Below are 144,179 nucleotides of genomic sequence, written 5' to 3'. Positions count from 1 at the left end.
CATCCGTATAGACTACTAACAATTCTGTATATTTCATTCTGGATTGGTATTTGGAACACAAGATTGGTATTAGAGAAGACGGTGTATATCAAAGGAAATTAATGCCCCATCAGATCGATGTTAGATGTGGGTTTTGATCGAATTACAATTTTTTTATTTAACTCTATGTAACATTTGCATAAAAGAACACGATATAATTCCAGGTGAATCGAAACCAGAAGGATTTTGGAGAAATAAATTCATCCGTATAGACTACTAACAATTCTGTATATTTCATTCTGGCAGGTACATCATTAAATTTGTCATGTTTTATTCTTAAATGTGAGGTACAATGCCTTTCTGTATGTTACATTCCTGCAGGTACATAATAAAATTTATGTTCACATTTTATTCTTAAATGTGAGGTACAATGCCATAAATGAATGCATACATGCTCAAATTATAGAAGCACATCCCATGTTTAAATCATGACTATTTAAACAAAGTTATATATGGATCCAGTAGTTGAGCACATCAACTTTGTGCTTGTCAAAATTCTACATGGAAATTTCAAATCACTCTCATTTTTTTACAGCAACCTATTTAGCAAGTACCTGCTTATGACTTAGGTTTTAGGGACACCATCAAATATGATGCCACATTACCATGCTTTTTGTTAAGGTGTTAAAAAAGGTCCCAAAAAATGTGACACCGATACTTGTGCTCTAAGTAATGTTTTATTGATGTGTTGATGTGGTATCACATAATTTGTTTTTTTTAGATATAAGAAATACATTTTATTCAATTATGGGTAATCATCATTAACAATAATAATCTTATAGTCACAATTATTGATGTACTATTGTAAAAAATGTTGGACATTAATTCTTCAAGTGATATAACAATAATTGGAACATGGTCAACAATGGATCCTCATGCGATATATATGTATATAGATATATAAAAGATTAAATTCAATGAAACCCAAATAGAGATAACAAACACAAGAAATTCAATGAAACACAAATAGAGATAACAAACACAAGAAACAATCAAGAAACAATCAACATAGATAAGACGGAGTTAAGATGGAGTTCAATGAAACACAAGAAACAATCAAAATGAAATTGGCAGAGTATTAAAGTTGCTTTATCTCAGCAAACAAGCGACAAAGACCAAGTCAGCAAACTAATCCCTGTATCATTAGAGAACAACCGAATCAGGGCAGTTCAAAATCAGGGCAGTTCAAAATTAAAATGCTTTTAAGTAGTTTTGGACTGCCTCGGCCATCTTATCCTTAATATAAAGTCCTATTTAGCTGATGGCCACAGAAAGGGACTTGCAAGCATCGTTAGCTCCATCTGTCCAGGAACCATCCATATGTGGAAAACGTGCTTATTTTCCCTACAGAAAGATTGCTTGACATGATTTGATTAGTTCATATGCCCAACATGTGTATTAAAGTCCAAATTTTAGAATAAAATTTGGAGATTTGTCCTTTTCCAAAAGCTATGAAGATCGTTTAATCAGGTATTATATTTCAATTCTCTAAAGTTATAGATCAAATTAATCTTTATGTACACAAAACAAAATCCATGCTTATAGTCCTAATCTTCTAAGGGCATTCAATGAGATTTAATGTGACAATGCACATTAAATAAAGTAAAACAAATTAAAAACATAAAGGAAACTTAGACCAACTAATTTACTTAAAATCTACAAGACTTGTGCATTTCAAAGTAAAATATTTAGTAAATGTTATAGATAAACAAAACTAGGATACAATGTTGGATGATACCTTGTCTATAAAAACATGATATCCTTCACATTTGCATTTAAAGTTTTACCTACAAACATCATCAGGGCACAAATATTCATAATCATCAACACTATAGGGCACAAAAATTCATAATCATCAACACTATAGAAGTTGTAAACTTGAATATGAAAAGTGGAAATCCATGTAGTGTATTGTGGAGTTGAAACCATAGAGGCCCAAACAAAGTATTTACATGATGAGGTGTGGAAGGAATCATTAATTATAAGGTAATTGTGGAGTTGGAATTAGTGTGGCCCCCATGATAAATGCAAGTATGACCTTGTAAAAGCTAGTGTAGATGGAATCGTGATGCAAATGTCAGTTGTAGAGTTAGGATTAGTGTGGCCATTGCAACACATTTAAGAATGACACCATGTATAAAGTTGCCATAGATCTAATTCTAATAGACAAAGGGCCCATAGAGTTGTAACCCATGTGCCCCCATGATGTATATAAGCCAAAATCATGTAAAGCTGAGCATGAATGGAGTCATGTTGCATTAGGAAATTGAGCAGTTGGAATTAGTGTAGTCCCAACAATGTATGCAAATGTGACCCCATGTAAACCTAAGAATGATATAGTGAGGATTATATAACCCCTCAAATTGAGTGCATAACATTATTGCGTATTTAATTTGAGAGGCGAGAAAATATGTAATAGATAAATATATCAATGCAATAGATTTGAATATGATTCTTATGATCTAATCATTATATATCATATAAGAATGAGAAATGGTTACCTTAAATTTTGTCCCCCCATATGAGGACAATCATGGATATGAAAGGTATGATCACATATCATATATCATTATGTAAGATTAATGCAAGTAGTATAACCTATAATATGATCATGCAAGAATAATATAAAGGATGCCATGTCTAAGATTGTTAGGATCTCATCTACAAAATACTATCAAATAGGAAAAAATTGTGGAAATGAACACAATGCTTGGAAGAACAACTACAAGAATGCTTTTATCCATTGGCTATTAGATATAAGTATCATTGGTCTTTTTGAGGGGATGGCCTCCTTAAGTGCAGTGCTCCACTGTAATATAAAATTCAAGATGTTCCTCTCTTTTATTACAACTTAAGTATAAAGGCTTCACAAAGAGTGACTTTTCAGGTATGATGCATGTAGGATAAATTCACAAGCCTAATGAACTTATTACATCAAATAACTAAATAATCAACTATGATCATTATGCTCATAATAAAAGGATAAAATGGTCCTAACACCACCATAACAACATGTAGAAAGCTCTTTTGTTATTATCTTAGTATTTTTACTATATAACAATAAATTATTGTAATTATCTTTTTCATTCTTCATGTGATAGATTAGAGATTCTCTATTTGGTGAATATCTCCACACTCTTTGCACTATATAGTGGATCCTCGTGCATGATGTGATCTATGATATTACAAGGTTCATAATAATCTTGTTTTTGAATGTATTCTACTAGAATATCAAAACCATAAGAACATTCTTCTTCTTTTAGTAAATCACAACAATAATTTTCAAACCTATATTTAAAATTTTGAGGATCGTATATATCTTTCTGTCAAACATATCAAAACATTTTTAATAGATATGAAAAGTAATCTACCTCTAGATCATTTCTTAGATAAAAAGGAAACATAAGGGTCCTTACAAATATGTTAGCATGAGAGCATAATATTATAAATGTGTGAAAAATTGTCATGGAGGCACATTAGCATTATGTAAAATGTAACAATTTGTATCTTAAATTTTTTTGTTCTCAAAGTGAAGATGAATTATTCATCTTGTATAATTAAATTTTATAGATACCTCTAAGTGAGGAGTTAGGTAGTGTTGTCACCAAGATTGCACCTGTGTATGCTGAGCTGAAAGCTGAACAATCTTGTGAAACATGAGATGATTTCCAGGCTTGTGGGTTGCTTATGGTGGAAATCAACCTCTAGAGTGAGCTGGTTCTCTTTGATGAAACTCCTGCAAACTTGACTTTTTGAGAAAAGGGATAGGAAGAAACTTTGAATAAAAACCTATCCTAAGAGACGATGCACCAAATATTTTATCTAAGCCCTGCAACTTGTTTAACTCACAAAATCCCTCAACAAATAGAACTAAATTTCTCACAACTCAACTAAACAATTGTGGTGCATAAATATTTCCTAGAGAGGGCCGAGCCTATTGCTTGCCTGAAGGAAAACCAATTGGTTTTCACCTCTACCAACATCAAAATCAACTACACAATCTAAGACTTCCATCAACCATGTATCTTCTCACAACAAATTTTGTCTGAATGAGACAAATTAGAGGAACTTTGAATATAACTCACAAAATCTTCATCCATAATATGACATAAAAAGTATTCGGAAGGAATAACATTTCTATTTTATTGAAAAACAATGGAATCCTGCTGTTACAAAACTCAGAAATGAGTTACAATGCTTCATGCCTAGCTGAAAAGAAAAAGAAGAGAGAAAAGCAACTAGATAAGAAAAAGAGAAGAGAGGAAGATTTATTGAAAAAAAAGTTGCATCCCTAACTGAAAGAAAGGACCGAGGTCGAACTCTAGCTCCAATTGATGGTCTTCTTCTTGGAATCTTCTTCATCTTGCATGAGATATTTGACTTGGGTCGAAATTGATCTTGAAGCATGAAAATAGCCATCCAAAATTGATCCAAACTGAGAGTTAACATTATCAAAGGAAGCCTTAAGTGATAAGGTATACATGTGGAGTCTCTAGCTGAATTCTAATTGCTACAAACTGATCCAAACTTCCTCTTTTTAGGGCTCAAACTGAGGTGATGCATAATACTCTTCCTCTTTCCTCCAAAACTGCTCCTTGAACTACAACTCTGATTATTCATTACTTAGGCTTTGATTGACTTTATGTGATTGTACTGAATAATTACACATCTCACAATTACAAATCTACCATTGAGTCTTTGAACTTTACATTGTCAATATGTTTAGGACTAAATTCATGTCTTTGTTCATTGATGAATCATCACTCTAATTACTGATCTTTAATTATGATCTTTCTAATTATTATGACTCTAATGTAATGTTAGTGATCTGCACTTATGTTCATACTATCACTGTCTCTTAGCTCTCTGTGTGTATCACTGTCAAATGATTCCGTGAGTAGGATCTCACGCTATGATTGTGATTTTGCTACTACTTTTGACAGTTTTATCAGTTTTGAGGCTATCCTCAGACTGTTATTATCTTTTATCAAAACCTCATTACTGGCTACTTGATTGTCATGGATTTGATGGTATCTTGTCTATCATCAGGATAGTCATCTCTTCTCTCGAAGGCTTCCTTTCACTGTCATAAGGACTATCAAAATTTTTATGTAGAGCTGCTATCTTTGTAACAAGAGTCACTACTACTCTTTTCATGATATCTTTATTGAGGTTCACTGTGATGGTATGATGAATCAATAAGGATCCAGACAACTACTGAGAGGGTGGGGTGAATCAGTAGATAGAAATATTGACACAAGTTTCACCAAACTCAAAAACACCTCTCAAGTCAAACTCAACATCCAAATACTTTACTAACAAAAGTAAAAGCACATTTCAGATTACAGCCAGTCATCATATCATATCTAAGTGGATTTAGCAGTTAAGCAAATTAACCATATCAAACATAACCACAAAAACATTCACCACTTGACACAATGATTTTGACATGGAAACCCAAATGGGAAAAACCATGGTGGGGATGAATACCCACAAGTATTCTAAAGTCTTCTGAAGTTCGCCCTGTTAGAAGCCAAGCCTGTTAAAGCTTTACAAAAAGTCCTATTAAGAACAGATCTTGTTAGGGACCACCTGGTTAAGGGATTGACTATAATGCCCTATTAGAAGCAATACCCTGTTAGGAGTAATCTCGGTAGAGGATTTGAAATCCAAGCTAATGGATCACCTAGTTAGAGGATTTAGATAACACTAAGCCTATTAGAGCTTACCCTGTTAAGGGATTTGATTGTTGTAATTGTTAGAGAACAACAGGGGTTTATTGATCTGGTGAATAGCACTACTCTGCTTGATCAGATCCTTTTCATGCTCCTATCTTCCTTCACATATACTGCAGATACATCTCCTGGTTCGACAACCAATCACTCTTACATTCAACCAAAATTGCCAACATTACAACAAACCAACTCATCGACCTTATAAGCAAAACAATAGGTCGGTAACACATTATAAACCTAAGATCTCATAGAGATTACAAACAAATCGGTTCAAGTATGATCGTTGGATTACATAGCAATCATTGCACATCATTCAATAAAACCTCGACTGCTCCTTGATCACCACTTCATCGATCCCTGTAACTCATCACGTGGTTTCCACTACATGCAATGTATTCGCTCATTCCCAAGATAAAACCGTTATCTCTACGTGCCAAAAAACCATTTGAAACTCTTCACATACAACATGCATACGTGGCATAATCATTATCGTTCATCATTTGATCATAAACCAATACAACCAATTCACCAAGCTCCAACGGTTAGGGTTTAACACATCAATAGGTTTTCAAAACAAAAAGTAAGAAAAGCGGTTAAAGATCCTAAGAGGTATTTGATTTGGGTTAAAAAACCTACATCTGCTTCTCTTGTACCATCTCTTATTGGCTTTATCTCTGCATGCAATTGCTACATGCTTCAAAAAAGAATCTCTTCAGTTATATGCTGCTGTCATGATACATACTTCACCCCCTTTCTCTTTGAAATAACTTCTTTCATGCTTAACTCATTGCATGTTGCAGATTACTATCAGGCTATTGGTCTCTTCATGAATATTCAAGAATGGATGAATGCATGCAAGGGCTTACACACAATTTGCATTAACTATTCTTTTCTATTTCCATAATGGAAGGGTTAGAACTATGAGAAGACTTTACCAAACAAAAGAGAAAAAAACCCTAATTTCAACGTGGCAACTCTTTTTTTTTTCTTTTTCTTTTTCCTTCTCAATGCAAAGATGAACTGCCGCTTTCCTTCAAACAAGTTTTTTTTTTTCTGATCTTCATGCTACATAGACAACACTTTTCTTGGAGTTCCAATTTTATCAAAAAATAAAATTAATTTCCTTGAGCTTTATTACAATGTGGATATGGTATTTGACATGGGGACCTCCTTAAAGCTTCTAAAAAAAAAAGGAGAGACATTGTGTTTAGCTATTCATTTGGCAATTTAAACTAAAATCTTAGAATATTTGTAAATGAAATATTCCTTTCCTCTTTTAACATTTTAGAACCTTTTCCCAAAATTTTTAATACCATATAAACCAAAGTCCTTGTGCAAGGCAAAAATTTGGCCCAAAGGGTAAATTTTGACAAGAGTACCTAAAAAATGAAACGTGTGACGTACCATAGGTCATCTTTAAATGTATTCGCCATCAACACAAATAGGTTGTGGATCAAGAAACACTTAATTTAAACTCAAAATGTGTCATACAACATCCTCCAAAGTAGATAAGATAGGTTAGGATAGACCACAAATGAAGGAACATACCTAGATGGCTCAGATATCAACACCACTGTCAAAATTGCTAACAGTCTGTCTTCTCATCACTAGAGGGAAACTCAAAACACTGTACACAAAAAGATGAAAGAATTGAAGATCATATAAAACCTTTCAACAAAAATCTCTTGAAGTAATCAATAATTAAGCATTGGTGCAGAAGATCAACAACATTGAGCTGGTAAATATTGTACAAAGATAGATTGTGACGTAACATGATAAATATCTTGCACCAAAGCACCAACACACCTGAAACTTGTTACTATTTACTAAGTTGTCATTAGTTTTATGTCCAAAGTAATTCTATATACTCTAGTCGGTTATTACTATCGAAATATTTAGTCGGTAAGCACAGAGCAGTCGGTTATAGAAGTTACAAGTCACAGAGTTTAGTATACACCGAGCTGTCTACCGAGTAATGTTCTATGACTACCGAGCAGCAAAGATGGTATATCGAGTTGATACACACCGAGTGAAACGTGTTACCAGATTCATTGAACCTAGACACATGTGGAAACATGTTACAAGATCGAGGAACAAGAAACTGTTATCACATAGGAAATTGCACCTTAAGGTTTTGTATGATTTTGAGGACATCTATCCAATGAAGTATTTTGTATGGTTATTCATTCGATGAATCATATTTGTAAGATCGAAGCATGAACAAGATCACCGTCATAAGAGATCTATTTATACAACATGAATTGAGGATAAAATATGAGTGTGTGAAGCAAGACATATGTGAAAAGCAAAATCATGGGAAAGCACTGAGTGTTATGACTGTTGCAGATACACAGAGGTCATCGAGAAGGATTTCAGAGAACAGTCAAGGAACAGAGTAAACAGAAAGGTTATCGAGTTAATTTATGAGTTACCGAGGTATGCTATAAGCAAGGTAATTTCATTTTGAGCACATAGAATCTGCTATAACATTTCAGATGTGAAGTTGCAGATATTTTGTAAGATTTTGATTGTAATATTTTGAGTTGTAAGAGAAACCTTTAACAGGGTAAAAGACTCTAACAAAGTCTATAAATTGTAAAGTCTTTAACCAGGTGCAACATTTAGAAAAAGTGTTGTAAAATCCTTTAGCAAGGTAGATCTAAAGATCTTGATACTCCTAACAGGGTAAGCTATTAGAAATAGCTAAACATGTAGCTCTAACCGATCAACCTTTATTATTGCAGTAGTGAAGTTGTGGGTGCCATCCCCATCACAGTTTTTCTCTCGAACAAGGAGTTTCTGCGTAACCAAAATATATGTGTTATGGAGTGAATCATGTATGATTGTTATTTATTTGTTTTATCATTATATTATGTTTCAATAATATTCAGTTTATGCTTAACAGTAAAGTTATTGTTGAAGAAAGGATTTGAAGTACTGATTCACCCCTCCCCTCTCAGTACATTAGCTTTCCATATTGGGCCTAACAATTGGTATCAGAGCTTGAATCTTGGAGAAGGGTTTAACTGCCTAAAGAGAAAGATCTTATCAATGGAAGGCTACAAACAATCTCAGAGAATTGTGAATCTTCAAAATGAACTGGATCATGCTAATCAAGTGATTGCTGACATGCAGAAACAAATGCAAAGATCACTGAAAGTTAGAAGAAGATTGTCTGATTATTTGCAGGACTCTCAAGAGCCATTGGAACAAATTGAGACATCATTTGAGAACAATATATCTGAAGAGACTGAAGAAATGATTGGAGCATTGAAAGAAAATGAAAAAGCATAGTTTCAAGTTAGATTTGTCAAAATCAATTGTGTTGCTAAATGTAGACATATCCAAATTAAAAGGGCAAGCACTTATTGAATTCGGTGAACTATGCAAAGCCAAAGCAGAACAAGAGAGACAAATGGCTATACAAAAGAAAAACAGAGTACTTCAGAAGGTCAAAGCACTATTAACAGATATGCTACCTGAAGCTACAGTGACAAAAGATGCAGCCATCCATATTCAACTGGATGAACTCCTCAATCAGATCGAGACATGCATCTGAATACTTGAGCAAATTGAAGGACAAAGAGCTCACTGCAAAAATGATTGAAGAGGTACAGAAAGCCATTGCTATCGGTAAAGTAAAACTTGTCAAAGTTATTGCTGAGTTGTCCCCTCAACTCAAGCACATTCTTTATTTATTTCAAAAACTCTGTACATTCTCTTTATTCATTAAAGATATCAAGAATAAAATAGAAGTGATTGAGAAAGAGATCACCGATCTCTCCAATAAATTGACCACTGAGCCAAATTCTATTCAAAATTTCTATACCAAGTTACAAATGCTCATGGCTCAACAACTGGAACTTAGAAATGAAGAGCACAAAATAAGGATGGACATTATGACTCTTCAAACTTATTCATTCCACACTTGTCCTCCGTCCAAGAACAGATCAACAAGGCTACCTCCTTATCCACTCAGCCAGAGGGAAGCACTTTAGATGGACTGATTTCACTGTTAGCTGATATTACAACTCAAAATTCACTCATGGATAGTGTCAAGGATGCACTCTCTACCGCTCTCACCGAGGCAAGAACAAAGTATAAATCCATTTTTGACCAGTTGCCTCCACCGAATGGTAACTAGTTTTGATGTTTGTCAAAAAGGGGGAGTATAGTGTATACAAGAGAAGTATACTGAGCAAATCAGTATATTCGAGTATACAGATAATTTTGACGGGGAGAGCAGTGATCATCGAGCAGGGAATATAGAATATTGATCACAGTGCATGCACAATCAGAGTTATGTACAGTATATTGATAAGGGGAGTATATCTGAGTATACTATTTTATTGACAATTGTATATACTGTCAGTTCAGTCAAATTTTGTAAGTATATAGATTTTTTTTGAGTTATGACTTTGAAAACAGTTTTGTCAAACATTTCAAAACTAATGTCAAAAGGGGAGATTGTTACTATTTACTAAGTTGTCATTAGTTTTATGTCCAAAGTCATTCTATATACTCTAGTCGGTTATTACTACCGAAATATTTAGTCGGTAAGCACAAAGTAGTCGGTTACAGAAGTTACAAGTCACAGAGTTTAGTATACACCGAGATGTCTACCGAGTAACGTTCTATCACTACCGAGCAACAAAGATGGTATACCGAGTTGATACACACCGAGTGAAACATGTTACCAGATTCATTGAACCTAGACACATATGTGGAAACGTGTTACAAGATCGAGGAACAAGAAACCGTTATCACATAGGAAATTGCACCTTAAGATTTTGTATGATTTTGAGGACATCTATCCAATGAAGTATTTTGTATGGTTATTCATTCGATGAATCATATTTGTAAGATCGAAGAATGAACAAGATCACCGTCATAAGAGATCTATTTATACAACATGAATTGAGGATAAAATATGAGTGTGTGAAGCAAGACATATGTGAAAAGAAAAATCATGGGAAAGCACTGAGTGTTATGACTGTTGCAAATACACAGAGGTCACCAGAAGAATTTTAGAGAACAGTCAAGGAACAGAGTAAACAAAAAGGTTTACCGAGTTAATTTATGAGTTACTGAGGTATGCTATAAGCAAGGTAATTTCATTTTGAGCACATAGAATCTGCTATAACATTTTAGATGTGAAGTTGTAGATATTTTGTAAGATTTTGATTGTAATATTTTGAGTTGTAAGAGAAACCTTTAACAGGGTAAAAGACTCTAACAAAGTCTATAAATTGTAAAGCCTTTAACCAGGTGCAACATTTAGAATAAGTGTTGTAAAATCCTTTAGCAAGGTAGATCTAAAGATCTTGATACTCCTAATTGGGTAAGCTATCAGAAATAGCTAAACATGTAGCTCTAACCAAGCAACCTTTATTATTGTAGTAGTGAAGTTGTGGGTGCCATCCCCACCGCAATTTTTCTCTCTAACAAGGAGTTTCTGCGTAACCAAAATATATGTGTTATGGAGTGAATCATGTATGATTGTTATTTATTTGTTTTAGCATTATAGTATGTTTCAGCAATGCTCAGTTTATGCTTAACAGTAAAGTTATTGTTGAAGAAAGGATTTGAAGTTCTGATTCACCCCTCCCCTCTCAGTACATTAGCTTTCCATATTGGGCCTAAAAAAACTCATGCCATTGGTCCAATAAACCATCCTCAAAATCCTCCCAAAATTTCATGGTTATACCAATCATTGCGATAGAATGCAAACCAATCTAGTGAGCCAACAACAACACATTATATTGACAGACTATGATCTGGAGTACACACCCTTATAATTTTTTTCTATGGAAGGTATTATGTATTCAAAAATTGACAGTAGGCCCTTGACACACAACAAATCTTGAATCTTGAACCAAACAACCAGAGGATGTAATGTGGTAAAATGCGAAACACAACACCATCTGATAGTCATAGGAAAATGCACTATTTCAACACTTACATAATTTTTTCAATCACCAAAATAAAAATCTTAAATAAATTATCATTCAACTATCTTCTTGAACATGTAAATTCCTATAATCAACAATGCAACAAACTGAGAGGGGGGGGGGGGGGGGTGAATCTATTTGCACCAAAGCAACTTAAACACAAATTAGATTTGATAATTAGTAGTTAAAGCATGAAACAACACCACATCAATATCACACATAACACCAAGATTTTTGACGTTGAAAACCTGGTTAAGGGAAAAACCACGGTGGGAACCTACCCACAATGAGATAATACCCTGTTAGGAGTAAATGTGAATATTACAATGGGAATGCACATGCATTCAGGCACATTGCCTAGAGATCACTGCTCAAAATAAGAAACCTAGAAAGGCTACAATCTTAAGGAAAGACTCACTGCCTTACAAGAAGTCTCATTGACTTACAAAAACATTCGGACTGCAATCCAGATCATATGAACTGTGAAAATAGCATCTCCATATGCTCGAGTATAGTTTCGGTTAAGCTCACTATCAAATCTTCACTGCAACATACTTCTTCGCATAACTTCACACAACAATACATGCAGACCAAAACAATGTTGGCTAAGACATAGTTTGGACCCAAATAAATACCACAAATATGAACACCTCCAAAAATCATGCCTCAATCATCCACAACACACTATAATCATCAAGAACATCACATAACACGAAGAACATCATCGAAAAAGGAAAACCTTCAATACTGTGCAAAATAATCAATGTGGAGCACCAATATGCATAGAACATAATCAAAAGACATTCAAAAGCAATGTGAATTACATTGCAACAACTTGAATTACCATAATCGTCATCATCTCTCTACTGGAGCTCAAAAACACCAACATAACTGCCTGCCAACCTAAAAGATTCACTTGTGGATATCCAAATCATGAACCAAGCTAATCGAGGACACGCATCAACATCTAGAACACATTCCACACATCTGCAACCAAAGATATAGCAATTCTAGAGCAATACAGAGCACAAACCAAAATACCAAAGAAAATGAACAACTGTATAATATCCCAATACTAGATCTCATAACTCAATCAAATCATCATGCAGACTTCTGTAAATGGGAATAAACCATCTACAGACAGCATACAAGACACCCTTTAAACCGTATTAGCTCATCTGCAATACACAGGCTAAACCAACTCATCCAATCAAACTGCAACACTGGAATACACAAGTAAACTTTCCAACAATCTCCTCATCAACAATCTCCACATATATCACATATGTTGACATCAATGACAACATATCAGCCAATATCTAACAATCTCCCTCTTTGGCATTGATGACAACATATGAATGTGAAAAACATTCAATGCAAAGAAATAAATCAACACGCAGCAATCACCCTCAAAATCACAAGGAGCAGCTCCCCAAACAACTCAAAATACTTCAAGGTTTTTCAAATGCTTCTCTCCTCCTTTGACATCAATGACAAAGGCTCAAGAATTAGGCTTCTCCCCCCCTTTGAATTAGCTTCACAAATCTAAACATCTGAACTACTAAAACTGACTTTGACTACTCACCTTGAGTAGCAGCCTCACTCATCAATCCAGAGCATAAAATACCTCTGTGTGAAGTTCACCGGACTCATGCAAATCCGCGCACCATAGTTATAATCAGGGGGGCCATTACCCCTAACTTCTCTTTAAGATACTTAAAAGTATCTTTAGGCAAAGGCTTCGTAAAGATATCTGCAATTTGTTCTTTTGTAGATACATACTCAAGTCTGACTTCTTTCTCATTCACCTTCTCTCTCAAGAAATGAAACTTGATTGATATATGCTTTGTCTTGGAATGCGACACCGGATTATTTGAAATATTGATATCACTTGAATTGTCACAATATATAGCAATAGGCTCATCATAAATAACTCCTAGCTTCATCCAACTTACTTGAGTACACTTGCTAGCAACATCAATGCATTCATCTTCTACTGTAGATAAGGAAATAGAATTCAACTTCTTACTTGCCCAAGGGACCAACTTCTTTACCAAAAAGAATGCACCACCTGTAATACTCTTCCGATCATCAACATCACATTCCCAATCAACATCTGTAAAATCACTCAAAGTAAAGTCATCATTCTTAGAATACCACAAACCAAAATCAATCGTTCCTTTCAAATATCTGAATTATATCCTTCTTATAGTAGTAACATGAGATTCCTTAAGATTGGCTTGAAATCTAGCAACATGACTTACAACATTCATTATATTATGTCTAGTCTGAGTCAAATACAACAAACCACCAATCATAGATCTATATCTGGTCTGAAGGGCTTTTGAAGAGTCATCATCCTTTTGTTAGCTTACATTTGGTCACCATAGGTGTACTAACAGGTTTAGAATCTTCAAAACCAAATTTATTCAACAATTCCTTCACATACTTAGACCGATCTATGAAAATACCTTTGTCCCATCGAGTAATTTGCAATCCCAGAAATAATTTTATTTCACCATTCATAGACATTTCAAATTCATTTTGCATCTCTTCAACAAATTTCTTACATAGACAATCATTTCATCCAAAGATAATGTCATTAACAAAAACTTCAACAATCAAAATATTGTTCTGATCAATCTTGAAATAAAGATTACTATCAACAATACCTTTATTGAATCCAAGATTCATCAAATATTTACCCAATCTGTCATACCAGGCTTTGGGGGCTTTCTTTAATCCATACAATGCTTTCTTCAACCGACAAACCATATCCTTTTCATATGTTAGCTGAAATCCATCTAGTTGCTCAATGCAAATTTGTTCTTCCAATTCCCCATTAAGAAAGGCTATTTGACATCCAACTGATAAACCTTGAAATCTTTGTGAGAAATATAAGCAAGGAATAATCTAACAGCTTCAATTATAGCCACCAGAGAAAAAGTCTCCTCATAATCAACTCATTCCATCTATGAATAACCTTTACAAACAATTCTAGCTTTATTTCAGGCAACTTCACCCTGTTCATTCAACTTATTTCAGAATACCCATTTAGTTCCAATTACATTTTTATCCTTAGGTCTAGGAACAAGAATCCATTTATTATTTTTGTCAATCTGATTCAATTCATCTTCCATAGCTTTAATCCAATTTTCATCTTTGCATGTTTTATTAATATCCTTAGGCTCAATCTTAGAAATCAAACAAATTTCTTTAGCAAGTCTTCTTCTAGTCATCACACTTTTATTCTTGTCACCAATAATCTAATTTTTTGAATGATTCAACCTCACATACCTGAGAGTTTTAGGATTTTCTTGAATTTCAAGTTCTTGAATATTTGCAACTTCTCCTTGATTCTCTATATTTTTCGGATCAATTTGAACTTGATTTTGGGTCTGCACTAGCTTCCCTTTATTTGAACTAGCATCTTGATCATTAGAATCATATCCAAAAGATCTAATCTATCTTATATTACCTTCATCAACCTTCACATTAGCACTTTCAACCATCTTTCTTAATCTTTTAATATAACATCGATAGGCCTTACTTTTAGTAGAATAACCAAGAAAGATTCCTTCATCACATCTAGCATCAAACTTTCCAAGATCTTCATCTCTTTTGATATAACATTTACTACCAAATTTTTTGAAATATCTAACAGTAGGAGCATGACCAAACCATAACTCATAAGGAGTCTTACTAGTATCACCTTTGACATTTACTCGATTAAGAGTGTATATTGCAGTACTTACAACTTCTCTCCAAAATATATACATAATATTTACTTCAATCATCATGGTTCTAGCATCTTCTTGAACTGTTCTATTCTTCCTCTCTACAACACCATTCTGCTGTGGTGTCCTAGGAGTAGATAACTGTTTCTTAATTCCATGCTCTTCACAATATGCATTAAACTTACCAGAAGTGAATTCTCCACCTCTATTAGATCTTAGAAACTTCAACTTCATTCCAATCTCAGTTTGAACTCTATCTTTAAAAATCTTTAACTTATCCAATGCTTTATACTTCTCCGTTAAGAAGGTAACCCACATCATTCTTGAATGGTCATCAATAAGCAACATGAAATACCTGTCACCCTGCAAGCTTCTCACTCTAGAAGGAACACACATATCTGTATGCACAAGATCCAACAATCCATTAGAATTATACTGTTTTCTCTTATAAGTAACTCTTGTTTGCTTCTCTAATTGACATTCCTTACATACTGGATTATAAGGCTTTATTAACTTCGGTTGATCTCTCACTACCTGAGTAGAACTTATCTTAACAATACAATCAAAATTTACATGACACATCCTTTTATGCCATAACCAACTTTCATCAATCTGAGCAATCAAACAACTTTTACCACCAGCATTCAAGTGAAAGATATTACCTTTAGTCTTCGTCCCTTATGCAATCTTAGTTTCGGAGCTACTCAAGATCTCACATTCCCCATTCTTGAATTGCAAGTTATATCCCTTATCAACCATCTGACCAACACTCAAAAGACTATTCTTTAAAGCTTCAACATACAACACATCATCAGTATTATGCTTACCATCAATAGAAATAGAACCTCTACCACGGATTACACAAGCTTTGTTATCACCAAATCTTACTATACCACCATCATACCTTTCCAAGTTCACAAATTTACTCTTATCACCTGTCATATGATGAGAGAAACCACTGTCAATTACCCATTCATCTTTCTTCTCAACTCTAGTAGCTAAATATTTCTCTTCATAAGTGCAGTTTATATAATCTATAGTTACAATATCATCTTCCTTGATAGCAATGAACACAAATTAATCTCCTAAATTACCCTTATCCGACTCATCATCTGTCACATCTTCATCAACAACATAATAACACTTCTTATGATATTTAGGCTTATATGGCTTAAATGACTTCTTAGAATTTATATATCTTTCCGAACACCTTGATGCGAGATGTCCTATCTTATTACATGAAAAACATTTAAGAGGTAACTTCCCTTCATACTTACTAGCATCTTTAGGCAATCTTCTGGCAATAAGTGCTTCAAGCTCCTCAAGCTCTCTTTCTTCATTTCCATCTCTTTCATTTTTTCTCATATCTAGATACTCTTGTAGAACTTTCTGCCAAATCATATCTCTGATTCCTGAAAATAGCAGCTTTGAATACAGATTTAGTCTTAGGAAGAGAGTCTCCAAACTCACTCAGCTCAAAAGCAACAAGTTTACCGATCAACATGTCTCTTGGCACATTTGTCACAGTCTAGATCTCATCAATAACAACAACTTTGTGCTTATAAGAAAGAGGCAAGGATCTCAACACTTTAGCAACAATCTCAAACTCTTTAAGGACTCCACTGACACATCTGATTCCACACACAAGCTCATTCACTTTCTGCATAAAAGAAGTAATATTCTCATTTTCACCCATCTTCAGGTTCTCATACTTTCCTTTCAAGCTCTGTAACTTAGCATACTTCACATGAATATCACCTTCATGCAAGGTCTCCAACTTTACCCATATCTCATGAGCGGTTTCAAGATCCATCACATTAGTCATCTCAGAATCTGATAAGGCACTCAACAATGCTTCTTTGGCTGTAATATTGTATTTTGCTTCCTTTATCTTATCCGGAGTAGTAGGACCATTCTAAGGGACATTATAGACATTCTTAGTCATCTTCCAATACTCTTCTCCAATGCATCTCAAATGTACTTGTATCTAGCTCTTCGAGAGAGTGTAGTTTGTTCCATCAAATCTCAGACAATCCTTCTCGAAAGCAAAGGTTGCCATCTCAGATCTCCTCAAGCGATAAATATTTTTTTAGAGGATCTAGCTCTGATACCAATTGTTGGCAACAATGCAACAAACTGAGAGCGGGGGTGAATAGGTTTGCACCAAAACTTACTACAACTTAAACCACAAATCAGATCTAATGATTAATAGTTTAATCATGAAACAACACCACATCAATAACACACATACCACCAATATTTTTGACATGGAAAACCATGTTAAAGAGACAGTGTTGCAACAATAGGTTTCCTTTTGACCTTTAGGGTGGAAGGGAGGGTCAAGGATACTTTGTCTTTGATGAGGAGTCTTTTCAAGATGCCTTGAGGTCCCTTGGGTTGGTGATTGTATTTATGTCATGGTGAGTTACACTTGTGGACAAGTTGGACTTCTTTAGGGGGTATCCTTGTGTGAGTAGGATTTTGGGGTTTGGTGTGAATTAAGGAGTGGAGAGCCTCAAGTTGGTCTTGGTCAGGTTGAATAAGCCCAAACTAATGTGTATCAATGGTTGGACAAGGGTAGAGAAGTATGAGTCCATGTTGGGGTATTGAAGCCTTATGAGTGACTATTAGCCTTGTGAGGGATCTTGGGAGTTTGTGGGGAGTTGTCACTGATAGACTTATAAAACACTAAGACAAGGGGGGTGACTCAGTGATTACAAAAATAATAACACTTTAAACCTAGACCGATAAAAATAATTAACTAGTTTACTTAAGACTTTGCATACAATCCAAAGTGTTATAACAACATTCACAATAAGTAAAACATTGACTATAGCACAAGTGTTTATACGTGGAAAACCCAACTGGGAAAAACCACGGTGAGATGGGACTCACAAGTTAACTATCTGCAGAAATAGGTAACTAACCGATTAAGGTCTACAAAGTGCTATGATAGGAGCGAATCCTGTTAGAGATTCCGAAGCCCTGTTAGGAGCTATACCTAGTTAAAGGTGATAGCTTGTTAGGAGTAACCTCGGTAGAGGATTTCAAATCCAAACTAATGGATCACCTGGTTAGAGGATTTGTACAATGAAGCTTATTAGAGATTACCTGGTTAGGGGATTTAACTATTGTAGTGATTAGAAAACAACAGATGGAATGATCTATAAATAGCACATCTTGCTTGTATAGATCCTTTTCTGCTCACTCAATACTGTATCACCGACATACTTTGCAATTTGCATCAACTCAAACTCATAACACCACTTGTGTCTCGCATCATAAAAAATAGTTCATCACAATGTCTTTTTATAGACATTAGATTTCATGTCGGCCTCAAGAACCTCATCACAATTTCCTAGGTTTAGTGTATCTAGACAATCTTCCATAACACATCATAGATCACCACCAAAACTATCAGTTAGAGATAACTCATCATGACCAGTGATAACTCATCACATAATTAGTGAAACCAGTTTGAACACCAATACCGGTTGAGTGTTAACTGCTTCCAACTCATATACCGATTGTCCTCCAATCATCTCCTTATCGATCTCCGCTATATCTCGAAACTGGTGTCAGTGAAATTGACCAAAACCAATTGTCATTCCCGCGTATACCGGTTGTCTACATATACCAGTTTAGACACCTTCATACCGGTTGGACTTCTCTATACAAATGACACCGGTTTGCAATACGAAGATTTAGGATTAGTACCGATTTGACTTAACTAATATATATGTGTATATGTGTTCCATCACTAACAACAAATAAAGTCATCCAATACAAAAATCATCATCAATCCAACAATCTCCCCTTTTGGCATTGATGGCAACACTTAGAAAATTTTGAGACAACTAAGTGTGCTTACAAAAATATACAGACCCTCCCTTAATAGTACATACAAAATTTTAATCACATACATATTTCTACTCCCCCTTTGACAACAATGCCAAATTGAAAAGTGAAATACATATATATTACATCAAAACTTGCATAAAAAACTACATATATAAATAAGAGTTTTTACAATGAAAGTCTTAAGAAAATGTCAATGAAATGAGACTTCATCTGTGCAAAATTATTATCCCATGCCTCTAACAATGTTTTAGTGATCTCAATAGTTGTCATAACTTGTGCAGTAAATTCTTCCATTGCATCCATTGTGTTCATCTCTGGTGTAGCCAAAATTTCTCTAGAGTCCTTATATGCCCTCTGTAGAATTTCAAGTTTGGGGATCAACTTGTTCTTTAGTTCTTTCAAGGATCCGACTCGCTTAACCTGTTCAAAATCATAGACATCTAATAGATGTTGTAAAGTATTAACCAATTTGCCAAAATCTAAAGCTAAATCTTGTACAGGGTTATATGCAACACTTATTCGTTCTAGTTCTTTCTCTGTTTCTTCATGCTTTCGCTTCAAATCATAATAGATGAAAGAAACTTTAGATATATTGGCCAAAATTTTACCTCCTTTTTCTATGGCGGTTGTCAATATCTGATATTAGTTGCTCCCCCCTTTTCTTTCTATAACCTTTTTTAGCTAAGGCATGAGTTGCCTCTTCAAGCGATTTCATTTGGTCAGTAGCATCAGTAACTAGCTGTCCAAGCTTGGCAATAGGGGTAGACAAATTACTAGTGTCAGTCTTCGGTAAGAGACTTGACAAAATGTCAACAATAGTTTGAATTGTTTCTGCTTCTTTTCTCTGTTCTTTTAATATTTTCTTTTGAGCCCTAGATTGCATAACAAAAACAATCTCCATAAGTTCAGCTGCGCTCAATTTATCCACATCAAATGGACCTTGTATAGTGAGTGAGTCATCATTATCGTTAGTTTGCTACTTCACTATTGCTTTTTCCTTTTCATCTTTTTTCTTTGTTATCTTCTCCTCTATTTTCTCTTTCTCTGCCTCTGTTTGTTTCTCCTGTGTAGTTGTAGTGACTGGTGGCAGTTGACTTTCAACTTGGTGTCCACTATCCGGTGGTAGTTGGATAGCCACACTTGGTTCATTGATTGGTGCTTTAGCTGCTTCCTGTGTATCAGTAATGTCCGGTTGTTGTTTAGTTGCATCAACAGGTTCAATGTCATTACTAGTTAGATCAACAATATCAATAATATCTTCAACTTCATCCACTGAGAATATTACCAGTGTGGAACTTGTATCATCCTTATCCTTGACAGGATAGACAACATCTGATGTAATAAACTCTTCAACATCTAGCTCCGGTGGAGCTCTAGTGTCAGTCTAACCAGGTTTATTATCACATCCTTTCAAAAGTGCATTCATCCTTTGAATATTCTGTGCTATAAGATGAGTATCATCTTCAACAGGTTGAAACTTTCCATCCAATAACCTTAGTCTCCTTGATTTAGAATGAAACTGCCCTTTTTACTTAGAAAGAAATGCTAACAACTCATCTCGAGACAACTCAAGAAAATATTGAATAAAAACTCTATCAATAATTTCTTGATCCTTATCTACAACCTTTTGCCAGTTATTTTCAAGAATTGAATATAAAGAATCAGAAATGTCCTTTTTAATATCTAGAGGTGACCGGTTGTATTGACATAGGTAATTGACCACCTCTTGAATAATTTCTTGTTTCTAATCTTCATCAAATGAATCAAAGTATTCCTTTACATGATCAAAATGCTTTTTCTTTAATAACTTAAGAGTCCTCTCAAAATGGCTCGCTGGCTTCCAAGATGTAACATCAATAGAAACATTTTGCTTAGGGATTTCCCCTATAGATTTAGATTTCTTACCAGTTGCCTTTAGCTTCTTCTTCTCTTCATCAGAATCGGTTTCCTCAGATTTTGCTTGAAGAATGAGGTGTTTGCCTCTCTTCTTTGTCTCGGTTTGCTTCTTTTCATATACTTTGGGTACAAGTTCCTTTTTGTTTTGAATACTTCTAGTCACCCTTGTACCAGTGGTCATAGAAGGTGCTTGCTCAACTTTCTTCTTTTCTCTTTTGCACTACTGGGTTGAGCAAGTGCAATCCTTTCCTGGTAAGTTCCCAATCTTTTCTTATTCTTATCCTTAGGATATGCCAAAAGGTTGTTGGCATAACCGATTAACAAGTCATAGTTGACTTCATAACTCATTTCTTCCATTTCTTCTTCTTTGAGTTCAATGACCTCCATAAGGCAAAAATCAGTGGTTACAGTGAAACAAATGTATTTTTCAAAGTGTTTCACCACTTCATTAGGTATCCTTAATCTCATTCTCATCTTCTTTTGAAACTCATTAAAATATTTATTCATGGCAATAGGAAATGTGTTCTTCACAACCTTAATTCTATTCTTGATTTGGGCTGTAACCGGTATGTCCTTGGACCATTGAATATCACCAATTCTTGGAATGAAATTCTGAAAGTAGAAGAATAAACCAATCAATAGTTGACCATATTTGAACTTTTGACTATTATCCTTCTTAATTGATTTTAAGTTCAACATCAATTGACTTCTCATTTCCTCGCACAAGCCATAATCTGCATTCTCTACCATTATTCTTTAGGCAACATGCACAACAATAGATGGTACACTGTTCATCCTACTGGAATGGAATATCCGATAGCCAATAACCATATTTGTAAATCTAACTGGTGGATCTGCAATGTTGTTGACCGATATAGTGCAATCACAGTCTCTTTTGAAATTATCCTCAATTTTGGTACTTCACCGATTGGGTAGAAACTAGTCACTACATGAATAGATTCCTTTGTGATTGTGTGAGAGTTGTCAAGATACATATTCCCTCCATGTACATGACTAAGGTTAATCCTAACATGCTCTTCCTCAAAATCTTCAATAAAATAAGCTGCATTATGAAAACCCTTTTCATAAACCCTAATATATTCGGGTTTGATCTTCCCATTCTTATCATACAAATATTTGAGTTGAGAATAGATTGCCAATGACCCTAGATCCTAAATTTTTCAATCAATGTAACAAGACAAATATCTATTGGCATTTTGATGATTATGCTGTGATTGTCATTGATGGACACACACTTGCTATAAGATCACTTTGAGAATGTATGAATTATGCTAAACTGGTAATTGTTCCAAACCGGTATCATGTTGTAGTCTTTAGACTATTGTTGTTATGCAGAAAGTGTTTACCGATCTCAAGCGGTATAAAGACCCAAGCGACAAAGAGAGATCAAGCGGTTTAAGGATCTTAAGCAGAGTGGAGCAAAGGAGCCAAAAGTGACAGTTATCTTTTTCCCAGTCTTCAATTTTTGTAAACCAGTAATTTGTTTGAACCAGTATTACTCTGAGTCACCAATCGGTAACTAGAAAGTTGGACAAACCGGTAATACTCTGTGATGAGTTACCAACCGGTATATTTGTGTGATGAGTTACCATCCACCGACACTTTGACGATGATTTTGTGCTGTGTTACCAAATGTGTCTAGATACAATGAACCTAAGAACTTGCAATGTAATCCTATTGGACCGACATGAAATCAGATTCCTTTTAAGGACATCATGTCTAGGGTTTTAATATATGTGTGTAGCTAATAGGGTTTGTGATGGTTGATGAGCTCCTGAATATGCGATCTTAACCAAGAAGATCAAGTTTGTGAGTTGTAACAGAGCAAGGAGTTACTGAAGACTGAAGTAATGCTGAAATGCATTAGCCATGAGCTACAATGGATCTAATCAAGCAGACTGTGCCATTTGCTAGATCATTCACTTGTTGATTACTCACATCTTTGACAAGTTAGTAACCCTTAACCGGGTAGGCCCAGAAAAGCCTTTGTAAATCCTCTAAAAAGGTGGTTCACATCTATGGATCTGAAATCCTCTCACAAGGTAGTCTTTAATCGGACTTATCTCCTAATAGAGATTGAGATTCCTATCAGGATCTGTTCTAGTAAAGAACATCGTATGACCTTAACCGGTCTGACCTTAACCGATCTGGTTACTATTCTGCAGATAGTTACTTGTGAGTTTCATCTCACCGCGGTTTTTCCCATTTGGGTTTCCACGTCAAAATCTCTTATGTTATGGTGATTGTGCTTCTATGGGTGAATGCATTATTTGCTATTTGGTTTGCATGTGTGTTAACCGGTTTGTTTGCTAAACTATTTTACCGGTTTACTACTAGACTATTAAAGTGTTTAAGTATAGTATTTTTTGGTATACTAATTCACCCCCCCTCTCAGTATTCATCAATTGGTATCAGAGCCAACCATTCTATAAGTCTAACCACTTGGAAAGAGATATGGGGGAATACATTGTGAGGGAACTTAATCATCGGCTCACTCAGTCTGAGGAAGCATATGATGAACTTATGGTCAAATATAAGGCCTCTTAGGCAAAAAGAAGAGAGCATGCTGAAAAACTGATGGAGCTAACTGAAAATAGTTCTTCTGATGAAGCGGACATGGAAGCCCTAATTCAAGAAGTTGAAAAACTGAATGAGTCCAATGCCAATCTAAGAAGGGAACTTGAAGGCCTAACTATCAGAATGTGTAAAGAGCTTGAGAACCGAAGGAAAGCTAAAGAACTGGTAAAAGACAAAGATCATGCGATCTCCAAGCTAAAGCAAGAGATCAACGCAATTACTGCTTGTCTTCATGAAAGCAAAATGGAAAAAGAATAAGTGCAAGGTGAACTAAACTTGGCTATCTTTGAGAATGCAACCTTGAAGGAATCCAATGCTGCCATTTCCAAAGAGCTCACTGAGTCAAAGGAAATACTTACCAAATTCAATAAGAGTTATGTCAAGCTAGAGCAGAAGCTTGAATTAGCTAAACCGGTAAAAAATACCAATGTACTTGGTTTCACTGAATATGAGGAAGGTGAGACCTTTGGAACAAAAAGTGGAGCATCAAAGAAACAACCGGCATCAAAGGATAAATGTAAGCAAAACTTCAAACCTATTTGCTTTAACTGTCTCAATGAAGGACACACTGCTAATGTATGTAGAAGTAAGGCTTACAATAATTTTCCTTATTTTCTAAACGATAAGCCTAGATCCAATAGATTCAATGGTAATTTTTATGCATGCAACAAGTTTGGGCATAAAGCATTTGAATGTAGGTCTATCATGCACAATACTGAAAGGTATCCTCAAAGGAATCAAGGAGTTTTTCCTGAACCCTCTAGGAACCAGAACCCAAACCGGTTTAATACCTATAGTCATCAATCAGGTAGCGGTGGCTATCAAGTGGCAACCAGATGGAGAGAAATCTATATGATTTGTGATTGTCATGGTCACACTGTTGCAACATGCAGAGGGAAGAATGGAAACATGAATAATGGACCTTGGAGAGCACTTGTAATGGTTTGCTATCACTGCAACAAACCGGGTCATATAGCAAGATTTTGCAGAGCAAGAAAGAGTATATCAGATGATATACCGGTCACTCCGGAAGGAAAAATTGATGTTGAAATTGTTCAAGAAGATATGAAGAAAACCTGGAAGAAGAAGCCAGAAGAAGTGATTCAAGTAGAACCGGTTTCTGCACCTAGTGTGGAAGTCGTTGAACCAGAAAACTAAGCATCAAAAAAGCTTAGGGGGAGCAAATGGTGAAATATCTTGAACCCCCGGTTGACACCAGTAAAAGGCCTTAATCGGTATGAGATACCTGTCAGATTGGCAGAAGATCGAAAATGGTTTAAGGCAAAATTAGGGTTTACACCCTAATAGTGGAACATTTATTATGGTAGGTGGAGAATCTGTTTTAAAAGGAATTTTCAAATCATTTCTCACTATCATTTTTTGAGCAAAGAAGTTTTCAAGTGTAGAGCGAAGAAAAGCAATTTACTTTGCGATTCAAAGAATTTATCAAAGTCATGAAGAAGAATTTGAAGCAAACATCTGTTGGAGAAGTGTAGAACACAAAGCGGTATTTCAGTAACCGAAGGAGTGTGGAGTGAAGTTCAAATTGCGAAGCCCTAAATTTTGATCTACGAAGGTATTTTTCAAAATTCTCTGTTTATCATGGCTTCAACATCACATGCTAGCTCTAGTGCACCCGTTGATTTTGTAGACTTCATTTAATGGAAGGCAAAATACAATGCCCTATCTCAAATACCCACTGGTGTCATAGTGGAAGAAGGCATTTCAGATTTTATTGACTGCAAGATTGAAGACCTAGGATCTCTGATGATCCATTCCTAGTTGAGTTTGTTTTGCAGAAAGGATAAGATGATTAAACCAGAATTCAGCATTCTGGAAAAGAAGAAACTTCACAATGCAACCTATTTTCTTGAAGAATTTTTGGATGATCATATTTAGATTATTCTGAGCAGAGTACACAGTGATAAGATGTACTTAGAGAAGACACATGATATCACACCATAAGCGATTCATGCCGTCACTGGTTTCTGCAATGTTGGTGAAGTGCCAACCCTAAGAAAGATTAGCAAGACAAAAATGACTAAGCTCACTGGTTCTATGAGCTATTCACAGGGAATGACTATCAATTAAATCAAGGATGATCTTGTCAAATATGCATGTATGGTGATAGGATACCGGATGTTCCATGCCAACAAAATCAGCTCTGTCTCTGCTGCAGTGGTAAATGCCGCCTACAGGATGATCAAGGAAGATGCATCGTTTGATCTGTGCACCGGTATGCAAAGACAACTCCTATTGAACATCAAGTCAATCAAACAAGACAATGCCCTAAAATTTAAGTTTGGACAACTATTGGTTGGGTTGTTCTTCTACTTCCAAGGCTATTTTCCAGGAGTAAGTGATATTCAGTGGTCTGCTAACCAACCGGTGACAAAACAAATCAAGGAAAGCCTACAAGTGGTAGGAACTGGTTATCCAGAAGTGCTGAACAAATACTTTGATGAGTTCAAATGCAAAATGAACCAAAGAGTAAGAATATCCGGTGATATAGTCAAAAAGTATGAGGAAGACATCTGCTTCACCATCAAAGTTGATGAGTGCATAATGGAGGCGGTTGAGCCTAGACAAGAAGAAGTGGAACCAATGGGATATGAGGTAATGGATGACATGTTAGATGGTTATGCCTCTACCCTAATCGCCTTGCCCCTTGATCCAAAGGAAAAGAGAAGCGGCACCTATTTGGAAAGGGTTACACTAGTTCAAGAACCCTCAGTAAAGAAGGGAAAGGTAGTGCCTTCAACATCGACACCAGTTACCACAACAAGTCCCAAAGTGACAAAACGGTCACCAACAAAGAAGAAACTGAAAGCTGCACTCGCCAAAGTCTTTGAGATGAAGCAAAAGACAAAAGGCAATACACCAGACTCAGAGGACACTGTCTCTGAAGAACAACCTAAGAAGACTAGGCAAATGAGGAAAAAGACAAAGAGTGAACCGACAACATCTGCACCGGTAAATATTGATATTTCCTCTTACAAACCTTTGACACATTGTCAAAGATCAATTAAGAATATTAGAAGAAAAGTACTTGGTGATTTGAAAGAGTGCTTTGATGATTTTAATAATGATGAAAAGAAAGAAGTTGAACAGGAAGTTATCAATTATTTATGTATTAATGACCGGTGGCCATCAGAAATTAAATCTGAGACACCTGATTCTTTGTATAATTCTTTAGACAACAAGTGGCGCATTGCCATAGAAAAGGAACAAGAAATAAGAGAGGAAGTATTTGCACAATACTTTCCTGATATGCCTAAAATAGAACTGTATGAAGCGGTGAAGAAATATAAGGGCCTCTTCTTCATGAGAAGAAGAAGACTCCTGTTAATGGAAGGAAAAGTTTCAGAAGTGGTCAAAGATACCCACTCCCTTGCTCAATCTACTTTAAGACTGCATGAATTGGTTGAAGCCAATAGGAAAGCAGCGCAAGAACCGGAAATCACTCAACTGGATGAAGTATACAACAGTGAAGGAGAACCGGTCACCACTCAAATGGAACTGATTGATGTTGATGCCTTAAATGGTGACAATGTCGCTCTGGATGCACTAGTAGAAATAGAAGGTCAGGAGAAACAGGAAGAAGACAAGAGAAAATAGGCAGAGGAAGAGAAGAAGAAACGGGAGGAAGAAAAGACAAAATAGGCAGAACACGAAAAGAAGAAAGAGGATAAGAAGAAAAAGAAAGAGGAAGAAAAGAGAAAAGAAGAGGAGAATAAGAAACAAGAGGAGAAGAAAAAGGAAGAGGAGAAGAGAAACGAAGAGGAGAAGAAAAGGGAAGAGGAGAAGAAAAAAGATTAAGAGAAGCGGAAAGAAGAGGAGAAAAAGAAGGTAGAAGAAGACAAGGAAAAAGCCAAAGAGAAAGAAGAAGCGACACAGAGCACTCAGATGGAGACTCCAAAGGAAACTGGTAGTCAAGCCAAAATGGCTGACATTACTAGTCCTATTGACCTCCAGTCTGCAAATGAATCAGAGCTACTGCAGAGCATTAAGATTGCTCAAGAGCGGTTGGATGCTCTAAGGAGGAAAAAGGAGGAAGATGTTATCCAAACTGCGGTGGAAACACTCACCAATTTGATACCCGATACAAACCTCCCCAGTACCAATTCCTCACTTGCCCAATTAAAGCTTCTATGTACAAAATTGGAAGACCAGGTCCAAAGCCTGGAAGAAGTTGCAGAAACAAATGCCAAAAAGGAGCATGAAAAGGCTCTGAACATTACCTTGGTGAAGAAGTTGAATGAGCTTCGGTCAGAACTTCAGAAGGCACAAAAGGACATCAAAGATGCAATGGATGAGGGCAATCTACTACTCAGCAAGATTTGTCAGCCTCATTTATTCTATGATGATGTGCTCACTCAGAAGGACAAACTGCAATATGATATGCAGTCATTTATTAGCACCTTCAAGATGCCATATGATTCCTTCTCCACATATGGACAAACTGCTCAACGGTTTCAACTTCAATCTACAAGACTAGAGGTAGAGATAAGAAACCAGACTCGTAATTTGTAGGAACTTCAACTGGTCCTACTGCCAAGACTGCAAATTCTCCAGAAATGCTACCTCAATATAGATGCCCTAACGATTACTCAAGTGATGAGTATCATGGATGCCATGGAGGAGCAGTTTTATCGGATGCAAATGGAGAATGAGGTTGCTACCTCATTGCTTGAATCGCGGTCTTTATCCATGAAGACATTTACAGGATTTTAAATTTGTTTTTGACAAATTTCACTCTTTATTGTCACAAACTTTTTAAAACAGTTTTTAATGCTAATGGAACAGGGTTTTTTAACTATACTTTGTCATTGTTGGCAAGGGGGAGTAGTATTCTGTATTTAAAATTTTGATGCATGCTTTGCATACTTTCATGTTTATCTCAGTAAGGAAGTAGTATACATTGTATTGTCTGCAAAAGGGATAGTGTATATGCTTAGGGGGAGTAATTTTACTTATGGCATAATTTTGTTGTAAAACACTTAGATGTCAAAATTTTTTGTAAGTGTTGCCATCAATGCCAAAGGGGGAGATTGTTGGCATTTTGAGGATTATTCTATGATTGTCATTGATGGACACACACTTGCTATAAGATCACTTTGAGAATGTATGAATTATGCTAAACCGGTAATTGTTCCAAACCGGTATCATGTTGTAGTCTTTAGACTATTATTGTTATGCAGAAAGTGTTTATCGATCTCAAGTGGTATAAAGACCTAAGCGGCAAAGAGAGATCAAGCGGTTTAAGGATCTCAAGTGGAGCAGAGCAAAGGAGCCAAAAGTGACAGTTATCTTTTTCCCAGTCTTCAATTTTTGTAAACCGGTAATTTGTTTGAACCGGTATTACTCTGAGTCACCAACCAGTAACCAGAAAGTTGGACAAACTGGTAATACTCTGTGATGAGTTACCAACCGGTATATTTGTGTGATGAGTTACCATCCACCGACACTTTGACAGTGATTCTGTGTCATTTTACCAAATGTGTCTAGATACAATGAACTTAGGAACTTGTAATGTAATCCTATTAGACCGACATGAAATCAGATTCCTTTTAAGGACATCATGTTTAGGGTTTTAATATATGTGTGTAGCTGATAGGTTTTGTGATGGTTGATGAGCTCCTGAATGTGCGATCTTAACTAAGAAGATCAAGTGTATGAGTTGTAACAAAGCAAGGAGCTACTGAAGATGAAGTAATGCTTAAATGCATTAGCCATGAGCTACAATGGATCTAATCAAGTAGACTGTGCCATTTGCTAGATCATTCACTTGTTGATTACTCACATCTTTGACAAGTTAGAAACCCTTAACCGAGTAGGCCCAGAAAAGCCTTTGTAAATCTTCTAACAAGGTGGTTCACATCTGTGGATCTGAAATCCTCTCACAAGGTAGTCTTTAATCGGACTTATCTCCTAACAGAGATTGAGATTCCTAATAGGATATGTTCTAGTAAAGAACATGGTATGACCTTAATCGGTCTGACCTTAACCAGTCTGGTTACTATTCTGCAGATAGTTACTTGTGAGTTTCATCTCACCGCGGTTTTTCCCATTTGGGTTTCCACGTCAAAATCTCTTGTGTTATGGTGATTGTGCTTCTATGGGTGAATGCATTATTTGCTATTTGGTTTGCATGTGCATTAACCGGTTTGTTTGCTAAACTATTTTTCCGGTTTACTACTAGACTATTAAAGTGTTTAAGTATAGTATTTTTTGGTATACTAATTCACCCCCCATCTTAGTATTCATTAATATCCTTTAATCAAAACACCATCAGGAACTTGAGACAATGCATTATATGATTTTATTTTATCTGATCCCATAGATTCCATAGCTTTAGTAGTAATCATAAGACTCTCTACTGGTGTAGACGACGATGCCATTCTAGATAATCTTTATTTGAGAGATATTAAAAAAAAAACCTTATTCCCTTCACACTGGTAGGGTTACCGGTTGGTCTCTTGTATGCACACCCGTTTTGCCTTTCCTTATCTTCAAATCCGATTCAATTTTTGATCCATAGCACAAATATGTTCGCAATCAACTAACAATGCTATGTTTCATTGTGCAAGTGTTCACAAATTCTCCTTCAAATGCAATTAGGGTAAAACTTTCTTTTATAAACTTACTCACTACATTAATTACACTACCGATAGGGTAAAAAACCCTAATTACCTCTTAACAAACTTGTCTATATCGGTAGGTATATAACCGATTGGTAATCCTTAGAAAACTGATAGATAATAATATAAAAAAATTCTCATGTTACAACTCGAAATGAAAAACTCTCTTTCCATACACTCTTCAAGGGGTCTGAAAGTATATTTACCGATATGCTCCCCTTAGGATTTTTTAAAAAGCTCAGTTCACCAATGCAGGATTCTCCACACTAGGTGAAGGGTTTGATTCTTCTACTGGCTTGTCCTCGCTTTTATTCTTCCAAATTTTGTTCATCTCTGCTCTGGTTTCTTCAACATCAACCTTTTGCTTTCCTTTCTGATCTTTAGAGTGGTTTACTAGTTTGTTCTTCTTTTCTCTACAAAACTTAGCCATGTGTCTTGGTTTATGACAATGATAACAAGCCATCCTAGATGCTCTCCAAGGTCCTGCATTACCTCTTCCAGTCCTTCTTCTGCTGTTCATAGCCACATGTCCAAAGTTATTGCAAATTGTGCAAATCACATTTGTTACCTTCTCCATCTCATAAGGACTGAACCGATTGACATAAGGTTTTTGCTAGTTCATGCTTCTCCGTTTGTCATAAGTCCTTCTCCAGTCATTGATAGGTCTTAGATTCATGCGAGCTTCCAGATTGTTCGCTCCATATCTACATTCAACTGATCTATGTCCATACATATTGCATGTGTAATAATGACCTTCAAATTTCCTAGACACATATCTAGTATTTTCCTTATAGCATGTTATCCTTCTACACACATTAGTAGTATGTCCAGGTTTGTGACAGATAAAGTAAAAAAAATTGTAAGTTTTCTTACCCGTAGGCTTCTTAGCCTTAGGATCAGTTTTACCTTCATGCATGTTTCTCTTGGTACCAGAAGATTCTCCTTTCTTAGATGTGTTGAATCCTAATCCAGACGTGTCACCTTTCATTCTTTGAGATTGGATCTGTTCATCCAACATAAAAGAGCTCTTGTTAAATTTGTCAAGCTTCCCATTAGTCTCAGTAAGCTCTATGGTAAGATCTTCATTATGCTTGGTAAGAGTCTCTCTAAGAGACATTGCCATCTCAAGATCTAACAACGGTTATTCTTTCTCTTCCTTCTCCTCTTGCCAATGTTCATGTAAAGATGCATTCTCCTGCTTGATCTTAGAAATATCATGATCTCTCTCTTTGATCAGGTCTTCGGCTTCCCTCCTTGCTTCAAGTTCTTGACTCATACGAATTGTGCGCGCTTCAAGTTCTCTCCTCAGGTTTAGCTTTTTACCATTTAGTTTCTCCACTTCTTCAGCCAGTGCATCAATATTGGCCTCATCTGAAGAACTGTTATCAAAGATCTCCAATAATTGCTCAGTAAATATCTCCTCTTTATTTGTGAAGCTTTGAATCTACCTCTCAAGGTTTCAAGTTCTTCTCTGGTTGCATCAAGTACTCTATCCATCTCTCTATAACTCATATCCCCCATACTGACTTTAGGGTTTCTTTCCAAGCGGTTATGCCTTAAGGAAGTTAGACTCTGATACCAATTAATATAATTATAAAGAACTAAGGGGGGGAGGGGGGGGGGGTGAATCAATGATAGCAAAAACAATAACACTTTAAACCTAGACCAGTAAAAACAATTAACTAGTTTACTTAAGACCTTGCATACAATCCAAAGTATTATAACAACATTCACAATAAGTAAAACATTCACCATAACACAAGCATTTATACATGGAAAATCCAACTAGGAAAAACCATGGTGAGATGGGACTCACAAGTTAAGTATCTGCAGAAATAGGTAACTGATCGGTTAAGGTCTACAAAGTGCTTTGATAGGAGCGAATCCTGTTAGTGATTCCAAAGCTCTGTTAGGTGCTATACCTGGTTAAAGGTAATACCCTGTTAGGAGTAACCTCAGTAGAGGATTTCAAATCCAAACTAATGGATCACCTAGTTAGAGGATTTGTACAATGAAGCTTGTTAGAGCTTACCCGGTTAGGGGATTTAACTGTTGTAGTGATTAAAAAACAATAGGTGGAATGATCTAGAAATAACACATCTTGCTTGTATAGATCCTTTTCTACTCACTCAATACTGTATCACCGACATACTCTGCAATTCACATCAACTCAAACTCATAACATCACTTGTATCTTGCATCATATAAATAGTTCATCACAATGTCTTTTTATAGACATTAGATTTGATGTCGGCCTCAAGAACCTCATAACAATTTCCTAGGTTTAGTGTATTTGGAAAATATTTCATAACACATCACAGATCACTGTCAAAACTGTTGGTTAGAGATAACTCATCACGACTGGTGATAACTCATCACTTAATCAGTGAAACCGGTTTGAACACCGATACCGGTTGAGTGTTAATTGCTTCCAAGTCATATACCGATTGTCCTCCAATCATCTCCTTGTCGATCTTCACTGTATCTCGAAATTGGTGTCAATGAAATTGACCAAAACCATTTTTCATTCTTGCATATACCGGTTGTCTACATATACCGGTTTAGAAACCTTCATACGAGTTGGACTTCTCTATACAAATGATATCGGTTTGCAACATGAAGACTTAGGAGTAGTACTGGTTTGACTTAACTAATATGTGTGTGTATATGTGTTCCATCAATGGCAACACATAAAGTCATCCAATACAAAAATCATCATTAAGCCAACAATCACCTTGTTGAATAGATGAGTTGGGAAAAAGATCTCTCTAGGTTGTGTTCATCCATTGTGTTAGTTGGATGCTCTGCATCAATATATTTATACAAACCCTTCAACCTATATTTTAAGGTCGGCCAAACCCTCAATACCAATTACAAAATAATATCCTCACACACTACAACAATACATGCATATCAAAACAATATCAGCTAAGACATAGTTTGGACCCAAATCAATACCACAAATTTGTGACACCTCCAAAAATCATGCCTCGATCATCTACAACACACTACAATCATCAAGAATATCACATAACACAAAGACCATCACTGGACAAGGAAAATATTCAATACCACACACAATAATCAATGCAGACCACTGATATGCATAGAACATGATCAAAAGACATTCACAAGCAACACAAATTACATCACAACAATTGCAACAACTCGGATTACCTGAATCATCATCATCTCTCTACCGAAGCTCAATAACATCAACATAACTGACTGCCAACTTGGAAGATTTGCTTGTGGATATCTAAATCATGAACCAAGCTAACTGAGGACACACATCAACATCTAGAGCACATTCCACACATCTGCAACCAAAGATATAGTAATTTTGGAGCAATACAAAGCACAAACAAGTATACCAAATAACACGAACAAATACATAACATCCCAATATTGGATCTCATAACTCGATCAAATCATCATGAAAACCTCTACAAATGGGAATGAACCATCTATAGACAACATACAAGAAACCCTTTAAACCACATTAGCTCATCTACAATACATAGACTAAACCAACTCATCCAATCAAACTACAACACTGGAATCCACAAGAAAAATTTCCAAAAATCTCCTCATCTACAATCTCCACGTATGTCAAATATGTTGACATAAATGACAACACATCAATGGAAAAGTATCAACCAATATCCAACAATTCCAATCAAGGAGATTGCATCATATAACCTAGACGAATTGTGTGTATCAATACATACCATCTATTTTGGACTGATATACTTGTCATGAATACTTGTATTATTTCTTTAGATTATCTTCCTTACTAAACTGCGTGTTGGTGTAAATAATTATTCATCATGGATATTATTACACTTACTTAAGTTTACTTAAGATAATGCATTTCATAGTAGTTTGGATATGAGACACTTGGGTGTTTGTGCCACATTGGGATAGTGTGTGTAGGAGAAATTCCACCTCTTATGGTGTTGATCTTGTTATTACACTATCATATCCACTTATTGTGGAGTGATAATTCCACCTTCAGTGGGTGATCCACCTCATGTGGAATATTATATTATTTCTCCTACCTACCCACACCTATTTCCTACCTACCCTTGTTTCTTATTGAGCCACATGTCATATTTGTGTGCTCATACATATCCCTAGCCTTGCCTATATAAGCAGGCTCATCTACATTGTATGTAATAACAACAACAATAATCCAGTTGATTGTTGATCATTTTCTATTGATGAGAATACAGTTTATTCTTGTCTCATATTATGTCTCTATCTTGTACATTTCATTGACCTCTTGATCTTGGCAAAATCCAACATGGTATCAGAGCGATTGGAGTCTCATTGATTCGTCTTGAAGAGGCATTATTGTGACGTCAAGAGGCAGATCTGAGGAGCATCATCATTTGGAGGCGTCCTAGACCAGATCCGACCTCTCCATTGCGTCCGGAAGGCCATTTCCATGAATTTTGGTTATAAAGTTGGCCTATTTTGGTGAGAAAATTTTTGCCCTATTTGTACGGATTTCAAAATTTTTTTATTAATATTCCGAAAAAAAAATAAAATTTCATTTTCAGAAAATTGTTTCGAAAAATTCAAAAAAATAAAAAAAAATCAAAAAAAAATTGAAAAGCAAAAAAAATTTAAAAAGAAATTAAAAAAAAAAGGATTTTTTGGGGGGTCTGCAGACCCCCCCCCCGTGCCGCTCGGGTGTTGCAGGTACTTTTTGCAGGCATCGTACTCTGTCTGCACCTGACTGTCCGTCCCGCCGGCGCCCGTACTTCGATCTCGGCTCCGCCCGCACGAACGACCGCCGCAGAGAGCCCGAAGCGTCCACCACCAACACCAGCGCCGCAGCTCCGCCCACTCTGCACGTTCCGGCGCCCGTCCCTCCGCCCAGCACTCGGCGCCATCTCCGCCTCCGGCTCCGCTGCCTGACGGTGCTGTTGCCACGCCGCTGCTCCGAACTCCCGCGTCCTCCCTCGGCGCCGCTCCCAGCTCCCACAGATAGCACCACCCTGCGGCTCCTCTCGCGAGCCGCCTCCTGCGCCCCCCCCGCCACGCGGACAAAGACCGGAGGAACCCGCATCCGCCACGTGGCAGGCGGCCACTGGCCCGCGGGTTAAACCTGACACGTCATCGCTTCCGTACGACACGCAGAAAACTCGTACATACAGTCAGTAGTACGGACTGCCACATCAGATCCGTACAGTACAGACCGTACAGTCAGCAGGCCGAGTCATCCGTCCGTACAGTACGGATGCCCAGTCAGCCAGAGAGGCGAAGTTTTGGCGACGGTCATACGACCGTCAAATTTAACACAGTGTTTTGCTGACGTCAGCACCACATCAGCAGGGTTTGAAATTTTTTTGACCCCCTCTCATTTGCATTTTTGATTTTGCAGTTCAACTTCAAATGGCCATAACTTGCTCATTTTTGCTCCTTTTTGGGTGCAATTTTTTTTTGAAATGGGCTAGAATTTCGTGCTCTCCGCAGTGGTGAAAGAATTTTTTGATTTTGATGCGCGGATTTTTCAAAAAATGCAGTTTTTGGTGACTGTCCCTGAGTAATCCCAGTTTTTGCAAGTTCAGAGGCTTCGTTTGGGGTCATCCGACCTCCTTTTTAGGTGCCATTTTTTTTGAAAGTGTGTATTTTTTTGTCTACTTTCACATGATGCTATCAGATTGATGTCATTTTAAGTAGAAATTGTACTTTCAGATCTTGGCCATTTTTGGCTCTCTTGGTACTTGTATATTTGCTTGAATCTCAGTTAGATTCATTGCACTATTGATTGAAGTCTCTTGTATCTCATTTGAGAAGTTGTAAAATTTGCATCATAATCCCACTTTGCCTTGATTTGCAAGTGGCTCATTGTAATCGCACTAAGTATAAAGTGCCAAAATCATCACTTTTGGGGGGGTACTTTGATTGATTGAATTTGGGGGGGTGTCTCTTGTGCTTTTGTGCTCTTGTGTTCTTTCCTTCTTGCTGCTATGGGTTCTTCTAAGTTTCCTCTCTTAACTCCACATAATTATGCTACTTGGAAAATTGATGCATGGAGTAAACTTATGGAAAAAGGACTCACTCATTACATTGATGGAACTATTGTTGCTCCAGCTGATCCTAAGGCTGATCTAGTTGGTCACTTAGATTGGCTCACTAAAAATATCATGGCAATTGGTACCTTAAGAAAGTATGTATCAAAGGATCTCATTTTTCATATTGAGAAATGCACTCTAATCAAGGATGCTTGGCAAAAGTTTCAAGACTTGTATGGTCAAGTTGATGAGATTAGGGGATATCAAATTGATAGTGATCTCACCATGTTAGATCCCAAGAACTTTGATACTATACAAGATTATGTCACTAAGGCAAATGAGTTGAGGGCACAACTCAAAGATTGTGGCATTGATAAGAAGGATACTCAATTGATATTCAACTTGATAGGGAAGCTTCCACAAGAATATGCAGCATTTGTTTCTAGTTTCCAAACTCATAGGATGACAATGGGTTCAAGCTACAAAATGCCTACATTTGATGCTTTCAATGAAATGTTGATGATGGAACAAACTAAGTTGATAAGCATGGGCATTCTTAAGGCTTCTTCTAAGTCTCAAGCATTAGTGGCAAATCAAGGGAACAAAGGAAATCAAGGAAAGGACAACTCAAACAAGAAGAAATGGCAATCAAAACCTAAGGACAAAGCACCATCTTCTCCACAACAAGGAGATTCATCTTCTTCCAAGAAAGATAATTCACCAAAGAGAGAGAGACCTACTTGTGCTTATTGTAAAAAGATTGGTCATGAGAAACATCGTTGCCATACTAAGAAGATTGATGAGCTCACACATATCATCAAAAAGCATAACATTGATTTGCCTAAAGTCTACAAGAAGGATGATTCATCAACTTCCACTTCCTCACATTCAAAAGGAAAAGGGCAAGCATTCATGGCTTCTACAAGTGGAAAAACTCACTCTTTTGGAACAAGAAAAGGAAAAGCTCTATGTGCTACTATCACTCATGATTCAGAGAGATGGCTTCTAGATTCAGGGGCTTCTCATCATATGGCATCTTCACAGTCTATGTTCTCTACATTTGAGCCTTGCACCATGCCACAAATTTTGATGGGCAATCATACATACATGGATGTGATTGGGAAAGGATCTATTGACATTGGGGATAACTCCTTCAATGATGTGTTGTGTGTACCCCACTTGACAAACAATCTCCTTTCTATCTATCAAATCACACATGGCGCAACTAAGAGAGTTGTGGAGTTCACACCTGACTCAGTTTTTATTAGAGACATGGAGACTAGAGCTATCATTGCAACTGGGGTGGTTGATCATGCATCTCGGTTATACTCCTTTTCAGATTTTGTTGATGATGATGATTTCACATTTGATGATTCTACACATGATGATCACACTTATTGTGATAGTTCAAATTTTGAGGAGAACTTTGGACACTTGAACATGGGGATTCTCACATGTGAACCCGTTCTTGAGTCTTGTATTTCATCTCCTCATATTGATATCACATCACCTATTGTACCTGATTATGTGGATAGTGCGACAGTTTTGCCTTCATGTGATTCAGTGCAGCAGGATATACATTGTCTTCCAGCTTCAGATTCATGGGATGATTACATGACAGATATTGCAGGTTTGTTTGTGGAATCCTAGATTGCAGATTTGGGAGACATCATTGATGACATACATCTTCTCTTTGATGAAGATGATCCTTCTTCGATTGTTGCGAGGGCACACTCTGACCCTCTTGTTCATTCTCTACATGATCATTCTTTCGAGGTTGACATGATTGTGGATACTTATGTACAACAGTTGGAGGAGGTCTCTTTATTCTTTGAGGAGACACATGAGTCTTTGGATATTGTTCTACATCCATCTCCACTAGATCTTGGAGTGCCTTTTTTAGCAGTGTGGAGCAGTTCACCACCTTTGGAAGGGGTATCTTTCAGCATCGACATGGGGACACTTGAGCAGTTTTCAGAGATTCCTTTCATCATGAGTTTTCTTCATACATCTTCCCTTCATGATTGGGGAGACTTCATGGATACACCTTTGGTTTTGTTTCTTCCTAAGGGGAGGAATGTTGTTCGACGTTCGTGGAGCAGTTTCTTCATACATCGAGCTTCTATCATTGGTGCAGATTCTTCATTGAGGGAGGATCACAGTTTGACTTCTCTTCTTCTCTCATATGGGGGGGACTTTTTCCTCACATGGGGTTTTGTTCCTCACATACTTCTTTGAGAGTTTTTGTATAGCTTTCATCTCTTTTTTGGGGGAGGGTTTTTTCCCATTGGGTTTTTCTCTCTTTCCCCACTTTGTGAGAGATTTCATTGCATTGGTTTGCATGCATTTGCATTTGTTCATGGGTACCTAACATGGCCTCGTAGCCAGGACCCATCTTGCATTGCTTAGTTGCATTGTAGACTTAAGTGCATTCCCCTAAGTTGCACTTAAGGGGGGGTGTTGGTGTAAATAATTATTCATCATGGATATTATTACACTTACTTAAGTTTACTTAGGATAATGCATTTCATAGTAGTTTGGATATGAGACACTTGGGTGTTTGTGCCACATTGGGATAGTGTGTGTAGGAGAAATTCCACCTCTTATGGTGTTGATCTTGTTATTACACTATCATATCCACTTATTGTGGAGTGATAATTCCACCTTCAGTGGGTGATCCACCTCATGTGGAATATTATATTATTTCTCCTACCTACCGACACCTATTTCCTACCTACCCTTGTTTCTTATTGAGCCACATGTCATATTTGTGTGCTCATACATATCCCTAGCCTTGCCTATATAAGCAGGCTCATCTACATTGTATGTAATAACACCAACAATAATCCAGTTGATTGTTGATCATTTTCTATTGATGAGAATACAGTTTATTCTTGTCTCATATTATGTCTCTATCTTGTACATTTCATTGACCTCTTGATCTTGGCAAAATCCAACACTGAGGATACTTCTAGATTAGAGGTACAACTCTCAACACCTTCAAAATCAGCTTCTTAATGACAACACATATTGTTAGACATCAGGTTGACAACAATGACAACATATATTGCTAACAAAGCTATGGTTCTTGTTAAGGGTGTTTGGATTGGAGCTTTGTTTCAACTAGATACATGCATAATTTAGTAGTTCTTTCATTCTTGTAGTGAATAGAACTACAAAAACCTCGTATTCACCATTAGAATTAGCAACAAATAGGTGCATTGTGTATTTTTTTTGTGCATGCTTTCGAGGTACCTAAGGGTTCTCATGCCTTTGAGATTGATTAACCAACAACTAAAGTAATGATATGTCACTAAAGGAGAGGTCACATAGGTGAGAAGGGTTTATGGACTGTAAAATAAAAAACTTGTCGAGGAGTTAAATAATTATAATATTGAATTAGATTTTAGTGAGTATTGCGTATATGAAAAATAAAATTGTGCTTAATTTTACTATAGTTCTCATAAATCTTCTAGAGTGTTGGGTTTAATTCATTCTTATGTATTTAGTCTTATTAATGCTCCTACATTTTTTTAAATTTACATATTATGTTTATTTCATTGATGATTATAGTGAAATAATGTGTGTACATTCCCTTAGAAGTAAATATGGAGTCTTTAGTTGTTCTAAAAAGTTTAGGGCTCTTATTAAGAATCTAATTACTATATTGAATTAGATTTTAGTGAGTATTGCGTATATGAAAAATAAAATTGTGCTTAATTTTACTATAGTTCTCATAAATCTTCTAGAGTGTTGGGTTTAATTCATTCTTATGTATTTAGTCTTATTAATGCTCCTACATTTTTTTAAATTTACATATTATGTTTATTTCATTGATGATTATAGTGAAATAATGTGTGTACATTCCCTTAGAAGTAAATATGGAGTCTTTAGTTGTTCTAAAAAGTTTAGGGCTCTTATTAAGAATCAAATTAGTGAGAAGATAAATATTTTGAGTACTAATAGTGGTGGCGATCTCTATTTGGAATATTTTGATAGATTCTATTAGGATCATTGGGATAGAAGAACATAACATAATTCCGTACACCTCTCAATAGTATATAGAATTTTCTAATGAATGAACATGAAGTTTGTAATGCATCCCATGTTTGTGTTATGTTGTTTATATTTTTAGACATGAATCATATAACTATACTTGTATATTTGATTCAAGATCCTTTGTAGGACCATTCTTTCTATATTGGCATAAGTATTGGATATACTTTACAAGACATTTATTGTACATTAATATATTATGATGGATATGTTGTTATCTTTCTATTTATTATGCATGTGTATACTCGCGTTATTATTTTCATGATTATTATGTTGAGCCTCATTTGGGGAGATCATATGCACTTTGGATATTATGTATATGCATAGGTACACTTGACATGTGTTGAGTGTTTATAGGTATGCAAAATTTTTGTACCTAAATTGACATGTCTGAGTTATTCCGCAATCTAGTGGTTATGAGGAGATGTCAAACTGTCCCTACCCACTTTTTCATACTCACCATACCTAGTTTGGGTAGGGTTTCCTTTTTTTTTTGTTCAGTGATTTACCCTAGATGCCATGGTTGGAAGTATTCAAAAATCTCTAACTCCTATTTGAACGTCCAATAAATGAGTGTTTAAATATTTCATGCTAATTCATATTTGTTGCAAATTTAAATGTGAAAAAGAAATTGCATGGTTTTAAATCACAATTTAATGCTGAAATTAAAATATGGCTTATATGTAATTGTTAATTATGTGTTTTGAGAAATGAGGGTAAATAACAAAAATATTTAATTAATTTAATGTTTAAAAGTAGAATTTGGTTGGGGTTAAAAATGACAAATGAGATTTGTTGGGTGAATATTTTTTCACTAGCATACCAACGACAAAATATATAATTCACACACAGCTATGTTGAGAAATTAATGTCTCCTCTCATTAAGGGGGGGTTCCCTTTGCAATTTCTTCTCTAATTAACAAGAAACTAAAATCTGTGGGTGAGTTTGAGGCATATAACTCTCTTTTTTCAGAGTTTATGTATTTTCCCTCCACTGTTACAATTCTCTATCACTTATGATACTTAAAGAAATTAACAAATCACTCCAACAAATTACACCAAAATCTTACAATCGAGAAGCACAAAGTCTTTCTTGAATGTAAATTTAACTACACTAAAGATTACAAACAATAAGGAATTTGACTTGCAGCCCAAAGTCTTCAAGTATAAATTCTCAATTCCTTAAACTACAAGTAACAACATCAATTTAAAGTCTACTATTAATCACTTAACATCATCAAATTTCCCAAATATGTAAAAAACACAAAGTCTATTTGCACAATTGGAAATCTCTTTCATAAACTTTAACAATTTCACCAAAAGATTCAAGATCACAAAGAACGATTATTAGAACTAAACATAAGAATGATTCCAATCACAATCACAATCTTAAGTCCAACACAAAGTTTCAAAACTAGCGGATTGCTATCTTTATTTCCTTGAATCCACTTTTTTACATCAAAAGCACAAAGTCTTAATTGAGATAAAAATTGGGAAGAGTTTTGCTAAGCATATTAAAGATAAAAATATATACAAATGAGGGTCCTCCTTATATAGGAAAAGAGTGGAGAAAAATGTGGGCATAGTTGACTAATTCAACTGCATAGTCCCACTTGATTACAACTACAGCAGAAAGAAAATATGCTACTGCAAGAAAACTTGCAACATCTAACAATGCAACTACGTGAAAAGAAAGTGTCAAAAAGGGGACACTTTATTCATCTTTCTCCTCATCATTGGATTTCTAAAATTCATCGAACTTGACTAGAATAGCTTCCATCTCAGCTTTATCTAGTATTGGGGTAGATTCGGTGATGATGCGGACACGAGAAAATGCATCTTCACCCTTTATGTATTTCTTTTTTCCATCTTTCAACATTGATGCGAGGACTTCAAAACTGACTTGTATTTCTAGCAATTTATCAAATACATTCAATGAAAAATCCTGTTTTGTACAGTGATCTATTAAGGAAATGAATTCTTGTACGATAGCGTCACTGGTCACAAGGTTTTGATTATCATCATACAAGTAACAAGGAATATTAGCTATTTTGGCTGAAATAAGATTGATTTCATCATCACCTTCCTTCTTTTCTCAATCCAGCTCTATAATCATTGACTTTGTTGTTTCTTTCTTGTGAGACAATAATGCCAAAACTTGGATATATTTCTCTCTGGTTGGAACTACCTTATTCTCCACGAGGATGTCAATTCTGAAATCCTCTGTTTTATCCAAAGGGTTGCACTTCTTCCAATATCTTCTATTTTTTGAGATAAAGAAGTTTTAACACCTTGCATTTGACTTTGGATAACTTCAAAGTCATCCAACAACTTAATTGTTGAATCCAGAAGATGAGAACCTTTTGATTTCAATCAAGCAATCCACTCATCCACTACTCAACCTTTGATGCCCACCTATTCCACCTTCTTGAGAACTTCACTATCTATTGAAGAAACAATTGGCTCAATTTCCTGGGAAGATTGTGCGACCTTGAGATGCACATTGGTTAATTGCTCACATTTATGTTTTAATTCATTCTTTTCATTTCTTTCTTGATCAAATATTCACATCAAAGAATTTAAAGCAGTTTGGGAATCTAACTTGACACTTTCATGTGTCTCCACTCCAAGCTCTATAGTCTGCATAGTATAATCCCCAGGTTGTATATTATCCTTATTCTTGTCTGAAGAGGGCACCATAACCTCAACATATTTCCTTTTGGTAGTCGGATCCACTAATACCAGAGAAACAATCTTTGGCATTTTTGTACCTTTAGATTTGGGGGGAGCCAATTGTTCAAAATCAAATTCATTTGGTGAAATTACCCGTTTCTTTCTTTTGGGTGCTACTACATCCATCCATGGTGGTAATTCTGTGTTAGTGAATGGAGTTGTGGCCCCATGCTAAGTATCAACTGATATTTGAAGAGCATTCTGACTTGAAGTTGCAACAGTTGTAGATGTAATCATTGGCACCAAGGCTGCGATGCCTAGTGATATGCCAGCTGATGTAGCAATAATAGTTGCTATTGATACCTCATTTGTAACAACTATAGATGGAAGAGTGGAAGGTACACTAGTGGTAATCTCACACGGGGTAGAACTTCTGCTACGATCATTGTGGAAGGTAAAGTCACCATCTGTTGTTCTGCAAATGTTTGCTCTATAGTTTCAATAAAATCCAACATCGAGGATTCAATAATGGATGAAGGAATATCATCCAAGCTGGAAAAATTAGATAGTGTGAAATATTGTTGAACAATCTGTGATTTTGGCCTTTCCATGTTTAATTCTTCATCAACAAATCCCTCATCTTCTTGATTCAAGTCAGATTCAAAGAATGAATAATAACCCCAAAATGAGTTGATACCTGTGAGGTGGTGGGAGTATTACTCTCTCCTTTATGTGCTAGTTCTTCAACCTTTACTTCCTCTTGATGAGGAATTTCCCCTTCTTCTAGTTCTTCTTACTTCTCAGTTTCCTTGACAAACTGCTGCTCTGGCTCCTTTGTTGTTGTCTCTTGCACTGCTAAAGAAGGCTCATCTTTTTGAGACCCTTTGATTATGAATTTGATTTTAGGTCCTTTTCCCTTAGATTGTGTCAAAGGGGTTGATGGTGGTGCTTGTAGATCTTCTTTTCTTTCGGTGCTCGTTTTAGCTGTAGTTGTTTTACCAACTGGACCATCACTATTATCATTATCATCGGAACTGGCAGGAAGTATTTCATTCTGATCTTCTTCTTTAACAAACACAGAATATTATTTGCCAAAATAGGAGCAATTCTTTGAGTAATGGATTTACTCTCCTTTTTCGACCATTGAACAGGTGGTAGTGGAGAATCAACAATTTTTCGTTCATAATAGACTGGGTCTACTATGTCATCAGTATCCTCCATGGTCATTGGGATTTTGGCCAGATCCAGATTTTCAATTTGCTCCAATGTAAGGAAGCTGAAATCCATTCTCCTTATGTCTTCTTCATCTTGACAATCTGCCCATACATCTTCAAACCTGAATACATGAGTGTAATTTATTTTGAGTTTATTTTTCATGCCACAAAAATCCAAATTATTTTGAGCTTTGAACCTCCTCATAACATTCCATTACATTTCCCCTTCTATGTTCTTAGCCTTGGGATTAGTCATAACTGAATACTAGCCAATAGTTTCTGGGAACTTTAAGCCAGTCTTATGAGCTTGTGATTGCTTTTCATGCACATAGATAAATTGGTGACATAGTTCCATGAGTATAATTTTTTTAGATGGATATCTTCACAAAATGAAGGGTTCTCCTAAGAAACATCCTATCCGGATGAAAGTGATTGTAGGGAATTGAAGAAAGACACATCTGAAATGAGAAACCTTGCTATATGCTGCTTCTAACAGTCTCTTCTTCTGCAAGTCTTTATCAAACATACACTTCAATACAACAAAGAAAGCATCATTAAACCTTCTGAAATGACTCTCTAGATTATTGATTGTGAGTTGGCCATAATAGTTCCAAACAGGTACTAAACTTCTGTCACCCTTTGTAGACAGACCTGGATATTGCCTCATTGAGGCGGCTGCATATACAAGGTATGAGGTCATGTAGAATTTCAGTTTTATTTTGACCTGCTTCAATTGAGCACAGAGTGCTTCACTGATTTGGTCACTCCAATATATCTTGGTACCTCCTTTCTTGATTATATTCATATAATAACACATCCATCTTTGAAAATAATGAGAATCTTTGAGAACTTTTACCTGCGCCAACATGGTGACCATATCATTATATTCCTCATTGAAGTCACTTCTATGGAAATACTTTAGCCATCTTGAAGTGGTGGAATTTCTAGCAGTAGAGAGAAAAACTATATTAATTACTTTCTTACACTTTACCTCATTTTTCTCAAAATATTCTTGAGCGCTTTCCTGAGTAATGTCAGCCACTTCCTCAACTGGAGAGTGCTTTAATACACCATTAAAGAAAACACTTTCTACTGTCATAACCACATTTTGATTGACATCTTTTACTTTTTTTTTATTTGGATCAAAATGATCTGCCATTGCAAGTACAAAGTCTTGATCATGAGCTGCGATTGGGAAGAAAGCATATTTGTGCAACTATGATTTGATCAAGTTTATCAAGCGTGAAGAAGCTTTCTCAACTGGATCAATTAACTCCTGCATATTGACATGACCAATTTCTGTATCCTTTGTCTCCTTGATATTGGAGTCAACTGAGCTTTCTGGATACATATTCAAGTATTTATCATACTTGTACTTCATCTTTCTTGCTGATGGTTTGCTTGGTGAGGATTCCAATTGACTTGAGGAAGGATCTGATTTATCTTGAGAGGGATTTGACATTTACAAAGTACTACATCCAACACCTGGAATTAGCTTTTTTTACAATCATCATCATCAGAAAACTGAATTTTATCAAATGGATCAAGAATTCAGAGCCAAAACAGACTTAGGAACAAAACTGCCAAAAACTGGTAGGTCGGGGAAAAATGTCCGATTTGCACCTTAAGCATCAAAATTTGCACATTGGACTTTAAAGTCTGATGTGCAATGGCAAAACATCTTCTTTGCATATCATACTTTAAAGTTTGATCTGCAAGTTGGGGAAAAACTATCAGCACATCAGACTTTAAAGTCCGATGTGCAAGGAAAACATACACAAAAGATGTGCACATCGGACTTTAAAGTCCGATGTGCATAGGGAAGAACAAAGGTTGACATGTCAATCGGATAAACCTAAATCTACATATCAGACTTTAAAGTTCGATATGTAAGACAAAATCCTTCTGCTAACATGTCGAGTTTTAAAACCTGACTTGTTAGCAGGAAGGACATCTCCTGCATATCAGACTTTAAAGTCTGATATGTAGGAGACATATCAATCCATCACCCTACAAGTCTGGATTTGAAACCTGGTATGCAGGTGAAGGAAATAGAAGAAAAGAGATAAGGGGCAATCGGATTTTAAAATCTGATGTGCCCCTAATCTCTAAAACGAAGACAAAAGGAAACGACATAAGTGAAAAAGAAGATGCCAACAAAGGAAAGAAAACCCAAAATGAAATGATAACCTAGCTCAACCACGACGATTGACAGAATTCATTGAATTGACAAGTTGATCGAGAGCCAAGACAGAGGAAGAGAGCAGGAGGGCATGCGAGGAGAAACAATTAGCAAGCTAAATAAGGAAAAAAGACTCAAAAATTAATAAATAAACCCTTAGATTAAGAAATTAATGCCAACATTAATGCCAAATGTGCCATGTATTTTGGGCTTTAAAGTCTGACATTATGGATAAAACTTCTTGCAAGTCAGACTTTAAAGTGCGACATGCAAGCCTCTATTGTGAAACTACACATTAGACTTTAAAGTCCGATGTGGAAGGGAAAAGTCCCTGCAGGTCGGACTTTAAAGTCTGATCTACCAGAGAAGAACTACCTGCAAATCAGACTTATGATTTGCAGGGGAAGAACAAAAATATTGCACATTGGACTTTAAAGTCCGATGTGCAATTCTATTAAAGGAAAACCCTTTAGGTTGGATTTTAAAGTCTGACCTGCAGGCAAAACTGCAAAAACAAAAGAACTTAAAAATAAGAAAAACAAAAGGTGAAAAGAAAAAGGAGCTAATCGACGGAGTCGATCAACCTCTCCCAGAGGACGTGAGTTATGAAACGTACCAGTTTTGTAGGGATGCCTCACAATTTTAGCCATGATGAAATCAAGGACAACAATTGGCTCTGACTGGGGAACAAGCTACACCATTTGAAGCTTGTGGAATCTAGAACTTTGAGTGCCTGTATCCATTGGGCTATAGAGTCAGGCAACAAAAAGACTAAAAAGAAAATACTATAATTTTTTTTACAAGTACAACTTCCTTTTACATTGCTCCTCATTGAGTAAAGAGCTTCAAATGTTCTCTGCTGTGAGGTAGTGAGAATGGGGTGCCATCTGCATATGAGAGCAAGTAACTATGCTCACCACATATTTAATGAATAGTGAAGGGGCCTCTCAATAAGGAATCAAACTTTTCATGCATACCCTTTGGTTTCCTCCTCTTGTCCCATAACAAGACTTGATCACCAACTGAGAACTCACAAGAAGTCATCTTCTTATCAAATAATACCTTCACTTGGGTTTGATGTGCAACAATCCTATCTGCCACCTCTGCTCTTGTTTCTTCCAACAGAGAAAGAAACATAATCCCTTATCAAGCAAATCTCAATAGGTTTCATCTTCAACGGCCTTGGAGAGCTTCAATGCTAGAAGTTCCAAATTAATAGGAATCTCAACATTCAACCCATACAGAAGTTGAAAAGGTGACATACCAATTTCTCTTTTTGGAGTTATACGATCCACTCATAGCGCATCATAAAGAGATTTATGCCAAGTCTGTTGTCTCTCATCAACAAGCTTCCTCATAATTATAACCAGATTATTGTTGCTTGACTCGACCTGACCATTTCCTTGCAGGTAATAGTCAGATGAGTGTGAAAGTGTAATACCATAATCAAAGCAAAAGCCAATGATCTCATAAGATGAAAAATATGAAGCTGTAGCGTAGAAATTAGGAATCATCAAAGACAAGTGAATCAATCAAAACACAAGACATGATAGCTCAATCAAAAGAACACTCATTGAAATGAACCTAATCCTAAGCACATTCAATAGAGGTATGAAAACAAAGCATCTAAAAGAAAATATCATGCAAACCATATAACAATTCGGATGCTTCTTCCATGCGGCTCCATTGTTGTTCTTTCCTCTTCAATGGGTTTGTGGATCTCACCTACAAGTGCTCACACAATTGAAAGCAAAAAGCTCAAGAGTACTAGAAACGTAAGTTTGGTAGTTTGACAGAAATTCGGGATTCATGAAGGGATTGATTGAAGAAAATTATCCAATTTATAGAAGAATTGGAGAAATGAGCAAATTAGCATGATAGTGATTCGAATGGAAATTCAAATCAAGAATAGCAAAATTATGACATATCTATGACAAATTGCTATGCAAGGCTTATGACAATTCATGACAAATTTCTATGTCAAGAATTTATGACATTTTATGACATTTTATGACAAATTCTATGACAAATTTCTATGTCAAGAATTTATGACAATTTATGACAAATTTCTATGTCATTGCCATAAATTTAGGAGAGAAATAGGTGGAAATTGAATTTAAGAATTAAGAAATTAGGAAATTAGAGAATTAGTGAATTAATCAATAATTTTTCATTTATTAATTAATTCACTCACAAAGAGGAATAATTAGCCAATTAAATGAATATTTAATTGTAATGAGAAAACTTAGGATTAATAAATAATTTAGTAATCCTAGAGGAAGAAATGACAAATTAGGTTAAATGAATAAATCATAAAACCTTAGAAGGCGAATTAGAAATGCGAGGATGACAATTAGGTCCTGATTGAAGATAATTAATGTCGATCATAATTTTGAATTGATAAATGACCAGTGCGACAAAATGATTTGATTAAGAAAATGCGCCAATTGACAAGGAACAATGACAAATTGATCCAAATTGACATAATTGAGACAGACAACGATTGATGACAAATCGGTCGCAAAATGACAAGATTGACAAAAGGACAAGAATCGATGACAAAATAGATTGCAAGACGACAAGATTGAAAATGACCACGATCGATGACAAATCGATCGCAAAATGACAAGATTGCACATGATAGCGATTGATGACAAGATTGAAGGATTGATGATAAATTGACAAGATTGATAAGAGGACAATGATCGATGACAAATCGATCTCAAGATTGACAGGATTGAAGGATTGATGACAAATGAATACACACATTGATGCGACAGGATAAAATTGATCAAAATCATGACTGGATAATGTTGTCGAGAAGACCAAATTTGAGGACGAGATGATTGAAGAATGTAGAGGAATGACTCGATGTTCACAAATGATAAAGACCAAATGCATGACATAGGAGAAATGTTAATGCAAAAACCTAAAATGAGGCAATGCGCAAATGTTAAAGTATGACTCTGCAAGCGTTGACCATTTTTAGGTGTCTACAGAAGCATTATCAGTCACTATCTTATGAGGAACACCAAACCTTAAAACAATGTTTTCCTTTAAGAATTGACAAACCACCATTGAAGTAGCTTGCTTAGTTGGAATTGCCTCCATCCACTTAGTGAAGTAATCTGTCATTGTGAGAATGTACATGTGACCTGCACCGGATGTTGGATTGAGTGGTCCAATGAAATCCAATCCCCACTGTTGGAAAGGCTCTTCAATTACAACTGGCTTAACAGGAAGTGCATCTAGCTTAGGCTTACCCACAAACTGCTGACATTGCTCACATTTGCGAACCCAACTATATGTGTCCTTAAACAATGTTGGCCAATAGTATCTGGCACATAAAATTTTGTGTGCAGTGACAAGGGTAGAAAATGGTCCACCATAAGAAAGGTCATGAAAATATTGAAGTAACCTTACTCATTGTTGTTTGTCCACACAACGCAAGAAATTTCCATCTATATCCTTCTTATACAAACCATTACCCCATAAGAAAAAATTCACCGCTTAAGCTTCAAGGTTCACCTTTCATTGCGTGACAAGTGCACATGACATTCTCCATATAATAAGAGATACACCAAGTCAAAATACCACTCATCAGTGGTGCTGGCAAATAGAATCTTGGTAAGATCTTGATTCATGCATTCATTTTCCAGCACCACTTCATCAATTGATTTGTTGTCAGCTATCAGTTGACATAGACCTTTTCCATGAACCAACTTAGAAGGCTTGATTTCCATGTCATATTCTTGAATCTTAGAAACCCAGTTACCTCTTTTGTTGGCATTTTTGATGATGTTGTTGTGATTGTCATTGATGGACAGACACTTGCTTTAAGATTACTTTTTGTATGTATGAGTTATGCTCAACGGTATTTGTTCCAAACTGGTATCATGTATTATAGTCTTTAGACTATCGGTGTTTTGTAGAAAGTGTTTACCGATCCCAAGTGGTATGAAGACCTCAAGTAGTTCCAGGATCTCAAGCGGTACAAAGGAACTGAAGCGACAGTTATCATTTTCCCAGTCTTCATTTTTGTCACCCGGTAATCGGTTTAATATGCGAACCGGTAATAGGTAAATGTATGAATTGGTATTACTCTGTGATGAGTTACCAACCGGTATTATTTTTGTGATGAGTTATCATCCACTAACACTTTGGTGGTGATTCTGTGCCGTGTTACCAAATGTGTCCAGATGCACTGAACCTAGGAACTTGCAATGTAATCCTATTGGACTGACATGAAATCAGATTCCTTTATAAGGACATAATGTCTAGGGTTTTAGAGCGTGGTTAGGGTTTTTGTGTGGTTGATGAATTTTTTGCATGTGCGATCATAGAAGAAGATTAGGTCCGTGTGAAGAAACAGAGTGTGAAGATATTGAAGATTGAAGTAATGCTGAAATGCATTAACAATGAGCTATCAAGGATCTAACCAAGCATACTGTGCTAGTATTTAGATCACTCACTTGTTGATTACTCACATCTTCGACAAGTCTATAACCCTTAACTGGGTAGGCCTGGCAAAGCCTTTGTAAATCCTCTAACAAGGTGGTTCACAACTATGGATATGAAATCCTCTCACAAGGTAGTCTTTAATCGGACTTATCTCCTAACAGAGATTGAGATTCCTAACAGGATTTGTTCTAGTAAAGAACATTGTATGACCTTAACCGGTTTGGTTACTATTCTATAGATAGTTACTTGTGAGTTTCATCTCACTGTGGTTTTTCCCATTTGGGTTTCCACATCAAAATCTCTTGTGTTATGGTGATTGCGCTTCTGTGTGTGGATGCCTTATTTACTGTTTGGTTTGCATTTGTGTTAACAGATTTGTTAGTAAAATTGTTATACCAGTTTATTGCTAAACTGTTTGTGTTTAAGTTTAGTATTTTTTGGTATACTAATTCACCCCCCCTCTTAGTATTCATCACCTTTTAGTTCCAAACTCTTGTTTCGTTAGAATTGACTTGAAAACAACATCAGGAACGAGTGTGATGACATGTGAATTTAGAATATAAAACCTGAAATATTTCACCACTTTAACCATGACAAAAGCATGCTTCTCCATTTCTGAGTACTTCAATTCATGAGCTTTTAGTGGATAACTCATGAATGCAATGGGTGATTCCACCCCTTCATTATTTTTCTACATCAGTATAGCTGAACATGTATGATCTGATGCGTAACTATACATGATAAACTCTTTGGTATAATCAGGGCATACAAAGATTGGGGCATTCTCCATGGCCTCCTTAATCTCATGGAAAGCTTTCTTTCCTTCACGAGTCCACTTGAAAAGAGAATTACCTTTCATCATGTCAACTATGTGATGAGTCTTTTCAGCAAAGTCTGGAATAAACCTTCGCAAAATGTTTACTTTACCGAAAAAAGAATGCACATCAGTTTTACTTGTTGGCATAGAAAGATCACAGATGGCCTTTACCCTTTCAGTGTCAATTTTGATACCTTCATTTGAAACAATATGCGCAAGTAACTTACCTTCACTGACCCCTGTAGACATCTAAAATTTTCTTATCTAATTAAATAAATATATTTATTTATTTAATTATTTTAGCCTAATTCTTCTATTAATTAAATAAATCTTGATTTATTTAATTAATTCATTAATCCTCTTCTAGCCTTACTTCTCATTTAAATAAATACATTTATTTATTTAAATTATCCTTTTTCTTATATTAAATAAATATCTTATTTATTTAATCATCCCACCTCCTATATTAATTAAATAAATCTTTATTTATTTAATTAATTCATTAGCCTTTTCTACCTATGACACATGTCATTCATCTCTTAATTCATACACTACCTACCCTCTCATTATTTTCTTATTTCCTCTACCTACCCTCTAATCATAGCCGGCCATTTTATCTTTTACACCTCTCAATCTTATCCCTCCATTTCTTATAGTGCCTTCTATATAAGGAGATGCTTCCTTCATTATTAACCTCAACAACTACTCGACTACACTAGCATTCAAACTTTCATATGCGATCTAGCTATCAACCACATTTCCGTTCTTTGTTGAGCTCTTGTACACACATAAAATATGAGAGCAAATATATCAAGCAAGATCAATGGAGATAGGAAGAATGGAGATTCAAACCCATTGGACATGTGATGGTATAATCTTTGTGATTTCATTTGATTTGTATTGTCTTAGGTAATCTTCATATGTTATGGTGGATCTTTGTTGTTGTTAGGCTAAGGTTTTTGTGGTTGAATTCATTTAGTCTTTCAATATTGTTGTTTCAACTTTCACCAAATTTAACATATTTTGTTACAGATTTTGTATTTTTGAAGTTGTAGATCTGACATTTCTGACAACATTTCAACATTTCTGTGCATTTTGAGATTGCATTTTTTATTTTCTGCCGCGTCTGTGAACCTCTTAATCACGTCTCTGTTTCCGACAGTATTTTCATTTTCTAGATTGCAGGTTTTCATTATAGGCACATATGTGGGCAGTTTAACCGTGTTTGTGAGATATAATCGCGTTTATGGTTATTTTAGTCGCGTCTGTGTCTTGCAGATTTTCTGTTTTGCATTTTTTTACAGAAATGCGTTTGTGAGGTGTTAAAGCGCGTCTGTGTTGGATAATCACATCTGTGAAGGGTAAAATTGCATTTGTGTTTAGTTGTTTGTATTTTGGTTTTTAATCCAGTTTTAGGGTTTTTTGGATTTCACATTTGGTTTATTTTGAGCTAATGTCTTTAGATCTAGCTAACGAAATTGGTGCAGCTTGTCTTGAAAGCAAAATCATTTTGTCGAAGGCCCCTATTTCATAAAGTCTTTTGGGTCTAAAAATTTACCTAACTTGTGTGCTTGCAGGAAGGGGTGATCATTTGAAACAATCCAAACTACTAACAAATCTTTGCTGTAGGATCTTGGCAAGGGTTTTTGATCTTTATTGTGTGCCTTGTTTTCATAGATTATCAAACACTTCAATTGGTGCACTAAAATTGAACTAGTGTCTTTTGTGTCTTGGGCAATAGACTCTTTTTGTTTAATCTCTAGAGGGCCTGTCTCCCCGTGTGGTCATTAGGACTACTAGTAAGGAGAGAACGACCCAGGTGGTAGCGAGGAAAAGCCATCCTCTTTTGAACCACTATAAACAACTATATCCATGGTGAAAACTATGGATAACGTGTGCTGATTAGTTCATACCGATACTATGTCTCCCCAGAAACCCATTTGATCAAATTTATTTTATCCGTTGTAGGGCGTAACCCCTACTGGCTGGGAGCCTTATGTATTTACAGAGCTAAAAGTGCCGCATGTATGGCCACATAAGTGGATGCCCTTACTAGTACCTTTTTATTTTAGAAGTCAAAATCCTTCTAGTTGTTGGGGTAGGAGGTCGGACCTCTTGAGCGGCCCACACACATACGGTTCTTAGTAGAGATACAAAGTTCGCCATGGGGAGTTTTCATGGGGACTGATGCTTGGCTGCCTCGAGAAGTGAGTGCCGAGGGTGGAGCCAATGGGGTCAAGCATCTAAGTATCTGCTCTGAATAGCGTAGCCTCATGTGGGATCACAACTATTGTCCTGGCCAACCATAAGAATTGTGCTCGTCTTATTTTGAACTATCAAACATTCAAGACCAAACATCAAAACATTGTGTCTTCAAGTGTATGCAAAACAATTTTACATCAAACAAAACACTTTTCTTTGAGTCATTTTTGAGTCTTAACACTTGCAAACATTGAGTCCTCATCAACATTGTGTCCTATTGTCATGAAAAACAGTCAAAAATTTAGATTGGGTCACAACAAAACAACTTCACGAATTGGAAAAATTGCACTCAGTTTTCAGAAACGCGTCTGTGTCATTGATTTGTGTTTGTGAAGGGCAGAAACACATCCGTGTTATCTTGAACCACATTCATTTACAAAATATCAGAAACGCGTCTATGTTTGACAGAACCACATCTGTGTCATTAAATCATGTTTGTGAAGTATACAGGGACATCTGTGTTCAGATTTGAAAAACTCACAATCCAACAAACAAGAGCAGTCAGTTTTAGACTTATTGAGCTTCCTAAGCTATCTCTTTAGGTTTTCATCTAGCATTCAACTTGTCTTTGGATCTCACAAAGTCCATCAGTGCTTTACACCTTACATTACATTCACATTTGTCTAAACTTGAGTCAAAAGGTCACTTACTTGTCCTCATCATACTTTGTCAACACATTACATACAACAACATTTTTCTAAGTGGTCCCTCATCAAGGTCTATCACCTTTGGGTCTCATTTGGTCTTACTTAGAGTCAAGGTCAACTTACCTCATCAAGACAAACTATCATCTCTTTGGAAGCCACACCTACTCTACTACATACATACTTGGTCTTACACTTTGGACATTGCAAGTAAACCTCAGATTCATTTACATTCCATCCAAACTCTTGGTCTTCCAAACTTTTTCCATTTTCATCTAGTCTAAAATATCTTGGTCAAGACCTAGTTCATTGTTGAAACCTGTTCCCAAAAATCTAGGAGAGAAGCTAAAGAGGCTCAAGAGTCCACAAACATGAGTTCCTATGAGTATGACAATGATATCTTTTTCAATTTTGATCATACTAAATTACCTAACATGGATGCCTATAGAAATATTCCAAATGTTGAGAACATGGAAACTACAAACAACAATGATACACACAATGACAATATGGACAACATTTCACTACATTCAGTAGAAGTGGAAGACTCCATTATGGATCCTCGTTTCAATCGATTGGTTGAGGAATTAATGAGGAGAGATAGACAATACTTCTTACAAGTGATGGCACAAAGTGGAGCCAAGAATCCTCATGATTTTGACATGTCTCAAATAATGGAAAATAGACCTTTGCAACAACCTCACCCCAAAATGGATCAAAGGAGGCCTAATAGTGGAGGCAATAGAGGACCACATCTTGTGCCTGAATCACCATCATCTTTGTTTCAAAAACCAGAGGTCCCATACACACATGGTCAAGCATATGATACTTACCTTCACAGACCATTTTGGAAGTCTTATGCATAAAAATATACTCAATCAAATACCAATGCTAAGGATCAACCACCAAAGCAATTGGATATCCAAAGGCATGTTCAAAATTTGGACACAAGGAAACCTCATGTCAAATTTGGGGGCAACACATTAGAACAAACTCATGACATTCCTGTAGAGTATGGTATACATGGACAAAGCAGATATTTCATTCCTCACCATGACTCTATACCAAGTGGTCCATATACACAACATCTTATAGACCTCCTCCATATGAACATGTGTATGATCAATATCATCCATATATGCAACATTCTCTTCCTCCACCCGATGCCTCAAGCATGGGGTATGGTCCAAGAAGTCAGTCTCCACCTAAGAACAATTTAGAACAACAAATCAAGGAATTACAAAAGAAAATGGAGGACATAAATACACCGAAGCCAACTTACACAATGAGAGACATATGTCCCTATCCATTTGACAAAAGCATTCCAATGCCTCCATTTCCTACACACTTTGTGACACCTAAGTTTGATAAGTAAAGAGGAAAAGGGGATCCTAAGGCACATATAAGACAATTTTTCACAACTTGCATTGAGATAGCGGCAGAAGAGACATATTTGATGAGATTATTCCCACAAAGCTTAGGTGATCAAGCTATGGAATGGTTCTCCCAACTTCCACCCGGAATTAAGTCATGGGGTGACTTAGAAGAGGCTTTTATCCAACATTTCTCATACAACATAGAGACAGACATATCAGTCACTACTTTGTGCAACACCAAACAAAAGGATGGAGAATCTTTTTCATCATTTTTATAAAGATGGAGGAATGTTCCCAGTAGATGCTCCTGTGAAATTCCACAAAAACAAATGGTAGAGATGTTCACCCAGAATGTGAACAAGGACATTGGCTATGACCTGAGAAAAGCTTGTTTGTCCACCTTCAAGGACGTCATTGAAAAGGGATTAACAATAGAGAAGGTCCTAATTGAGCAAGGAATCATCAAAATATTCAAAGAAAACAAAGAGGACTTTAAAGGAAAAGACAAGCCAAGATTTTGGAATAAAAACAAGAACACAATCAATGATGGTTTTGTGGATGCCAATACAGTACGACCCAAAATTGTTTTTTCTGGATCAAGCTCTACAAATAATCAAGTGAATACTCAAATAACTTCCAAGTCACAAAGGAAGTACACTCCATTGGGAGAACCACTAGAATTAGTTTTCAAGAAGCTAGTGGCAAACAAAATAATAACAATTCCAGATTTGCCTCCATATGAGCCAAAGGTTAAACCAAATTTGTGGAATGATGATGAGTATTGTGAATTTCATAAGAGCAAAGGTCATAAAACATGAAATTATCATCGACTAAAGAAAATCATACAAGATCTCATTGATAGAGGTGACATTGAGATCGAAGGACACTCATCTAACCAAGAACATGAAATGTTTAAGGAACCATTCCCAAAACATGATAAGGGAAAAGCTAAAGCCACAAATGACCAAACCAACTATACCAGAGTATCCTATAACTAAGATTCAACTATCAATCACATTTCGATGGACAATTATGTCTCTACCATTATCATCAAGGACAAAACGCATGAGAATTCTATGCAAAGGCCCAAGACCGTCCTGAAAGGAATTGGATCTTCTTCCGAACCTACCTCTAAATGTAATGTTACAACTCATCAAGGTAAATTCACTTTGCAAGGTTCTCTAGTTAAAAATACCGCTTCCTCATCAACCAAACCTGAGTATGACCTTGTAGAATAGTTAGGGAAAACACCCGTGCTCATCTGAATCCTCGAGCTCTAATGCATATCCCCTGCACATAAAGCCATTCTTGACAAAATCTTGAGAGACAATTCTATTCCTACGGATCTGAACGTGGACCAGTTTCAAGCCATGGTGGGATACCTTTCCGTTCCACACTCCCTCACATTTACAGAAGCTGACGACGCCTCTGTGAGCCAACCACATAATGCACCATTGCACATTGAAGCCTTCCTACACACACATTGAATAAAACAAGTCTTGATAGATGGAGGAGAAAGTCTAAACATTTGTACATTGAGCACTATTAAAAAAAAGGGATATTTAGACAAAGCTGTGAATTCTACAAACAAAATTACCATCAAGGCATATGATGATGAAGAGCGTTCATCCAAGGGCACAATCACCTTGCCCCTCAGAGTTGGACCAGTTACAAAGGATGTGGTTTGTCAAGTCCTAGACCTTGATCTCACATACAATATATTGCTAGGACGTCCTTTGATTCATACCACCAATGCATTAAGTTTCCTCACAATGGAGTTGAAATAATAGTTAATGGTGATCCTAATCCATTTATATACTGCAATAACTTGAGACCAAAAATTGAGACGATCATTCCAAGTAATAGAGAAGTTGTCCCTTCTTCTACATACATTGATCCTGAATCATTAAAACCTTAAACATCAAAATAAGGTCAGCTTAAAGGGAAACATCAGGACAAAGGCATGGGTGAATACACTTTGAATCAAACCATGTGCTTACAACAAGTTATGAGTTCACCAAAAGAATATGGATGACCACATCCTACTAAACGAGTATCTATCATAACTCTCAAATGGGATCCTACTATCTTCCAAAGATGGGGTGAAATGGAAGAGGAAGACTTATACAAAATTCTTTACAAAGACCCTAAAAGTGAGACACAAGATGACATCAGCATACCATGTGAAAAATATGGCAAAGGGTTCAAGATCCTACAAAAATTTGGGTATGATGGAAAAATTCCTCTTGGCTTAAGAAAGGAAGGTATCATTCAACCTTTGCAACCCAAATTGACAATCAAAAAGGAACACTTGAAAGGACTTGTTTTTATGTCTTCCAAGGTAAACATTCGAAAGATAGAAGAAGCATTACAAATCAAAGCTGCCAAAAATCAACAAGAGAATCACTATTCCACAGACTCCAATGAATAGGAATGGGATTCAGAAAAATCCTGCAGTGACTATGAACTCACTGAGACATTCAGAGAACCAGGTGAATCCACATAAGAAGAAATATTTTATAGAAAATTCAAAGTTGGTCAAGAAGCAACCCCTGAGGATCCCACACTGTCCTTGTCTCTAGGTTCTAGGTCAAAATCATGAAGAATGAGAACACCTGTCTTGGAATGTGCTATTAGTGATGATAATTTGGATTCGTTCATGATCAAGATAGATGAGGAGAGTACCAATGATGACCTTGACAAATACCTCGATATACCTGAATATAATCGCATCTTTACCCTTAGTTCCGTTGACTTTGAAAACATTGAAGGTCTTCCCCTTGTCCATCACCAACTTATTGACTGGGACCGTGAAGGACCTGTATAGTTTGACACATTCCAAAATGATGAAGCATTTATTAACTATCTAGGCATACGAGATGATCTTCCCCCTAGGGACCATAAGGCAGGATACACTATAGAACTCAATAGTGTGACATATTTTGGTGAGGGTGTTGGGCCTTCCAGTCGCAAAAACATAAAAATAAAAGCAAATCAAGGGTCTTATGGTGGAAACCATGTTGTGGCACTTTTTGATCCCAAAAAAGTAAAAAGAAAGGATGCATCTGAGGGCAAAAACCTCTCTGAGGCACGTGAAGATGGAAGGCTCGGCATTCTCCTGACATCATACAAAGAAAAATCATCTATGTTGTTAGAGGAGACCATCAAAACAAATATTGGTACAAAAGAAATTCTACATAACATATTCCTAGCACATTCTTTGACAGAGACAGAAAGATAAAAGTTTATAAGTTTCTTCACAAAGCGACAAATCAATTTTGCATGGTCATACGCTGATATGCCTGGACTGGATCCGGATTTGGTAATGCATCATTTGACAGTCAAACCGGGGGCAAAACCAATTAATTTTTTTTAAGAAAGATGCATCCACAAGTGGCATTATTAGTCAAAGCGGAGCTTGAAAAATTATTGGATGTTGGATTCCTACATCCAATTGACTATCCTGAATGGATCTCCAACTTAGTGACTGTCAGCAAGCCAAATCGTAGCATCAGAATATGCATAGATTTCAGAGACATCAACAAATCTTTTCCTAAGGATGATTTTCCATTGCCAAATATTGACCTAATCGTAGATCTCACAACAGGTCAAGTGATGTTATCTTTGATATATGGATTCTCTGACTATAATCAAATAAAAATTGCATCTGAGGATCAACACAAAACAACATTTACTTGGCCTTGGAGAACTTTCTGCTAGAATGTCATGCCCTTTGGGCTAAAGAATGCAGGCACTACATATCAAAGAGCCATGACTACTATCTTTCATGATCTCATGCACGTTACTATGGAAGACTATGTTGATGACCTCTTGGGCAAATCAATAGACAAAGATACACATTTGGACATACTTTCAATCATTTTTGATCGGTTGGAAAAATACAAAGTAAGATTAAACCCCAAGAAATGTTTTTTTGGAGTAACCTATGGGAAGCTCTTGGGATTCATTGTCTTAAAAAGAGGAATTGAAGCCAATCCAGCTAAAGTCAAGGCCATCCTAGAGATGCAAGCACCAAGAAATATCAGTCAACTTCGATCTTTGCAAGGGAGACTCCAAGCCATATGAAGATTCATAGCACAACCTGTAGATAAATGTCATCCTTTTCAGCACTTGCTACACAAAAACATCAAATTCAAATGGGATGATAATTATCAACAGACTTTCCAGATACTCAAAGATTATCTTCTGAACCCGCCAGTCTTGATGCCACCAGTTCTAGAATAACCCCTATTACTATACATATCTGCTACTTCAACAACATTGGGGGCACTCTTAGCACAACAAGATGCTGAGGGCAAAGAAAAGGTAGTCTACTACATCAGTCACACTTTGGTGGGATATGAGATAAACTATAGACCAATTGAGTGTGCATGTCTCATTGTGGTCTATTCTTCACAGAAATTATGACATTATGTGCTAACTCATAAAACTAAGTTGGTTGCAAGGATCGATACATTGAAATGCCTTCTCAATAAAGCAATGCTTACTGGTTGATTAGCCAAATGGTTGATGCTCTTTAGTGAATTCAACATTGAATATGTAGATAGAAAAATAATAAAAGGACAAGCTATCGCAGATCAATTACCAGATGCTCCTATGATAGATGACGCTCCTCTAACTTCAGAATTTCTAGATGAATCCATCTTCATAGTATCATACGCAAAGCCTTGGCAGCTATAATTTGATGCCTCATACACACAACATGGTGCAGGAGTTGGCATCCTCTTCATCACACCTCAAGAAGATTCCATACCAAAATCATATTGATTATCATTTCCTTGCACTAATAACACAACATAATACGAGGCATTAACTGTTGGCAAATGCACACTCCAATGAGACATTGTAGGTGATTGAAGGTTTTGTCATTGATGGCAACCTTACAATCCTATGACACCGGCAAGGCAATCCACCGACACTAGCAAAGTTAGATTCTACACCGGCACACAGACTACCAACACCGACAGTGAAAGGAAGCATACCGGCAAAGCATACCGACACAGAAGCCGACAAGAATTTTGTTGTTAATATATATTTTATTATTGTAAAATCATTGTAAGTTGGCTTGGCAAGTTGTAAAATGACTCTTATATAAGAGAGATCATTGTAGAACAAAGATGTAATAGATGGAAAGAAAAATATATAGGCGAAATAAGGCAGACCTATTATGTGAATTATAGGTTAAGGGTTTATTTAAGAAGTAGAGCTATAAACCGGTACTGGATCTAGCATAGTAGATGCTATTTTGAAGCAGTACAAGACATTGGATTTATATAATCCATTTTGTAAGTCAGTGAGACTTCCCATTTTGTAATTGAGCAGTGAGATCTAGGCACTTGGCCTTCCTGCATGTGCAGGCCCCTCTTGTAGCAGTAATATTCTCTTATTGGCCAGTAAGTGAATATTGTGGGTCACAAATCCCACCAAGGTTTTTCCCACACCGAGTTTCATTGTTAAAATATTGTGTTATGGTGTGTTTTTCATGTGGTTGTTTCTGTCTCTATTTATTGCATTACTTTTTGTTTAACAGTACACAGTTCTAATTTTCTCTACATGTTTTAAGTTAAGAAAATATTATTACCGGTTAGATACTGATTCACCCCCCCCTCTCAGTATTTGTGGGAATCCTAACAATTGGTATCAAAGCCTGGTCCTCTATTTTCAGAAGCCTAACAACTTGAGGAAGATCTTGACACCGATAGAGATGAAAAACTTGATGAAGCAACTAGAAGGAGCTCTCTCAGACTATGATGCAGAAAAATTGAAAAATATCAAACTTGAAGATGATCTAAAGGCTGCTCAGGATATCATTCAAGCACTTCAAGAAAATCTTACTATTTCAAGAAACAAGATAAGAGAACTTTGTGAAAACATGCAAAATGAGAATGATGAAAAAGAAACTCTTAGTGATCTGATGAATAAGCTAAAACAAGAAAACATGTCAACAAAGAATGAGATGTAGGATATGACTATGAGATTTTGTAAAGAAATTGAAGATAGAAAGAAGAATGAAAAATACTTGACTAGAAGACCAAATGATGCTGCAAATGAAAACACAAGACTTAGTTATGAAAATGATATGTTGAAGACATATCTAATGCATGCACAAAATGACTCAAATGAACTCATGAGACAAAAAGGTATCTTGGAAGGAGAACTGGCTGCTGCAAATCAACATAAAGAAAAATTCAAGAAAAGCTCAGAAGAACTTGGTGACTTGTTGAAAAATCAGAAACCTAATGGTGACACTAATGTTCTTGGCTTTGAAACTAGTGAAAGCTCCGGTACTGCAAACACACAGGATCATGACAAACTGGTAAGACAACCTATTGCTTATAAATTTAATGGCAAATGTTTTAACTGTAACAAGTATGGTCATAGAGAAAATCAATGTAGATCTAGAAATTATCAGAATACCAGTACACCCACCGGTCAATGTTCAAAATGCAACAAAGTTGGTCATAATTCTGAAAATTGCAGAATGAATGTGAGATGTTATATTTGTGGAAGATTTGGACATTTATTTAATCAATGTAGAACACAAACCGATAGAGGTTATGGGAAGGCTATTCAGAAAAATAATGTGACTTGTTATGCATGTAACAAAATTGGGCATATTGCTAAATTTTGTAGAAGTAAGTCCTCACCAGTAAACAACAAAGGTCCTAGTTTGAAAGGTAAAGAAAAGGTTGAAGAAGTAAAGCAGGAATTCTCAAAACAATGGATCAGGAAATCAGAACTAAATGTTGATGGGAATACTCCTCCACCGACAGAATGGAGTAACACTCCACCGACAGAAGGAAGTAACACTCCATCGGCAGGAGAGTCTTCATCCAACTGAAGAAAATTTCTTTGAGGGTTTGGAAATCAAATGAGAAATATGCTATTATTCCCTCGGTTGATAGTAAGAGGTTAGAATTACTTCTATACTGGCAGATATGTTAAGTGATTACTTAACCGACAAACATTAAATATGGTGGTTGGTAAGATTAACATTATAAATCAGTGTTTTTGGCTCCATTCCATTTCACCGAGCATTCAAACATTCAAAGAGTGCAAAAATTCTGAGAAAAGGCATTTCGAGCAAAGAAGCAAAGTATTTCTTTAATCAATCTTTCCAAAGGCAGAAAAATGTATTTATAATCATGGCATCCTCTTCTGTACCTGAATTTATAGCAAACCCTATTGTAGTGGAAGTAATCAAGTGCCCTAGGCCCCTTTTTTAGTTAGTTCCTGAAATAGCAAAGAAGGATGATTATGTTGGTACTTTTTTCTCAAATCCCCAAAGGAGTAGTTTTTGCAGAAGACCCTAGGATGTATATTCATTGCCATATAGAAGAATTAGGAGATGAAGAAATTAAGAACATATACAAGACTATTATTTGTGATGATTTCGGTAATGTGAAACCTGAACACAAAATAATTGAAACCCTAGGATTCACAAAAATTCTCTGCATTCCGGATTTCCCTAAGGAAGTGATAAGGATAGTGTTGAGTAGGGTTCATGGTGAATTTTTTTGCCTAGATTCAATTCACAAAATCACTAAGGAAGCTATAAAAGCTATAACAGGGTTACCCTCCACCGGTAACAGACCTGACAAAACAAAGGTCTCAAATGACCTAGTAATGAACCTAACAGGTGCAACATTCGACAAAAGGTCTGTTAGGCCCAATATGGAAAGCTAATGTACTGAGAGGGGAGGGGTGAATCAGTACTTCAAAACTTTTCTTGAATAATAACTTTACTGTTATGCATAAAATAAATAGTGCAGTAACATAAAATAAAGTTAAAGCAAATAGATAACAATCATACATGATTCACTCCATAACACATATATTTTGGTTACATAGAAACTCTTGGTTAGAGAGAAAAATTGTAGTGGGGATGGCACCCACAACTTCACTACTACAATAATACAGAGTGCTCGGTTAGAGCTACATTTTAGCTATTTTTGATAGCTTACCCTATTAGGAGTAACAAGATCTGTTAGATCTACCTTGCTAAAGGATTTTACAACATTTAATCTGAATGCTGCACTTGGTTAGAGGCTTTACAATTTATAGACTTGATTAGAGTCTTTTACCTTGTTAAAGGTTTCTCTTTCAACTTCACAATATTACAATAAAATCATTACAAATATCTACAACTTTACATCTAAAATGTTATAGCAGATTCTATGTGCTTAGAATATATTACCTTGCTTATAGCATACCTCGGTAACCCATATAGTAACTTGGTAAACCCTTCTGTTTACTCTGTTCTTCGACTGTACTCTGAAAACCTTCTCAGTGACCTCTGTGTCTCTGTAACAATCTTCTTACACACATGTATACACCCTTAACTCATGCTGTATAAATAGATCTCTTAAGACGGTGATCCAATTCATTGCTTCGATCTTACAAAAAAGATTTCTTGAATGAATAACTAAAAAAAATATTTCATTGGTTAGATTGATCTCAAAATCATACACAATCTTCTGGTGCAATTTCCAATATAATAACGGTTCGATGTGCCTCGATCTTGTAACATGTTTTCATATGCATGTCCAGGTTCAATGTATCTGGTAACACGTTCCATTCGGTGTATATAAACGCGGTGTGTCATTTTTACTGCTTGGTATCCATGAAAAGATACTCGGTAGACAACTCGGTGTATACTGTGTTCTGTGACTTCTTTCTTCTGTAACCGACTAGACTGTGCATACCGACTTCTCTGTGTATACCACCTGCATGATTCGGTAGTGTTAATCGACTAGAGTATATAGTATGACTTTGAATATAAAAACTAATGGCAACTTTATAAGTAGTAACAATCTCCCCTTTTGACATTAGTTGAGATGTTTGTCAAAACTACTTTCAAAGTCATAACTCAAAAATCTATATACATTGAAAAATGACTATACTTGACAATATATACAGTAGTCAATGAAATAGTATATTCAAATATACTCCCCTTATCATTATACTGTTCATAACTCTGATTTTGCATGCTTGGTTCTGTGCTTGTGTGCTCTGCTTACTGTCCTTGGATACTCTGCATACTTTGCTCGGTATACTCCCCCTGTATACAATACTCCGAATACTATATCAAAACTGTATCACCAAAACTATATCACTCCCCAAATATATAGTATTACTCCCCTTATACAGTATCACTCCCCCTTTTTGACAAACATCAAAAACTTGATTTCCATTCGGGGGTGGTAATTGATCAAAAATAGATTTATACTTCTTCCAGGTGTCGGTGAGAGCGACAGAGAGTGCATCCTTTACACTTTCCATTAAAGAAGTTTGTGCTTGAATATCAGCCAATAGGGATATTAAGCCATCAAGAGTGCTTCCCTCTTGTGTAGTAGATAGGCGTGTAGCTCAGTTAATCTGTTCTTGAATTGATGAAAGATGAAGAAGGAATAATGTCTGGAGTGTCATTATATCCATCCTGATCTTGTGTTCTTCATTTCTTAGTTCTAATTGTTGAGCCATGAGCTGTTGAAGCTTTGTATAAAAATTCTGAACTGAATTGGGCTTAGTGGTCAACTTATTTGAGAGATCGATGATCTCTTTCTCAATTGCATTAGTTTAATTCTTGATATCTTTAATGAATATAGAAAATGTGCAAAGTTTCTAAAATAAATTAAGAATATGCTTGAGTTGCGGGGACAACTCAACAATGAATTTGACAAGCTTGACTTTCCCAATAGCTAGAGCTTTTTGTACCTCTTCTATCATTTTTGCAGTAAGCTCCTTGTCTTTTAGCTTGCTCAAGTATTCAGATGCATCAACTCCAGATGTTTCTATTTGATTAAGGAGTTCATCTAGTTGAATGTGGATGGTTGCATTGGTTGACACTGTAGTTGAAGGTAGCATATCTGTCAGCAGTGTCTTCACCTTCTGAAGTACTTTATTCTTCTTTTGAATGGCCATCTATTTTTCTTTTTTGGCCTTTGCTTTGCATAGTTCACCAAAATCAATAAGTGCTTGCCCCTTTAATTTTGAGATATCCACATTGGCCAGCACTATTGGTTTAGATAAATCAACTTTGAAACTATGCTTTTTCGCCTTCTTCTCTTTACCTTTGGTTGGTTGGACCAAGACAATAGCTTGAGAGGCTTGTTGACCCTCGGTAGGTTGCTCGATAGAGGCAACACTTTGGTCGGTTCATGTAGCTACTGTGGTGTCTTTCGGTGTCTCAGTATTGGGTGTCTCAGCTGCTACATTTTCGATGCTCGAGGGTGCTTGAAAGGTCTATCCTTGAGTTGTACCTTCTGCTGCTTCAGACTGGTGACCTTCGGTGCCTTGTGCTGTATCCTGAGGAGCTTCGGTAGAGATAGGTTGATTGATCAATGGGTAAGGCTGAACTTGTTCTAAAATGGATTCATTAGATACAAGTTTTGCAAATGTAGTGCCTTCGATCATTTCCTGCTCCGGTGCTTCTGCATCCATGACATCTTCATCAATTTGACTAGTGTCAGCCGAGTCTTGCTTGGTAGCATCAGGACTGTGCTCGGTGACATCGAGATCTTATTTGGTGACATCAACAATTTCAACTTTAGATTGTTCACTGACATCTTTAGTTTTGAAGATTTCCTACTATAGACACCTAAAAATGGTCAACGCTTGCGGAGTCGTACTTTAACATTTGCGCATTGTCTCATTTTAGGTTTTTGCATCGCATTAACATTTCTCCTATGTCACGTACTTGGTCTTTATCATTTGTGAGCATCGAGTCCTTCTTCTGCATTCCTCATTTTTCTCGCTTTCAAATTAGGTCTTGTCGATAGCAATTTTCAGTCATGATTCGTCATCAATCCTTGTCCTCTTGTCAATCTCATCAATTTTGCGATCGATTTGTCATTAATCCTTGTCCTCTTTAATCATGTCAATTGGTGCATATCAATTTGGTCTCTTTATCAATATTGGTCAATTTGTCAACCAATTTCAAATGTTTATCAATCAAATCATTTATAAGTCAGAATAATGATCAAATCGAATCGACATCAAATCAATCTTACATCAAGACCTAATAGCCATCCTTGCATTTCTAATTCATTTAATCTTGTTTGTCATTTTCCCTCTAGGATTAATAAATTATTTATTTATCCTAAGTCTTCTCATCACAATTAAATGTTCATTTAATTGGCTAATAATTCCTCTTTTTGTGAATTAATTAATAAATGAAAAATTATTAATTAATTCACTAAATTTCCTAATTTCCTATTTTCCCAATTTTCTAATTTTCCTAATTCCTAATTTCATTTCATCCTATTTTCCTCCTAATTTCATGGGAATGACATTTCAATTTGTCATAATTTGTCATAATTGACAATCAATCAATTTTGACATAGAAATTTGTCATAATTTGTCATAAATTATCAATCAACAAATTTTGCATAGAAAGTGCATAATTTGTCATAATTTGTCATAATTGACATAATTGATTTGCAATTTCCATTTGAATTGAATCATGCTAATCTTGTCTTTTCTCCAATTTTTCTATAAATTGGATGAATTTCTTCAATCTAATCCCCTAATCAGATTATTGAATTTCTAATCACTTTGTCAAATCACGCTTCGAGTACTCTTGAGAAATCATCTTGTCTACTTGCTTTCATATTATGATCATGCATTAGTAGGTGAGATCCACAACAAAACTATTTGGAGAAGAAAGAAGAACAATGGAGCTGCATGAAGGAAGCATTCAGATCTATGTTTGGTTTGCATAGTATTTAGTTTTGAATGTTTTGTCTTTATGTCTTTATTGAGTGTGTTTAGGATAGATCATTACATTTAAGCTTTCGTGATTGGGCTAGATTAGTTTTTATATTGTTTGTGATGATTTCCGAATTCCTAGTGTAGACACCTAAAATTGTCCAGTCTAATTAAATAAATATTTTATTTATTTAATTACCTAAGCCTAATTCTTCTATTAATTAAATAAATCTTTATTTATTTAATTAATTCATTTCTCCTCTTCTAGCCTTATTTCTCATTTAAATAAATACATTTATTTATTTAAATTATCCTTTTCCTAAATTAAATAAATATTTATTTATTTAATTATCCTACTTCTTCTATTAATTAAATAAATCTTTATTTATTTAATTAATTCATTAACCTTTTCTACCCATGACACATGTCATTCATCTCTTAATTCATACACTACCTACCCCTTTCATTATTTTATTATTTCCTTTACCTACCCTCTAATCCTAGCCGACCTCCTTTTTACACCTCTCAATCTTATCCCTCCATTTCATATTGTGTCTTCTATTTAAGGAGATGCCTTCTTCATTATCAAACCCTAATCACTCATGCTAATGATCTTTCATGCAACTTGCTACACTACGATCCTACTTGCAACCACATTCCGTTCTTTGTTGAGCTCTTGTGCATACAAAAATCTGAGAGCAAATATATCAAACAAGATCAATGGAGATAGGAAGAATGGAGATCAACACCCTATTGGACATGTGATGGTATAATCTTTGTGATTTTGTTTTATTTTGCATTGTCTTAGGTAATCTTCATATGTTATGGTGAATTTTTGTTGATTGTTAGGCTAGGGTTTAGTGGTTGGATTCATTTAGCCTTTCAATATTGTTATTATTGTTATCCATTTTCACCATGAACATTTTGGCACACCCGGTGGGACTCTTGTCCCTTTGCATTTAACATTTTTGTTGCAAATTTTGCGTTTTTGAAGTTACAGATCGGACACTTTTCGACAACATTTTAGGTATTTCCGCGTTTGCGAGCATTCAGATCGCGTCTCTGAATTTCAGAAGCGTCTGCAGGATCGGGAATCGTGCCTTTGTTTTTGCCAAATTTTATTTTGCAGGTTTCTGGAACCGCGTCTGTGTGTCCGAAACGCGTCTATATTACATTTGATCGCGTCTGTGTCCTGGAAGGGCGTGAATGAGTTCTGAGCGCGTTTGTGAATCATAGAACCGCGTCTGTGTCTGGTATAACTGCGTCTGTGTTTTCCGTTTTGAAATTTTTCAATTTTTCTTTGATTCAATTTTTCGGATTTCGCGCTTAGGGTTTCAGATCTGGTTTATTTTTGGACTAACCCCTGCAGATCTAGCTAACTAAGTTTGTGCAGCTTGTTTTGGGAGCAAAAATGTTTTTGTTGAAGGCCCCTTTTTCACAAAGTCTTTTTGGGTCTTCTAAAATTTACCTAACTTGTGTTCTTGCAGGAAGGGGTGATCATTTGAAACAACCCAAACTACTAACAAATTTTGTTGCAGGGCCTTGGCTAGGGTTTTGTAATTTTGTTATGTGCCTTGTTTTCATAGATTAGCAAACACTTACATTGGTGCACTAAAATTGAATCATTGTCTTTTGTGTCTTGAGCAATAGGCTCTTTTTGTTTAATCTTTAGAGGGCCTGTCTTCCCGTGTGGTCATTAGGACTACTAGTGAGAAGAGAATGACTCAAGTGGTAGCAAAAGAAAAGCCATCTTCTTCCAAGCCACTATAATCAAATGTATTCATGGTGAAAACTATGAATAACGTGTGCTGATTAGTTCATACCGACACTATGTCTCCCCATAAACCTGTTTGATCAAATTTATTTGATCATTTGTAGGGCGTAACCCCTACCGGCTGGGAGCCTTCTGCATTTATAGAGCTGAAAGTGCCGCATGTATGGCCACATGAGCGGATGCCCTTACTAGCACCATTTTGGTTTAGAGGCCCAAATCCTTCTAGCTGTTGGGGCAGGAGGTCGGACCTCTGGTAGCGGCCCACACACATACGGTTCTTAGTAGAGATACAAAGTTCGCCATGGGGAGTTTTCATGGGGACTGATGCTTGGCTGACCCGAGAAGTGAGTGTCGAGGGTGGAGCCAGTGAGGTTAAGCATCTAAGTATCCACTCTGAATAGCGTAGCCTCGGGGGTAAAACCCTATGTGGGATCAACAACTATTGTCTTGGCCAGCCATAAGAATTGTGCTTGACTTATTTTAAACATTCAAAACATTCAAGACCAAACAACAAAACATTGTGTCTTTTGTGCCTTCAAGTGTATGCAAAACATTTTACATCAAACAACACACTTTTCTTGGAGTCATTTTGGAGTCTAAACACTTGCAAACATTGAGTCCTCATCAACATTGTGTCCTCTTGTCATGAAAAATAGTCAAATAGTCGGATTTGGTCACAGCAAAAACAACTTCATAGATTGGAAAAATTGCACGAAATTTACAGAAACGTGTCTGTGTCTGTTCTAACCGCGTTTGAGTAATCTAAGCACGTCTGTGAAGGGCAGAATAGCGTCTGTGTTTGTAACAGTGTCTGTGTCAAATAGAGACACGTCTGTGTCTGGGAATCGCGTCTGTGAAGTATACAGAAGCGTCTATGTCCAGAATTGAAAATTTCACAGTCCAGCAAACAAAAGAAATCAGTTTCGGAATACTTGAGCTTCCTAGGTTGTTTTTTCAGGTTTCATCTAGCATTCAACCTGTCCTTGGGTCTCATACAGTCCATCATTGCTTCACATCTCATTTTATATTCATACTTGTCTAAACTTGAGTCAAAAGGTCACTTGCTTATCCTCATCATACTTTGTCAACACACTACATACAACAACACTTTGCTAAGTGGTCCCTCATCAAAGTTTCTTACCTTTGGGTCTCATTTGGTCTTACTTAGAGTCAAGGTCAGCTTACCTCATCAAGAGAAACTATCATCTCTTTGGAAGTCACACCTACTCTACTACATACATACTTGGTCTTACACTTTGGACATTGCAAGTACACCTCAAGATTCATTTACATTCCATACAACTCTTGGTCTTCCATACTCTTTTCATTTTTCATCTAGTCTCTCACATCTTGGTCAAACACCTAGTTCATGGTTGAAACCCGCCTTCAAAAATCTAGGAGAAAAGCTAAAGAAGCTCAAGAATCCGCAAACATGAGTTCTTATGAGTATGACAATGATCTATTTTTCAATCCTGAGCACACTACATTGCCTGACATGGATGTTTATAGAAACATTCCAAATGTGGAAAATATAGACACTACAAACAACAATGCTACACACAATGACAATGTGGACAACTTTTCAATACAATCAGCAGATATAGAAGAATCCATAATGAATCCTCATTTCAATAGATTGGTTGAAGAGATAATGAAGAGGGATAGACAATACTTCTTACACATGATGGCACAAAGTGGAGCTAAAATACCTCATGATTTTGACATGTCTCAAATAATGGAACATAGACCTTTGCAACAACCTCACTCCAATATGGATCAAAGGAGGCCTAATAGTGGAGGAAATAGAGGACCACATATGGTACCTAAATCACCATCAGCTTTGCTTCAAAAACCAGAAATCCCACATACACACGGTCAAACATATGATACTTACCTTCGAAGACCATTATGGAAGTCTTATGCAGATAGATATGCTCAATCACATGCTCAAGCTATGGATCAATCAAAACAAGTGGACATTCAAAGGCATACTCAAAATTTGGACACAAGGAAACCTCATGTCAAATTTGGGGGCAACACAATAGAACATGACATGCCTATAGAATATGGTATACATGCACAAAATAGATATGGGGTTCCTCAACATGAAGCTATACCAAGTGCTCCATATATGCCGCATCAATATATACCTCCATATGGATATGTCTACGATCAGTATCATCCATACATGCAACAAGCTCCTCCTCAAATGGGTGTTTCAAACACGAGGTATGTTACAAGAAATAGATCTCCTCCCAAGAGTAATTTGGAGCAACAAATAAGAGATTTACAAAAGAAAATGGAGGACATGAGTACACCAAAACCAACATACACTATGAGAGATATATGTCCTTATCCATTTGATAAGAGCATCCCAATGCCTCCATTTCTTGCACACTTTGTGACACCAAAATTTGACAAGTATAGAGGAAAAGGAGACCCCAAGGCACACATAAGACAATTTTTCACAGCTTGCATTGAGGTAGCGGTAGAAGAAACATATTTGATGAGGTTGTTCTCGCAGAGCTTAGGAGATCAAGCTATGGAATGGTTTTCTCAATTACCTCCCGGTATTAAGTCATGGGGTGATCTAGCAGAGGCATTCATTCAGCATTTCTCCTACAATATAGAAACAGATATCTCAGTCACTACTCTATGCAATACTAAGCAAAAGGAAGGAGAATCTTTTGCGTCATTTTTACAAAGATGGAGAAATCTAGCTAGCAGATGCTCTTGTGAAATCCCACAGAAACAAATGGTAGAAATGTTCACTCAAAACGTTAACAAGGATATTGGCTATGATCTCAGGAAAGCTTGTTTGTCTACATTCAAGGATGTTATTGAAAAGGGCCTAGCAACAGAAAAGGTCTTAATTGAACAAGGAGTCATTAAGATATTCAAAGAAAACAAAGAGGACTTTAAAGGAAAAGACAAGCCAAGATTTTGGAATAAGAACAAGAATACAGTTAATGATGGTGTTGTTGATGCCAACATAGTGAGACCCAAATTCATCTTTTTAGGATCAAGTTCTACAAACAATCAAGTATATACTCAAACAACTTCCAGATCATGAAGGAAGTACACCCCATTGGGAGAACCACTTGAATTAGTCTTCAAAAAGCTTGTGGCAAACAAAGTGATCACAGTTCCAGATTTTCCTCCATATGAACCAAAGGTTAAGCCGAATTGGTGGAATGATGATGAGTATTGTGAATTTCATAAGAGCAAGGGTCATAAGACAGGAAATTGCCATCGACTGAAGAACATTGTGCAAGATCTCATTGATAGAGGTGACATTGAGATTGAGGGACATTCATCTAATCAAGAACATGAGATGTCTAAGGAACCATTCCCAAAGCATGACAAGGGAAAAGGTAAAGCCACAGATGATCAAGCCAACTATACTAGAGCACCTTACAACTATGACTCAACTATCAACCACATCTCGATGGACAATCATATCTCTACTATTACTATCAAGAACAACAATCCTGAGAATCCTCCTCAGAGACCCAGGATTGTTCTAAGAGGTGTGGGATCTTCGTCTGAGTCTACCTCTGAATGTCATGTTACAACCCGTCAAGGTAAGATTACTTTGCCAGGTGCTTCCACTAAAAATGCCGCTTCTTCATCAACCAAACCTAAGTATGACCTTTTAGAACAGTTAGGGAAGACACCCGCGCTCATTTCAATCCTTGAGGTATTACGCATATCTCCCGCACATAAAGCTATTCTGGACAAAATCTTGAGAGACACCGCCGTTCCTACTGATCTGAATGTGGACCAGTTTCAAGCCATGGTGGGATACCTTTCCATTCCACATTCCCTTACATTCACAGAAGCCGATGACGCCTCCGTAAGTCAGCCACATAATGCACCATTACATATTGAAGCCTTTATACACAAACATCGAATAAAGCGAGTCCTGATAGATGGAGGAGCTGGTTTAAACATTTGTACATTGAGCACCATTAAACAATTGGGATATTCTGACAAAGCTGTGAATTCTACAAATCAAATCACCATCAAGGCCTATGATGATGAAGAGCGTTCATCCAAGGGCACAATCACCCTACCTCTAAGAATTGGGCCAGTCACAAAGGAAGTGGTTTGTCAAGTCCTAGATCTAGATCTCACATACAACATATTGCTAGGACGTCCTTGGATTCATGAAATGAGGGCAGTCCCATCAACATATCATCAATGCATTAAGTTTCCTCATAATGGAGTCGAGGTAACAGTCAACGGTGATCCAAATCCGTTCATATATTGCAATAACCTGAGATCACATACTGAGACCATCATTCCCAGTAATCATGAAGCTGTTCCTTCTTCGGCATACATTGACCCTGAGTCATTGAAACCTTCGACATCAAAACAAGGTGAACTTAAAGGCAAATTTCAAGACAAAGGCATGGGAGAATACACTCTAAATCAGACAATGTATTTACGACAAGTCGTGAGCTCTCCAAAAGAATATGGAAGGCCACATCCTAACAAACAAATCTCCATCATGGCATTCAAATGGGATCCTACTACCTTTCAAAGATGGGGCGAACTGGAAGAGGAAAATTTATACAAAATGCTTTACAAAGACATTGAAGAGGACACACATGATCAGATCAATATACCTTGTGAGAAATATGGCAAAGGCTTCAAGATTCTACAAAAATTCGGGTATGATGGAAAAAGCCATCTTGGGCTACGCAAAGAAGGCACTATGGAGCCCTTACAACCTGAATTGACTATAAAAAGGGAACGCTCAAAGGGACATGGTTTTCTGACTTCCAAGATCCCCACTAAAAGGACAAAAGAGGCATCACAAACCAAAGTTGCCAAAGTTCAACAAGAAGATTACTATTCCACAGATTCCAATGAATGGGAATGGGGTTTAGACAAATCCTCCAGTGACTATGAGCTCACCGAGACATTCAGAGAGCCAGATGAACCCACAGAAGAAGAGAAATTTTACAAAAAATTCAGAACTGGTCAAGAAACAACTCATAAGGATTTCCCACAGTCTTCGTTTCAAGGTCTTACGTCGAAATCACATAGGATGAGGACACCTGTCCCAGAATGTGCTAATAGTGATGACAATTTGGATTCGCTCATGATCGAAACTGATGAGGAGAGTGCCATTGATGACCTTGACGATTGCCTCGATATACCCGAATATAAGCACATCTTCACTCTTAGCCCTGCAAACTCCGAAAACATTAAAAGCATTCCCCTTGTTCACCACCAACTCATTGACTGGGATTATGAAGGACCAACACAATTTGACACATTCCAAAATGACGAAGCTATTATTGACTATCTTGGCATACGAGATGATCTTCCCCCTGGGGACCACAAAGCAGGATATACCATAGAACTCAACAACGTGGCATATTTCGGTGAGGGTGTCGGACCTTCCAGTCGCAAAAATGTGAAAATAAGAACAAAACAAGGGTCTTATGGCGAAAACCACACTGTGGCGCTATCTGACTCCAAAAAAGTAAAAAGAAAGGACGTATCTGAGGGCAAAAACCTCTCTGAGGCACCCGAAGATGGAAGGCTCGACATTCTCCCAGCATCATATGAGGAAAAATCATCTATGTTGGTAGAGGAGACTATCAAGACAAACATTGGTACAGAAGAGATTCCACACAACATATTCCTAGCTCAATCCTTGACAGAGTCCGAAAGATTAAAATTCATAAGCTTCTTCAAAGAACGACAAGTCAACTTTGCATGGTCATACGCTGATATGCCTGGACTAGATCCGGATTTGGTAATGCATCATTTGACATTCAAACCGGGGGCAAAGCCAGTGAAACAGAAATTAAGAAAAATGCATCTGCAAGTAGCATTACTAGTCAAAGCAGAGCTGGAGAAATTACTGGATGTTGGATTCATATGCCCAATTGATTATCCTGAATGGATCTCCAATTTAGTACCTGTCAGTAAACCAGATCGCAACATCAGAATATGTATAGATTTCAGAGACATCAACAAAGCTTGTCCGAAAGATGACTTCCCATTACCAAATATCGACTTGATTGTTGATCTCACAGCAGGTCACAAAATGTTATCTTTAATGGATGGGTTTTCTGGTTATAATCAAATCAGGATTGCACCCGAAGATCAACACAAAACATCATTCACTTGTCCGTGGGGAACTTTCTGTTGGAATGTCATGCCCTTTGGGCTAAAAAATGCAGGTGCTACATATCAAAGAGCAATGACCACTATCTTTCATGATCTCATGCACATAACTGTGGAAGATTATGTTGATGATCTCTTGGGTGAATCAATAGATAGAGATACACATTTGGACATATTTTCAGTCGTCTTTGATCGGTTGGAAAAATACAAGGTAAGATTAAACCCCAAGAAATGTGTCTTTGGAGTAACCTCTGGGAAGCTCCTAGGATTCATTGTGTCTAAAAGAGGAATCGAAGCCGATCCAGCAAAAGTCAAGGCTATCTTGGACATGCCGCCACCCAAAAATATCAGTCAACTTCGATCCTTACAAGGGAGACTCCAGTCTATATGAAGATTCATAGCACAACTTGCAGATAAGTGTAATCCTTTTCAGCACCTGCTACATAAAAATATCAAATTCAAATGGGATGATAACTATCAACAAGCTTTTCAGACGCTCCAAGATTATCTTTTGAATCCGCCAGTTCTGATGCCACCAGTTACAGATTAGCCTTTGCTACTATACATATCAGCTACTCCAACAGCACTAGGGGCACTCCTAGCACAACAAATAGCTGACAGCAAGGAAAAAGCAGTATACTATATCAGTCACACATTGGTGGGATATGAGCTAAACTACACATCGATCGAGCGTGCATGTCTCGCTGTGGTCTTTGCTTCACAGAAATTACGCCATTATATGCTCACTCATAAGACTAAGTTGATTGCAAGAATTGATCCACTAAAATATCTTCTCAACAAAGCTACACTTACTGGGCGACTGGCCAAATGGGTAATGATCCTGAGTGAATTTGACATTGAGTATGTGGACAGAAAAGCAATAAAAGGACAAGCAATCACAGATCAATTAGTAGATGCTCCCATGATAGATGATGCTCCTCTAAATTCAGAATTTCTAGATGAATCCATTCTAACAATATCACATGCAAAGCCATGGCAATTATACTTTGATGGCTCATACACACAGCATGGGGCAGGCACTGGTATCCTCTTCATAACTCCTCAAGGCGACTCTATACCAAAATCATACCGCTTATCATTTCCTTGCACTAACAATATAGCGGAATATGAGGCATTAACAACTGGATTAAGAATTGCAGTTCAGTGCAAGATCCAGGAACTTTGTGTTTTTGGGGATTCCCAACTTGTCATCCATCAAGAAACTGATGATTACCAAACAAAAGATGAAAAATTAATGCCTTACAAACAAATGGTGGATGATTTGAAACAACATTTCACAAAGATAGATTTTGAGCAGATACCAAGAGAGCAGAATCGTGCTGCAGATGCCATGGCTACAATTGCTTCACTAATTGACCTGCCTCAAAATGAAACCTGCTATGAGTTTCTGGTAGACAACCTGTTGGTTCCTTCATATGAGATCAATCCTACTGAAATGATATGCGTTGTCGGTCCTGAATCCCAGTTATATGGTTCCATATTCACATACCTTCGCGATAATATCTTGCCTCCTGATCTATCAAACAACCAATGCCGCACCTTCATTCGTCAATCCTCTCGATATGTCATTCTAGCCAATATCCTATACCGATGAGGTCTAGATGGCACTCTTCTTAGATGTTTAGAAAGCGACGAAGCTCAGATTGCGTTACGTGAAGTGCATGAAGGGATATGTGGTCCGCATACTAGTGGTCCTACCTTGGCCAAGAAACTCATCAGGACTGGATATTATTGGCCTAATATGGAAAAAGAATCATATCAGTTTGTCAAGAAATGTAAGCAATGTCAAATTAATGGAGACCTCATACATGCACCAACATAAGAACTACAACCACTTGCGTCTCCTTGGCCCTTTTGTCAGTGGGGACTCGATCTCATAGGCAAGATTCACCCTCCTTCTTCCAATGGTCATAAATTCATTATCACAGCCACAAAGTATTTCACAAAATGGATTGAAGCCGTGCCTCTCACACAAGTCACTGGGAAACAAATTGCTACCTTCATCCTGAACTACATCATTTGCCGATATGGTATTCCTGATTCCATTATTACTGATAATGGGCGTCCATTCAAAAATCAGGATGTTCGTGAACTCTGTGAGCGCTTCCATATCTCCCATCGTTTCTCCACACCATATTACCCCCAAGGTAATGGCCAAGCTAAGGCGTCTAATAAAACAATTCTTAAAATCCTCAAAAAGACAGTCGACGACGCTGGTCGTAACTGGCATATCCAACTCAATCCTGCACTTTGGGCCTACCGCACAAGTGTCCGCACACCTACAGGAGCTACACCCTACTCACTTATCTACGGCGCTGAAGCCATCTTGCCTATTGAGGTTGAGTTACCTTCTTTACGGGTCTCTTTGCAAAACATCATCAACGATGAAGATTACAGGGTCTCTCGCTTACAAGAACTAGAACTGCTGGATGAACGGAGACAAACTGATTTTAATCATCTTAAGGCTTACCAACAGTGAATGAGTCGCAGCTACAATCACAAAGTCAAGCCTCGCATATTTGAGGTAGGTGACTTGGTCCTCAGAGAAAACCCCAAGAATCAGCAAGACAGAGATAAGAAGGGCAAGTTCAAACCAAACTGGCTGGGTCCTTACATCATCACAGCAGTATATGGCTCTGGGGAATATCAGCTCTCAACTACAGAAGGTGAACCTTTGGAGGATCCTATCAACAACATGCACCTTCGCCGGTTCTACACATAGCTCATCAGAGTATCCTAATTCAAAAAATACAAAAAAATTATAAAACAAAAAAAATCGTTACTTGGTGAAAACCTGGCAAACAGGCGCCTTGTGACACAAAAAAAATTGAAAAATTCAGAAAAGTAAAGAGAAATAATTTCGTCCAACAGTGAAAACCACTTCGGTGGTGCCCTGGGCAAGTACCATGGTGAAAACTAGGTCACCAGCGCCATGTGTAGAGACTTTGTTCCTCTCTCCTTCAGGATTCTCTTTCATCCTTTCACTTTGCATACACTCACATCCTATTCATTCATAATAAACTTACCCAGTCCCATCATGGCTTGTTATTGATCTACCCAAGATTGGTTAGCCATTCATAATAAACCTCCCTTTTCACATCCTTTTCCATCCATAATAAATCAGATCCTATCTGTGGCTAAGGCAAATCCTGCGTCTAGTAATGGGTGTGGAACTAAGAACATCACATGTTTCGAGGAGTATAGTTTCTTCCAGCTTCCTTTAGTCTATCCACGCACAATCCGCAATAAAGAAACATTTGCATCACAGATCCACAATAAAGTTTCATCTTCTCCGCAATAAAGTATCAGTTTCATGGATTCAGTTAGTTTTAGATGAGACATAGCAGCAACAATGGGCTTCAACAAATCAAATCTTTCAACAGACTCAGACAACATATGGTTCAGTGCTATCTATCCTTTTTGTGAAAGTAAACATTGTGACCATAATCAAATAAGACTTATACAAGTGACAAGAGACACTAAACTTGAGGACTACAGTGGATGTTGGTATCGAGTCTTGGTTTTCTTTTGATTTTATCTTTTGGTGACATGTCTTTTAGCTTTTCCAGGATGTCTTTGACTAGAGATTCTATCTCCAGGGTGTCTTTGACTAGAAAGGCGAGGATGGGGTATCGTCACCTATTTGCATTTGCTATCTGTGGATTGCCTCTTAGTAATGCTATGACTTGTCCAAGGATATGAGGACATTGTGAGTCTAGTATGAACTGGGGCATTACTTTTTTGTGACTATCTTATCTCCATGCAAACGGGTACAATGACTTTCTGGGTCAAACATATGCCTCGATTGTCATAACCTACTTGCCATAATAAAGCTCAATGATGATAATGCACAAGAAGCTCTTTCACGTTCATATCTTCTATCTTTCATCCCCCTTTCTTGATTGACTTCCATCATCCTTCTCGAGTCCGCGTAGCCTGCTATCACATGACTGAGTATAATGACACACCAAAAACATTTGCATTCCATATAGTTACACCTGCATTTCCACATATAAGCATTTCACACATACATATAGATATCACAATTGCATCACATCCTGCACACAACACTTGTTAGCACAATTTACATTTGCATTATCATATTCATCTGCATGACATATATTCACATTTGCATCATGCATCACATATAAAACATAAAAGAACAAAAATATTGCATTATGTCATATACATATTTGCATCCATATCATAAGCATCACATAAGAACATCTCATCACATAGGTACACATGCATATAGCTGCCGCAAAAATGAATCATCTCTCATATATAATCAAATGTGTCATGATACAATGATGTCAAAAGAATCATATGGCTACAAAATCACCCGCAGGTGTCTACAATACAAAAATGGTACATATACTGATACAAGGGAGCCCTCTATGGCTATGATGAACTCCCTCCCTCGGAGCCGCCTAGCCTCGACGGACGCTGAGCTATAGAAGGACCCGCTCCAGGATCACCCTGCCTGTCTGGTGGTGGTGGAGGACCCATGACCCCACCACTAGATGCCTGCCTCCTCTGACTCCCTCCCGTAGCCATCGCTATGCGCGATGGTCTATGGAAGCTCCTCGCCCGCTGATCCGCTGGCACTGCACCATAGTACAGGTCCCTCCAGTAGGCGATCTCCTCTCTGGCTCGCAGCACATATGCGTAGCCTGCTCCTGTGTCCTCCGTCGCCTGTCTCCCTTCCCTCAGTGCGGTCTCAGCTTCAGTATAGCGTTGAATCGCCTGATCCCTCTCCCGCTCAGTATCCCTGAGCCTGGTCCTGAGTCAGTCCCTCTCCCGCTCCAGATCCTGGATCTCATCTGCCTGGCCCTGGCAGATCTCCCTGAGCTCAATCAGCTCATCCTCCTCTGGATCCCTGCCCTCTGCCCTTGCCTGTGGCTCTCCCTCTATGGGTGCCTATACCTGTGCCGGTCCCTGAATGGGTACCTGTCTCTGTCCATGCCTAGGTCCCTGTCCCTGTCTCTGACCCTGCACCTGTTTCTATACTGGCACCTGTCCCTGTCTTAGTCCCTGTGCTCTAGGACCCTGTGCTGCTGGTACCTGCAGGGGCAATCCACCGTGACCCATCACCACCTGGGCTGGTCCCTCCTGTCCCCCCTCCCTCCGAGGTGCCACTCTCCTCTCCCCCACTACTCCCCTCCACCTCCGCCGGCCTCTGCCTCCATCGCCTCCACCATCCTCATCATCATCTCCTCCAACCTCTCCCTCCAGCAGCTCTCCCAGATCTGTCAACCATGGAAATGGATGCTCTGCCCAGTAAGCTGTATACTCTGCATCCATGCCTGCATCCTCAATCTCTGGCCACATATCCCAGGGTAGGGGCATCATCTCTGCCAGCTGTGTAACGACCTGATCATAGGACAACAACGGTATGAACTGCGCCTGATCCCTGACTGTACATGCATACATACCCGAGCCTTGTGGCATCCTTTGGATCCTGCAAAACTATCTGCCTACCCTGTCCACAAGCTGTCTCTCCAGTATGTAAGGCATCTGCCCAATCAGATATCTGCTCCTGAATGTATAAGGCAGCTCCACTGCGTCATCCTCCCACTCCTCGCACCCCAGGTACGGCCTCCAGATGACCACATCAATGTCATCTATCACACGCCTCCAGTACTCTAACCTGCCAATCCGAGGCTGTGAAGTGATCATATCATAAAGATGTACAAAGCTCCGCCCCTGACCTCTGCCCCCAAAGTGTATCGGGCGTGTGATAGGCAGATGCTCGTATGCCCACACCTGTAGTAGTGTCACTCCACAACCCAGTCCCACTGATCCATGGTAGATGAACTGATGCAGCTCATAATATAGATGTGCCAAAACGCATGGACCCCATGCATATCTGGTGTGCTCAATCACCAATATCTCCAGTGCTCCTCCCCAGCCCACTGCCAACCCCCGTGTCGCTCTGTCCGGACACAAGAACCCAGTGATGGCTCCTCCGATCACAGCTGGCAAAGCTAGTCCTGTCGCGGTCATGGTATCCCATGCCACATGCCCTGCTCTCATCTCTAGCCCGGGATCCTGGAACACCCATCTCAACGCCTCTCTGTCTCCATCTCGATCATATGGGATCAGCTCTCCATCGATTGGTATGTGCAAAATCCTGTATACATCCTCGAGGGTCACTGTCATCTCCCCCATCGACAAGTGGAAAGTGTAAGGCTCGGAGTGCCATCTCTCCGCCAGCGTAGTTAGCAATCCCATGTTCGCCCGAAACTCAGGCACATACAATACATGTCTCAAGCCCATCTCCTCGATGGAAGCTCGATCCTCGAACGACAACTCTGGTTGCAATCTCTGTGTGGACGGGAACCTCTCCCGTGACTCTAGCATAGGCAGATACTCCTGCAGTCAAACAATCGAATCATGTCAGTTATCATGGCATTCACTGTTTATCACAAAATGCTACTTGCTATCTAAATGCATATGGTTATCTATCCTAGTGACACTCACTGTTCATCACAAAGTGTTGCTATTTATCCTAGTAGTGCTCCCTGTTCATCACAAAGTACTACGTGTGTGACATTCCCTGTTCATCACAAAGTGTTACTCACATTTGCACTCCCTGTTCATCACAAAGTGCTGCTCATACTTTGGGTACTCCCTGTTCATCACAAAGTACTCTATCCTGGTACTCACTGTTCATCACAAAGTGCCTTGATCTATCCTAGTCTTCCTAGAGGACCTGCTTGAGCGTATCCTCTCAGCATCTTATCCAATCGACAGCGTATGTTCATCATAAAACTGCCGATTTGACCTAGAAGACCAAAACCATGTATTTTCAAACATAAATGCACTTTAAACTCACAAACGCGCCTATTGACTGCACAAGCGCGCCTACAAAACACAGACGCGCCTTCTGAACATAAACATGCCTACATTATGCACAAACACGATTTTGGAACCTAAATGCCCCTGCAGGGCATAAACGCGTCTGAAATGCACAGACGTGGCCGCATTCAACGCAAACGCGGTCCCAGACGTAAACGCGCCTGGAACCGACATAGAAACGCTTGGCACCGACATAGACACGGTTGTATGTTTTTGCATTTTTTTATGCCCTATTCCTAAGCGCATTTATTGCTACCTACTGTGCATTAATGACAAAAAATTAAAAGCGTCAAAGTACGAGGAGGTTTGGTGGTACTTACCGGCTCTCCTGCCTCTGCTGGCCTCTGAAATCGGTGAACGCGGTCGAATTTGTGCACGAAGGCCATCGTTGCTGACTGCTGCTACTCTTTTCTCGCTCTGCACTGTGATCTCGTGAAGGTGTAGATGACAATGAGGATGTCTTTTGCCCATGGTCTCTCTTATAGCCTACCCTAGCCTTGGCCTTCATTTCCTGAGTCAGTCTTTCTCATCCCGTGACTTTGTCACTTTATCCGGTCAATCCATTCTAGCCTTTCTTTCTTATCGAGAGATTGTCTGCAATCTTTTAGAACATTTTCATCCAATCTCTCGAGGGGGCATATTATTCCCATCTTGGGGCAACTCTGTATTAGTTCATCTTATCTTCTTTGAAACAACGTGACAAGCCGCATTGTCTCAAAGAGGGGCAAAATGTAGACACCTAAAATTGTCCAGTCTAATTAAATAAATATTTTATTTATTTAATTACCTAAGCCTAATTCTTCTATTAATTAAATAAATCTTTATTTATTTAATTAATTCATTTCTCCTCTTCTAGCCTTATTTCTCATTTAAATAAATACATTTATTTATTTAAATTATCCTTTTCCTAAATTAAATAAATATTTATTTATTTAATTATCCTACTTCTTCTATTAATTAAATAAATCTTTATTTATTTAATTAATTCATTAACCTTTTCTACCCATGACACATGTCATTCATCTCTTAATTCATACACTACCTACCCCTTTCATTATTTTATTATTTCCTTTACGTACCCTCTAATCCTAGCCGACCTCCTTTTTACACCTCTCAATCTTATCCCTCCATTTCATATTGTGTTTTCTATTTAAGGAGATGCCTTCTTCATTATCAAACCCTAATCACTCATGCTAATGATCTTTCATGCAACTTGCTACACTACGATCCTACTTGCAACCACATTCCGTTCTTTGTTGAGCTCTTGTGCATACAAAAATCTGAGAGCAAATATATCAAGCAAGATCAATGGAGATAGGAAGAATGGAGATCAAAACCCTATTGGACATGTGATGGTATAATCTTTGTGATTTTGTTTTATTTTGCATTGTCTTAGGTAATCTTCATATGTTATGGTGGATCTTTGTTGATTGTTAGGCTAGGGTTTAGTGGTTGGATTCATTTAGCCTTTCAATATTGTTATTATTGTTATCCATTTTCACCATGAACACCTAGCATACACCTACCATTTTGCTTTTGTCTCAATTTTTACATCAATAAATAGCCCATTCATCAGTTTTAAGGCTCTCTGTTTGACAAGAAATTTTGAATTGTAGGTTGTCAAATGTTCCTTTATTTCTGCTACAGACATATCAAGAAATAGATGGATTATACTTCTTTCTCTAATTTGTTTCTCTGAGTCCATTGCATATTTCCATCCATTATCAATATGCAAGTAAAGTTCATTTGGAAGTGACTTTACTAGTTGTAATGGAGCTAGCCGAAACTTTAGAAGTTTGCAAATGATAGCTTCTTCAATTTGTCTCTTCTCATCATTATTCCTAGTCTCATACTTGACATATCTAAATCTTTAAAATCCACCATATTCTTTTGGATTGGCACAGAAGTTTTCAACACTATGAATATTTACCTTCTTTCTCTTTACAATCTGGAATTTGTTTGCATCTTCGGATTCTGTATCACTAGACTCTTTTGCCAGAATGAGTCTCCGAGTAGATTTCTTGTAGGTCTTGGTTACCTTGGGAGCAGTAACACTCTTTTGTTTCTTACTTGGTGATGCAACTGATGCTCTTGTATTAGGTCTCTTTGTTGGAGGAGTCGGTAGGGCCTTTGAAGTGTCCAGTTTCTTTCTTTTCAACACTTTACCCTTAGGCAATTCGGTGCTCAGTGTTATAGCTACCTCTTGCACTTCTGATTCTTCTTTGATGATGGCAAGAGTGCCTTTGACAGGTGTAGAGGAGGATTCTTCTCCGAATTTCTCTATTAAAACCTTTATCAGCTTTGTAGCCTTTCTTGTAGCCTTGGGTACTACAATGCTCATTTTTAATTTTCCCATCACCTCTTCATAGGTTCCATATCTTAGTTTGGTAGCATGCCTTGGTAATGAAAGATATGCATCAATTTGCTGTTGTGTGATATGAAAGTCAATCTCATAACCCATTGGTGACAAAGATTGAGTCCTCGGTTCCACAGCATTCACATAACAGTAATCAGTGTCTACCTCAAAGCATATATCATCCTTATATTTCTCTACCAGCTGGGGTGGAATTCGGTACCTGTTGTGCATCTTCTCTTGAAATTTGCTGAAGTAGTCATCCATTATATCATTGAAATTATCTCCCAACTTCTTGATAAAGTCATTAATTTGATGGGTGATTGGTCGGTGTAGCTCCCAAACTACTTTACTGACTGATGGAAAGAATTTCTCAAAGTAGAAAAACATGCATACAAGAAGTGAACCAAACTTCAGTGTATTTGTCGAGTTGTTCTTCTTCGACTTCCTTATTGTGTTCAAGTTCTCAAACAAGTTCTTCAATAACACTTCACATAGGTCAACTTTTATTCCCTTTTTCACAATTTTATAGGCTAAGTCAACTGCTACACAGGGTACACTGTTTTCCCTTGCTAATTGGAAGAAACAGTAACCGATTACTCTAATGGCAAACTTAAGTTCTACATCAGTGACATTGTTCAGTTTCAGTCCTCTGTAATCAGATTCTACTCCGGTTAAACTGATTAACTCCTTCTGTGATATCATCTTCTGAGCTCGTGCATGATCATAGATAGGATAACTGGTGATCACATGAATGATTTCCTTGGTGATTTTGAATGGTTGCTCTTCTAGCCACATGAAATCATCATGAACTTTGCTTAAAACAAACTTAACCCATTGGGGCTTGAACACATGAGGGTAGGTTAGGGCTTTAGTCAATCCCTTGATTCTGATGTGTTCATACTTGCTGTTTAATACACCATCGGTACATAATTCATCATAGGTGTCTCTAATCTCAACATGACTGAGTTCTTCAACACGACATTTGGTGAAAAATCTAACATCTTCAACTAACAAGACTCGATTCGGGATGAGTGAAAAGGTAGTTTTGTCATCCAGTTTAGAGGCGACTTTAGGAGTCAAAGTGTATTTCAGTGAGGGATTCTCTACATTCTTGACAACTATGGGATCTTGGATCTTGGGCGCCATTGTAGATTTCAGGTAAAAACTTAGCAAACTATCCTTAGGGTTTGACGGTTTACAAATGGCAAACGCTTCACACTCAATAGATAATAGCAATTTGATAAGATCGGTAAACTAGCTTGACAGTGTGATGAGATTTGATGTAAATACCTTTGATTCGCTTAGAATGAAGTTTGATCACCTTGGAATTGCTCTGCTCTTTCAAAAACTTGGTGAATGTAAATGATCTCGAAAATGCTTTTAAGTACACAAAATACCTTATTGGGCTCCGTGTAGGTTAGGTCAAAGATATTAAATGAACTCGGTTCACCTTTTAACTGATTTACTCTTTTTTTTTTGTTTTAACTGAGTAACCAAATTTCCTTTATTTACTGACTTGACAGGATTCTTGTATTCACCGACTTGACAGGATTCCTGTATTCACCGACTTGACAGGTTTCCTATAAACTTTTGATAGAATTTCAAACTTACTAATGCATCTTAACTATGCAGATTTTGAATTTAGTACATAATAGAATAGGAACTGTTATGATTTTAACCTTCAGAGAATGTAGTCCCTTCATACATTTTCTGATTAATTTGGAATAGGTGCACCTAACTCGGTAGGTAAGGTGCTTTCTTCATTTGACACAATTTCCTTCTTTTTCCAAATCATCTTTAATTTTTCTTTTATTTCTTCAGTGTCTCGTCTAGGTTGATCTCTACAATCTCCAGCTAAATGTCCAACTTTGTGACAATGAAAACATGCCATACCAAGATCTCTCCATGATCTTCGGTTGTTCATTCCAAACCTTATAAAACAGTTGGCACTAATATGTCCATATCTTCCACAACATTCACACCATATCCTTGTATTGTAATCCCATGGTACTACTGCATATTATCGGTAAGGATTTGTGTGAGTTTGGTAACTTCTAGTGTTTGCTCGGTGTGCAAACCACATGTAGTTCTTTTTCTTAAGCTAGCACTTCTCAGTACTATGTCCATATCTATTGCAGTTTCTACAAAACCCTTTGAATTTTGCCTTCTGATAGTTGTTAACAAACTTTGTCCTACACTAGTTAAATGTGTGACCATATTTATTGCAATTGTAACAATAACCATTGGACTTAGTGATACTCGGTTGCTTACCTTTTCTAATTTGGCACATGTTGGCAGTATGACCTTGATTTCCATGATAGTAGAAAATAGGCTTCTTTCTTTTGATGTTATTCCTATTTCTAGCTTGCTTTGATGATTCTCCTCTCTCGGTAGTATGAATTCCTTTGTAACTGAGTCTTGCATCTTTGTTGGGTCTTCTTGTATTCAATTGCTCATCCAACATCTTTGATGCTTCATAACTCTTCTTTAGTGTTTCTTTGGATTTCTTCTCTGTTTTAAGTTCATCGGTCAACCTTGATACTTTGAGTTTCAATGCTTGATTTTCATCATTCTTCAGAATTGTTTCATGATGTGCATAACCTAGTTGATCTGTCATATTTTGTTGAATCCTAGTCAACCTTATGATTTCATCATTCTTATCAGATACTAAGACTTCAAGTTGTTGTTTCTCTCTTTCTCGATTTCTTATTTTGTCCTCTGCTGTCCTTAATGCATCTAGATTTTCAGTCATTTGTGTACCAAAATGTTCTTGTTCTCTTTTCATTTCTTTTAGTTGATCAACCAATGCTTTGTTCTTTTCTTTCAATACTCCAATCATTTCTTCAGTTTCTTCAGATATACTATTCTCAGATGATGTCTCAATTTGTTCCACTAACTCTTGAGAATCCTGCAAGTCATCAGATAATCTTCTTCTTACTTTTAGAGATTTTTGCATTTGCCTTTGCATGTCTGCAATCACTTGATTAGCATGATCCAACTCTTCTTGCAGATATACAATCCTCCGAGATTGTTTATAGCCTTCCATTGATAAGATCTTTCTCTTTAGGTAGTTAAACCCTTTTCCAAGATTCAAGCTCTGATACCAATTGTTAGGCCCAATATGGAAAGCTAATGTACTAAGAGGGGAGGGGTGAATCAACACTTCAAAAATTTTCTTGAATAATAACTTTACTGTTATGCATAAACTAATTAGTGCAGTAACATAAAATAAAGTTAAAGCAAATAGATAACAATCATACATGATTCACTCCATAACACATATATTTTGGTTACGCAGAAACTCTTGGTTAGAGAGAAAAACTGCGGTGGGGATGGCACCCACAACTTCACTACTGCAATAATAAAGAGTGCTCGGTTAGAGCTACATTTTAGCTATTTCTGATAGCTTACCCTATTAGTAGTAACAAGATCTGTTAGATCTACCTTGCTAAAGGATTTTACAACATTTAATCTGAATGCTGCACTTGGTTAGAGGCTTTACAATTTATAGACTTGATTAGAGTCTTTTACCCTGTTAAAGGTTTCTCTTTCAACTTCACAATATTATAATAAAATCATTACAAATATTTGCAACTTTACATCTAAAATGTTATAGTAGATTCTATGTGCTCAAAATAGATTACCTTGCTTATAGCATACCTCAGTAACCCATATAGTAACTCGGTAAACCCTTCTATTTACTTTGTTCTTCGACTGTACTCTGAAAACCTTCTCGGTGACCTCTGTGTCTCTGTAACAGTCTTCTTACACACATGTATACACCCTTAACTCATGCTGTATAAATAGATCTCTTAAGATAGTGATCCAATTCATTGCTTCGGTCTTACAAACAAGATTCCTTGAATGAATAACTAAACAAAATATTTCATTGGTTAGATTGATCTCAAAATCATACACAATCTTCTGGTGCAATTTCCAATGTAATAACGGTTCGATGTGCCTCGAATCTTGTAACATGTTTTCATATGCATGTCTAGGTTCAATGTATCTGGTAACACGTTCCACTCGATGTATATCAACTTGGTGTGTCATCTTTACTGCTCGGTAGCCATGAAAAGATACTCGGTAGACAGCTCAGTGTATACTGCCTTCTGTGACTGCTTTCTTCTGTAACTGACTAGACTGTGCATACCGACTTCTCTGTGTATACCGACTGCATGATTCGGTAGTGTTAACCAACTAGAGTATATAGTATGACTTTGAATATAAAAACTAATGGCAAATTGATAAGTAGTAACAAGGTCTTTAAGGGTGAATGATGTAACTGACATAAATGTAAGATTCACTAGCATGATTCTAGGCTACAAAAAAACACATGCAAAGAGACTAAATTTAGTTTCCATCTTATGCATAAAGAGTGCTCATGACATGATTAAGGATAATATGAAAATTGATGTGTGTGAATGGTTGAAGGATGAATTGATTGACAATCTAGGAAAGATCAAGAAGGATAAGAAAGGGACATTTAGATTTGGCAACTTACTTGTTTGCTTAATGCTACATATAACCAAACAGATGCCCGACATAGGTAATAAGAACCTTGGATTTGACATACCGGTAGGCAAATAGTTATCTGACTTATTGAACAACATGAGTGAAAACAAAGAGAAGAATATTAATGAATACTTTCAAGCATTGAAAGCCCAGATGAACACTAGAGTAAGATTATCACAAACAATTGTAGATAAGTATAAGGATGACATATGTTTTTTGATTAAGAAGGATGAGATCTGGATGGAGGCAGTTATCCCAAGAACAATTTGGGTTACTGAAATGGGTTATGAGACAAATGATCACATCATTGAAACATATGCAAAATCACTTCTTGAAGCACCCAAGGAACCTAAGGAAGAGGTATTTGGCAGTGCTGAAACCATTGAAAATCAAATTCAATCCAAGAAGAGAGTGAAGAAAGTAGAAGCAACAGTGAGGAGAGGATCAAGGCAGGCTAAGGCTATCAAAGAAGATGTACTTAAACAAACCGGTATCACTGAAGATGAGTTACAAGCACAACAACCAGAAACTCACCTTTCACTGGTAGCAACTTCTTTAGAGAGTGATATGCCAGCTGCATTTAAAAGAGTTGTAAGGAAAAGGGAACCTTCACCGGTATCCACACCTTCACCTAGAAGAACCAGACAAAAACAATAGGCAGTGATGCCCCCAACTAAGAAGATAACTCCAAAGAAGAAAAAGTTAACACCAAAGAAAAGGCCTCAACAAAATATTGCTCCAATTGACAAAATACTAGATGAAATAACAGAGGATGGACAGCTCAAAAACATCAACAAACTATATGATACATTATTAGCTGATGATAAGGAAAAAGTTGAAAACAGTGTAATTCTACACTTGGATATCTATAAGAAATTTTTGATGCAAATTGTAGATGAAGTATCGGTAGAACTATTTAAGAGACTTGAAGCTAGAAAGCGAGCTATTATAGAGCTTGACAAGAAAATGAAAATTGAGAAACTACTTGTTGTTTATCCTATTAACTCACCAAAGGAGATAGATGATATGATCTCAGAGGCTAACTAGACAGTATTCTCAACTATACACCGACATGTAGCACTTATGGTTGGTAGAGTAAATGAGGTTGCAGAAGAAACTGCTAACGCATGGGATATATTCCTTGTTGAGAAGGAAAAGCAGGAAGAGTATAGAAATCCTAAACCAATAAAGGTATATCAGAAAGACAAGGATAAGGGAAAAGGAAAGGTTGGTGGACCTCCAAGCATCAAAATAATAGATAATCTATCCCCACCATCTCAAGATACTCCACTGGTAACAACAACTGAAGATCAACCGGCTGATAAGAGTATGGATATATCATAAGAGGATACAAATCCTAATTTTGAGGTATTATATACAGTAGATGTTGATACTCAAAAGGTCAACATTGTGGTAGATAAGGACACAAATGGAAGGACATATATTGTTAGTGAGTCACTGGTAACTGATAGCACAAATAACACTGAAGGTAAACCGACAGATGGTAACTCAGAACAACAGGCAGAACAACAAACAGAGCAAGAAGCAGAGCAACAGGCTCCAGCACAGGAACAAGTTAATACAGAATCAGTGCCACCGACAACTGCTGAGCAAAACAAACCATTGCTTAAGGAAATGGAAACACAGACTGACCTACTAGAGGTCACTGCAAGCAAGGATATTTCTCCCACTGACGGAATTCAGAGTGTTGGCTCTTCAGCTGCAGGATTCAAGACAACAAATGCAACTGAAGTTATTTTAGACTCTATAAAGAAAATAAGAGATTGTAGTTCACATGCATATAAGGCTATAGATGACACAATTCCAATTTTAAAGATGATGGCTCCAAAATGTAATGTAGATAATAAGGATTATTTGAGTCAACTTGACACTTTGTCTAAGTATATTACTAACAACACAGTGACAATTGAACAAATAAAAGAGGACGCATTCAAAGAGAGGCTAGAAAAGGAAAAATAGAAATTCTTTGAGGAACAAATAAAGAAGTGTACAAGGCAGTTTGACACACTTCTACCGGAATTATGTAGCACATTATAGGAATTCAAAACTTTGTACAAAGATACTTGTAAGACTAACTTTTTGATAGTTGATATAGACAAAAAGATCAGCAAGATACAGGAGGAAATAAATCAACTAGCTGACAATTTTATTAATTCATCTGATTCATTATCAGTTTTTGAGCAAAAGGTAACAAGTTTTGAGGAAGAATTACTAAAGCTAGAAAGAGAAAAGGAGAGAATAAAAAGTAAGGCTAAGGATCTGAAATTTAGACTAAGTCCAAAATTGGACTACCTAGCATCCTTAAGGAAAGAAATATTTGATGCATTGGTACAAGGACAGAAAACAACGATAGAGAAAATGTAACACCTCACCGGTACAGTTCAGAGACAGAGGCTGCAATAAAAGACAGTAAAAAGTTCATTGAGAACTTGAATCTGGTTTTGGCAGAACTTTTTCAGATTGTAACCAACTGGTTACAAGGTTGAGACAAGAAACTACACTCTATTAACACTTTGACAACCTTTGTCATTAATGCCAAAGGGGGAGTAGTGGTATGAGAAAAATCCAATAACTTAGGGATCATCTACTTAGGGGGAGCACACATTTTTGGTAACAATTTTTGGACTTCAATTTTTGGATACACTTATGAATTTTTCTCATAAGTGTTGCCATCAATGCTAAAGGGGGAGATTGTTGGCAAATGCACACTCCAATGAGACATTGTAGGTGATTGAAGGTTTTGTCATTGATGGCAACCTTACAATCCTATGACACTAGCAAGGCTATCCACCGACACCAGCAAAGTTAGATTCTACACCGGCACAGACTACCGACACCAACAGTGAAAGGAAGCATACCGACACAGAAGTTGACAGGAATTTTGTTGTTAATATATTTTGTTTATTATTGTAAAATCATTGTAAGCCAACTTGGCAAGTTGTAAAATGACTTATATAAGAGAGATCATTGTAGAACAAAGATGTAATAGATGAATAAAAAATATATAGGCGAAATAAGGCAGACCTATTATGCGAATTATAGGTTAAGGGTTTATGTAAGAAGCAGAGCTATAAAATGATACTGGATCTAACATAGTAGATGCTATTTTGAAGCAGTACAAGACATTGGATTTATATAATCCATTTTGTAAGTCAGTGAGACTTCCCATTTTGTAATTGAGCAGTGACCTTTAGGCACTTGGCCTTCCTGCATGTGCAGGCCCCTCTTGTAGCAGTAATATTCTCTTATTGGCCAGTAAGTGAATATTGTGGGTCACAAATCCCACCAAGATTTTTCCCACACTGGGTTTCCTCGTTAAAATATTGTGTTATGGTGTGTTTTTCATGTGGTTGTTTCTATCTTTGTTTATTGCATTACTTTCTATTTACCGGTACACAGTTCTAATTTGCTCTACATGTTTTAAGTTAAGAAAATCTTATTACCGGTTAGATACTGATTCATCCCCCCTCTTAGTATCTGTGGGAATCCTAACATTAACAACTGGATTACGGAGTGCACTTTAGTGGAAGATCTAGGAACTTCATGTTTTTGGGGACTCTCAACTTGTAATTCATCAAGCAATCGATGACTACCAAACAAAGGATGAAAAATTAATGCCTTACAAAAAAATGGTGGATGACCTGAAACAACATTTCGTGAAGTTAGATTTTGAGCAGATACCAAGAGAGCAGAATCGAGCTGCAGATGCCATGGCTACCATTTCTTCACTGATCGATCTACCACGGAATGAAACCCGCTATGAGTTCTTGGTGGATAACCTTTTGGTTCCCTCCTATGAGATCACTCCTATTGAGATGATATGTGTCATTGGTCCTGATTCCTAGTTATATGGTCCCATTTTCACATACCTTTGCAATAATACCCTTCCCCGTGACTTATCCAACAAGCAACGTCACACTTTCATTCGCCAATCTTCTCGATACATCATTTTAGCTGATATCCTATATCGTCAAGGTCTAGATAGCACTCTTCTTAGATGTTTAGAAAGGGATGAAGCTCAGATTGCATTACGCAAAGTTCATGAAGGGATATGTGGTCCACATTCTAGTGGTCCCACCTTAGCCAAGAAGCTCATCTGGATTGGATATTACTAGCCCAATATGGAAAAAGACTCATATCGGTTTGTCAAGAAATGTAAGTAGTGTCAATTTCATGGAGACCTCATTCATGCGCCAACACAAGAACTTCAACCAATTATGACTCCTTGGCCCTTTTGTCAAAGGGGATTTGATCTCATAGGCAAGATTCACCCTCCTTCCTCCAATGGCCACAAATTCATTATCATCGCCATAGAATATTTCACAAAATGGATTGAATCCGTGCCTCTTACACAAGTCACTGGGAAAAAGATTGCTACATTCATTCTCAACTACATCATTTGTCGATATGGTATTCTTGTCTCCATCATCACTGAGAACGGGCGTCCCTTAAAAAATTAGGATGTTCGTGAACTTTGTGATCGCTTCCATATTACCCATCATTTCTCCACACCTTATTACCCACAAGGCAATGGTCAAGCTGAGGTGTCTAATAAAACCATTCTTAAAATCCTAAAAAAGACAGTCGATGACACTGGCCATAATTGGCATATCCAACTTAATCTTGCACTTTGGGCTTACTGCACAAGCGTTCGCACACCTACAGGAGCTACACCTTATTCACTTGTCTATGGCGCTAAAGCTATCTTGCCTATTGAGGTCGAGTTACCCTCTTTACGAGTCTCTTTCCAAAACATTATCAGTGATGAAGACTACAAGGTCTCTCGCTTACAGGAACTTGAACTATTGGATGAACGAAGACAAACTGCTTTTAATCATCTCAAGGCTTATCAACAACGAATGAGTCACAACTACAATCATAAAGTCAAACCTTGTACATTTGAGGTAGGTGACTTAGTTCTCAGAGAAAATCCTAAAAATCAGCAAGACAGAGAGAAGAAGGGCAAGTTTGAACCAAATTGGCTTGGTCCTTACATCATCATAGCGACCTATGGATCCGGTGCATATCAACTCTCAACCACAGAGGGTGAACCTTTGGAGGATCCTATCAATAGCATGCACCTTCACAGGTTTTACACATAGCTCTTCAGAGTATCCTAATTCAAAATACAAAAAAATAAAAAATAAAAAATAAATCAAAAAATTATCAAAAATATAAAAAAAATCATAAAAATAAAAAAATCGTTACTTGGTGAAAACTTGGCAAACAAGCGCCTTGTGACACAAAAAAATTGAAAAATAAAAAAAGTAAAGAAAAACATTTCGTCCAAAGGTGAAAACCACTTCGGTGGCACCCTGGGCAAGTACCATGGTGAAAACTGAGTCACCAGCGCCATGCGTAGAGACATTGCTCCTCCTTCCTTCAGGATTCACTTTAATCCTCTCACTTTGCACACACTCACAACCTATCCATCCATAATAAACTTACCCAATCTCATCATGGCTTGTTATTGATCTACCTAAGATTGGTTAGCCATTCATAATAAACATTCCTTTTCACCCCTTTCTATCCATAATAAATTAGCTCCTATCTGTGGCTAAGGCAAATCTTATGTTTAGTGATGGGTGTGGAACTGAGAGAATCACACATTCCAAGGAGTACAATTTCTTCCAATTTTCTTCAATCTATCCACGCACAATCCACAATAAAGCAGCATTTGCATCACATGTCCACAATAAAATTCCATCTTCTCCACAATAAAGTATTAGTTGCATGGATTCAATCGGTTTCTGATGAGACACAACAACAACAATGGGCTTCAACAAAATCAAATCTTTCAATAGACTCAGACAACATTATGGTTTGTGCTATCTATCCTTTTTGTGAAAGTAAACATTGTGACCACAATCAAATAGACTTATACAAGTGACAAGAGACACTAAACTTGAGGACTACAGTGAATATTGGTGTCGAGTCTTGGTTTTATTTTTATTTTTATCTTTTTGGTGACATCTCTTTTAGCTTTTTCGGGATGTCTCTGACTAGAGATTTTATCTCCAGGATGTCTTTGACTAGAAAGGCAAGGATGGGGTATCGTCACCTATTTTTTCTTTTGCTGTTTGTGGATTGTCTCTTAGTAATGCTATGAGTTGTCCAAGGATACGAGGACACTGTGAGTCTAGTATGAACTGGGGCATTCCTTGTTTGCAACTGTCTTATCTCCATGCAAATAGGTACAATGACTTTCTGGGTCGAACACATATCTGGATTGTCATAACTTATTTTCCATAATAAAGCTCAATGATGATAATGCACAAGAAGCTCTTTCACTTTCATATCTTCTATCTTACATCCCCCTTTCTTGATTTACTTTCATCATCTTTCTTGAGTCCGTGTATCCTGCTATCACATGACTGAGTATAATGACACACCAAAAACATTTGAATTTCTTGTAGTTGCACCTGCATTACCACATATAAGCATTTCATACATACATATAGATATCACAATTGCATCACATCCTGCACACAACACATGTTAGCACATCTTACATTGCTATCATGTAAATAGTTATTTGCATTATCATATTCATCTGCATTTCATACATTCACATTTGCATTGGCATAACATATAAAAAACATAAAAAAATATAAAAAAACAAAAATATTGCATTTCATTATGTACATATTTGCATCCATACCATAACCATCACATAGAAACATACATCATGAAACATAACCATCACATAGAAACATACATCATGAAACATCTCATCACATAGGTACACATGCATATAGCTTCCGCAAGGATGAATCTCATATATATATCAAAAGCATAAGTATCATGATACAATGATGTCAAAATACACATGGCTACACAATCACCCAAAGGTGTCTACATCATCATACAAAATGGTACAAAACTGATACATAGGGAGCCCTCTAAGGCTATGATGAAATCCCTCCATTGGAGCCACCTAGCCTTGACGGAGTCTGAGCCCTGGAAGTACCCACCCTAGGATCATCTCTCTTGTCCCCTCTGTCTGGTGGTGGTGGAGGACCCATGACCCCACCAGTAGATGCCTGTCTCCTATCTCTCCCTCCAATGGTTGTCATAGTCCGTGATGGTCTCCAAAAGCTCCTAGCCCATTGCTTTGGTGGCACCGCTCCATAGTATAGGTCTCTCTAGTATCCTATCTCCTCCCCGGCCTATAGAACATAGGCGTATCTAGCTCCTGTGTTCTCTGCTACTTGTCTCCCTACCCTTAGTGTTGTCTCAACCTCTGTGTAACGCTGGATAGCCTAATCTCTCTCCCGCTCCGTATCCCTCAACTATCTCCTGAGCCTATCCCTCTCCCGCTTGAGATCCTGGATCTCATCTATTTATCCCTGATAGATCTCCCTCAACTCCAACAACTCATCCTCCTCCTCTCCCCCCTCACCCTGTGGCTGCTCCTGTGGCTGCCCCTATCCATGTACCTGTGGCTGCTCTTGTGGCTGCCCCCATCCCCGTCCCTGTACTTGTCTGGGAACCTATGCTACTGGCACCTGTAAAGGCAATCCGCTTCTACCCCTCACCATGTGAACCTACCGAGCCTGCATCTCCTCTCCACCCTCCCTCGTCAGAGCCACTCTCCTCTCTCCTACTATACCCCGCCTCCTCCATCGGCCTCTACCTCCGCCATCTCCATCATCATCCCCATCACCTTCACCATCTCCATCTATCAGCTCCCCTAGAACTGTCAACCATGGAAATGGATGCTCAACCCAATATGCAGTATACTCTACATCCTCTATCTCTAGCCACATGTTCCAAGGCAAGGGAATCATCTCTACCAGCTGCATAACTGCCTGATCATACGACAACAATGGCTCAAAGTGTGCCTGATCCCTCACTGTCTGAGCATACATCGGAGAACCCCGTGGCATCCGCTATATCGTACTGAACTACCTACCCACCTTGTCCACCAACTACCTCTCAAGCACATATGGAATCCGCCCAATCAGATACCTGATCCAAAATGTATATGGTAGCTCCACTGCATCATCCTCTCACTCCTTGCACACTCGGTATGAGCTCCATACTACAGTGTCAATCTCATCAATGACCCTGCGCCAGTACTCTAATCTCTCAATCTGTGGCTGTGATGTAATCATGTCATACAGATGTATAAAACTATGCCCATGGCCCCTTCCTTTGAAGTGAATCGGTCAAGTAATTGATAGATGCTCATAAGCCCACACCTGCAACAATGTCACTCCATAGCCTAATCCTACTGATCCATGGTATACAAACTGATGAAGTTCATAATACAAATGTGCTAGTAGACATGGTTCCCAGGCAAATTTGGTATGTTGTGTCACCAGTGTCTCCAGTGTACTCCCCCAGCCCACAACCAACCTTCGTGTCTCCCTATCCGGATAGAGGAACCCACTAATCACTCATGCCAGTACTGCTAGTAGTGCTAATCTAGTCCATGTCATTGTGTCCCATGCCATGTGTCCAGCCCTCATCTCTAGTCTTGGATCCTGGAACACTCGTCTCAGTGCATCCAAGTCTTTGTCTCGATCATAGGGTACTAACTCCCCATCGATCGGTATCCTCAGTATCCTGTAGACATCCTCTAAGGTGACTGCCATCTCACCCATCGACAAATGAAATGTACAAGTCTCTGAGTACCATCTCTCAGCTAGCGCAGTTAGCAAGCCCATGTTCACCTGAAACTCAGGCACATACAAAATATGTTGCAAGCCCATAACCTTAATCGCTGCCCTATCCTCAAATGTCAGCTTTGGTCATAAACTTTGAGTTTATGGGAATCTCTTAATGGAGTTGAGAAATACAAAACCACAGGAGCCTGAAGATCTTCTGCAAGCTGAAAAACCTATTACAAGGAGAAGCAAGAAGCAATAATACGAAGAACACACAAAACACAGGAAAAATATTCTCAAAAGATGAGAGCTCCAATTCACCAAAAAATGTATTGTGAAAAGAAAATACAATGAAAAGAAAAATTAACCTCTAATAGGTCAATAAACCCTAAAAAGGGAAAACCCTAGGCTTGCACATAATAATTAATAAAATAATTAATTAATATGCACCTAATGTTAGCTTAAGTGTAAAAAGATAATTGGGAACACCAATTACTTAATTAAACAAATATTGTTTAATTAATCAAGTAAAACACCAATTAATCTAACACCCTCCCTTAAGATAGACTTAGGGAGAAGCTAAAACCTAGAACAACTATTGAAAGTATGAAAGATGGGTCCTGACAACAAGGCTAGATCAGGTACCAAAATAATATGAAATCTCTATGAAATGGAGACAAAGGAGAAAACCCAGTGGGAAAAAAATCCTCTCCAAAAAGAGATAAAAGAACATGCTAAAAGAAGAAGGAAGGAAGGCCTCATAAAGACCCCCCAAGGACAACTTCCTTCACCCCAAGCATAGAGCACAACTGAAGATAGCACAGCGATGCAAAAGGTTTCATGAAGATGTCTGCAACCTATTTGGAAGTTAGAACGTACTCCAGAATGAGAACACCATCATGAATCAACTGGCGGATGAAATGCATGTGAAGCTCAATGTACTTTGTCCACTGATGCTCTACCAGGTTGCGGGAAATATGAATAGCACTCTGATTGTCACACCAAAGAACAGTGGGACTATCAGTAGGAAAAACAAAGTCATCAACTGTTGAAGCCATAAGATCTTTTGACTAGCGAGCATAGCAGCTCGGTACTCAACCTCTATAGATGATAATACATGAGCAGTCTACTTATTGCAAGACCATGTGATAGGACCAGAGCCAAGACAAAAAACAAAGCTAGAAGTAGACTTTCGATCAGTGACATCACCAGCCCAATTTGAGTCAGTGTAGCCAACAATGCGAGGTTCCCCTAATGTGTAGTGAATGCCATGAGAACTAGTGCCCTGAATGTACCTCAAAATATGTTTGGTAGCTTGCCAATGACTCTCATGAGGATTCAATAGACAAGGCCAACCGCAAAGGAAATATCAGGATGAGTGTGAGTCAGGTACAACAAACTGCCAACCAACTGCCTGCAAAGTGTAGAATCTACTAAAGGAGTGGGGCAAGTGGTGATCAAAACAACCCCTGACTAAAATGGAGTAGGCATGCAATCAAGCATGCAAAAGTGCTGAAGCATGTCAAGAGCATACTTTTGATGGTAAAGGTAGATCCCATTAGAAGACTAAATCCCCTGAAGACCAAGGAAATAGTGCAAAAGATCGAGATCTATCATCTCAAATTGATCCATCAAGGCACACTGGGTATGCTGAATCATAGAGGATGAGCTACTTGTGATGAGGAGATCATCAATATTTGCACAAGAATGAAGATGTCACCCTCAAGAAGCTAAATGTACACCGTGTGATTAGAATGATTGTGGGAGAACCCAGTGGAGAGCAAGAAAGAGTCCATCTTCGCATACCAAGCCCGAGGGGCCTGTTTGAGACTATACAATGAACGCCGAAGTCTGCAAACCAAAGAATTGTCCTGCACAAATCCCTGAGGCTGTTCCATGTATATTTCCTCCTGGAGATCCCCATGTAAGAAGACACTTTTCACATCCATTTGAAAAATAGGCCAAGTACGAGAAGCTACAAGAGATAGTACAAAGTGAATGGAGTTCATCTTGGTGACAAGGGAAAATATCTCGGAGTAATTAATACCCTCAACTTGAGAAAACCCCTTCGCAACAAGACATGCTTTGTACTTATCAATGGAACCATCAGCAACATACTTAGTGCGATACAACCAGCGACACCTAACCATCTTTCTGCCCTCAGGAAGAGGATAGAGATCCCAAGTATGATTCCTCATCAAAGAAGAATACTCCTCCTCCATAGCACAATCCCACTCAGGGTGACTTGTCACCTCTGAAAACTTCTAAGGATCATCTAAAATAGCATGACTCAAAAGACTAGAACCCACAGTATGAGAATGAGTGCGACGAGTATTTGAAGGATCACTGACCATAGGACCTGCAACCTCAACAATGAGGTGAGCCCATTTGGGCATAGGAGGTGGAGTAGGTGGAGGTGGGGATGGTGGATCATCAACACCATCATCATAATCACCCTTAAAAAGATCCTGAAAGGGTACAGTGGTTAGAGTAGGTAGAGGAGTAGACATTGGAGTCGGGGTATCCATTGTGGGAATGTGCTCATCAAACTGAACATCCCGTCAAAACAGAACCTCTCTGGAATCAGGATCAAACAACTTGTATGCCTTAACATCCTCACAGTAGCAAACAAAAATGAGTGGTCAGCTCTTCCACTCCATGACTTTCCTCTGAGCATCAGGAATAAAAGCCCATGCCTCACTGCCAAATACCTGAAAAAAAGAAACATTAGGCTTTTCATGAGACCAAGCCTCCTCAGGAGTCATATGTCAAATAGCCTTGTGAGGCATCCAATTCTGAATATAATTGGCACAATTGACTGCCTTAGCCCAAAAAGACAAATCCATGGACCTGGACTGAATCATACAATTCACCATCTCGCATAAAGTTCTATTCTTGCATTCAGTGACACCATTCTGCTGAGGGATGTAGGGAACAGTAAACTAATGCTGCAAACCATGCTTAGTGCAAAAATCTCTGAAAGCCTGATTCACATACTCCCCCCCATTATCTATACGTATCCATCAAATAGAATAGCCAGACTGCTTCTCGACATATGCCTTGAAGATTTGAAATGAATCAAAGACATTAGACTTGGACTTAAGAAAGTACACCCATGTGCGCCTGGAGAAGTCATCAATAAAAGTGAGTACATACTTGGTCCCTGAAAAAGAAGGAGTGGGAAATGACATGAGATCACTATGAATCAGCTCCAAGGATGCCAAAGCACGAGAAGATCTTCCCTTCGGAAAGGGATCTCTATGATGCTTGCTAAGCACACAACCATGACAAACACCATCAATGTAGGAAATCTGTGCGAGCCCAAGAACAAGTGCCTGTGTACTCATCTGCTGAAGATATCTATAATTGACATGGCCCAATCACTCATGCCAAAGCTTACTCACTGAATCTGTATGTGCTATAAGAGATGAACCTGCACCCAAAGAGGGCTCAAATTCATCAAATCGAAAGAGATGAGATGCAGAATCCAAACTACTAGTAGCCACAACCAAATCAGGGTCATGGAAGTCCTGAATAACCATATCATGTGGTGAGAACTCAATTGTCTTACCAGAGCCAGAGTGACAAATCTAATAAATGGATAGGAGGTTTGTCAAGATGTCAGGGACAACCAGAACATCCTATAGAGTACCACCATCCAAAGAGATAGAACCTGAACCCAAGACTGAAAGCTGAACTGAGTCACCCACTGCAATCTGTGAAATACCACAAGAGGCAAGAGAAGTAACTAGCTGTGAAGTGCGTATCATATGGTGAGAAGCACTAGAATCTAGAATCCATGTGGACCCATAGGTCGAAGCTCGAGCAGTGAGAGAATGACCTTTCCCCGTGGAAGGAGAAGATGCTTGAGGTGAGGAGATGTGATGCTGCTGCATGGCTTCCTCTAAAGCCTCTAAACATTTCCAACACCAGGAAACTGGATGTCCTTCCTTGCCACAAAAACTGCAAGTGTTGCCTGATTTCTTCTTAGTCTTGGAGGAAGATTCACCAGACTATGAAGATTTCCCTTTCTTGGGAGGAAATGGAGGTTTAGAATCAAACTTAGGAGGTGGCTTGGAGGAAGACTCACTGCCTGCAGAATTCTTCTTGGGCTTCGGTTTCTGCTTTTGTTTCTCCTTCTCCTTAGAGGACTGAGCAACCGATGCTTTATTTTTGGAGCCTAAGAGCTGATCCAGCTGAGAAAGATGAGACTGCTCATGAGATAATCACTCACAAAAGACATCAAAGGTAGGCATGTTGAAACGAGCACCCAAGCCATCCATGGTGGAGTAGAAAGCAAAGGCAAAAAACTGAAAGTGACCCCAAAGCTTTGAAAGAATCAAATGAAACACTCTGTGTTTGTCTTGATCTTGTCACAACCCTAAAAAATAGATTGGGTAGTCTTGAACTTGTTCAAGAAATCCTCAATGGTGGGAAAGGAATCAGGGGACAAAGAAACCAACTCTGCCTCAATCTGCAATGCCTGAATCTCATTGACCCTCCCAAAGAGAGAATCAAACTTCAACTACATAGCCCAAAAATTGAGAAACTCATCAAGGTCTAACAAAAGACTGTCAGAGACATGTAAGGAGAGCAAACCCATGCCCTCATCCATCTTGTTCCTATGCATAAGAAGTTCATAAGGACACTGAAATACTGGCTGAACCTCATCCAAACAAGACCACAACCTCGTGCCCTAAGAAGCCTTGTGATGCGGGGCTTCCAAGTGTGATAGTTGTGTGAAGTCAACAACTCAATTGAAGGATCTGCCATGAGAACAAAAAACTCTGCACTTGCTTGTTGGTTTTTTTTAATTATGTGATCTTTCAGAATAGACAGAAAATGCATAAGGGTTTGTTTGTTTTGGAGAGTTTAGGTGTTCTTGATTTTTGATATAAATGACATAAAACAAGAAAAAACACCCCCCCACAATAGAGAAACCCAAACCCTAGTACATAGTAATGAGAAGGAAGTAGTGGATAAGAAAAAAAACTTCAAATTGATATCTCATGTATCTAGTGAACATTATGAGAAAAATGATCACAAAACTGAATAGTGCATGTTGAGAGCTTTCCAACGCCTATTCGTTTTCAAAAAATGGAGTCCGTTTGCCCATTCTACGACCTCGAAAGTGCAAAAAAGAAGCCCAACTTTGACTGGAAAAAAGTATAGTCAAACAATAGATATGAGAAAAAAATCCAACTCCACGACGTCCAGCTCGGAACTAGCTTTTTGACGCCTATGCATTCACCAAAATGTGACTCCGGATGCTCAATCTAGACCCAAAACACCAATCCCCTCTCAAAAAAGACTAGAGAGAGGAGGAGGTGGCCGAAGGGCGGAGGTGGTGGAGATTTCTGGCCAGGTGGAGGTTACCGGCAGTGGTGGCCAGAGTTGGCACGCGGTTCCAGAGGGCCGGCGGGGCAGCAGACGGTAGCTAGCGGCGGAGGCTGGAGGGGTCGACGGGGGCCGTGGGGGCTGTCGGCGGGGGCTGGAGAGGGCCGACGGGGAGCTCCGGGAAGGGGCCGACGGGGGCTGGGGTGGCCGGCAGCGGGGGTTGTAGAGGGCTGCCAGCGAGGTCGACCTGATAGGTTTGCAGGCACCATATGGCGGTTGGACTGTCAGGTCCGGTACCCTCAAAACCCAAAAACAATTTTTTTTTTTTTTTTTTCAAAAAATCAAAATTCTGGCTTGCATGCCGTAAAAAGGCAAATTTTTTTTTTGGAAAATATTTTTTTTCTCGATTTGCATGCTAGAGCTGTACAACCTAGTTGAGAGAAAAAATATCACCCAGATGCTTAGGAGTCAAAAAAGGACAAATGTTATATGACTATATGAGTTTTTGGGCCTTCTGAGCATGATGGAAAGGTTTGTTTAGGCCCAAAGTGCTCAGAAAAAAGACCTAACCCTAAGCACAAAAAAAAAATTGCCTGAAAACCCAGATCTGCTTCCAATGCAAAATTATCAAAAACGGGAATAGATAGTTGTAGATCTGAGCTCTGATACCATAATGGAGTTGAGAAATACAACACCACAGGAGCTTGAAGATTTTTTGCAAGCTAAAAAACCTATTACAAGGAGAAGCAAAAAGCAATAATCTGAAGAACACACAAAACACAAGAAAAATATTCTCAAAAGATGAGAGCTCCAATTCACCAAAAAATGTATTGTGAAAAGATAATACAATGAAAAGCAAAATTAACCTCTAATAGGTCAATAAACCCTAAAAAGGGAAAACCCTAGGCTTGCACATAACAATTAATAAAATAATTAATTAATATGCACCTAATGTTAGCTTAAATGTAAGAAGATAATTGGGAACTTAAAGAATTAAACAAATATTGTTTAATTAATCAAGTAAAACACCAATTACTGTAACATCTCTCCTGTGACTCCAGCATAGGTAGGTACTCCTGCAGTCAAGAAAATCAACTATGTTAGTCAAAGTGGCATTCCTTGTTCATCACAAATGCTACTTTCTATCCTAGTGACACTCCCTATTCATCACAAACTGTTGTTGTTTATCCCAGTGGTACTCCCTGTTCATCACAAAGTACTACATGTTTTGCACTCCCTGTTCATCACAAAGTGCTGCTCCTTTTAGTACTCCCTGTTCATCACAAAGTACTATGTCTTGGTACTCCCTGTTCATCACAAAGTGTCTCGATCTATCCTATCCTAGGGCTCTGCTTGAGTGTATCCTCTTGAGTAGTTTCCTGATTGGCAACATATTTTCTATCACAAAATTGTCAATCCTAGCCCTATCTTCTATCCTAGTCTTCCCTAGAGGACATGCTTGACTGTATCCTCTCAGCGGCTTATCCAATCGACAACGTATGTTCATCATAGAACTGCTGATTTGGCCTAGAAGATGCAAATGCACATTTAAGACATAAACGCGCTTACATACTGCACATACACATCTCCTCTACACAGACGCGCCTGAAATACATAAACGTGCTTCTGCTTTGCACAGACGCACCTGACATACATAGGCACACCTTCTCTACGCAGATGCACCCATATAGCATAAACGCACATGCACAACATAGACACGCTCGCATTTGGCACAAGTGCCTTTTCATTCATAGACGCGCTTGGCACAAACACAGACGTGCCTAGCTTACCCAGATGCGCCTGGCACCAGCACATATGCGCCTCAAAATTTTTTTCCCTCCGCTTGACATATTCTAAAATGCATTAAATGTGCTACCTAACATGCATTAATGACAACATTTATTGGGACAAAGTACAAGGAGGTTTTGTGGTACTCACCAGCTCTCCTACGTCTGCTGGCCTTTGAAATCGGCGAACGCGATCGAATCTGTGAACCAATGCCATCGCTGCTGACTGCTGTTTCTCTATTCTCTCTCTGCACTATGATCTATTTAATGTGTGGATGACAATGAGGATGTTTTCCCCTCGTGGTCTATCTTATAGTCTGCTCTAGCTCTAGCCCTAGCCCTAACCCTCGTTTGCCGAGTCAGTCTTTTTTATCTCATGACTGTCATTTTATCCGATCAGTCCATTCTGGCATTTTTTTCTTATCGAGAGATTGTCTGTGATCTTTTCAGACATTTTCATCCAATCTCTCGAGGGGGCATATCATTCCCATCTTGGGGCAACTTTGTATCAGTTCATATTATCTTCTTTGAAACAACGCGACAAGCTGCATTGTCTCAAAGAGGGGCAAAATGTAGACACCTAAAATTGTCTTGTCTAATTAAATAAATATCTTTATTTATTTAATTATTTTAGCCTAATTCTTCTATTAATTAAATAAATCTTTATTTATTTAATTAATTCATTAATCCTCTTCTAGCCTTATTTCTCATTTAAATAAATACATTTATTTATTTAAATTATCCGTTTTCTTAAATTAAATAAATTATCCCACTTCCTCTATTAATTAAATAAATCTTTATTTATTTAATTAATTCATTAGCCTTTTCCACCTATGACACATGTCATTCATCTCTTAATTCATACACTACCTACCCTCTCATTATTTTCTTATTTCCTCTACCTACCCTCTAATCATAGCCGACCATTTTATCTTTTACACCTCTCAATCTTATCCCTCCATTTCTTATAGTGTCTTCTATATAAGGAGATGCTTCCTTCATTATTAACCCCAATGACTACTCGACTACACTAGCATTCAAACTTTTATATGCGATCTAGCTATCAACCACATTTCCATTCTTTGTTGAGCTCTTGTGCACACATAAAATCTGAGAGCAAATATATCAAGCAAGATCAATGGATATAGGAAGAATGGAGATTCAAACCCTATTGGACATGTGATGGTATAATCTTTGTGATTTCATTTGATTTGCATTGTCTTAGGTAATCTTCATATGTTATGGTGGATCTTTGTTGTTGTTAGGGTAAGGTTTTTGTGGTTGAATTCATTTAGTCTTTCAATATTGTTGTTTCCACTTTCACCGTATACAACCCCAAAAACAAATTTCTTGGGATTAAGGGAAATTCCATGTTGACGACACTTCCCCAATACTTGTTGCAAATGATAGAAATATTCCTGACACTTCTTAGATTAAACAGTCAAATGATCCAAATAGACTACAATGAACTTACCAAGGAAACTTTGGAAATCCAAGTCCATTGCGTGTTGGAAAGTCGCTCCTACATTTGTCAACCCAAAAGGCATTCTGTGATATGCAAAAGTATTCCAAGGTGTGGTAAATGCAGTTTTGTGTTGATCTTGTTCAAGAACCTCCACTTGATTGTAACCCAAAAATCCGTTCAACATGAACATCATCTTTGATCTAGTAACTGCTTGTAAGACGTGATCCGTGACAGGTAAGGGGTAGTTATCTTTTAAGGATGCTTGATTCATAATTTGAAAATCAACACATATCCAGATCTGACTATTCTTTTTACATACAGGTACAATATTGGCTATCCAGGAAGAATGATGAATGGGGAAGATTATCCTTGCCTTCAACATTTTTTGAATTTCAACAAAGATAGTATCAAAGATCTTTGGGTTGTATTTCCTTTTCTTTTGACAAAAAGACGTGACACTCGAGTTTAATGAAATTTCGTGACAAAGCTCTGCGGGGTGAAAAGACTTTAGGTCTTCATAGGAGTAGGCCAAGACATCAACATATTGCTGCAATAACACAACAAATTTTTTCCTTTCTTCTTGTGAACACCATTTTCCAATGTTGATCATCTTTGGAGTGATTTCAATCCCAATATTCACTTGTTCATATTCCATTAAGCCTACAACTGATTTTTGTTTCTATTTGACATAGCGATCATGCTTGTTAAACAAATTTTCTAAAGAAACCAAACCCTTAGGGATCTTATTTCCTTTCAATTGTAGAAATTTCTCACCAGTTTCTGCATCAATACTTTCAATAGAATCCTTTGAAGGGCATTGACTACCATCAAAATTGTCAGCAGTCTAGAAGAAGTTGACTACATGATGATCGTCATTAAACACTTGCCAATGATTAGAATTATTAGGAACACTTGGTCGAAAAACCATTTCAATAATATATGTTGATCCTGAAAAATATTTGTGAGGAACCAAAGAGGTTGTGGATACTGCTAATGAGTCCGCCCTGTCATTAAATTCATGAGAAACAACAGATATATCAAAGGCATCAAATGCCTCAATCAAGTCCCAAACAAGATTATGATAATGTCGTAGCCTATCGCTCCTTGTCTGATATATATTCCTGACTTGACAAACAATCAACTCCGCATCTCCTTGATCACGTAAATATTTAATCCCCCTTCATTTGGGAAACATTCATCCCCAAAAGAAGAGATTCATAGTCAAAAGTGTTATTTGTGTTGTCAAACTGCAATTTGAAGGAAAAAGGGAAAAAATTACCATCAGGAGACACCAAAACAATACCGGCTTTTGATCCGGTAGAAGAACATCTACCATCAAATTCTAATGTCCAAACATCATTTGGACTACCAACGTGGACAATATCAAAATTGAGAATTTCCTCTCGTGAGGTTGAAGATCCCATAGATTCTACAACCATACCTCTCACAATCACTCAAAATCTCATTAAGTGTGTTGGTGTAAATAAATATTCATCATGGATATTATTACACTTTACTTAAGTTAACTTAGGATAATGCATCTCTTTGTAGTTTGGATATGAGACACTTAGGGAAGTGTGCACATAGGGATATTGCTTATAGGAGAAATTCCACCTTTTGTGGTCTTATTTTGCTGTTACACTCCACATTCGGTGGGTTATCCACCTCTTGTGGAATATTATATTATTTATCCTACCTACCCCTAGTATTTCTTACCTACCCTTATTTCTCATTGAGCAACATGTCATGATTGTGTGCTCATATATCCATATGGCCTTGCCTATATAAGCAGGCTCATATTCATTGTATTGGTTAATCCAGTTGATCATTTTTATATTGATGAGAATACAATTTGTTCTTGTCCTTCTATTATATCTCTTTATGCTTTTCATTGTGCCCTTGATCTTGGCAAAATCTCACATGGTATCAGAGCTATTGGGGTTTCATTGATTGGTTTTGGGAGACATCTTGGAAGACTTCTATTTTCGGATGTGAGGTACTATACATTTTGGAGGCATCCTAGAGCCTTTTTGACCTCACCATTGTGTCCGGGAGGCTATTTCCATAAAAATTGAGTATAAACTTGACATATTTTGGCGAAAGTCAAATTTTGGGTGTTGGAGAAATTTTTTTGCCCAATTCGGGTGGTACGGTATGGAATTTTCAGATTTAAAAAAAAAAAATTCTTGGAAAAATAATTTTCGAGTTGAAAATCTTTATTTTGAAAAGAAATAAATTTTTTTTGGGGATCTGTACCTTCTATCCAGTCAACAACGCACAGTCAGGGCCCAGTCAACGCCTAGTTAGTAGCACACATTCAGTTGCTCAGACAACACCCAATCAACATTTTTTGAAAATTTTAGACCCCTCTTGGTTGAGCAGTTTGGATTTTTGGGTCAACTTTGGAGGCTCATAACTTGCTCAAATTTACTCCTTTTTGGGTGCAATTTTTTTTGATTTGGGCTGATTTTTTGTGCTCTTTGCAGTGGTGTGGTTATTTTCTGATTTTGGTGAGCATATTTTTCAAAAATTTTGGATTCTCTCAACTATACCTGTCCAATCTTTGATTTTGCAACTTCAAAGGCTTCGCTTGGGCTCATACAACCTTCTTTTCAGGTGCTATTTTTTTGAAAGTGCATAATTTTTTGTCTACTTTCATAATCTATGATTAGTTTTCAGATATTTTGAGTGAATATTGTACTTTCAGATATTGGTCTTTTTTGGCCTATTTGGTACTTGTAATTTGCTTGGATCTTAGTTCAGATCTCTTGCATTATTAGTTTGAGTCTCCTTTGGCCTCATTGAGGTAGTTGCAAAGTTCAAATCAGAAGTCCACTTTGCCATTCTTTGCAAGTGACCCATTGTACACGCACTAAGTATAAAGTGCCAAATCATCATTTTTTTTTTTGAGGGGGGGGGGTGTCTCTGATTGAGTGAATTTGGGGGGGGTGTCTTGTGTGATTGTGCCTCTCTTTCCTTATGCTCTTTCATTTTTGTTGCAATGAGTCCTCATAAATTTCCACCTTTAACTCCACATAATTATGCATCATGGAAAATTAAAGTATGGAGCAAATTAAAGGAAAAAGGTCTCACACATTACATAGATGGAACAATAGAAACACTACCTGATCCTAAGGCTGATCCTAATGCTCAGTTAGAATGGCTCAATAATAATTGCATGGCTCTTGGAACTTTGTGTAAGTATGTATCAGATGACCTCATTTTTCACACTGAGAAGTGTACTACAATCAAAAAGGCTTGGGATATGTTTCAGAAATTGTATGGTTAAGTTGATGAAATCAGAGGTTACAAGATTGATAATGAGCTCACCAACTTGGATTCCAAGAGTTTTGATACAATCCAAGATTATGTCACCAAGGAAAATGAGCTAAGAGAAAAGCTTAAGGATTGTGGAATTGACAAAAAGGATGCTCAGTTGATATTTAACTTGTTGGACAAGCTTGCACCGAAATATGCATCATTTGTTTCAAGCTTTCAAACTCATCATTTGAGAGTGCGGAGTTCTTACATTATGCCTTCATTTGATGCTTTTAGTGAAATGTTGATATTGGAACAATCTAAGTTGTTGAACATGGGGCTTCACAAGTCTTCAAAGTCCAAGGCTTCGGTGGCTAATCAAGGGAGTCAAGGGAGTTAAGGAAAAGATTGTAACAAGAAGAAGAATCAATCTAAGTCAAAGTCACAACAGGAAAAAGGACAATCGTCCTCTCCATCACAAGGCAATTTTTCATCCTCTTCCAAGAAGGGGACTCCACCTAAGAAGGATAAACCAACTTGTGCATATTGCAAGAAGTATGGTCATGATGAGCATCGATGCCACACCAAGCAAGTTGATGAGTTGACAAATCTTCTTAAGAAAAATAACATCAACTTTCCATGTGCCTACATAAAGAAGGATTCATCTCCTTCCTCTTCCTCATAGTCTAAGGGAAAAGGGCAAACATTTGTGGCTACAACAGGTTCTTCACATAAGTGGATACTTGAATTGGGTGCCTCTTATCACATGGGCTCTACAAAGGAGCAATTTTCTTCATTGGAGCCATCAAAGGTACCTCACATTTACATAGGTAATGATACACAAGTTGAGGTTGAAGGGAAAGGTTCAGTTGACATGGATGATGGAACATTTGAGAATGTTCTCTATGTTCCTAACTTGTCTACCAATCTTCTCTCTATCTACCAAATCAATCACTATGGGAATGGGAAAAAGGTTGAGTTCACACCTGATTCAATTGTAGTAAAGGAACTTGATGATGATGCCTTGTTAGCAGTGGGACAAGTCAATGACAACTCAAGACTTTATTCATTCTCCCACTTTGTGTCAAGTTCTCCTTCTAGGGCATTGCTTACTCATTCAAATTCAGAAAGTAAGCTATGACATGAGAGGTTTGGTCACCTAAACTACTGCTATCTTCAACAGCTCGACACTAAAGACATGGTCACAGGTCTACCTCGAATCAATTTTTCAGAGGGTGTATGTTTAGGTTGTTCCATGGGCAAGCATCCTGAGGAGAAGTTTGATAAGGGGAAAGCTTGGAGAGCTTTGGAAGTTCTTCAACTTGTTCACAATGATGTAGCAGGTCCATTTCCAACACCTTCATTTAGAAAGGCCTACTCTATCCTCACCTTCATTGATGATTACTTCCGCTTCACTTGGGTTTACTTTCTTATTCATAAGAGCGAAGTATTTGACATATTTTAGGACTTCAAGACTCATGTGTAGAAGCAATCTGAGAAAGTGGTCAAGATTCTTTGCACAGATAATGGAAGGGAATATGTGAACAAAAGACTTGAGGATTTTTGTACATTTGAGGGGATTGATCTTCAACATTCTATTGCTTACACTCCACAACAAAACAGAGTTGTAGAGCGCAAGAATAGAACTCTCAAAGAAATGGCTAGCTTTATGATACATGCACGTTCTCTTGATCTTGCCTTTTGTGTAGAGGCTATCAATTGTGCTGTACACATCCAGAATTGGGTTCCTCACAAATATTTGCAAGGTATTACTCCTTTTGAGGCTTGGACTGGTAGGAAACCAATTGTGAGATATTTTAGAGTCATTGTGTGTCCAACATGGGCTTGCATACCTCGGCAGAAAGGCAAGGCATTGGAACCTCCAAATAGGCCTTATATTTTTGTCGGATATCCTGAGGATGTTAAGGCATATCAATTGATGGATCCCAAGACACATGAGGTGTTCATTGAGAGGAGTGTTCACTTTGAGGAAAGATCTCCTAGCTTAGCCTCTATACCTCCTCCACCTTCCTCCATTGTGGATAGTGATGCTAGTGATTCAAATGATGAGACTTCTTCAACTCCGACTCACAGGGTTACACCTCCGCAGGGTCCACTTGCAGTTGAGGAGCCTCATTCTCCACCTCCACCTAGATCTCGTTGGGCTCGACAGACACTTGAGTCAATGGGTTATCTTGTTGGGGATCCTTCAGATACACGAAGGACTCGATCACAACATCGGGACCTTCCACATGCATTCATTGCTACTGCTTCCGATCCATAGACATTTCGGGAAGCATTGGGGGTTCCTGGATGGGACCACATTATGAAGGAAGAGTATAGTACTTTGATGAGGAACAACACATGGGAGTTAGCCCCTCTCCCTAAGGGGAGAAAAATGGTTCGATGTAAGTGGATCTATTAGACCAAGTTTGCAGTGGATGGTAGTGTGGATAAGTATAAGGCTCAGTTTGTTGTGAAAGGTTTCTCTCAGGTTCCAGGTGTTGACTATATTGAGAACTTTACACCCATAGCCAAGATGAACTCTATTCTCTTGACACTTGCTATTGCCGCAACTCATGGTTGGGTTGTACATCAGATGGATGTGAAGAGTGCTTTTATTCATGGGGATCTTGATGAGGAGATTTATATGGAGCACCCACAAGGTTTCATCCAGGATTCTTCCTTGGTTTGGAGACTAAGGAAATCTCTCTATGGCTTTAAGTAGGCCCCCAGGGCTTGGTATGCCAAGACGGATTCCTTTCTTCTCTCAGTAGGGTTCACCAGCTGTCATTTTGATCTGAATGTCTACATTTTGTGATAGGATGACTCACACTTGCTACTTGTTCTCTATGTTGATGATTTGATCATTATAGGGAGCACCACATCCATCATTAGCAGGGTCAAATATGCTTTGCATGAAAAATTTTCTATGACTGACTTGGGTCTTTTGCACTACTTTCTTGGGATAGAGATTTCACAGTCACCTTCCGGGATTACACTATCACAACCCAAGTATGCGCTTGATCTACTTGCATGCTTTCATATGGCTAATTGTAAACCTGCCCCGACTCCCTTTTTTTTAGGAGTCAAGCTTGAGGCTCAGTGCTATTCTCCACCAGTTGATGCCACATTGTATCGTCAGCTTGTGGGTAGTCTCATCTACTTGACTCACACACGCCTTGATATTTTATTTGCAATTGGCATGGTTTCCTGCTTCATGCAGGAACCACATGAGCTTCATTGGAAAGCTACCAAATGCATCCTTAATTACATCTAGGGTACACATCACTATGGGATTCACTATGCAACAGGCACAAGACTTTGCTTAGTTGGTTACACAGACTCCAATTGGGCTGGTGATCTTGATGATCATAAGTCTACTTCAAGTTACAGTTTTCACCTTGGTTTAGGCACCATTTGTTGGTAGAGAAAGAAGTAGCATGCTATTACTCTCTCTTTGACTGAGGTTGAGTATCAAGGAGTTGTTAACACAGCGACTGAGACCATTTGGCTTCAGTAGATTCTCACAGAGTTTGGGTTCACCACTCCATGACCGACAGTTCTACATTGTGACAATCAGAGTGCTATTGCAATCTCAAAGAACCCATCCCATCACCAGTGGACCAAACACATTGAGATCCATATGCACTATATCCGAGAGCTGATTCGGGAGTAGGTCATTGATTTACAGTATTGTCCTACAGTAGAGTAGGTTGCCGACATCTTTACCAAACCTTTCACTGAGAGTAAGTTCTAGCAGTTGCGAGCTCTCTTGGGGGTGCGAGATGTCTCATTATGGGGGGTTAGCTGACTTCTCCTTCCTCTCTTATGGGGGGGGAATTTTTCCTCTTTGAGGTTTTGTCCTTCTCCTTGGAGAGTCTTTTGTACATTCATCTCTCTTTTGGGGGGGATTTTTTTCCCACTCGGTTTTCTCCCTTTCTCCATTTGTGAGAGATTGCATTGCATAATTTTGCTTGCATTTGCATATTGTACATGGGTACCTATCATGGCCTCGTAGCCGGGACCCATCTTGCATTTTTTATTCGAGTCTTCATTCCCCTAAGCTGCACTTAAGGGGGGGTGTTGGTGTAAATAAATATTCATCATGGATATTATTACACTTTACTTAAGTTAACTTAGGATAATGCATCTCTTCATAGTTTGGATATGAGACACTTAGGGAAGTGTGCACATAGGGATATAGCTTGTAGGAGAAATTCCACCTTTTGTGGTCTTATTTTGCTATTACACTCCACATTCGGTGGGTTATCCACCTCTTGTGGAATAGTCTATTATTTCTCCTACCTACCCCTAGTATTTCTTACCTACCCTTGTTCTCATTGAGCCACATGTCATGATTGTGTGCTCGTATATCCATATGGTCTTGCCTATATAAGAAGGCTCATATTCATTGTATTGGTTAATCCAGATGATCATTTGCATATTGATGAGAGTACAATTTGTTCTTGTCCTTATATTGTCTCTCTTTATGCTTTTCATTGTACCCTTGATCTTGGAAAAATCTCACAAAGTGAAATAACATCTTCAATCTCAGGAACAACTTCTAACTCATCATCAACATGCAGGAAATAATTACCCATACCTGATGACTCAAAAAGAATCTTAGCCTGTTAATCATTAGATTTCACAATAGTAAACTGTGATTCCTTTTTTGAATACAACTTCTTGATCACCCCCTTGACGGGAATGCGTGCTTCAATAATATCCATGTTAAACTCTCCTCCAACATCTCTATAAAAATTTATTCCCAATAATATGCCATAGGAAGCTGACACATCGGCTACCAATACTGTTATCTTGATCTTCTTTTCTAGGAATGCAACAAAAGCAAATTGTGCATCCTTGATCTGACCTATTAAGGGGACTTTCTTGTTATCCATAGAAAAATATCTACCAAATGTTTTAGTCAAAGTTAAACCAAGGGTGTTGGCAAATTTTACTGGCATAACATTATCAGATGCTCCAGAATCAATTACACAATTACTAAGCTTATAACCATTTATCAACAAAGAGATATAAAATGGATCTATCTTTTCTATAGGAGAAAGAGAACTGACTAAGTTATTTTGAAATGAGTTAGACTTGGGAAGATTACTTGAGGAAGTATCTTTTTCTTTAACGAACTTGACTAAATGGTCAAATTCATCTGGATTAGATCTCAAAAACTCTACCTCAGACATTTGTATTTGAGTTTTCCTTACATGATCTATAGTATCAAATGACTGAAAGGAATTCATCAAAGATCGATTTGGTTCTCATTTTGAGAACTTAAAACATTAGGTTCACTAGTCTTCGATACAGGTGCAGAAAAATTGACAATAGTCGAAGAAGCACTTACACTTTTCTCCTTCACGATATCCTTCGAGATGGAGTTGTCATTTGGGGGATTTGATACAAGATTCCCATGCTTAGCAATAGTAACTAGCAAACATTGAGAATCCTTGGTTTGAATAGAATCATCACTCTTCACATTGACAGGCGGTTGCGTTGCCTGTGCTTGCGAACGAGTGAATACTGCAAAGATGTCCCCATCATGTGTATCTAGCACATCATCTTCTTGATATTGCATAAACCTAATATTAGAGTCACCAGCCAATTCTGCATCATCTCCTCGAAACAAATTGGCTTGTTCATCACCAAATAGACGAAGATCATTCTGTTCAGCTTCATAACAACCTGTAGCTAAATTTTGGGGAGGTGCTTCCAACACAAGCCTCTCTGGAGCGGGAGGTAATTTGTTTTGATTATGCATGGCATAATTGGAAGCATTATTTGGATAAGTCCTTCTTGGGACATCACGGTAAGAAGTATTTCCTTGTGAGGAAATCTACTTCTTAAGTGCTAACAACTCATTTGCTAGATTTTGTATCATGGGATCGACAAAATTCTTTGAAGAAAAAGATGAATCAACAATTTGATTATTCCTAACCTTGTTAGGATCTCTCCTTATCTTACCAGCAATGGTAAGATCATCTTCAACCGATATGGCCATCTGTTGTACAATTGCCAAATCTACAAGATTATCCCTTCACAAAAGAAAACTCACTTATGATAGTTGAGCGTTAATAAAGAAACATTTCAATTTTCCAGTAGTGGGTTGTGAAGCAAGAGGGATGCAATTGTGCAATCTATTTAACTTTGCCACAAATTCTCACATGGGCTCTTGCGGTTCTTTTTTCCTTTGAGTCAGTTGCACTAACAACACATGATCATCTTTGACAGACTTAAACCTTGCCTCAAATAGTGTTCTAAGGCTTGCCCAATTAGTGATATAATTGTTCAGAAGATGATAGAACCAATCAAAATCAGGTCCATGCAAAGTTTCAATGAACAATCTCACCGAAAAATCTTCGTGCTCAACACCGAGAACCCCACATGCAATATAAAAGGCAGTGATGTGCTCGTCAGGATGTTTTGAACCATCTCCCAAAATCTTAGGCAAATTTTTTCATGTGCCTTTGGGAAGTTCATGTAAAGGCGTAGTCAGTCTCAACAGACCAAAATCGGTACCCCAAGGGCCAACAAAAACCATCCTTAATGGATTATATGTTGGTTTTAAAAAAATATTGGTAAGTGGAACAACTGAGACTTGCAAACTTGATGCCTCACTTGGTATGGGAGATCGCCATGTAGAAGAAGGAAAACATTTTGTCTACTACAAAGGAGATTGCGTCTGTGGAGGTATCACAAAGGGGATATTATGTTGCTGCAAAAAATCAAAAGTGGGATCAACAACTCCTGCTAATCATTTTCCATGAGTGTAACTTCGATAAGCTAGATTAGAATAATTGAGAAAATCAGCAATATGGATATTACAATGAAAAGCGCATTGCAACCCAAAAAGAAAGTACCGGTTGCACGCCGCTCCCCATCAGAGTCACAAAAAAATAGTTGGGTGAATATTTTGTCACTAGCGTACCAACGACAAAACATATAATTCACACACATCTATGTTGAGAAATTAATTTCTCCTCTCATCAAGGGGAGGTTCCCTTTGAAATTTCTTCTCTAATTAACAAGAAACTAAAATCTATGGGTAAGTTTCGGGCATATAACTCTCTTTTTTCAAAGTATATATTTTCCCTCCACTTGTTTTAATTAACTATCACTTATGATACTTAAATAGATGAACAAATCACTCCAACAAATTACACCAAAATCTTACAGTCGAGAAGCACAAAGTCTTTCTTGAATGTAAATTTATCTACACTAAAGAGTACAAACAATAGGGAATTTGACTTGCAGCCCAAAGTCTTCAAGTATAAATTCCCAATTCCTTAAACTACATGTAACAACATCAATTCAAAGTCTACTACTAATCACTTAACATCATCAAATTTCCCAAATATGTAAAAAACACAGAGTCTATTTGCACAATTGGAAAGCTCTCTCATAAACTTTAACAATTTCACCAAAAGATTCAAGATCACAAAGAACGATTATAAGAACTAAACATAAGAATGATTCCAATCACAATCACAATCTTTAGTCCAACACAAAGTTTGGAAACTAGCAGATTGCTATCTTTATTTCATTGAATCCATTTTTTTACATCAAAAGCACAAAGTCTTAATTGAGATAAAAATTGGGTAGAGTTTTGCTAAGCATATTAAAGATAAAAATATATACAAATGAAGGTCCTCCTTATATAGGAAAAGAGTGGAGAAAAATGTGGGCACAATTGACTAATTCAACTGCACAGTCCCATTTGACTACAACTACAACATAAAGAAAATATGCAGCTACAAGAAAACTTGCAACATCTAACAATGCAACTACGTGAAAAGAAAGTGCCAAAAAGGGGACACTTTATTCATCTTTCTCCTCCTCATTGGATTTTTGAAATTCCTCGAACTTGACCAGAATAGCTTCCATCTCAGATTTATCCGGTATTGTGGTAGAGTCGGTGATGATGCAGACACGGGAACCTGCATCTTCAGCCTTTATGTATTTCTGTTTTTCATCTTTCGACATTGATGCGAGGACTTCAAAACTGACTTCTATTTCTAGCAATTTATCAGACACATTCAATGAAAAACCTTGTTCTGTACAATGATCCATTAAGGAAATGAATTCTTGTACGATGGTGTCACTGGTCATAAGGTTTTGATTATCATCATACAATTAACAAGGAATATCAACTATTTTGGCTGAAATAAGATCGATTTCATCATCACCTTCCATCTTTTCTCGACCCACCTCTATAATCATTGACTTTATTGTTTCTTTCTTGTGAGACGATAATGTCAGAAGTTGGATACATTTCTCTCTAGTTGGAACTACCTTATTCTCCACGAGGACGTCAATTCTAAAATCCTCCATTTTATTCCAAAGGGTTGAACTTCTTTCAATATCTTCTAATTTTTGAGATAAAGAAGTTTTAACACCTTGCATTTGACTTTGGATAACTTCAAAGTCAGCCAAAAACTTAATCTTTGAATCCAGAAGATGAGAACCTTTTGATTTCAATCAAGAAATCCACTCATCCACTACTCGACCTTTGATGCCCACCCATTCCACCTTCTTGAGAGCTTCAGTATCTATTGAAGAAACAATTGGCTCAATTTCCTGGGAATATTGTGTGACCTTGAGAAGCACACATGTTAATTACTCTAATTTCTGCTTTAATTCATTTTTTTTTTTTTCTTTCCCGATCAAATCTTTGCATCAAACAATTTAAAGTAGTTTAGGAGTCTAACTTGACACTTTCATGTGTCTCCACTCCAAGCTCTACAGTCTGCATAGTATAATCCCTAGGTTGTATATTATCCACATTCTTGTCTGAAGAGGGAACCATAAACTCAACATATTTCCTTTTGGTAGTCGGATCCACTAGTACCCAAGAAATAGTCTTTGGTGTTTTTGTACCTTTGGATTTGGGGGGAGCCAATTGTTCAAAATTCAATTCATCTGGTGAAATTACCTATTTCTTTCTTTTAAGTGCTACTACATCCATCCATGGTGGTAATTCTATTTTAGTGAATGGAGTTGTGACCTCCTAATGAGTATCAATTGGTATTTGAGGAGCATTCTGACTTGAAGTTGCAACAGTTGTAGATGTAACCATTGGCACCAAGTGTTAGGATCTGGGAAGGACAACTGAGAGGGGGGGGGGTGAATCAATTGTCAACCAGTTATCAATAATTTATAAATCAAAATAGAGTATTCCAACTTGAAACTTAGTGCCGATAAACCAAACTTAAGTGTCGTAAAACATATTAACAATAATAGCAGTACTGGTTTAACTTAATGCATAAAACAGAAAGAGAAACAACATCCACAACACATGACATAGAGATTTTGACGTGGAAACCCGGTAAGGGGCAAAACCATGGTGGGAAACCTTACCCACAATCAAATGATAATACTGTAGATAGTAAGTGTATACAAATGGGACTTGCACATGCAGAAAGGCCGATTTCCTAGAGCTCACTTCTCAATCACAAAATAGGAGTCACACTGACTACAATTGGATGGTTAAACCCAATAACAATGTACTACCTTAGAATAACATCCACAATGCTGGATTCAGTACCAGTTTAAGCTCTGAACATGAGTGTAAAACACTTTCATAACCTTCCTCCCACCTTCAGATAATGTTTGCATGATTCACACAAGGATCTGCTTATTTTTGCTCTTCAATATTCACACACACTCGTCATGATCATGATCTTCAATACGATCTTACAATCATATATACAAAACCTAAGACCTATACATGAGGTCAACTTACTAAAGATATTACAATAAAAATCAATTACAAATAAGTCGACGCAATACAATATGTTGGCTCAATGCATTTACCACTTTATCCAATTAATAAATCATCTCCATAACATGTTGTACTGATATGGAATAGATATCATGTACCAGTCCATAACCTTGACCTATATGCCGGTAAAGGAAAATCTGTCAACCCGATTAGACCAATAAGCAAAACACAAAATCTAAACATCCAATCCATGTCTTCAACATAAACAAATGATATCCAGATGATAACAAGTTTTCATCGTTGCCGGTGAACATATACCAGTGACTATGCATAAGCCACTAACCATGCCAAGGAACACAATGTGCTGGTTCAACAATACACCAATATAACTATAGTGCCAAATCAACAATGTAGACCTCCAAGAAGATAAGTGTTGACATTAATGATAAAACCAATGCAACACATGACAAAGTCATCCATAATACCAACACCAAGGCTACGACGTCTAGAGATATGCCAGTTGATGTAGCAACAATAGTTGCTATTGATACCTCCTTTGTAACAACTATAGATGGAAGAGTGGAAGGTACACTAGTGATAATATCAGTACTTACATGAGGTAGAACTTCTACTATGATCATTGTGGAAGGTAAAGTCACCATCTGTTATTCTGCAAATGCTTGCTCCATAGTTTCAGTAAAATCCAACATTGAGGATTCAATAATGGATGAAGGAATATCATCCAAGTTGGAAAAATTGGATAGTGTGAAATATTATTGAATAGTCTCTGATTGTGGCATCTTCCTATTTAATTCTTTATCATCAAATCCCTCATCTTCTTGATCTAAGTCAGATTCAATAGAATGAATAACAACCCCTAAATGAGTTGATACCTGTGAGGCGGTGGGAGTTTTACTCTCTCCTTGATGTGCTGGTTCTTCAACCTATACTTCCTCTTGATGAAGAATTTCCCTTTCTTCTGGTTCTTTTTCCTTCTCAGTTTCCTTAACAAACTACTACTCTGGCTCCTTTGTTGTTGTCTCTTGCATTGCTGAATAAGACTCAACTTTTTCGACCCTTTGATTGTGAATTTGATTTTAGGTGCTTTTCCCTTAGATTGTGTCAAAGGCAATGAGGGTGGTGCTTCTAGATCTTCTTTTCTTTTGGTCCTCGTTTCAACTGTAGCTATTTCACCAACTGGACCATCACTATTCTCATCATCACTGGAACTGGTAGGAAGTTGTTTCATTATGGTTTTATTCTTTAATAACCACTCATTAGTATTTGCCATAATAGGAGCAATTATTTGAGTAATGGATTTACTCTCCTTTTTCAACCATTGAACAAATGATAATGGAGAACCAACAATTTTCCATTCATAATTGACTGAGTCTACTATGCCATCAGTATCCTCCATGGTCATTGGGATTTTGGCCAAATAAAGATTTTCAATCTACTCCAATGTAAAGTGGTTGAAATCCATTAGATCCTTATGTCTTCTTCATCTTGACAATCTTCCCATACATCTTCAAACCTGAATAAATGAGTGCAATTTACTTTGAGTTTATTTTTCATACCATGAAAATCAAAATTATTTCGAGCTTTGAACCTCCTCATAGTATTCCATTGCATTTCCTCTTCCATGTTCTTAGCCTTGGGATTAGTCATAACTGAATACCGACCAATAGATTCTGGGAACTTTAAGCCAGTCTTATGAGCTTGTGACTGCTTTTCATGCACATAGATCAATTGCCGACATAGTTCCATGAGTATAATTTTGTCAGATGAATATCTTGGCAAAATGAAGGGTTCTCTTGAGAAACATCCTATCCGAATGTAAGTGAATGTAGAGAACTGAAGAAAGACACATCCGAAATGAGAAACTTTGCTATATGCTGCTTCTGACGGTCTCTTCTTCTCCAAGTCTTTATCAAACATACACTTCCATACAACAAAGAAAGCATCATTAAACCTTCTGAAATGACTCCCTTGATTATTGATTGTGAGTTGGTCGTAATAGTTCCAAACATGTACTAACCTTCTGTCATATAAGAACACATCCAACTTTAAAAAAAGTGAGAATCTTTCAGACCTTTTACCTGTGCCAATATGGTGACCATATCATTATATTCCTCATTGAAGTCACTTCTATAGAAATGCTTTGGCCATCTTGAAGTGGTGGAATTTCTAGCAGTAGAGAGAAAAACTGTATTAATTACTTTTTTACACTTTACCTCATTTTTCTCAAAATATTCTTGAGCACTTTATTGAGTATGTTAGCCACTTCCTCAACTGGAGAGCCCTTGAATACATTATTAAAGAAAACACTGTCTAATGTCATAAAAGTATTCTGATCGACATCTTTTACTTGTCTTGTATTTGGATCAAAATGATCTACCACTGCAAGTACAAAGTCTGCATCATGAGCTGCAACTGGGAAGGAAGTATATTTGTGCAATTCTGATTTGATCAAGTTTGTCAAGCGTGAAGGAGATTTCTCAACTCGATCAATGACCTCCTGCATATTGACATGACCAATTTATGTATCCTTTATCTCCTTGATATTGGAGTCAATTGAGCTTTCTGGATACATATTCAGGTATTTATCATACTTGTACTTCATCTTTTTTACTGATGGTTTGCTTGGTGAGGATGCTAATTGACATGAGGAAGGCTCTGCTTTGTCTTGAGAGGGAATTGACATTTGTAAAGTACTACATCCAACACCTAGGATTAGCTTTTTTGACAATCATAATTATCACAAAACTGAATTTTATCAAATGGATCAAGAATTCAAAGCCAAAACGGACTTAGGAACAAAACTGCCAAAACCTTGCAGGTTGGGGAAAAAAGTCCGATCTGCACCTTCAACATCAAAATTTGCACATCTAACTTTAAAGTTTGATGTGTAGGGGCAAAACATATTCCTTGGATATTAGACTTTAAAGTCTGATTTGCAAGTTGGGGAAAAGCTATCATTGTTGGTATTATGGATGTGTTGCATTGGTTTTGTCATTGATGTCAACACTTGTCAACAGTTATCAACACCTACCTTTCTAGAGATCTTTTATTATGTTCACCGACATGTTCAGTGACTTATGAACAGTCGTCGATATCTGGTTCACCGATAGGTTATATTGTTCACCGACATAGAGGATGACTTGTTATCATCTGAAGATTACTTGGTTATGTCGAAGACATGGTTTGGACACTTGGTTTTGGTGATTTGGTTATTAGTCTAATCGAGTTGGCATATTTGTTGTTACCAAAAAATTGGTCTAGGTCATGGACCGACATGCATTATCTATTACAGATCAACATGACACGTTATGTAGATGATTTATTGATTGGTTATTATTGTAAATGCATTGAGATGACATGATGCATCACATATTGATTCATTTATAATTGTAATATTCTTAGTGAGCTGACCTACAAATTTGGCCTTAGGTTTTGGTATATATGTAAGATCTCATTTGTGAGATTATGTGGTAGAGGAGTGTAATAAGGTATATGCGAATATAAGTAGAGCTACTCACACAGACATCATTTGAAGATTCAAGGAAGGTATGAAGGAGATAATCTGAGCCTAACCGATACTGAATCCAGCATATGAAGATGCTATTTTGAGTAGTACATTATGTAGGATTTAACCATCCTATTGTAGTCAGTGTGAATCTCATTTTGTGATTGAGTAGTGAGCTCTAGGCAGTTGGCCTTTCTGCATGTGCAGACCCCATTTGTACACACATACTATTTGCAGTAGTATCATCTGATTGTGGGTAAGGTTTCCCACCATGGTTTTTCCCCTTACAGGGTTTCCACATACAAATATCTATGTTATGTGTTGTGGATGTTATTTATCTTTTTGTTTCATGCATTAAGCTTCACATGTATTGTCATTAACTGTTAAACTATCAACCAACATTAAGTTTGGTTTACCAGTATTATGCATCAAGTTTGATTAAGTTATATTTGGGTTGATATTAATAGACAACTAATTCAACCCCCCTCTCAGTTGCCTTCAGGTCCTAACAATTGGTATCAGAGCTAAGTCCTCTTTTTGCAGAAGTTTAACAGCTTGAGGAGATTCTATGGCAACTAACTATTTCAGGAAGGACAATCCGAAACTTGATGGAACTAACTATGGTATATGGAAAATCAGAATGAAGACACGTATGAATTGAATTGGAAGAGACATATGGGGTGTTACAAAGAATGGTTATGTTGGTCCTACACAGAGTCAACCTAATCCACCAAACTTGGCTAAAGATTAGGAGAATGATTGCAAAGCAAGAGAAGCACTTTTGAGAGCATTGTTAGATCAGCAAATCATGGGATTATTAAACAGATCTACTGCTAAAGCTATTTGGGATAAATTGGAGACATTGAATGAAGGTGGTGCCACTATCAAAATTACAAAACTGGAATGCTTCTAGGTCAGGTATGAAAATCTAAAAATAGAAGAAGAGGAAAGAATTTCTGCTTTTATGGAAAGAGTTAATGAAATAGTTTTGGGTATACAATGTTGTGGAGGATCCTTAAGTGAAGATGATATTATTTATAAAGTTTTAAGAGCATTGCCACTAGAATACAAAATGAAATTAACTGCTATTAATGAATTAAGAACAATGCCTAATACATCAGTATCTAGAGATACCTTGGTTGGAAAACTTTCAGCTTTTGAGCTTGAGGAATTTGGTCCTTTGCTACAATTAAAATAGATTTAGCTTTCAAAGCATCATCATCATCTGTAGCATCATCATCATCATCTGATAAGTCTGATTGGAAAGCACTTTATGCAAGAGAACTTGAAGACATCAGAAGAGAAAATGAAGAACTCGAAGAGCTTGAAGCACTATTTGGAAGGAAAATGCCTAAAGGTCCAGTTCAAAGTAACTATGAAGGGAAAGCACCATTTAAATGTTTTAAGTGCAATAGAATTGGTCATATGGCATCTAGGTGTCCTGATAGACATGCAATATTGAGAGAAGAATCTAAAAGAACATATAATCCTTACCCTGAATATCAGAGATACAAATTTAAGAAGAATAGAGACAAATCATGTTACTATGCTGATGCAAGAGTTACTGATGAGTCTGATGAGGAGTTAACTGATAATGGGTGGGATTTTGTTGTAATAATAGAAGATCAACCAACACCTACTATACAATTGATAGAGCAAAACCTGACAGCTAAAATTGAAGAAAAGGATGAATGGATCATTGATTCCGTATGTTCACATCATATGACTGGTGATAAAAGTAAATTCTTAACTTTTCAGGAATACAATGGAGGTCTATTAAGATTTGGGGATGATAAAGCTTGTTTGATCAGAGGAAAAGGCACTATATCTTTTGATGGTAAGCACAATACTGACAATGTTTATTATGTTGAAGGTTTGAAGCATAATCTTTTGAGTGTTGGTCAATTAATTGAAAAATGATTTCAGTTACAATTCAAGAATGGTAAATGCAAAATCATAAATAGAACTGGTTTGGAAATTGCAATTGGTAATCAGACTAGAGGTAATATATTGATGAGAGTTGGTTATGGCATAAGAGACTTTGTCATGTAAATTTTTTATTGCATTGTAAAGATCAGTACAACTAAGGTAGTAAGGGATTTACCTAAGATTGTAAAACCTAACAATCTGGTATGTAAGGAATGTCAACTTGGAAAGCAAGTTAGAATAACTTTCAAGAGTATTTCAGAGAAATCCAATAATGTTCTTGATTTAATTCATATTGACTTATGTGGTCTCGAAAGAACTAGAAGTCTACAAGGAGATAGATATTTTATGCTAATCATTGATGATTTATCTAGAATGTGTTGGTTTACTTTTCTTAGGGAGAAATCAAAAGCTTTTGAGAAATTCAAACTATTCAAGGTAATGGTAGAGATTGAAACTGGTAAGAAAATCAAATGTTTAAGATTAGGTCAAGGAGGTGAATTCACATCTAAGAAATTTAGTGAAGTGAATGGAATCAAAAGACATCTATTAGCACCTCAGACACCCTAGCAGAATGGAGTTGTGGAAAGGAAGAACAAAACTATTTTGGATGTAGCTAGAAGCATGATATCAGAAGAAAACCTACCTCATGTGTATTGGAGAGAAGCAGTGAATACAATGGTTTACACATTCAACAGAGTTCACATCAAAGGTGAAATCGGTAAGACCCCTCATGAACTATGGTTTGGTAATACTCCTACTCTTAAATATTTTAGAATATTTGGAAGCAAATGTTATATTAGGAGAGATGAGTATATTGGTAAATTTGATCCTAGAAGTGATGAAGGAATATTTCTTGGTTATTTATCTAAGAGAAAGGCATATAGATGTTTTAATAAAAGATTACAGAAAATCATTGAGAGTGAAAATGTGAAGATTGATGAACACTTTAGAAGAGATTCAAGGTCTATGGACTCTAAACCGACAGTTGAGATAATCACAATTGAACCTATACAAAATGCACTGATACAGAATGTTGATCCAGTCACACCGACATCATCAGATAATTCCACAGTGTTTGAAGAACAACATCAAGTAAATACACCCAGGTATGTAAGATTGAATCACTCTGAAAGTCAGATAATTGGGAATAAGTATCAAGGAGTTATGAAAAGAGGAAGACTAACAAATGAAGATGTATGTTTAATTTCTCAAATTGAACCAGCATCAGTTAATGAGCAATGTGAAGATAAACATTGGATTAAGGTTATGGAAGATGAATTAGAACAAATTGAAAAGAATAACACATGGACATTGGTTTCCCAACCTAAAAACAAAAATGTAATTAGAACTAAATGGGTATTTAGAAATAAACTTAATGAATATGGTAAGGTAATCATAAACAAAGCAAGATTAGTGTGTAAGGGATATTCACAGAAAGAGGGAATTGATTACAAAGAAACCTTTGCATCGGTAGCTAGAATTGAGGCAATTAGACTATTCCTGGCATTTGCAGCACACAACAACTATAAAGTATATCAAATGGATGTTAAATGTGCATTTCTGAATGGTGATCTTGAAGAGGAAGTTTACATTGAACAACCTGATGGATTTTCTTTGACAAATGACAAAGATATGGTTTGCAGGTTAAGGAAAGCTTTATATGGATTGAAGCAAGCTCTTAGAGCTTGGTATGCTAGATTGGACAAATATCTTTTGAATCTTGGTTACACTAAAGGTAATGCTAACAACAACTTATATTTCAAAGTGACTAATGATGACATCTTGGTTATTGAAGTTTTTGTTGATGATATAATTTTTGGAGGAGAAGATGGATTGTGTAAAGACTTTTCTAATAAGATGTAGGTAGAATTTGAAATGTCTATGATTGGGGAGATAAAATTCTTTTTAGGATTGTAGATTTCACAGATTAATAAAGGTATATTCATATGTCAATCAAAGTACTTGAAGGAACTACTAAATAAATTTGGTATGGAAAACTATAAACTGATAAGTACTCCTATGATTACAACTGACAAACTATCATTGAAGGATGATTCAACACCTGTTAATCCGACAAGATATAAATCTATGATTGGAGGTTTACTGTATTTGACACAAACAAGACCTGATATTATGAATGCAGTATGTACTGTTTCAAGATTTCAGAGTAATCCTAAGGAAAATCATGAATCAATAGTGAAAAGGATTTTCCGGTATCTACAAGACACAATAAATCTTGGTTTATGGTATCCTAAAGATGAAAATTTTGATTTATGTGCATACACTAATGCTAATTGGGTAGGAGATGTAGATGATAGAAAGAGCACTACCGGTGGAACATTCTTTCTTGGTAACATATTAATTTTATGGGTGAGAAAGAAATAGAGTTGTACATCATTATCAACAACATAATCATAATATGTTGTAGCAACAACTAATTGTACTCAGGTATTCTGGATTAAAAAAATGTCGAAGGACATAAAGGTAAAATGAAAAGAACCTATAATTATTTATTGTGATAATATGGCAGCAATTGATATATCAAAGAATCTGGTATTTCACTCCAAAACTAAACACGTTTCTATAAAATTCAATTTTCTGAAACAGAATGTTGAAGCAAAAGAAGTGAAAGTGGTTTATGTGAATACTAAAGAGCAGATTGCAGATATCTTTACTAAGCCTTTGCCTAAGGAAAACTTTGAATATCTTAGAGAGAAGCTTGGGGTAATACCCTCACCGATAGAGACTTAGACAGTTGGAGAATGGCATCAAACCGACAGAATTTACAGAGAAATCTTTTTCTAGCTTTCATGGAGGAGAGCTACTTCTTAGGGGGAGTAGTTGGTATTTGTAATTAGTTCTATGAACTGGTTGTATTTGGTTTTTGTATTGCTTTGGCATTTGATGTCAAAGGGGGAGAGATATCTATGGAAAAACATATTATCTTTTGGGGCGAGATTACTCATTGGGGGAGAGATATTCTGTATTTTGATTTCTGGTAATTGATCTCTTTGGGAGATTGTTGGTTTTTGGTTTTTGGCATTTTTGCTTTGGCACTTAGATGGTTTTTCCATCTTGTGTTGCCATCAATGCCAAAGGGGGAGATTGTTGGTATTATGGACACGTTGCATTGGGTTTTGTCATTGATGTCAACACTTATCAACACCTATCTTTCTGGAGATATTTGGTTATTTTCACCGACATGTTCAGTGACTTATGCATAGTCATTGGTATCTCGTTCACCAAAAGGTTATATTGTTCACCGCCATAGAGGATGTCTTGTTATCATCTGGAGATTACTTGGTTATGTCGAAGACCTTGTTTGGACACTTGGTTTTGGTGATTTGGTTATTAGTCTAATCGATTTGACATATTTGCTGTTACCGACAGTTGGTCTAGGTTATGGACCAACATGCATTATCTATTCCAGATCAGCACGACACGTTATGGAGATGATTTATTGATTGGTTATTATTGTAAATGCATTGAGCTGACATGATGCATCACATATTTATTCATTTATAATTGTAATATTCTTAGTGACCGACCTACACATTTGGTCTTAGGTTTTGGTATATATGTAATATCTCATTTGTGAGATTATGTGGTAGAGGAATGCAATAAGGTATATGCAAATATAAGCAGAGCTACTCACGCATACATCATTTGAAGATTCAAGGAAGGTATGAAGGAGATAATCTGAGCCTAACCGGTACTGAATCCAACATATGATGATGCTATTTTGAGAAGTACATTATCTAGGTTTTAACCATCCTATTGTAGTCAGTGTGACTCTCATTTTGTGATTGAGCAGTGAACTCTAGGCAGTTGGCCTTTCTGCATGTGCAGACCCCATTTGTACACACATACTATCTACAGTAGAATCATCTGATTGTGGGTAAGGTTTCCCACCATGGTTTTTCCCCTTACAGGTTTTCCACATACAAATATCTGTGTTATGTGTTGTGGATGTTATTTCTCTTTCTGTTTCATGCATTAAGCTTCACAGGTATTGTCATTAACTATTAAATTATCAACTGACATTAAGTTTGGTTTACCGATATTATGCATCAAGTTTGAATAAGTTATATTTGGGTTGATATTAATAGACAACTAATTCACCTCCCCTCTCCGTTGCCTTTGGGTCATAACAATCAGCACATCGGAGTTTAAAGTCCAATGTGAAAGGAAAACATACACAAAAGATGTGCACATCGGACTTTAAAGTCCGATGTGGATGGGGAAGAACAAAGGTTGACATGTTGGGTTTTTAAAACCTAACATGTCAATTGGATAAACCTGAATCTACATATTGGACTTTAAAGTCCGATATGTAAGATGAAATCCTCCTGCTAACACGTCAAGTTTTAAAACCCGACCTATTAGCAGGAAGGACATCTACTGCATATCGGACTTTAAAGTCCGATATGTAGGAGACATATCAATCCATCACCCTGCATGTAGGGATTTGAAACCTGACATGCAGGTGAAGGCAAGGGAAGAAAAGAGATCAAGGACAATAGGATTTTAAAATTTGATGTGCCCCTAATCTCGAAAACAAAGACAGAAGTGAAAAAGAAGATGCCGACAAAGGAAAGAAAACCTAGAATGAAATGATGACCTACCTCAACAATGATGATTGGCAAAATTCCTTGAATCGGCAAGACGATCGAGAGCCAAGATGGAGGAAGAGAGCACGAGGGCATGCGAGGAGAAAAAATTAGCAAGCAAAATGAGAAAAAAAGACTCAAAAATTAATAAATAAACCCTTAGATTAAGCAATTAATGCCAACATTAATGCTAAGCGCGCCATGAATGTCGGGCTTTAAAGTCCGACATGTGGGATAAAACTTCTTGCAAGTTAGACTTTAAAGTCCAACATGCAAGCCTCTATTGTCAAATTGCACATTGAACTTTAAAGTTCAATGTGCAAGGGAAAAGTCTCTGCAGGTCAGACTTTAAAGTCTAATCTGCAAGGGAAGAACCAACACATTGCACATCAGACTTTAAAGTCCGATGTGCAATTCTATCAAAAGAAAACCCCGCAAGTCAGACTTTAAAGTCTGACCTGTAGGCAAAACTGCAAAAACAAAAGAACTTAAAAATAAGAAAAACAAAAGGCGAAAATAAAAAAGAGCTAACCGATGGAGTTGATCAACCTCTCCTAGAGGACATGAGGTATGAAATAGACTAGTTTCGCAGGGTTGACTCACAATTTTGGCCATGCTGAAATCAAGGACAATAGTTGGCTCTGACTGGGGAACAAACTACACCACTTGAAGCTTGTAGAATCCATAACTTCGAGTGCCTATATCCATTGGGCTATAGAGTCAGGTGACAAAAAGACTAAAAAAAAAACACTATACAATTTTTTACAACAAGTACAACTTCCTTTTGTGTTGCTCCTCATTGATTAAAGAGATTCAAATGTTCTCCACTATGAGGTAGTGAGAACGTGGTACCATCTGTATATGCAAGCAAGTAACTATGCTCGCTACATATTTCATGAATAGTGAAGGGGACTCTATGTAAGGAATCAAAATTTCTATGCAAACCCTTTGGTTTCCTCCTCTTGTCCCATAAAAAGACTTGATCACCAACTGAGAACTCATGAGAAGTCATCTTCTTGTCAAATAATACCCTCACTTGGCTTTGGTGTGCAACAATCCTATCCACCACCTCTACTCTTGTTTCTTCCAACTGAGAAAGAAACATAAATCCTCTTATCAAATGAATCTCGATAGGTTTCATCTTCAATGGCCTTGGTGAGCTTCAATGTTGGAAGTTCCAAAGTAATAGGAATCTCAACATTCAACCCATATAGAAGTTGAAAAGGTGACATACAGATTGCTCTTTTTGGAGTTATACGATCCGCCCATAGCACATCATAAAGAGGTTTATGCCAAGTTCATTGTCTCTCATCAACAAGGTTCGCCATAATAGCAACCAGATTGTTGTTGCTTGACTCGGCCTGACCATTTCCTTGTGGGTAATAGTCAGATGAGTGTGAAAGGGTAATACCATAATTGAAGCAAAAGTCAATGATCTCATAAGATGAAAAACATGAAGCATTATCAGTTACTATCTTATGAGGAACACCAAACCTTGAAACAATGTTTTCCTTCAAGAATTAACAAACCACTATTGAAATAGCTTGCGTAGTTGGAATTGCCTCCACCCACTTAGTTAAGTACTATGTCGCTATGAGAATGTACATGTGACCTATACTAGATGTTGGATTGACAGGTCCAATGAAATCCAATCCCCATTGTTGGAAAAGCTCTTCAATTGCAACTTGCTTAAGAGGAAGTGTAGCTAACTTAGGCTTACCCACAAACTGTTGACATTGCTCACATTTGTGAACCACACTGTATGTGTCCTGAAATAATGTTGGCCAATAGTATCTGACATGCAAAATTTTGTGTGCAGTGACAGGGGCAAAGAAATGTCCACCACAATCAAGGTCATGAAAAGCTTGAAGTAACCTTACTTGTTGTTGTTTGTCCATGCAGCGTAGGACATTTCCATCTAAACCCTTCTTATACAAACCATTGTCCCATAAGACAAAATTCATCACTTTAAGCTTCAGGGTTCACCTTTCATTGTGTGACAAGTGTGCAAGACATTCTTCATATGTTAAGAGATACGCCAAGTCAGAATACCACTCATTAGTGGTGCTGACAAATAGAACCTTGGGAAGATCTTGATTCATGCCTTTATTTTCCAGCACCACTTCATCAATTGATTTGTTGTCAGCTATCAACTGACATAGACCTTTTCCATGAACCAACTTAGTAGGCTTGATTTCCATGTCATATTCTTGAATCTTAGCAACCCAGTTGCCCCTTTTAGTTCCAAACTCTTGTTGCGGTTGAATTAACTTGACGAGAACATCAAGAATGAGTGTGATGACATGTGAGTTTAGAATATAAAACCTAAAATATTTCACCGCTTTAACCACAACAAAATCATGCTTCTCCATTTTTGAGTACTTCAATTCATGAGTTTTTAGTGGATAACTCATGAATGCAATGGGTGATTCCACACCTTCATTATTTTTCTGCATTAGTATAGCTGAACATGTATGATATGATGCATAACTATACATGATAAAATCTTTGGTATAATCAGGGCATACCAAGATTGGGGTGTTCGCCATGGCCTCCTTAATCTCATTGAAAGCTTTCATTCCTTCATGAGTCCACTTGAAAAGAGAATTACGTTGCATCATGTCAACAATGTGACGAGTCTATTCAGCAAAGTCTAGAATAAACCTTCGCAAAAAGTTTACTTTATCGAAAAAAGAATGCATAGTAGTTTTACTTGTTGACATGGAGAGATCACAGATGGCGTTTACTCTTTCAATGTCAATTTTGATACCTTCTTTTGAAACAATATGCCCAAGTAACTTACCTTCAATGACCCCAAAAACATATTTCTTGGGATTAAGGGAAATTCCATGTTGACAACACTTCCCCAATACTTGTTGCAAATGATAGAAATAATCTTGACGCTTCTTAGAATAAACAGTCAGATCATCCAAATAGACTACAATGAACTTACCAAGGAAACTTTGGAAAGCCAAGTCCATTGCGTGTTGGAAAGTCACTCCTGTATTTACCAACCCAAAAGGCATTATGTGATATGCAAAAGTACCCCAAGGTGTGGTAAATACAATTTTGTTTTGATCTTGTTCAAGAACCTCCACTTGATTGTAACCGAAAAAACCATCCAACATGGACATCATCTCTGATTCAGTAACAACTTGTAAGCCATGACCCATGATAGGTAAGGGGTAGTTATCTTTTAAGGATGACTGATTTAAATTTTGGAAATCAACACATATCCAGATCTCACTATTCTTCTTACATACATGTATAATATTGGCTATCCAGGAAGAATGATGAATGGGGAAGATTATCCTTGCCTTCAACATTATTTGAATTTCAGCAAATATAGTATCAAAGATCTTTGGGTTGTATTTCCTTTTCTTTTGATGGAAAGGCATGACACTCGACTTTAATGAAATATCATGACGAAACTCTTCGCGGCGAAAAGACTTTAGGTCTTCATACGAGTAGGACAAGACATAAACATAATGCTGCAATAACGCAACAAATTTCTGCCTTTCTTCTTGTGAACAACATTTTCCAATGTTCATCATCTTTGGAGTGATTTCAGTCCTGATATTCAGTTGATCATATTCCATTGAGCCTGTAACTGATTTTTGTTTCTTTTCGACATAGCAGTCATGCTTGTCAAATAAATTTTCTAAAGAAACTAGACCCTTAGGGATCTTATTTCCTTTCAATTGTAGAAATTTCTCACTAGTTTCTGCATCAATACTTTCAATAGAATCCTTTGAAGGGCATTGACTACCTTCAAAATATAGGTCATCAAAATTGTTAGCAGTCTACAAGAAATTGATTACATGAAGATCGTCATTAAACACTTGCCAATGATCAGAATTGTCAGGAACACTTGGTCGAAAAAATATTTCAATAATATATGTTGATCCTGAAAAATATTTGTGAGGAACCAAAGAGGTTGCAGATACTGCTAATGAATCTGCCCTATCATTAAATTCATGGGAGACAACAGATATATCAAAGGCATCAAATGCCTCAATCAAGTCCCAAAAAAGATTATGATAATTCTGTAGCCTATCACTCCTTGTCTGATATATGTTCATGAGTTGACAAACAATCAACTCAACATCTCCTTGAGCATGTAAATTTTTAATCCCCTTCTTTTGGGAAATATTCATCCCCAAAAGAAGAGATTCATACTCAATAGTGTTATTTGTGTTGTCAAACTGCAATTTGAAGGAAAAAGGGAAAAAATTACCATCAAGAGACACCAAAACAATATCGGCTCCTGATCCGGTAGAAGAACAATTGCCATCAAATTCTAACATCCAAACATCATTGAACTACCAATGCAAATAGTATCAAAATTGAGAATTTCCTCTTGTGAGGTTGAAGATCCCATAGATTCTGCAACAATACTCTCACAATCACTCAAAATCTTATTAAGAAAACATCTTCAATATCAGGAACAAATTCTAACTCATCATCAACATGCAAGAAATAATTACCCATACCTGATGACTCAAAAAGAATCTAAGCCCATTGATCATCAGATTTCACAATAGTAAACTATGATTCCTTTTTTGGATACAATTTCTTGATCATCCCCTTGATGAGAATGCATCCTTCAATCATATCCATGTTTAACTCTCCTGCAAAATCTCTACAAAAATTTCTTCCCAATAATATGCCATAGGAAGCTGACACATTGGCTACCAATACCATCATCTTGATCTCCTTTTTTGGGAATGCAACAAAAGAAAATTGTGCATCCTTGATCTGACCTTAAGGGGACTTACTTTTTATCCATAGAAAAACATCTACTAAATGTTTTAGTCAAAATTAAGCCAAGGGCATTGGCAACTTTTGTTGGCATAACATTATCAGATGCTCCAGAATTGATTACACAATTACTAAGCTTATAACCATTTATAAACAAAGATATATAAAATGGCTCTATCTTTTCTATAGGAGAAGGATAACTCACTAAGTTATTTTGAAATGAGTTAGACTTGGGAATATTACTTGGGGAAGTATCTTTTTCTATAATGAACTTGACCAAACAGTCAAATTGATTTGGATTAGATCTCAAAAACTCTACCTCAGACATTTGTATTTTAGTTTTCCTTGCATGATCTATAATATCAAATGATTGAAAGGAATTCATCAAATATTGATTTGGGTTCTCATTTTGAGAACTTAAAACATTAGGTGCACTAGTCTTCGATGCAGGTGCAAAAGAATTAACATGTGCAGAAAAATTGACAGCAGTCGAAGAAGCACTTACACTTTTATTCTTTACAATGTCCTTCAAGATGGAGTTGTCTTTTGGGGGATTTGGTACGGGAGTCCCACACTTAGCAATAGTAACTAGCAAATGTTGAGAATCCTTGGTTTGAATAGAATCATCACTCTTCACATTGATAGTCGGTTGCACTGCCTATGTTCGCGAATGAGTGAATACTGCAAAGACATCCCCATCATGTGTATCTGGTACATCATCTTCTTGATATTGCATAAACATGATATTAGAGTCGCCACCCAATTCTGCATCATCTCCTTGAAACAAATTGGCATCTTCATCACCAAATGGATGAAGATCATTCTGTTCAACTTCATAATAGCCTATAGCTGAATTTTGGGGTAGTGCTTCCAATTCAAGCCTCTCTAGAGCGGGAGGTAATTTGTTTTAATTATGCATGACATAATTGGAAGAATTATTTGGGTAATTCCTTCTTGGGACATCATGGTAAGAAGTATTTCCTTGTGAGGAAATCTATTTCTTAAGAGCTAACAACTCATTTTATAGCTTTTGTATCATGGGATCGACATAATTCATTGAAGAAAAAGATGAATCAACAATTTGTTTATTCCTAACCTTGTTAGGATCTCTCCTTATCTTACCAGCAAGGATAAGATCATCTTCAACTAATATAGCCATCTGTTGCGTAGCGGCCAAATCTACAGGATTATCCATTCACAAAAGAAAACTCACTTCTGGCAGTTGAGCGTTAATAAAGAAACATTTCAAGTTTCCAGTAGTGGGTTGTGAAGCGAGAGGGATGTGATTGTGCAATCTATTGAACTTTGCCACAAACTCTCACATGGGCTCTTGTGGTTCTTTTTTCATTTGAATAAGTTGCGCTAAAAGTGCATGATCATCTTCGGTAGAGTTAAACCGTGCCTCAAACAGTGTTCTAAAGCTTGCCCAATTTGTGATATAATTGTTCGGAAGATGATAGAACCAATCAATAGTAGCTCCATGCAAAATTTCAATGAACAATCTCACTAAAACATGCTCAACATCGAGAACCCTACATGCAATATAAAATGCAATGATGTTCTCATCACGATGTTGAGAACCATCTCTCAAAAATAGGAAATTTTTTTTGTGTGCCTTTAGGAAGTTCATGTAAAGGTGCAGTCAGGATCAACAGACCAAAAGCGGTACCCCAAGGGCTAGCAACAACCATCCTTAACAGATTATATGATGGTATTACAAAAATATTTGCAAGTGGAACAACTGAGACATGCAAACTTGATGCCTCACTTGGTATGGGAGATCGTCGTGCAAAAGGAGGAAAAATTCATGTCCGTTGCAAAGGAGATTGCGTTCGTGGAGGTATCACAAAGGGAAAATTATATTGATGCAGAAACTCAAAATTAGGATCAACAACTCTTGATAATCATTGTCCATGAGTGTAACTTCGACCAGCCAGATTAGAATATTTGAGAAAATTAGCAATATGGATATTACAATGAAAAATGCACTACAACCCAAAAAGAAAGTACCAGTTGCACGTCACTACCTAGCAAAGTCACCAGAAAAATGTTGGGTGAATATTTTGTCACTAGCGTACCAACGACAAAATATATAATTCACACATAACTATGTTGATAAATTAATCTCTCCTATCATCAAGGGGAGGTTCCCTTTGAAATTTCTTCTCTAATTAACAAGAAACTAAAATCCGTGGGTAAGTTTCGAGCATATAACTCTTTTTTTTCAGAGTTTATGTATTTTCCCTCCACTTGTTACAATTCTCTATCACTTATTTTACTTAAAGAAATCAACAAACCACACACACAAATTATACCAAAATCTTACAATCGAGAAGCACAAAGTCTTTCTTGAATGTAAATTTAACTACACTAAAGACTACAAATGATAAGAAATTTGACCTGTAGCCCAAAGTCTTCAAGTATAAATTCCCAATTCCTTAAACTACAAGTAATAGTAGCAATTCAAAGCCTACTACTAATCACTTAATATCAGGAAAATTATGAAATATGTAAACAACACAAAGTCTATTTGCACAATTGGAAAGCTCTTTCATAAACTTAAAAAATTTCACCATAAGATTCAAGATCACAAAGAATGATTATAAGAACTAAACATAAGAATGATTCCAATCACAATCACAATCTTCAATCCAACACAAAGTTTGGAAACTAGCAGATTGCTATCTTTATTTCCTTGAATCCACTTTTTTACATCAAAAGCACAAAGTCTTAATTGAGATAAAAATTAGATAGAGTTTTGCTAAGCATATTAAGGATAAAATATATACAAATGAGAGTCCTCCTTATATATGAAAAGAGTGGAGAAAAATGTGGGCACAGTTGACTAATTCAACTGCACAGTCCCACTTGACTACAACTATAGCAGAAAGAAAATATGCAGCCGCAAGAAAACTTGCGACATCTAACAATGCAACTACGTGAAAAGAAAGTGCCAAAAAGGGGACACTTTATTCATCTTTCTCCTCCTCATTGGACTTTTGAAATTCCTCGAACTTGACCAGAATAGCTTCCATCTTGGCTTTATCCAGTATTGGGGTAGAGTCGGTGATGATGTGGACACGAGAAACTGCATCTTCAGGCTTTATGTATTTCTTCTTTCCATCTTTCAACATCGATGCAAGGACTTCAAAACTGACTTGTATTTCTAGCAATTTATCAAATACATTCAATGAAAAATCGTGTTTTGTATAGTGATCCATTAAAGAAATGAATTCTTGTATGATGACATCACTGGTCACAAGGTTTTAATTATCATCATACAAGTAACAAGGAATATCAACTATTCTGGCTGAATAAGATCGATTTCATCATCACCTTCTTTTCTCGATCTAGCTCTATAATTATTGACTTTATTGTTTCTTTCTAGTGAGACAATAATGACAAAATTTGGATATATTTCTCTCTTGTTGGAGTTACCTTATTCTCCATGAGGACGTCAATTCTGAAATCCTCCATTTTATTCCAAAGGGTCGTACTTCTTTCAACATATTCTATTTCTTGAGATAAAGAAGTTTTAACACCTTGCATTTGACTTTGGATAACTTCAAAGTCAACAAACAACTTACTCGTTGAATCCAGAAGATGAGAACCTTTTGATTTCAATCGAGCAATCCACTCATCCACTACTCAACCTTTGATGCCCACTTGTTCCACCTTCTCGAGAGCTTTAGTATCTATTGAAGAAACAGTTGGCTCAATTTCGTGGGGAGATTGTGTGATCTTGATAAGCACACTAGTTAATTGCTCACATTTATGCTTTAATTCATTCTTTTCATTTCTTTCTTGATCAAATCTTCGCATCAAAGAATTTAAAGCAGTCTGGGAATCTAACTTGACACTTTCATGTGTCTCCACTCCAAGCTCTACAGTCTACATAGTATAATCCCTAGGTTGTATATTATCATTATTCTTGTTTGAAGAGGGCACCATAACCTCATCGTATTTCCTTTTGGTAGTTGGATCCACTAGTACCCGGGAAACAGTCTTTGGCTTTTTTGTACATGTGGATTTGGGGGAGCCAATTGTTCAAAATTAAATTCATTTGGTGAAATTAGTTGTTTCTTTCTTTGGGTGCTGCTACATCCATTCGTGGTGGTAATTCTATGTTAGTGAATGGAGTTGTGGCCACCTGTTGAGTATTGACCAGTATTTGAGGAGCATTCTGACTTGAAGTTGTAGTAGTTGTAGATGTAATCATTGGCACCAAGGTTGCAGTGTCTAGTGACATGCCAGCTAATGTAGCAACAATAGTTGCTATTGATACCTCCTTTGTAACAACTATAGATGGAAGAGTGGAAGGTACACTAGTGGTAATCTTAGTACTTACACGAGGTAGAACTTCTTCTATGATTGTTGTGGAAGGTAAAGTCACCATTTATTGTTCTGCAAATGCTTGCTCCATAGTTTCAGTAAAATCCAACATTGAGGATTCAATAGTGGATGAAGGAATATCATCCAATTTGAAAAAATTGGATAGTGTGAAATATTGTTTGAACAGTCTCTGATTGTGGCATTTCCATATTTAATTCTTCATCATCAAATCCCTCATCTTCTTGATCTGAGTCAGATTAAATAGAATGAATAACAACCCTTGAATGAGTTGATACCTGTGAGGTGGTGGGAGTATTACTCTCTCTTTAATGTGCTGGTTCTTCAACCTGTACTTCCTCTTGATGAGGAATTTCCCCTTGTTCTGGTTATTTTTCCTTCTCAGTTTCCTTAACAAACTACTGCTCTAGCTCATTTGTTGTTGTCTCTTGCATTGTCGAAGAAGACTCACCTTTTTTTGACCCTTTGATTGTGAATTTGATTTTAGGTCCTTTTCTGTTAGATTGTGCCAAAGGGACCGAGGGTGGTGCTTTCAAATTTGCTTTACTTTTGGTCCTCGTTTTAGTTGTAGTTGTTTTACCAACTGGACCATCACTATTGTCATCATCATCGAAACTGGCAGGAAGCTGTTTCATTCTAATCTTCTTGTTTAGCAACCACGCAATAGTATTTGCCAAAATAGGAGAAACTCTTTGAGTAATGGATTTACTCTCCTTTTTCGACCATTGAACAGGTGGTAGTGGATAATCAATAATTTTTCATTCATAATAGACTGGGTCTACTATGTCATCAGTATCCTCCATGGTCATTGGGATTTTGGCCAAATCAAGATTTTCAATCTGCTCCAATGTAAAGTAGCTAAAATCCATTCTCCTTATGTCTTCTTCATCCTGACAATCTGCCCATACATCTTCAAACCTAAATACATGAGTGTAATTTCTTTTGAGATTATTTTTCATGCCATGAAAATCAAAATTATTTTGAGCTTTGAACCTCCTCATGGTATTCCATTGCATTTCCTCTTCCATGTTCTTAGCCTTGGGATTAGTCATAACTGAATACCGGCCAATAGATTCTAGGAACTTTAAGCCAGTCTTATGAGCTTGTGACTTATTTTCATGCACATAGATCAATTACCGACATAGTTCCATGAGTATAATTTTGTCAGATGGATATCTTGGCAAAATGAAGGGTTGTCCTGAGAAACATCTTATCTAGATGTAAGTGAATGTAGGGAACTGAAGAAAGACACATCCGAAATGAGAAACCTTGCTATATGTTTCTTCTGACAGTCTCTTCTTCTGCAAGTCTTTATCAAACATACACTTCCATACATCAAAGAAAGTGTCATTAACCCTTTTGAAATGACTCCCTTGATTATTGATTGTAAGTTGGTCGTAATAGTTCCAAACAGGTGGTAACCTTATGTCACCCTTTGTAGACAGACCTGGATATTGCCTCATTGAGGTGGCTGCATATACAAGGTATGAGGTCATGTAGAATTTTAGTGTTATTTTGACCTCCTTCAATTGTGTATAGAGTGCGTCACTGATCTGCGCACCCCAATCTATCTTGGTAGCTCTTTTCCTGATTATATTCATATAATAACACATCCAGCTTTGAAAATAGTGATAATATTTCAGACCTTTTACCCGCGCTAACATGGTGACCATATTATTATATTCCTCATTGAAGTCACTTCTATGGAAATACTTTGGCCATCTTGAAGTGGTGGAATTTCTAGCAGTAGAGAGAAAAATTGTATTAATTACTTTCTTATACTTCACCTCATTTTTCTCAAAATATTCTTGAGTGCTTTCCTGAGTAATGTCAACCACTTCCTCAACTGGAGATCCCTTGAATACAGTGTTAAAGAAAACATTGTCTAATGTCATAGCTGTTAGATAATTGATTAATCCCAAAGACACTAAGAGGGGGGGGGTGTGAATCAATGTCTGACTGGTAAATGAAAGATTTAAACTTCATTACAATTCTGTAACTAAGATTAATATGCTAGTAAGAAATTAATAATGCAGTAAAGAGAAACAAAGGAATCAACATCAATGCACACCATAATACAAATATTTTGGCGAGGAAACTTGCTAAGGGAAAAAACTCGGTGGGATTTGTGACCCACAATATTTACTCGCTGGCCATATGAATAAATATTTCTTAGTACAAAAGGGGCCTGCACATGCAGGAAGGCCAAATACCTTGAGCTCACTGTTCAGTAACAAAAGTGGAGTCTCACTGACTACAACATCACACTGATGTAAACATAAAAATGAACTCTTACAACTTGCATCAAAATGCTGGATGAGTTCGTTGTTATGCTCTGTCTGATACTAGTTCTGCCTCTGCCAAAAACCCTAGTGGGTATGCTATCAAATGATTATGCTTATACAAAATAGTCTTTGCTCTGCTCTACTTCTTATTCACTCCAAAATAAACACATCAAAATGCATATACAATTATTTGCTATCATATCCTATCTTATCTCATGTTGCCGCTTACTTACTTTCAAATGACCTACAAGAACTCATAAATATATGAGTCTTTACAATACAACATGTTGGCCATACAATTATAATTTAAATTATAATTTATTTTGCATAAACAATACTTATTGTCAAGTCAGTCTGGAATGCTAGTATAATCTTCTATCGGTGTAAACTGGATGCCGGTTTGAATAAGCCTTGTTGTAACTGTCGGTGCCGGTAGGTGAAGTCTATGGCTGGTTGAGTTTGTGGAACCTTATTTCCATCAATGACAACATCTACCTTTCTCATATGAGTTTACAATGCCAACAATAACCACATTTTGATCGACATCTTTTACTTGTCTTGTATTTGGATAAAAATGATCTATCACTACAAGTACAAAGTCTAGATCATGAGCTGCGACTAGGAGGGAAGCATATTTGTGTAGCTCTAATTTGATCAAGTTTGTCAAGCATGAAGGAGCTTTCTCAACTCGATCAATGAACTCCTGCATATTGACATGACCAATTTCTATATCCTTTATCTCCTTTATATTGGAGTCAACTGAGCTTTCTGGATACATATTCAAGTATTTATCATACTTGTACTTCATCTTTTTTGCTGATGGTTTGCTTGGTGAGGATTCCAATTGACTTGAGGAAGGCTCTTCTTTGTCTTGAGAGGGATTTGACATTTGCAAAGTACTACATCCAACACCCGGGATTAGCATTTTTGACAATCATCATCACCAGAAAATTGAATTTTATCAAATGGATCAAGAATTCGGAGCCAAAACAGACTTAGGAACAAAATTGCCAAAAACTGGTAAGTCAGGGAAAAAAGTCCGATCTACACCTTAAGCATCAAAATTTGCACATTGGACTTTGCAAAACATCTTCCTTGCATATTAAACTTCAAAGTCCAATTTGCAAGTTGGGGAAAAGCTATCAACACATCATACTTTAAAGTCCGATGTGCAAGGAAAACATACACAAAAGGTGTGCACATTCTACTTTAAAGTCCGATGTGCATGTGGAAGAATAAAGGTTGACATGTCAGGTTTTAAAACCTGACATGTCAATCAGATAAACTTGAATCTACATATCATACTTTAAAGTCCGATATGTAAGACAAAATCCTCCTGCTAACATGTCAAGTTTTAAAACCCGACCTGTTAGCAAGAAAGACATCTCCTGCATATTGGACTTTAAAGTTCGATATGTAGGAGACATATCAATCCATCACCCTGCATGTCGGGATTTGAAACCCGACATGTAGGTGAAGGAAAGGGAAGAAAAGAGATCAGGGGCAATTATATTTTAAAATCTAATGTGCTCCTAATCTCAAAAATGAAGATAGAACGAAACGACATAAGCGAAAAAGAAGATGCCGACAAAGGAAAGAAAACTCGAAATGAAATGATAACCTACCTCAACCATAGAGATTAACACAATTCATTGAATTGGCAAGATAATCAGGAACCAAGATGGAGGAAGAAAGCAGGAGGGCATGTGAGGAGAAATAATTAGCAAGCAAAATGAGGAAAAAGACTCAAAAATTAATAAATAAACCCTCAGATTAAGCAATTAATGCCAACATTAATGCCAAGCATGCCATGCATGTTGGGATTTAAAGTCTGACAAGCGGGATAAAACTTCTTCCAAGTTAGACTTTAAAGTCTGACATGCAAGCCTCTATTGTCAAACTGTACATCGGACTTTAAAGTCTGATGTGCAAGGGAAAAGTCCCCGCAGGTTAGAATTTAAAGTCCGATCTTCAGGAGAAGAACTACCTGTAGGTTGGATTTTAAAGTCCAATTTGTAGGGGAAGAACCAAAATATTGTACATTGGAATTTAAAGTCCAATCTATAGGGGAAGAACCAAAATATTGTACATTGGACTTTAAAGTCCGATGTGCAATTCTATCAAAGGAAAACCCTGCCTGACCTGCAGGCAAAACTACAAAAACAAAAGAAATTAAAAATAAGAAAAACAAAAGGCGAAAAGAAAAAGGAGCTAACCGACGGAGTTGATCAACCTCTCCTAGAGGACGTGAGGTATGAAACAGACCAGTTTTGTAGGGTTGCCTCATGATTTTAGCCGCACTGAAATTGAGGACAAATAGATTTCAATTTTACATTGTATTTTGGAGAGCAAATTAAGAGGATAAAAAACTCTCTTTGGTTAACAATTTGATTTTTTGTTTGGGAATTCATTAGGACTCAAAATTGCTTGTGATTGGTGCCATTAATTTAGGAATCAAGAAGGGAAGTGTTTCCTATGTTCATGTGTGCTTTCACTGATTGTGTTCAAAGATCATAGTAAATGGACAAAGTTGAGTCCACTTAGAGTGGAAATTTCAAACTTAGCCAAAAAAAGAAAAATGTGTCAAACGAAACGAGATCCTATTATGCTTTCGGGTCTTGAGCAAAAAAATTAAAATGGGATCTCGTTTCCTAGCGGTATCTTGAGCCTAAATCTATGAAACTTATATTGTTTATTTATTTTTATATTAAAAATAACTTATATACATGAAATATAACATTTAAGTATAAGAAAACTTATACTTTTTTATATTTCATGTATATATTGGAAATATGTTTGAGAGTGGTTTCACATCTCTAGGAGTTATAATGCAAATTATAGATTTTAGAAGCTCTTATAAATTTTCAAACTTAGTCAAATTTTAGTAATTAGCAGGCTCCTATCAACTTTTTTCTAACTCTCTTTATCT

Source organism: Cryptomeria japonica, chromosome 10, assembly GCF_030272615.1.
Source record: "Cryptomeria japonica chromosome 10, Sugi_1.0, whole genome shotgun sequence".
NCBI classification, from domain to species: domain Eukaryota; kingdom Viridiplantae; phylum Streptophyta; class Pinopsida; order Cupressales; family Cupressaceae; genus Cryptomeria; species Cryptomeria japonica.
Note: the sequence above shows the minus strand (reverse complement) of the source record.